We start from the raw sequence: 144,179 nt of genomic DNA, 5'->3' as shown, positions 1-144,179 counted from the left end.
AAATATCGAGCAAATGAATATTGGAGATTGACAATTCATGTATCACCATGACTTTTCAAATCTTCAATTTAAAACATAAAGTTAATGGTAATTGAAAATCAACTATTCATGTACCACCATGACTTCTCGGATTTTCAATCCCCTCAACAAACGAATATGTAAGTAAAGAAATAAATTGAAATTCAACAATAAAAATCGAAGGATCGCGAATAAAACATGAAATCAAGTGCTGCGTATGCGCCAGCATATTTTATAAATATCGAGTAAATAACAATTAGCGCGCAAACATGAGATATTCCTCATGCGCGAGAAGGGACTCTTAGGTATTCTAGGTCGTTACGTCTAACCACCTATCCTAAAGTCACGGAGCTCTGATACCAATCTGTAACACCCCGACCGATGGCGGATTATACATCGGGGCGCCACGTATTGTTTCATTACTCGCGACACTATTTGGGTGTCAATATTTAATAAATACATTTCATTGCGCACGCGCAGAACATGACATAAAGTAACATAAATCATATCATAACTTAAAATATTCAAATAACATAAACTTGTTTTGTTACATTTTAAACTAGGTCCAAACAAAAAGAAAACATCCTACGCGTCCAAGAGATTCCAGAAACAGCTACAGCAAACCTGAACATGTGTTAGAATAAAACGTCAACACTTGCGTGTCGGTGAGAAATCAAGTTTAATACATATAAATAGATACAATATCTGCGCGCATCATGTGTATAACTGGTGTTCAACAAGGGTGTAATCAGATTGTGATCAAGCCTTAGATCATAGCTCATAGTTCAATCCGTGCTCCCAATTGAGCACAAAAACAAGAAAACTGTGCAAGTGTAAACAAAAGAGAAATCATAAACGATAGTTCTCCCGTGTTCATCTAATGGATCCATGAAAACTGCGGAATAGGCCGACAAGACGGTTAATGATCCACATATACAAATAAACAGCCAAGTCTACGTCCATAACACATGGGGTTTTGCGCGACAAAAGTTTATAAACAAGTTTAAGACTCAAGTTTGTACGAACACATGAACATCCCAAAACATTAAAAATAAAAAGGGATTAGGTACGAGATTACTCACCTGAAAAAGGTGTGTTGAAAGATAATGCAAGAACCAACTTTTAAACAAGCACAAGTTAACCTATAAATAAAAGGTTATTGGTTTAACGATTTGTTTTATGCCTTGAATATATGTTAGCATAGTAATATGTATCTTTAACAAATTATTATATATTATATATTACCGGAAATCTGGGCAGGACAAGGGAAAAAGACGAAGGCAGAGAGAGGAGGCGGCTGAGGAACAACGGCAGAAGGCAAGGAGAAGAGAGCAGAGGGGAGTTTAAGAGTTTGTGTGTGTAGTGTTAAATAACAAGAAAATAGTATTATATATAGGGAAACCCTAGGGAACACAATCCCTTAAAAAGAGGAAAAGATCTTATCAAATCAAGCAAAAGATATCAAAAGGCAAAAGATTCCAAAAGCAAAAGATACCAAAAGATATGGCAGCAGGGGAACAGGAAAAAGGCTGACAGGTTACAGAATAAAGCATGGGAGGAGTCAGATAAAGGTACTGGTCAAGGCATGCAAAAGAAGATTTCAAAGGATTATGTCAGTCACTTTTTCTGCCAACCAATGGGGTTGGTGCGCATGCTGCGCCGAAAGTGACTTCAGACAGAAGATAAGATATCACAAAAGAATACAGGCTGACCTAAACAGAAGAAAAGACTTAAGGTCTGGCGCGAGAAAACTCGAGCGCACGCGCGAGGGCGAAGGCAGACAGAGGACAATCCTTAGCGCGTCGCGGGAAGAACTAAAATCCTTAGCGCGTCGCGGGAAGAACTACAAATCCTTAGCGCGTCGCGGGAAGAACTACCATTCTTAGCGCGCTGCGAGAAGAACTACAATTCTTAGCGCGCTGCGAGAAGAACTACAATTCTTAGCCCGCTGCGAGAAGAACTACAATTCTTAGCGCGCTGCGAGAAGAATTCGTCTCGCGTAACGCAGGGACAACCGGTCTTCACGTAGGCTTCCTTGTAAGGAATCTGGCGCGTGGAGCTGCGCAGACATCCTTAGGCGGGAAGAACCAAAGGACAAACAAAGAGTTAAGAGAAAAAAAAAGGGGTTCAAGGCTTAAGGGTTAAGAAAAAGGGCGGGACGACGACAAGAAAGAGAAAGAGGCGGGACGGCGACAAGACAGAGAAAGAGGCGGGACGGCGACAAGAGAGAAAAGAGGCGGGACGGCGGAAATGAAATTATTATTATTAGTAAGTAATATAAAAATATATATATATAATTTATTTAATGTTAAATTTACAAAGATTAATAATCAAATTTTAAATCATAAAAAGAATCGGATTCGAAAACGGGTACCTGGGTCGGGTCGGATTGGGCAGATGTCACACATCATTCACCTAATATATACCCGTCATTCAACATTCACACTTTTTAATATACTTTTAATAAAAAAAATAATAATGAAAATAAGTTAAACCAATGAAAATGTATCACTTCATCAAAACTTATAAAACGCCTTGTTTGCGGTGCGCGCATATAATGTATATATGTGTGAACCCTCGGGTGGGCAAAAGTGAAATTGCACTAATTTTGACGTTATTTTACTAATCTCGTGAAAATAACGTTAAAAGTGACGGAAGGTTAATCAGGCATCATGTGGTGGCATTAGTAGCCGAAAGACAAGGTACATGTACCAATCTACCGGTGTGCCGATGGTTGAGTGTTATGTGCCTTATGTCCAAGGCTTGATGCAAAACTACTTTCGAGCCGAGGGTCTCAGTCAGTATTGGTGGGATATACTGAGTACGATGATGATGAAAGAGACATGCGACATTCTTGCCATGCAAATTTGAGGAGAAAAATAAAGTGGCACGGACGCACGGTCGGTAGTGTAGCTAGAAATTTTTTCCTACGTATTCGGAAAATTTTGAGGGACTGACGATCGATTGTTAATCACTTAAATTTGGGGATTCTACAGGTTCGATGTTGAAATTTCTATGAATATGATGCCAAAATATACGAATATATAAACAAAAATTTGTACGAACCCATTCCCCAAAAGTTGCCTACGTTCTGGGCGCGGTGTTCCCACTCACCATTCAACTTTCACCTAAACATCACATAGCCTAACAGCGACTGATTTAATATAAATGATTTTATTTTTATACCAATCCAAATCGAGAATAACAACACCAAAAACAAAACGCATTCTTCTACCAATCCGATCCTTACAATTGTTATTCGAAAATATGTATTGGTAAATACGCATCCGGCTAGCTGTCCAATTTAATAATAGTATTGTTACATTGAATTTGTCGATTCCTTAATAATTAGAAGTTTATAACCTACTGACGATGCCAAATAAAAAGAACAAAATTGGCAACATCATATACATACATGAAATACGATTTTTCAGGATTATATTTTATAAAAAAAATGTAATAAGTTTATTCAATAATATTCACGTTTAGGCCTGTAAACAAACCAAACGAACACGAATAAGGACATGTTCATGTTAGTTCTTTAACTTTTAACGGACACAATATGTGGACACTTAATCGGACAATATTTGTGTTCACTGTTCATGTTCGGGTTCGTTTATGTTTGTTCATTAAAAATCAAAACAAATAATTCACAAACATTAATGAACATATATAAACAGATGTAAAAAATACAAAAAAAAAATAATATCTCTTATGATTTTGTAATCCGAAACTAAAAACCAAGAACAGCCTATAACTAAGATAAATCGCAAATTTAATCTCATTAATCAGGTGAGATCAAATATTCAATATATATTCTAAATGATCATCCATATATACAAAAAAAAAACAAAAAAAAACACCTAACCCCTAATACTGCTTTTAGAGCATTCTCATCCAACCTCTCATATCATGTGAGGGGTGTTTTTATAATTTAAATAGTGATTTAAGGTGTTGTGAGTGACGAGTTTTTATATTTTAGAAAAAGTTGTGATTTTTCTGTATATTTGAAAAGTTACTGTTCATCCCCTATAATTTTTTAATATATTTTGAAAGTGGTTGTGAGTGAAGGAAAGAGAAAAGGTAATGAGATAGGTATAAAAAGTATTATTTAATTGAAATGAAGAGAGAAAATAAAGTGAGTTTTAATGTAATTTTTGGTTTGGAGATGGGGGATGAAATGAAAATGCTCTTACTAGTTCACTGTATAGAGATAAACCAGATACGTGGGGTCGACACTAAAACCCTAGATCACTTTAGCTTTCTGCAAGCAAAAGCGAAGTGAAACTATCACGAGAATCCGAAACTTTACACGAACTTATAACCAAATCTGAAAACTTCACAGTGAATTCGTCGAACTCCAAATCTCCCACCCCTTGCTCGTTTTCGTCTAGTACTTTCAAAAATTTCTTGAACGTAACGACATCGCACGGGAGGAGGAGTCCGCCAGTGGTTTGAAACCCGAACTCCTCCTCCGCCTTATTGAGTAACGACACAAACACATGCAATTTAAGAAAGCGCGTAGGAATAACAAAACGACGATGTTCGGAGCCTACATAAACCGCAAGCGAGCCGGTTGAGAATTGGCGATTGCGCCAACGTTGAACCGCTTGCTTCAACCGGACAATTTGGCTGATTTTGTTACTAGTCTTCATTTCACTTGTGAAGCAATAGTTAATATTGCACTTGTGAAACAATAGCTGGAATAATGAGGAATATTTATACTCCAATTGAGGTATCTTAATAAACATAATATATTTTTTGTAAGATTCCAAATTAAAATTAATGGATTCTGTTGTTATCAATAAGTTTTGAAATATTATCTCGCCATGATGACTAAGGTTTTAATATTGTATTATGTGATCAAATCAAATATGGAACTACTAGAATAATTGACTTTTAATAGTTATAGTAAATAGTAAATGGGAGATATGTGACAACTAAGCATGAATTGTGGTGTGTATTTTTAGTTTTGGAAGAGTAATCAAATATTTGTCTAATTTAGAGTCTTAATAATAGTTGTCTAATTTTAAAGTATTAGCAGTGTTATCAAAAAATTAATATGTTACATTGTAAGATATAAATTAAAGGGTGCTAAACATACCCCTTCCACTCATTTTTATTAAACATATCCTCTCTCTCAAGTTTTATATTAATAAGATTTATACTTTTTTTTTGTCATTTTGTTATCTTTGATTAGAACTATTTTTAATACGCATTTTTTAAAAATACTTTTTGTTTTGTTTGTTTTTAATAAAGAAAGGCATTCTTTTTTCTGATTTAAAGTAACATTTTCTTATTATTTTTAAAAATAAGTTTTTTTCCTGTAAGTGTTTTATTTTTTTAGAGAGTGTTTTTATAATTAATTATTAGAGAGAGTTTGCATTTTTTTAAACAAATTTTATATTATTTGTTAATAATAAAAAATAGTGTATTTATTTAATAAACTACACAAATTTTGTGATGTGATATTTACTATTTTAGCATATAATAAATAGTGCTAGAGAGGAGTAATATGTCAAATAAAATTGTTAAAAAAAATGAAAGTTCAGAGAAGGAGGTATGACAAGTAAAGAAGAGAGTGTACGTTTAACATAACCCTAAATAAAAATAAAAATAAATAAATAACGAGTCCATAAAATGCAAAAACCACACAAAGCATCGTTTTAACATGAATTTAACCAACTTCAAGTTTTATAGCCGACAAACATTAAAACATGTTATTTATTTATATACTATTTAAGGTACATGCATCATGAATATTGTATGCAAAACATTGTTGTATACATAAATATTGTATAATAAATACAATCTTATAATAAATATTGTTGTTATGATATAATAAAGATTAAAACATGAACTTAAGGTATGGAAAGAAATTTAATATTGATTCTTTTAAGCTACAATTCGTTGCAATTTGTTACTGTGAACCGCTTTTTAAAATGGATAAAATATATTTTTAAATAACATATTTAAAATTTTAAAACAGTATTAAGTTTAATAAACTGTGTGTGGAAATTTGATAAAAAAGAAAATAAGAAAAAAAAATGTATCACGGAGCCGTACCAATTAAACCATGCCTCAACATTTGTATATTGTATAAAATATCTTTCACCATCACTAGTCAACATATAGAAATGCTTACAAGTATTCTTTATTCAACATAGAAATATATCTCATCATTTATAATTCAACACGAATGTGATGATTTCTATAAAATATTAAACTTAAAAAGATTTAAAATCGGTCGGTGCTATAATATATTAAATAAAGATAGTTATTAATTAGTATTCGTATTAGTTTTTAATATTTTTCAGTGTATGCATAACTATATATCACCCCATCGCCAACAATTAAAAAAGCCTAGAATACCAACATGTAATATACATATTTTTTTTTAAAATTTTATGGCTTAAAGCTTTAGTTTTATTTCACTCCCTCATAAGCCACCTTAGCCAGGTGGTAGTACCCGAAAAGCATGTTTTCGAAGACCAATTGGTTGGACACCGTGATTGTTCGATCATGATTGTGTGGCAAACAATGAGCTTGGTAGATGTTTGAAGACAAGTAAGAATTTATGCTAGGTGAGAGTATTACTACGATGGCATCCAGAACATAACTTTGAGAGTCGGCGCGTGACGTACAATGCCATAATGAAGAGCATCCCGGACGTGGTAGCCATGGGTGCTGTGTATGGTATTTGAGTAATTCCTATTGGGGGGGGGGGGGGGGTGTTAATAAAGAGATGCTCATCACTTAAGGATCACCATGACTAGCGTTATCAGGCATGCCAACCCTTGAAGTCGTAAACACAACAAATCTCAAATCTCCCAAGAACTTGAAAGTTAAAGTGTGGTATAGTAAAAATACTAATACGATAAGAGACCATTTTAAAAGTTGTTGTGTGGTCTCAACTCTTATAAGTAATTATACTATGAGGGTGTTGCACCTGATGTACGATATCAAATAAGATAGCAATTAGATCATGATAATTAGAAAATCTTACATTAAATTACATTTATAGACAAGAAAATAAAAAACAAATGGTCGAATAACAAGTGCCAAATAGGGTTAGCGTATGAATCGACCGGTAATGAGCCAAAACTAGTCTATAATTAATGTTTGGAAAATTGAAAATAAATAATCTCACCTTTTGTGTATTGGCCGATAATAATCCCATCTTTAAAAATCACTAGCAATGGTCCCACCTTTTAACTATTTTTGTCTCACTGGTCCTCTGTTAAAAAATACTTAACGATGTTATGTTTTTTCCCTAGTTTCAAACCGATGTTTTAGGGCTTTTGATTGGAAGAACGATACGAGTCGACCGATGTAAAACTTATCTCGAAATGGTGATCCAAACGACGAAACAATGTTTCAATTCGGGTGCTTGAATTTCCAATTAACAAAAATAAAGCCATTTGAATCACCGTTTCGAAATAAGTTTTACATCAGTCGACTCATATCGTTCTTCCGATCAAAAGCCCTAAAACATCGGTTTGAAACTAGGGAAAAAACATAACGACGTTAAGTATTTTTTAATAGAGGACCAGTAAGACAAAAATAGTTAAAAGGTGGGACCATTGCTAGTGATTTTTAAAGGTGAGATTATTATCGGCCAATACACAAAAGGTGGGATTATTTATTTCCAATTTTCCTTAATGTTTTGGTTTTTATATTTAAGTAACTGATTGCTTTTACAGTTTGGTGTGCAACCGATTTGGTTAACCATTTATTTATTTACTCTTTCAGGTCTATGATACGTGCAGAAAAAGTTTAGAGAGAGAAACTAAGAAGAGATATAGTCAAAATGATCGATACTCATTCGCATACAGATCATTTTTTTGCACAACTAAACTATTACAAAAGACCGTTCATACTATTTAAGACTTGCACTATAATCCCTATACTATTTATTACCGTAACAGAGTAGGTTATTTCGAAAACAATGTAGGTTATTTCGAATTTAGAGATGCACAGAAAACCGAACTCTAATTTGGACCCGAAAATCTAAACCGGGTTTTTACTACCTGAACTAAACTATTACAAAAAAACATTCATACTATTCAAGACTTGCACTATAATCTCTATACTATTTATTACCGTAACCGTGTAGGTTATTTCGAAAACAATGTAGGTTATTTCGAAATTAGAGATGCACAGAAAACCAAACTCAAATTTGGACCCGAAAAATCTAAACCGTGTTTTTACTACCTGGACCAAACTATTACAAAAGACCGTTCATACTATTCAAGACTTGCACTATAATCTCTATACTATTTATTATCGTAACAATGTAGGTTATTTCGAATTTAGAGGTGCACAAAAAACCAAACTCGGAATCAGACTCGAAAAAAACAGAACCGGGTTTTTACTACCTGAACCTGTACCCGATGGATAGGGTACGCATTTTAGTACCAAGACCCATACCCGGAACCGGACCCGATCTGTACCCGGTAATACCCAAAAACCAGATTCGGTTCCATACTTTGAACCGGTTTTTTCAATGCCCAAAAGTCCGAAACCGGGTTTTTCAAATACCCAATCTGCATCTGAAATTACCCGAAATTACCTGAAAACACAAAAAACGTGCAGGCCCTTAAAAAGCCCAATCTATACAAAATGGGTTTTTTACAATACACAGTTCTATACCCGACCTGAGCCTGGTGCATAGGGTATGATTTCTAGAGACAATAACCATACCCAACCCGGGTATTGCCAATACCCGATTTTCCAACACCCGATTCCATACCCGAAACCGGGTATTAGAAAAACCCGATTTGTGCACCTCTAATTTCGATGACCTTTCAGTTAATTAACTTAACAAAATAAAACAAAAGAAACGAATAGAATATTTTACAAACTACAGGGATCAAATTGAAAAAACAAAATCTTACCCAATTATATCATCACAACTGGATATGATCTTCAAATTCATTGCCACATAATCTGCAAATTAATGAACATGATATCATCATCAATGCAATCACTTAATGTTCTTGAAAACCCAAACATACCCAAATTAAATCATAACAATTCAAGAATCTATGCGTTAAAACAGAGTGAACCCATACCTGCCCACCAAGTGTTCGACCAAATGCCTCAGTCAACTGATTCTTTAGTTTGGAACACCATCATCCAAACCCATTTAGGCAATGCAGATTACTACAAGGCAGTGGCAACTTATCATGCAATGCTGGTGCGTGGCGTTCGGCCCGATCGCCACACGCTCCCTCGGATATTATCGGTGTGTAGACTCTCGGGGAGTTTGAGATTAGGGAAACAGCTTCACGGGCAGGCGATGAAACTCGGTGTGTGTGATGATGTTTATGTGACTGGTGGGTTGATTGAATTGTATGGGAATCTTGATGGCATTGATGCTGCAAGGTCGGTTCTTTACGGTTCGGAAACGAAGTTGAGTTCGGTGTGTTGGACATTGTTGTCCAAGTTGTATATTAACAAGAATAAGCCTTTATTGAGTATTGGTTTGTTTAATGAAATGGTGGATTCGGGTGCTGAGATCGATCCGGTTTCGGGTATTACGTGTGTCACCGCTTGTATTCTTGCGAAGTCTTTGAAAGACGGTAGGTATGTGCATCAAACAGCTAGGAAACATGGGCTAATGTTTGATTTGCTTGTAAGTAATTCTCTTTTGAAAATGTATATAGAATGTAGTAGCGTCAAAGATGCGCGCTTGCTTTTCGATCAGATGCCGTTACGAGATGCCATTTCTTGGACTTCGGTTATTCAAGGGTGTGTGAAGAATGGTGAGATAAATGAAGGGTTGAAGTTGTTTAGAAGAATGATTATTGAAGATAATATTAAACCAGATGTTGTATCGGTTTCTAGCATTCTTCCAGCTTGTGCACGCATGGCAGCCGGTAAAAACGGAAGGGAAATCCATGGTTACTTGATTAGAAACATAATCCACATAAACGCTAAAGTCGAGAATGCATTAATCGACATGTACGCAAAATCAGGAAGTTAAGAGTATGCTTCAAAGATATTCTCAAAAATGAAATCAAAAGATATTGTTTCGTGGACTGTTATGATATTAGGCTACAGCTTACACGGTCAAGGTAATATCGGAGTTGACTTATCCAAAAAATCCCAAAGACCGATATAGACGAAATCAGTTATGTTACAGCTCTCTATGCTTGTTGCACGTCTCGCATGGTTGATGAAGGTATGTACTATTTTAATCACATAAAGTCACCTAAACTGGTGCATTATGCATTAATGGTTGCACTTTTATCGCGTGCTGGAAAGTTTAACGACGCAAGAATATTTATTAACGATCATGGGATATCAAGGAACGCAGAGGTGTTGAAAGCATTGATAGACGGATGCAGGATTCATAAAAATTTAACCACTGGAAAAAGATTAATAGAGCAGTTATGTGATTTGGAGCCGCTTAATGCAGATAATTATATCATGATGTCAAACTATTATGCACAGTGTGGGAAACATGACATGGTTGTTAAATGGAGACAAACTATAAGAGATATGGATTTAACACCAAAGATTGCATACAGTTGGATAGAGTTTAGAAATAAAGTTCATGTTTTTAAAACAGGGGATGTAAGTCATCCGAGATCAGAGGGTGTGTATCGTGAGTTGGAGTGTTTGATGAAGGATTATGAGAAAGAAGGTTTTGGTTTGGTTAAAGATTTTAGTTTTCATGACGTGGATGAAGAGCGTGAGTGCGTTTTGATTGGTCATAGTGAGTTATTGGCGATTTCGTTTGGGTTAATTAGCACAAAAAGTGGGACTACGGTTCGGGTGACTAAGAATCTTCGGGTTTGTCATAGTTGTCACGAGGCTGCAAAGTATATATCGAAAGTATTGGAAGGGAGATTATATTAAAGGATCCGAATCGATTTCATCATTTTAAGAATGGGATATGTTCTTGCCAGGACTACTATTAATCGGTTACAATTATCGCATAATTTGTATGAAATCTCAGGCCAATCAAGCTCAGATGCTAAGGTTAAATGGATCCAAGACCCGGGGAGACAATAGCTCGAAAGCCCAACGAAGCCCAAAGGGCCAATGGACCCACAGAAGCAGCTAACTAATGTGGCCCACAACGGTCTGAAGGATTAACTCGCCTGCAATCTGCATGGTGTGCAGTAAGACCTTCTAAATGCTTTTATTATTTTTAAGCTGTAATATTCCTGCTTTTTTTTTTCTTTTTTTTTGTATTTAATTAATAGTAACTTGATTTACTAATATATTTATATTTTGATATTAGAAATTCAAGAAGGTTCAAAGGGTTGAGTTTGTTTGATGGGATTGAACTGCAGACGATGCTTGAGAAAAATAGGTGTGGATTTGCTTGATAGAGGTGAAGGGTACTGGTGTCAAACAACTTATTGTAATTATATTAAGATAAAAGTTTATAGATTGATATTATTTAAGTATGATTTGTTCTACCAATACGCTACAAAGGTCGTGTCTCTAAACATTATATGCATCTTTTCCTTTCGGTTTCTCGTTTCCTGCAATTAAATCTATGGTAGGGATTTAAATGTTTTAAAATATTGTATGGTTTGCTTTGTTACTAAATAAAAGTTTTAGAAACAACATACATTTTCTAACAGTTGTACGAATCAGAACCACTTTTACAAGTTTTCGAAATTGTTAAAATGACGACGGCTTTATTATTTCTAAACCAGAAAAATAAACTATGTTTATGCATTGCAACTCGTTATAATTCAATTAGGTTGTAATTTTTTCTTTCTTTATGATTTGTAATAATTTAGTTCATGTCTTGATTTGCATTAATTTGTTGTAGATTGTATGTTTTATATTTAATATGTAGCAAAATCAAGAGTGTCAAGAGATGATTTTTCAACAAAGGAGTCCATGTGATCATAAGTCGTAAATCAGGCGCTGTAGCAAGTGAGAACAGAAGACCAAAGCTTAAAAAAATTGTTATTTTCTTGAACCATATGGTGATTTGCATGCTCACAAAGCACAATCTTTTTTAGCTTGACTATGCATATATGTTGTTTGCGTAATTTAAAATTTGTAAAAATAAACGTAGGATATTTAGCATGCTTAAATATTATATTTAGATTATATAATACTACGATAGTACTTGTAAAATGGGTACTTGACTCGTTACCTATTACTTCTTTTCTTTATATAAAGCCCATACCCAGTTATAGAATGGTTAGAACAAATAAGACGGTATTTCCTTTGAATGGATACAACACGTAGAAGCAATATTTGAATGGATCATTTCACTACTACCGTCACCACCCAAACATAAAAGCATGTGTTATGCTTAGTTAAAAGATGGTATTGAAAGACACATCACCTAGAATTAGGGAGGTCGGTTTGGGGCGGTTTTGAGCCAAACCCATAACCATAACAGATATGTCAGTTAATGGATAACCATAACCATAACCGACCCGTTATGGCGGTTTTGGTTAATCAGTTTTGTAGGTTATAGTGAGTCGGTTATGGGTCGGTTAACCATAACCAAAACAATGTACTTGAGCCTAAAAAGTTTGGTACCAATTATTACAAAAAACCGACATGACATGATCTAACAAGATATATAATCCATAATACTGATACAAATATTCAAAAAAGAATGACATTATATAATCCAAAATGAAACTCAACTTAATTTGATAACAAACGTTGAACTAAAAACATCAAAATGATATAATCCAACATGTTTGGTGGAAGTTAATCCCAAACATATTAAACGTATTGTTGGTTAAATAAACAGGTCGGTTCGGTTATAGCGGTTTTGGAATTATCTTTAACCAAAACCGATCCGTATTTGGCAGTTTCTAAAAATTCATTAAACCAACCCATCGGTTATGTCGATTATCGGTTAAAATCGGTTCGGTTATATCGGTTATGGTTCGGTTTAACGGTTATGATGGTTTAGTTGCTCACCCCTACCTAGAAGCCACCTAGACTAGGTGATCACACTCACTATCACTTGAGGGTGGTAAGGTTAGTAAAAGGTGAGATGTTACTTTGTGACTAGCCCATGCGATTTGACGATTTTAACCGGTTTCTTTTATAAATTGTTATTTTGTACTGAAAACTTAAAAATAATAATGATGGTTGATGACATCCCAAAAATGGCTAAAAAATACGGCTGGCTCCAAGTTTCAAACAATCATAACCAAACCGTGTAAATCTCAAATGTCAGTTAATAGGGGCGCCTTTATTGCCAACACGAATGTAATAGGTTACAAAAAAGCATTTTCTTCAGCGAGAATGGGTACACAAACATCAGCTCCCATAAACTAAAAAACTTGACAGATTGAAACGACCATAACATACCAGATGTATTCATTCAGAATTTAACCTTTGAACATCAACCAAGCTGTAAAGGTCACCGCGACGTTGCTTCTGCAGTGGCAGATTTGTCCTAAACATATATTTCAAGTTTTAAGCACTCGTTATTAAGATCAAATAATAATGGTTTCACTATAACATTGGAGTAAAGTCTCACCTCCTTAGCTCAAGTAGTGAATAATCAATCTCTGATACGATGGTTGCCTCATCATGTTCTGTTGTAGCCAGTACCTCTCCAAACTGTCAAATAAACATAAATAATTTCCTCTCATCCACAATATAATACAAAAGGGTCATGAGGTTGACTAACTTACAGGTCCAACTAGGGTTGAATGGCCCCATGCCACATACCCAGATCCAGCATCTCGAGCAGGAGAGCAAGTTGCTACATATAACTGTAACAAAATTTATAATAGTTAAGAGGTGGCAAAGAAGTTTGATACCAGAGCAGTCCATATAAGAAATGAAGTTTGTAGCATACCTGATTATCTACAGCCCTGCATATTATAAATAACAACAGTAAGTAATCAAAATGGGATAAAGAGCATAAGTTAAAAGGGGAAAACATTGAGAGTGAAAAAAAATCATAGAATGATAAGCCAGGTGAAGAAATATAGATAAATGTCTACATACCTTGCCCTTTGAAGTAACTCCCAGTGCAGAGGACCAGTAGTCATGTTGAATGCCCCAGGATAACAAAGTAAGTGAGCACCTGATAAGCAATTAATTACCAATTAACAATAAGGCACCAAAACGTCACTGAAATACCAATTAACAACAAACAACTTAGAATGCACTTACAACACTATACAAACAAAACTGAAACAACTACATGTTAATTAACGTTGTTTTCATTGGATTATTGTTGTTATAAGAGTTAAAGTGAAAACACTACTTATAAGAACACAATGGTTACATTTAGCAATGTCATCTATTGAATCTGCTAATAATTAGTATTTTTATGTTGGGCAAAAAAAATCTAGTATAATCTTTTTGGTATAGGGTCGTGATAAATTACATGACAGCTTATGATAAACTCAAAATAAACAAATACAAAAATAAAAAGGAACAAACAGTTGGAGTTAATAAACCTCTAGCTGCATAAATCATGGCAAGTTCCTGAAAATTAATGTCATAGCAGATACCTATACCTATGCGTCCAACATCTGAAATAAATATATACAAGGAGAAATCTCAGTATTGTAAATGTGTAAGCAATAGTATTCCAACTTATTATTGAAGTAAATCAGAGTTAGTTATCAAAGGCGCAGCGCCCAGCCGCCTGGGCGATATTTCTGGGCGAGGCGCATAAACACCGCCTATGTTGACTAAAGTCGGATTTTTAGGGCTTAAAAACGGCAACTGAATATATTTTTTTATTTTTTTATTAACCTTGATTTTATATGATTATTTTGTGATTAATAGTTGAACAACCTACCCAAAATATATGGGATTAACATAATTAAGGGGGTGTTTGGGATTGCTTATTTTCATTAACTTATAACTTATAAACTTTTTGAAAAGTAATAAGGTGTTTGGGATTGCTTATATTGTGTGAGAAAAAGTTTCATAAGTTACACTTTTGTAACTTATTAACTTAATGAAAAGTTATAAGGAGGTAAAATAAGGAATCCCAAACACCCCCTAAGTGTTGTGTCTATCTTTATAATAATATTATGATCAGCAATTAGTTTTTATTATCACAACTACAAGCTACCAGTCGCTACCAGAAGGAACAGGTTAGCAATATATATATATTTTTTTTAATTTTTTTTTAGAATATGAGGTTAGTTTAGTGCAGCTTGTTACTATTTTCTGTTTTGTTTTATGTTTTCGGTTATGAGATTAGTTAAATTCTGGTTTGTTTTTATTTTCTGTTTTCGATTATGATGTTAGTAATAGACTGGTTCGTTAGTTTAGTGCAGCTTGTTACTGTCTTCTGTTTTGTTTTGTGCTTTTGGTTTTCAGATTAGTTAAATTCTGTTTTGTTTTTATTTTCTGTTTTTGATTATGATGCTATTAATAGACCGGTTCGTTAGTTTATGCGGCTTGTTACTGTTTTCTGTTTTGTTTTATGCTTTCGGTTATGAGATTAGTTCAATTCTTTTTTGTTTTTATTTTCTGCTTTCGATTATGATGTTAGTAATAGGCTGGTTCGTTAGTTTAGTGCAGCTTGTTACTGTTTTATGCTTTCGGTTATGAGATTAATTAAATTTTTTTTTGTTTTTATTGTCTGGTTGATGAAGATATTTCGGCTTTCATTTTTATATTTATTACTTCATGATTTTATTTTGCTTTTGAGTATGAACAATTTGGTTATTTTGGATTTTCATTTGATTTTGGAAACTATGATTTGAGGATTATGCTTTTGAATTGTTTTGGTATTTGGATAAAGTATTGTTTGACATTATAAATTTTGTTTGTGAATTTTTTTATTTAGTTGCGCCTTTTTTGTCTCAGGCCCACGCTTTTTTTTGCGCCTAGCGCCTGGGAGAGGCACATTCGCCTTGTGTGCGCCTATCGCTTTTAATAACTATGGATGCAAATAGTGTAACATTCAGCACGAAGTTATAAACAGACCTGTATCCACAATAGTAGGAGTTTCTCCAGCAGTAAGAGTTCTTGATTCCTCAAATATAATCTTTCCAGGAATGTTAATATCAAAAAGATGTATCTGTCATGCAGTCATATCACACAACTTCTCAGAAGTTTGTCCGTATATACTATTTAAAATGGCAAATAGTTTCTGCAAATTAGGAACTATAATATAATTAAAATTTGCATTGCGTATGGGCTGCATAAATAACAGTACCTTTCTATGTTTAGCTTTAAGCTTTCCATCAGTACCAAAAACGCAACAAGTATTATACAGCTTGTCCCCACATCTTTCTGGTATGGACCCACCAACTATCGTGATCTTCAAAGTGCGAGCAACTTCAGACAACATTGCTGTTGAAGGAGACGAGTCGGTCCCAGCATCGATATCCTCAGCATACACTGGGAAACTATCATTTGAGTAAGGACTATTCCATATTTCCTAACATAGAAAATACAAAGATTAGCAAATTAATTAGAAGAAAAAGTTTAAAATTAGACAAATTGGCAGAAGCTTAGGGTGTGAATATTACAGGCAGAACAACAAGCTTGGCACCCTTTTCAGCAGCCTCTTCAATTGCTACACGAGCATGAGCAATATTCTTCTCCTTGTCTGCTGTTACAGCCAACTGACATAAACCAATCTTGAACTGCAAAAGCGAGTATAAAAAAATGTGTTAATATAAAACCGCATATGCTGGTAAGCATCCAAATTAACTACTGTCAGATCCCAATTGTCAGACTTTGCTAACTTCAAAACAGAGATTATTCAAACAATGAGCATGATCACGTGACCATTTCTAATTTCCAAAATCCCTAACAGCATTCTCCACACATCTAACATCGATTTAAAAGCTATACAGTTAAAAGGATACCCAAAAAAATATGCCACTTTCATTGACGCGTATGAAAATAGATGCAGAAGTTAAAAAATTAAACGAAAAAATCCGATAAGAGTTCAAAACTTATGATTGGATACAACTTACAAGTATTGCCAGACTGAGAAACTGTGCAATTCAGATGAAACTTCTAATTAATCTAAAGGCCAGTTTCTACTAGGGTTGCTTATGAGCCAAGCTGCTCGAGAGTTACTCGAGCTCAAATCAATAAAAATCTCAAAACGAGCCAAGATTTTTCGAGCTCAAGCCAAGGCTAAGCCTTGAATAAAAGCTCAGTTAGTTATCAAGTCCGAGGTCGTGCCCTGTACGGGAAACTCATTTAGGCTCATCAAGCCTTCACTAGCGTTGTGTATTTTTAAGGCATGCATCTTTTGGACTTCTATATATATAATGTACTATTAAACTCACACTGCATAGCCGAGCCTTGGCTTGATTAAGATACTACACAAGCTTAAGCCAAGCTTAGGCTCGTTTAAGGATTTCTCAAAATAATGAAATGTATATATAAAAAGAAGTTAGAACGTGTGTAAATTAATTAATAAAAACATAATAAACAAGCCGAGCCCGAGCTTGAAGAAACAATTCATGAGCCGACCTCGAGCTCAATGTCAAGCTCATGCTTTCGTAAGTCAAAAGGAGGTGAGGATATGAACAATTAAACACTCACACAGCTAATTACAACATCAGATGATACTAATTAAGCAAAAACACACAAATTAAATAAGCTACATATGTGCACGCATAATAATAACCCTAACCTTGGAGACTGGAGGAACTGGCGATTGAATCGCAGGCGGAACCCTAGCTTTCTCGGGACTAAACGATGACGCCATGGATGATACTGAAGCACGAGTGACAGCACGTGCAGCGTTGATTGGATTGTGACGAGCACGTGCAGTTAACGGAACCGAGAAGTTGCGTGGAATTGATAGACGAGGTGAAGCAATGGCTGATGATCGGAGAGTCGTTGAGAAGAAGCCAATTGAAATGGATCCACTTCTCATTTCATTGCCACTCTTACTTCCACCATTGATGCTAAGGTAGCCTTTTGGACGGACGGATGCGTTACAGGTCCGAAGCATTGAGGCGTAAGTTGCGTAAATTCGGCCGGTTTCGATTGCGTGTGTTACTGTCCTGAAACTAAAACTTACACATAAAGAAAAAAGTTTTAAAAATTGGGATGGGACAACAGATAGTGTTTGTGGGAAACTAGAGTGTTGGTAAAACCCTATTATTGTTGATTTGATCGCTGAGGTGGTGATTCTACACAAATTCGGTCGGTTTTTGTTACGGTACTGGAAGTAAAACAAAAGCGGTGAGCCTATGCGGATTTTATCGGTTTCCGTCACGTTCGTTACGGCACAGAAACTAAACAAAACCAAAAAGAAAAACAAAAACAAAATTGTCATACGGTCGATTTCATTACGTTCGTTACGGACTAGAACTATAACAAAAAAGAATAATAATGACAAGAATAATAAAATGCTTGACCAATAAGGTGCCGCAAAGTAGCCCAATAGAGGCTCTGCGGTACCAAATCTCTTAATTGTATATAACTAGATTTTCTATCCGGGGCAGTTGGCAAGACCCTAGCATTGAAATCCGGGCATTGGTAAAACCCGAGCATTACGACGATGAGTTGACACGAATTCAGTCAATACCAACTTAAGGTACCGGAATTAAAACAAAAGGGTCGGTAAAACTCGGGCGTTGCGGTGGTGAGTCGGTAAAACCTGAGCGTTATTGGTCTCGGGTTTGTGGTGGTAAATCGACACAAATTTAATTTGTTTCAATTATGCTCGTTACGATACTGGAACTACGAAACAAAATAAAAATACAAAAGAAAAAAAAGCTTTGTCCAATATCATACAGCCACTTGGAACAATTAGATGATGGCGTCACCAAACTTTCAAATAATAATAATAATAATTAGCATTTCTAGCCTTTTCTACAAACATATGTAACATCAAGTGAGCTATATGATGTCATACAAAACTTGTGAAGTCAAACAGATTTTGCACGCTAGTGTCTGTCATATCATACAAGTCGTATATAAATATGATGAAAGATGGTCATACGCATACAACTTTGTTAGTGGTCAGGTTTGCACTGTTTGATTTGATTATTAGCCTAAACCGAAACTGAAAGTCATCGGTCAATTTATTTTATTAGCCAATTGGTTTCGGTTAATTGGTTTGGTTTTTTCAGTTACTTTGTCGACATTCGCTTAATAACCAAACTAAACACGGGCAAAAATCTACTTATAAATACATGAAGCAGAGGTAAAGCGTAACTATAAATATATGAAATTGAGGTATAAATACATTAAATGGAGATATAAAAGCTAAAAATATATGACAATATGAATGAGTCGGTTAGGTTAATTTTGGTTAACCGAGGGTGAAAAAAACAATAACCGATTTCAGTTAACTTGCTTTTCGGTTAATTTTGAATCAGTTATGTTGGTTTTCGGTTTGGTTTCAGTTAACGGTTCGTTTATTGCTCACCATTAGTGGCTACATCAATTATATATTTGTTACTCAAAAATATCATGCTCAATATCATTTATTAAGATTTAAGAAGCCCTTGTTGTAAAAGTGCTTACTACCCAGCTATATAACCTCTCCAACCATTGCAAAAGCATCTAGGAAACTTAATAATATACGCTACTTGTGTAAATCTCAAATATATCAGTTAATAGGATACAAAGAGCGTCTTCTTCAGCAAGAATGGGTACACAAACATAAGCTTCCTTAAATAAACAAACTTGACAGATTGAAACGATCATAACATACCAGATGTATTCATTCAGAATTTAACCTTTGAACATCAACCAAGCTGTAAAGGTCACCGCGACGTTGCTTCTGCAGTCGCAGATTTGTCCTGTACATACATCTATATTTAAAGTTTATGAAAGCTCACTATTAAGATCAAATAATAATGGTTTCACTATAACATTGGAGTAAAGTCTCACCTTCTTAACTCAAGTAGTGAATAATCAATCTCTGATATGATGGTTGCCTCATCACATTCGGTTGTAGCCAGTACCTCTCCAAACTGTCAAATAAACATAAATAATTTCCTCCCATCCACGTACGAATCACCAGCAAATACAACATAGATTACGTTGTTTTGTAGACTGACTTACGGGTCCAACTAGAGTTGAATGGCCCCATGCCACATACACAGATAAAGCATCTCGAGCAGGAGAGCAAGTTGCTACATGTAACTGTAACAAGATTTATAAAAGTCAAGCATTTAAATGAATAATCAGGCCAACCATACAACCATTAGAGGTGGCAAAGAAATTTGATATCAGAGCAGCCCATATAAAGAAATGGAGTTTGTAGCATACCTGATTATCTACAGCCCTGCATATTTATAAATAAAAACCGTAAGTAATCAAAATGGGATATAGAGCATAAGTAATAAAAACAGTAAGTAATCAAAAATTCAAAATGCCTACATACCTAGCCCTTTGTAGTAACTCCCAGTGCACAGGACCAGAAGCTATGTGGAACGCCCTAGGATAACAAAGTAAGTGAGCACCTGATAAGCAATTAATTACTAATTAACAATAAGGCACCAAAACATTACTGAAACTACTAATTAACAAAAAAATACTTAGAATGTTACAATACTATACAAGCAAAACTGAAATACAACTACACGTTAAACAACATTATTTTCATTGGATTATTGTTGTTATTTAGAATTAAAAAAGTGAAACTGTTGCATATAAGAACACAGTGATTACAGATATCAATGACATGTAATTAATCTGCTAACAATCTATGTGACATCAGTATAATTAAAATAAAATATATGACAGCTATGCCGCTATGGTATGATAAACCCAAAATAAATAAATAAATATCTAAATGTAAAAACTAGAAAGGAACAAACCGTTGGTGTTAACAAACCTCTAGCTGCATAAATCATGGCAAGTTCCTGAAAACAAATGTCATGGCAGATACCTATACCTATGCGTCCAACATCTGAAAAAAAAGATTTACAATAAGAAATCTCAGTAAATAAGAGTGTTATGATGCAAACAGTGTAGCATTCAGCATGAAATCATAAACAAACCTGTATCCACAATAGTAGGAGTTTCTCCAGCAGTAAGGGTTCTTGATTCCTCAAATATAATCTTTCCAGGAATGTTGATATCAAAAAGATGTATCTTTCATGCAGTCATATCACACAACTTCTCAGCAATTGTCTGACAATACTATTTAAAATGGCAAATAGTTTCTGTAGACATAAAATAATAAAAAAGAAATTTCATTGCATATGAGCTACAAAAAAAACAGTACCTTTCTATGCTTAGCTTTCACTTTTCCATCAGTACCAAAAACACGACAAGCATTGTACAGCTTGTCCCCACATCTTTCTGGTATGGACCCACCAACTATCGTGATCTTCAATAAACGAGCAACTTCAGACAACATTGCTGTTGAAGGAGACGAGTCGGTCCCCGCATCAATATCCTCAGCGTACACTGGGAAACTGTCATTTGAATAAGGACTATTCCAAATTTCCTGACATCAAAATCACAAGATTAAATTCAAACGAAAAAATCCGAGAGAAACCTTAGTTTGTGAAATATAACTATATAATGATATAACGATAATAGAATATTACAGGCAGAACAACAAGCTTGGCGCCCTTTTCAGCAGCCTCTTCAATTGCTACACGAGCATGAGCAATATTCTTCTCCTTGTCTGCTGTCACAGCCAACTGACATAAAGCAATCTTGAACTGCAAAATGGATTAAACAGAAAATGTGACTAATATAAAACCGCATATGCTGATAAGTATCCAAATTAACTACTGTCAAATTTTTCTATTTTCAAAACAGATATTATTCAAAATGAAGATTGATGAGCATGATCACATGACCATTTCTAATTTCCAAAATCCCTAATAGCATTCTCCACACAGATTAACATCTATTAGAAGTTATACAGCTAAAAGGATACCCAAAAAAATGCCAATTTCCAATAAGCATATGACAATAGATGCAGAAGTTAAAAAGGTTAACGAATAAAAAACGATGTAGTTCAAAGTTCATGAATGGATACAAGTATAACCAGACTGAAAAACTGTACAATTCAGATTAGACTTCTACCAAGGGTGCAAACGAGCCGAGTCGCTCGAAAGCTACTCAAGATCGGATCGATAAAAAGCTCAAAACGAGCCAACCTCTTTTGAGCTGGAGCTGAGCCCGAGCCTCAAATAAAAGCTTGTTTAGTTATCGAGCCCGAGCTCAAGCCTTGTATGGGAAACTCAGTTAGGCTCATCAAGCCTTGTGTATCTAAAAGTTTTACCTCGATTGGACTTCTATTTGTTAATTTCACACTGAATAGCTGAGCTTGAGCAGAGCTTTGGCTCGTTTAAGGTACTACATGAGCTCGAGTCAAGCTTAGGCTCGTTTTAAGGTTTTTCTCAAAGTATATATAATGGTTAAAATCGTATGTCAATCAATTAATAAATAATAAACAAGCCAAGCTGGGCTTGAAAAACGATTCATGAGCCAAGCTCGAGTTTTAGAATTATGAGCTCACAGACTAGCCAAGTCGCTCGAGAGCTACTCAAGATAGGATCGATAAAAAGCTCAAAACAAGCCAACCTCTTTCGAGCTGGAGCTGAGCCTGAGCGTCAAATAAAAGCTCGTTTAGTTATCGAGCCCGAGCTCGAGCCTTGTATGGGAAACTCAGTTAGGATCATCGAGCCTTGTGTATCTTTAAGTTTTACCTCGCTTGGACTTCTATTTATTAATTTCACACCGAATACAAGCTCGAGCCGAGCTTAGGCTCATTTTAAGGTTTTTCTCAAAGTATATAAAGCGGTTAAAAACATATATCAATCAATTAATAAACAATAAATAAGCCGAGCTGAGCCTGAGCTTGAAAAACGATTCATGAGCCAAGCTCGAGTTTTAGAAATATGAGCTCACAAACTAGCCGAGCTAGAGCTCTCTCGTAAGTTAAAACGAGCCAGGCTCGAGCCTATTTGAGGCACCTCTATTTTGAAAACAGGTGAGTATATGAACAATTAAACACACACACACCGCACTCATAACATCATATAACACTAATTAAAATTAACAAGCTGCATATGCACATTCATAACCCTGGCTTTAAATACAAACCTGGGAGACTGGAGGAGCTGGTGATTCAATAGCAGGCGGAACCCTAGCTTTCTCAGGACTAAACGATGACGCCATGGATGATGCTGACGCACGTTCGATTGCGTTGAATGTATGATGAATCGAAATTAACAGAACCGAATTAACTCTTTTTTACTCTTTGTTATTAACTGAAATTAAAAGAACCAAACCGAAAACCGACAAACTAACCGAATAAGCTAAACTGATTAAATGAGAACTCACTAGTTAGTAAAATAAATTAACCGGTAACCTCGATTTCGGATTGCGTGCTATATGATGTCATACAAATTGTGTGAAGTCAGATAAACTTTGCGCACCAGTGTAAGTCACATCATACGAGTCTTATATAATTATGGGGTGAAAATAGTCATACATCATGTATGACTTTGTTAGTGGTCATATCAACCATTTCTTTGATTGATAGTTAAAAACATATATGGGTCGTGTTACTTTTCACTCATACGACCAATAATGCCTTTTATCTCTCTTTCGTATGGCCCTTATGAGTATATGACCGTTTATCATTGTGATGTCTAGATAGAGTGTGAATTGTATTTGACTGGCTCTCTAAACATTGTAAAGCAAAGTTGGACTTAATTATATGCGTTACTCCAAAATCATTAATGCCCAAATCGTAAAATCTTCATTTACTTCCTATGTGTATGTGCAAACAGCAATCATGGGCGTGTAATGTCTAAGAGATTTTGCTTCTTGAAATGCATTGCTCTTTAGGTTTGCTCATGTGGATGTTATGGATCAAGTTTTTTCACGATAGCTGAAAGAATTCAGCCTATTCGGTCACTCACGGTATATTGGATATCATAGTCGGTCACAACTCACAAGTTTAAGCCATTAGTTTCTACAAAATGATGTTTTATGATCGATATAAGCTGAACTTAAGTATCGATCTTAATTTGCTTTCTCTAATCCAACATGAAGCTCTTTTTCATGGTAATTTGATCCATTGTCATTGAATAAAAATGGGTTTGTGATTTGAATTTTGCAATAAAAAAGGAGTAGCGGCGGCAGTATGTTGCCGTTTGCATTGTGTTTTGATGTAATCACTACTTTGTGTATATACTTAAACACTCTAATAATTTCTACATACTGTTAAGTATAATGACCTTAATGTTGCAACTTGCAAAGCATATATTTGACATGATGGTAAACAAAGTTACAAAACTTGTGTTTCATGGAGTGCTATGATTAGTGGGCTAGTGGGTATGCTAAGAAGTAAGAACGACCCAATGTTTGATGTGTTATCCCCTTGATATTGAGCAAGACGGAAGCAGACTTTGGGCCACTAACAAGCCCAATATCGCATGAATCTTTTCAATTTTCTTCTAGGGACGAGTCAAAATGTGTTTACCTTGACATAGAGGTGTAAAAAAACCAGTTTGGGATCGGTTCATGCCAAACCGACCCAAGCCGGTTCATGAACCGACCCAAACCGTCGGTTTTGATACCGGTTCCCCTTTTGAACAACCAAACCGGTTTTAAAACTGGACCAAACCGACTGGGACCAGACCGGCTTATCTTGCTTCTAAACTAGTTTATAAACCGAACAGGTTTGGGTCAAACCGGTTTTAACCAGCCTTTGACCAAACCAGTTCAGTTTGACAAAAAAAACGGTTTTGTACACCTCTACCTTGACATGTGATTTACCTCCATAATGATTAGAGATGCGCAGACCGGTTTTTTTAGGAGCCGAAACCGGGTATGAAACGGTCCCGGGTTAAGTCAGCATAGTCAAGAACCGGGCAGGGTCGAACCGATTATGGGCATGGTCGGCCTTTTGTCCGATTACGGTTTTATCGGGTTTCGGCTGGATTGGGTATGGTTTTGACAAGGTAGAGGTGGAACCGCTTCCGGTGGGTCCGATTCATTTCTGGGTCCGGTTTCTCTAAGAAACCGAAACTCGGTTCACATGCGCGGGTCAGGTATACCGGGCCCGGGTCTGGTTCCTGGTTGTGTCTAGAACCGGTTTTAGCCCAAGTCTGTCTAATCACGTTGGTCGTGGGATTGGTCCATGAGGGACGCCCAATGGTAGCGTACACCGTTCTTTTTTAATTACATGGTGTCATGTAGACAAACAATCCAATTGATCGGTATATCAAGCCTAAGCTATTTCTAAGGTTTCTATAAATTTAATAAATTAATAATTTTATTGCTCCAAAAGTGGAGTTTTTGGAATATTATGTTTTTGGATGATTAAGAATTGAATGTGATAGCAACAAAAGAAAATGTAAATAAATAACATGGTCCCAAAAAGTACTTCACTAAAGGGCCTTAAAATCAATCAACATGGACCACTTTGGTTAGAATTAGGCCTCTTGTCAGGGATATGTAACTCTCATAAGAATTACACCGTGTAAAAGGAACTTTGGTTGATTTCACAAGCAACTTCATAATATATATATATATGTATAACACTTTGGAAAACATTGTAGAATAGTAATCAAATTTCAAGTTTATTCTAATTAAGTTACTTACAATTTGTTTTGTCTCAATTAGGTCACTCAAACTTCAGTTTGTCTCAATTTGGTCATTTAACTTTTAATTTGTATTCTAAAACGAGAGGGACAACTACTAAATTATTATAAATGATATATTTATTGATAAGAAAAAATTGTTGATTTTAATGACGTTTTAGTTATTTTTGAACATAGAATATGAATGTAAAAAATATAGTATTAAAACATTTATTGAATATTGAGTGACCAAATTGAGCTAAAAATGAAAGTTGAGTAACCTAATTGAAACGCATTTAAAGTTGAGTGATCTAATCGAGACAAAATTGAAAGTTGAGTGGCATAATTGAGATAAAATAAAATATGAGTGATTTAATTGAAACAAACTTAAAATCCGGTTACTATTCTATAAAGTTGTCCCCACTTTAGGAAAACACTGCTAAATAGTACTTTTTGATAGTATAATGTCTTTTAGTATGTATATTGTACGTTGTAGACCGGGATGAAAATAGCTTAAATCAAGCAATGGTTAAGAATTGCGGGTGTCTGTTAGATTGGAAACGTACACGAATAGACCAAGCAAGACCGGTAATAAAATAGTGTAATGAGAAACCAAACTCATCTAAAGATAAAAGATGGCTTCAATGAGAAACAACCCTAAGCTAAGCAGCTTCAATGACAGGTCTGTTAGGAACAAAGCGGTGCGCGGAAGCGAAACAGCACACACATGCACAACGATAAACACGCATAAACGAAAAATATAAACGACACAAGAATTTAACGTGGTTCGGTCCCCGCGAGGGGACCTACGTCCACGGGCTGCAACTAGGTTTTCTTATTAGCTCAGAACAAAGATTACAATTACATGATGGGATATATATATAATAAACAATATTAGGGTTAAACATAATTAGGAACCAAAACTGGGCCTCCTAATAAAACCGGCCCAAAGGCCTTCATAACCCAACAATCTCCCACTTGAAGGCCTTGCGATAAATTCCAGCCTGCCATCCAAGTAAATATAACAATCTCATTCATCCAGTAACTCTAGTAATCTTCAGTAATAGAAATCTACCAAGCCTCCAGTTCCAAGAACAAGCTAAAACTTCAACAAAAGAAGTTCTCCAAGCCTCCAGTTCTCTAGGAACAAACTAAGATTTCTACCAATCCACACCCTGGTTGCATCCGCCCTTCTCATCAGTTACCTGAAAGGCCTATTGAAGCTCCCGAGAACTCCAATCCGGTCATCCCAGACCCAGCCATGACAAAACTCGCCAATGACTCATCCTCAATCTTAACCGACCCTCACTTACTCACACAACCGGCTTCAAAGACTTCCAGAGGATAAACACTCTCCAAATCAGCAGACTATACCAGGAGAGATTTTCACATTCGGATTCCTGGTCCTCCGAACCCAACGTCCCTTTGGAAACGAACCTAGAACACACCGCGTGCTCCCACTGTTGCCAAAACCCCGAACATGTTCAGACCTCCGAATACGCTCAAGCTGACATCCTCGTGGCTCTAGGCTTCATGTCTGCAAACTGAAACCCCTTAGCTCTACCCGATTCAGCGAGCCAAGACCTTATAACTCGGAAGTTGGTTCACTTCTTCCGACGATACAAAAAAAACTCGTATCTTCCAAAAGTCTTTAATTAAAAGATTCAACAATGCTTCATTGAAGTGAGTAACAAATAAAGCATACCATAATCTTGAACCCAAGAGTCGTCACCGCCTTCACTGAGTCCCAATGCATCAACCCCAGATACATTCTCAAAAGCAGAATTTCAAACCTTTCGACATCGACCCTTAAAATGTCTCACCTCTACGCAACCTACCAAGTCGACTATGCCCAGCTCCCACTGTTTCTGTTATCCCAACCCATGCCACACCAACACTCCATGAGATGAACCCCACTCATACTATCCCGGCAAATAACTTTACCCAACACGAGATTATGAACCTCTCAAATGGTGTACCACTGATCACCACCAAACAAGATATAACTTCACAATTCCAAACGAACAAGAAGTAATAATCACAGTTTCGAACCAGCTAACAGGCAAACAGCTATAACAACAGTAGAACTTTCATAAAATCAAGCGGTACCAAGGGTTCTATGACCGTACACACGATCAGTTAACTCAAACCCTAACCGAAAGATCATCCAAACGAGCAATAGTTTACATGACTTGCCACTAACCTCATTTTTTTTTCACTTATGCCGTCACCAGCACACCCGCTGGTTCCATTTTCTCCAAGTTTATCCATCACCAGTACTATATCCAAGTTCACATGACAAACCAATCAACCAAAATCCATAACCGTCAACATTCCGATCATAACCACCTCGTCTTCAGTTATAACAATAACCAACGAGAACAAATCGAAGACAGTGAACAGACACAACAAGGGCACGGGCCTAAACTTGACGATTGTTCAACAGATGACTGCCAAATAAACCGATTTGCTCTTGCAATAACCGATAAATCAACTAACTGTAAATAAACTATATAAAGTTACCTTAGACTAATCTCTTGCAAACAAATCTGAACCCGAACCTAAATGGTCTTCACAAAACCCGGTTCCCTAATTTACGGTTGATAATAAATAGTCAAACCCCGAACTTGAAACACAAAATCCTAACTCTTTCTGCAAATTTCAGTGAATTCCAAGTTTTTAGCAAAAAAAACTTAATCACAACTTGCTTCCAAATAACAAAAATGGCAGCTCAAAAGTTAGAGAAGTAGAAAACCAAAACTGACCAAATATTGATTTAAACAAAAAAAACTTTAGTCACCCTTTTCAATACCCAATGAGAAAGTAACCAGCCCCAAGGAGAATTATCTCCTTCACGTGAACAAGAAAAAAAAACAAAGAAAAACCATTGTTTGTCTTTCTCATATTTTCATCAATTTCTAGCCACACATCATTCAGGTCAAGACAAGAAACAGAAACATCGGCCATGGTCTCCCATCGCAATCTCTGGCCAGCATAATCAGCCGACCCCATAAAATACTGGCACACACAGATCGCGCTGACCATCTACTTCGCCGATGACTTCGATTTGAACTCAGACCATCGATTGAACAAAAGAATAAATCAAGATATCTCAGCAGCGATTAACCGAGGGAACATGAAACCGAATCACTAACCAGATCCAAATCAAAACCCTAACTCAGCCTGACAGCCACCAATCTTGACTGTCGATCACTGATGAACACGAACCAGAAATTAACCCTGCGATCTCCAAGAGTTATTCACGGTGACGGACCTACCCAACCCTAATCACCAAAAAACAGATTCGAACCAAAACCTTCTGCGAAATCGTTACCAGTGCAACGAACCGTGTGTCCAACAAGCCAAAGCTCTGATGCCACTTGTTAGGAACAAAGCGGCGCGCGGAAGCGAAACAGCACACACATGCACAACGATAAACACGCATAAACGAAAAATATAAACGACACAAGAATTTAACGTGGTTCGGTCCCCGCGAGGGGACCTACGTCCACGGGCTGCAACTAGGTTTTCTTATTAGCTCAGAACAAAGATTACAATTACATGATGGGATATATATAATAAACAATATTAGGGTTAAACATAATTAGGAACCAAAACTGGGCCTCCTAATAAAACCGGCCCAAAGGCCTTCATAACCCAACAAGGTCTAAGAGATCTAACCAAGAAGGTTCTGGAACATAATTACCTTAGGGTATGTTTGGTACGGGGTAATGGAATAGATGAGGGAATGGAATGAATGTGGTAATGGAATGAACAAAGGAATGAAATGGATCATTACCATTTCATGTCATGTTTGGTTACCATGTAAAAATGAAATGGATTAATCACTTTAATATTATTAATATTTTATTAGTAATAATAATAAAAAAATAAATAAAAATAAAAATAAATAATATTAATAATAAATGAATAATCATAATAACTATTTTTAGGACTCTCGTGCTGCAACGAGGTCGTTAAACCTTATACGCGTTGTGAAATGTTAACTCATCAAGTTTAAAAAAACTTATATTGATAATGTACAGTTCTAATAAAATAATAGTTATATTATAATATACAAAACAGTAATGATAATTATATAATGCGGAATAATAATATAATAACTATAATTGGAAAATAATAATAATAATTATAATATAATTTTAATTTTATAATAGTAATAATGATGGTTGACTTTTTGACTTTTCATTTCTTGTAGGAATGGAAAAAGAACACCCATACCTAAAAGAATGAAAATCCTAAAAGTGGAAGGAGTTTCATTTCATGTGGAATGATTCATTCCATTCATGCATGGTAACCAAACAAGTTTTTTTTCATTTATTTGGAATGAGCTATTACATTCTATATTTCATTCCTCCATAACAAACACTACCTTAATGATTTTACATTTCTCACGTTAAATGCCTGTGCCATATTCAGCCCATGTATATGATACGACTAATAACCTTAATTTGCATATTGTAACATTCCTTTTTTTTCCAAAAATGGTGATGGTCCTATCTAATATTAAAAACCGGGTCATTGTGTCACATGAGAGGTCAACATAGTAGACCCCATTTGGGTCACTGTAATAATTGAATATGTGTTCAAAGTTCACTGTATTTATAAATTCGATTTCTGGTTGTTTTGACTTTATATGTTTCTTTGACTTTTTCTAGTCAAATATGCGGTTGTCTTGATTCTCATGAGGAATTTCCTTGAAACTTTTTTTCTAAAATATTTATGCAAGTAATATGTTGTACACCAACGTATACGGATGCTAGCTAGCTAGTATTGAATGTTTCAAAATCACCACAACTTGTCAAATACTTTATAAGAAATAATATACACTAATTTGATGAAATAGTTTTTAACTATATTTATTTTACATTATAACTAGTTAAGCAACAATACACTATAAAATATCTTTCGGATTTTTCATTAAATAATACCCATGACATTAGATTATAATGTTTTAAGAGTTCTAGCCTATGACTTGTTTTATATCCTGCTTTGCTATTGATGCTATCTCATTTATGCTTTTTTATCTTCGACTTTATTTATCTTCTTCTCTCTGTTGTCCTATCTTATGAACACACTATGCACGTATATTTTACAATAAAGGCTTGCATTTTTATGTGTGCATAGACACATTCAAACCGGTACGAAAATCAATATTTGTGGATGATGACAAACCCTTGATAAAAATGTAAACATATTGAGAACTAGATGGAACATTAAGAACATGAAGCTAGGCCATCACCAATTCACCATGTTTCCTAAAAAGTGAATGCCAGCCTCAATATGTTTGGTGCAGTGATGTTGTATCGAGCTAGTGGATAAATATATGCCTTCAATGCCCACGTAAAAAGCATAGTTCAAAAATAATTAAATAAGATATTGATAGGAAAATCAAATCGTATATTGATTCGTCATACGCGTCAATCTCCTTTTCAATACTCAAACTCGAAAAGTTTGACTTGAACAAGTTACAACCAAGTTTGAGTTCGACCACATTGATAAATACTTGACTTGTTTACACCCTACCAGTTATGACGGGTTGCATTTGCCAAGTATGGGTCTTTTGTTAGGTATTGGACCGGTCCTAATCAACATTAAGCTTTTCAAAACTGGCCATGATTCACGAACCGTCAAATACAAACTTGTGACTTCCGACCTATTTATGCATATCCTATTACACTTGATAAGTACACGTGAAAGAAATGACTCAATGAGGTTGGATGGCCGACATTTGGATATTTCAATGGCCCATTAAGATATACTTTCTTCTTTTATTTGTTGACTAATAGCTATTTGCCTAACCCCTAATCCTAATTACAATTTTGTCAAGTTTAAAATAATTATATATCTGACCCTTACACATTTGACTATTTGAGAGTTGTGACTTTTGTAATACATGTAAATGTCATGTAAATTATCATGAAAATTACCCGAAAATTATCATAGATAATTATAGGTGGCAATCATGACTCATTTGAACATTGTTCAAAAAATGAGTTGATTTTTGAGGAAAAACAAATCATATATGGGATCAAGGGTTAACTTGGGTTATCTCAAATCAGTCAATCTGGGTCTACATAAATTAGTTAGTTGGTTAAAATGGGTAACTATTATAATCTTGTTAACTTAAAATAGTCCAAATGAGTTACCACTTACCACCACTCATGGCCATTGTTTGTCTTCACCACCTATTCGTCCCCGACCCATTTAGGCCATAATGGCATAACCTGTTTTAATGTGAACTCATTTGCTCAGAATCCATATTGACTTTAATCCTTTTGACCCATGATCAAATCCTGCTCGACCAGCCCTACAAATAATACATGAACAACGTGTCTTCCTGATTTGATTTCAGTGTGTGTTGCAACCGGCAGTTGTGACGTGATATTAAACACAAACCTGTTATAAAAATAATTTTGTTTTGGGTTGAGTCTAAACAGATTAGCGTCTTACCTGCTTTAATAAGCAGATTGTGTTATGTTTGTTGTAAATAAATGTTTCGATTCACCTACCAGACCTACCCGTTTAAATTAAGGTATTAGTTCTGTAAATGATTAAATGCAACATGCAAACTCGTTTACAACCTGTAACTTTTATCGCAACTCACTAACTCGTTCACAACTTAATTACAGTCGGTCAAACATTTTGACACGTAAATGAGTTGCACATGTCATGTTCATGTTATATAGTGTTTAGCGTGTCGGTCATATATAGTTAATATATTTAACATGAATAAATACACGTGTTGCATTCGTGTACGTCAGTTTAACCATCAACCTTCTAAATAGAAACATTAATCTACTAACATGACACGATTACCGATCCTACTTTCTGAAGTATGGTTATTGGGTTCTTCTCTAAACATATTCTAGTTTATTGATATGACACCATATGTAAGTGAGCTTTTGTAAGCAACCAATGGTGAAAATGAAGAGCATCACATTCTATTCTTCTAGAGCCACAAACCTTAAAAACAAGATTGATTGAAAAGAAAGAAAGCCACACACACACAAAAAAGGTAGAGAGGGGATAATGGATATCATATCACCATTGTGGATATTAGCATAGATCACAAGACAAACAAAAGCATTTAATGCAAGATGACCACATGAATACAATATGCATTTTAAAAATACATCATTTTATGGGTTTTATATTCATGAGTTATGTTTGTATGGTGCATGTGTTTGTATGTTCCATTGTGATTTTTTTTTTGTATATTGGTTTTTATTAATCTTAATTATTGGTCACTGTTGGTTTAAGCTAAAGAATTCTGCTAGTCGTGGACCATTATGAACAAATACGTTAAAAGTTGGAACCGTTAACAATCAATTCGTTAGTTGGGACCGGTAGTGAACAAAAGACGTTAGTTAGACTTAGGATTAATAAAAACCATTATACCTTTTTTTAAGATTATTAAAGCAAAACAAAATGCAAAATTTGGTATTATTAATCTTTAATCATGATTACTAACTAATAAAATCTTTAACAAATAAAAAATAATAATAAAAGGAAAAGCATCTTAAACAAAAGTTGTTAAATTTATTGGATATGAAGACAACCAATGTTGACATAAATACTTTAAATTTAATAAAAGTTAAGCATTGATAGGCATGGGGGTGGCATGTCGAAAGTGTTCGCAATGTTTTCTTAAATTTTAATAGTTGAGGGGAAAATAGTCAGTTTGCCAAATTCCGAACCTTTTGATTATTTCAAAAAGTGCCCTTAAAAATAAATTTGAAACCCGAATCCTGTTTAAAATTTTAACTTTCATACTTTTGACATTTTAAAGTTAACACTTTGAACCCATAACAACTTTGACGATAAATCTATTTTGCATTCTCAAACTTTTAAAAATACTCAAAATTTTCATTTTTGACCTTAACAAATTTTGACCAAAATATAGTTAACTTGTACCAAACAATCTATTTACCAACTTTTGACCCATAAAATCAAATTTAAGTTCCACAAAAAACCCGAAACAATTTTCATTTGAGAAACATGATTTGTTGTTGATTTTTGGAATTCGCCAAGTATTTTGAATATATATTAAATAATATGTTAATAATTATATTTATAAAAATATGTAGATATTATATAAATATTGTGTAAAAGGAAAGTGAATAATTATTGATTTATTACATATATTAGGATATATTAGTTTTGGAAAGAAAAAATTATGAGAATTAACCAAAATATAACAAGTGTTCACATTTATTTTACTTTATTAGAATATAGGTAGATGAAGACAAACCAATTATGGATGCATACACATCCAAATAATGCATTATATTGGGGATCAAGACAACTCATGTTGTAAGTAGGGTATCCTATGTGCATTATGACATGCTCTTGGTGGCATCGATCTCATCTATTTATTGTTCATCCATGCACCAAAAACTTACTTGACAACTTTCACTAAAGGAAATAAAATGACGTGGAAGGCCGATTTCTAGCAACCTCAGCCACAACCTTCACCCCTAGTAGCACGATACAGCCGTCGTCGACCCCATCTTTTAAGACGCGTCTTCTTTAAAAGCGGTCATGATTAATAAAAAGTTAAGAGTTTATGCACTATAGAGCCATGAGTTTTACATGTTATTTATATAATTGCTTGTGAGGTAATCAAAACTAACTCACTAAAACCCTGAATCAAGTCGCGTTTATATAAGCAAAGTTTATACATAAGCACATTTGAAAACAAGCTCGAGCACGAGTTAATGGAGTTTATGTAACGAGCTTTGCTTGGTTTGCGAGACTAAAGGAAGCTACTAACGTGATTGATATAATTTTTGGTATTAATAAAATAAACTACTTATATTATTATATATATAATAAAAAATAATAAACAAGCTGAGCTTAAGTTTATAATATGTAAAATTATACGTTAGTCGAGCTTGAGCTTTTAACATAGACGTCGAAATAAGCTTCTTAATTTAAACAAATCGAGTTTGAACTTCAACAAACTCAAACTGAAGTCAACTTTTATAAACTAGAATACCCATAATCTAAATACTTACTCTAAAAGAAAAAAAAATGTTTTTTCACTCCTTTGAATAACATACTTCTAGAGCATATTTTATTTATGTATTAAACAATTCACTTTGGATAGGAGTAGCTTCCAAATACATTGAAGATTTAGGTGCTGTTTGTTTTTTAAGAGGTAAAATGTCTGCAGTCTGCAGACCACATCTGCAGATATTTGTGAAAGAAGAGGTGGACCAAACATCTGCGGTATGCAAGAAGAAGACTGTTTGTTTTTTAACGTCTGCAGACTGTTATAATAAACAAAAATTTAAATAAACCGATTTATTATATCTAACTTTTCTACAAACTTTCTTCAACCAAAAATTAACAATAATCGAACACATGCAACAACAAACAAGCAACAACAACATTCACTATATTAATCCTTTCTACAAACTTTCATTATACCTAAACTTTTCTATAAACTTTCTTCAACCAAAAATTAATAATAACTGATTACAAGAATGGTGAATATTAAACTAATCATTATACCTAAACTAATAATAAGGTTGGATGTAAGTTAAAAAAAATTATCAAATCTGAAATTACAAATATGAAAATTACACATTAATATTAAACTTATATATGGGATATGCTGAGAAGAGGTTAGAAGAACTGAGAAGTGGAATGTCCAAGTCTGCACCAAGAAGAGGGCACGCAGACGTTTTTTAATGAAACGTTTTCGAAAAAACAAACAGTCTGCAGAAGGCAATGTCTGCGCGTGATCTACGCAGTGCAGACAAAAGAGGTCAGGAAGATCTTTTGTAAAAAAACAAACACCACCTTAGGCATCACTATTAGTAAACTTCTTTTATAGGCGCTCCGTCTTAAACATGTTGCCTACTAAAAAAAGAAGAATTATCTTACCACGTTTTTTTATTTGATAATCATGCGTGTCCTGGGTGCGGGCGAGTCCCCGAATCTACTAATCATCTATGTGAAAAAAGGTTTGGGATAGGGTCAATGGAATGGTGTCTAGTTACACCTTCGTTTGTCTGGAGACATCAAAATCTTCAATGATAAGCCTTACAGGTAGAGAGGATTATAGAAGTTGTTAAGTTTGTCGATCTTATGGATCTCTAATCAAGTAGGAAAACGTGAGTATTGGATTGGAACATGTGTAATTTTAGGTTTTGTTTCAAGATTTTTTTCGGTCATGTAGGTGGTGTACTCTATTTCTAGCAGTTTGCTAGTTTTCTCGTATACGTTATGATTTGATGTTGCCGTTAAAAAAATGTATTTTATTTGTACCATTTTATTTTCTTAGTATGGGACGTGACGCATGTTTTATTGTTATTTCACGTCACTTTCTTTATCGATGTGGAATAAGGTATTTTTTTTAATATATATTTAATTTTTTTTTTTTGAAATAAGATCAACGATCACATAAAAACCTCAAAACTTGTATGATTGTTTATTGGATTACATCGAAACAGAAGGCAAGCGGGCAACAAGCTGCGCCGCTACTCCTTTTTGAATCGCAAAACTCAATCTTTTAAAAACTATATTTGCTGATTTTGGAGTCATAACATTACTATGCATGACCCGCTGAACACGGGTAAGTAGCTCCACAGCTTCAGGCGCGAGGAAACCAAAAGTGTCAAAAGCAAAAGGAATAAATACATGTTGGTTGTCAAGACACGCCTTTTCATGTTTTGCCACCTTACCTGAAGCAGCTTTTAATGCGGCTTGACCGACCGCGAAACCACTACTCCCTAAGCCCACCAAAGGAGAAACCCCTGTTAAATCCACACACATGTGTTTCCCTCCTATCCATCCAAACACCAAAATGTCAGCCGGTCGAAGAGATGATCTTCCCTCCGACGGGTCAGTCAGGAAATTCACAGGTGCTTCTTTCTTAACAGAAATTCCAGCTCGCCTGAATATATCAAAGAGCACATCCCTAACCAGATCGTGTCGGTACTTGAACCCCGGGAGCTCTTTACAGTGCACCGCGTGCTCCCCATATGAGTCTAAACACGCTTTACGACAAACAGGACATATCTCATCAACCGGAAATAGAGGAATCATAAGGCGATACTTAAGGATACTACGATACTCCACTGGAGACATATGCTGGCCTAACCCATCTATAGGGATAGCAAGAAGAAAATCTTGAGCATGTGGTGCTTGTAGACACTCAAAAATGGCTTTTTGTCTGCTTGTCATGTTAAAGTGTGACTCCATGTCGTGAACAATTTTACTAAAAAGAGTGCTCGCCAATGCATGCTGGGCTTTAGAGGGGGCGGTCTCTTTGTTAGAGAAACTACTAAAATCGAAGCTTGGAATCATATCACGAAGACAAGCCAGAGCACAAGAATAATCAGAATCCATCCCACATATACCACTGTCTCGCAAAATGTGATCCTGAAGCACCCACGATTGGGCTCTCGAGGCCACAAACGCATAAGAGGAAGCCTCTACTGCCGAATACAACCCCAAACCCCCATTCTTAATGGGTAAGGAAGCAAGTCGCCATTGGAGGTCTCCAAAGAAAGGACCTCCACAAACTACAATGTCCTCGATCGCCTCACGCAATCCCTTGTCAAAAAACACCGCTGCCTCCATCATGTGTACAGGTTGGCATGTTCTCAAACCGAAGAAAAGTTTAGCAATACCCATACATGATCGAAGCAAAAGTAACTCACTCTGCGGGTCACCAAGTTTTGGGAGATGACGCATCAAATCAACAGCATTAGTAGCTCTCTTCTTTGCCAAACCCTTAATAAACCCGGTGTCTTTACTAACAGCTCCCCCAAGAAACTTCACCCCTAATAATGGTCTCCCGATGTCAGCAGGGAATAAACCATCACGAGACTTCGTACCATCACAAGAAGGCCAAAATAGCTCAGTTTTCTTAATATTCAGTTCAAGACCCAAAGTTGGACCCGTCACCTTAATGATATCCAGCACTTTAGCCACCTCCATTGAATCTCCAATGACTGTCCCATCATCAAGATACCAGGCATGAAGAAGAAGCTTGCAATTGTCTCGAATCTAATGCACAAGGGGGTGTAAAACCAAGGAAAAAAGGAGTGGTCCCAATGGGTCTCCTTGTTGAACCCCTGTGGTGGACCAAATATTATCATCCCCAAGATATAGTCTTGATGGCTGCCCATATAAAAATTCCACCCACAAGGAAATAGAAGGGCATCTGATCCTTACCTCATGAAGTAAAGCTGATCTATCCACCATATTAAATGCATTAGAAAAATCAACTGTAAGCATTGCAAGAGACCCATCAGTGTGGCGCTCACTCAATACCCTGTTGGCGCTATGTAATATGGCCTCCGCACCACCCGACACACCAACCCCAAACTGGAAATCATTAAGGTATTTGGTCATTTCTTTGCCAACCCCTTTCAGAGCCACCTTAGAAACCAAACGCCTCCATATAGTACCCACTGCAATAGGTCGGATCCCGTTGTCGGGTTTTAAAAGCGGTGTAAGAGGAGCAGACGCGACAAACTCTGCCAAAGTAGACGGACATCTCCCTCCTAACCATAAATTAACCACTGCAGTGATAGCACATATGAGGTCAGTGGCAATAGCCGACCCTTCTCCACAAAGAGCATCCAAAATATGTTGCGCTCTCAAACCGTCCCTCCCACAAGAAGTTCCTTTGGGAAACGATTTAATGCAACCAAGGACACTATCAACCTCTGCCACAAGAGGAGGCTCGGAATAAGTCATGTTCGGCATAGCTGGCGGCTTCTTGTACGGGTGTTTAGCTTCTAAAGCCTTTGTGGTATCAGAATTGTAAGGTGCAACACCAGATGAGCATAACACCTTTACTGCAGCAGTAAAGTGACCATCCGCAACTTTTCGAAGACACTGTTTAACGTTATTGTTGACAAGATCCCCCTCCTTTTGAATATCCATGTCACCTTGGCCTAAGGACCTCAAACTAGAACCATTTAACAGATTTTTAATTAACATGGTAATACCGTCAACTTTCCCCCATGTGGCTAAAGAACTCATTATTGAATGACGTTGCATGGCTTTCCTATTCCCGGACCTGCTTTCGTGCCTATTTTTGTGTCTGAACACCTGTAAAGTGCAACGAGGAAGAAGTAACAGCCTAACCCACGCATCAACAGAATCTGGTTAAGCAACCACTTTATAGAGTGTTGTTTTCAAAGCTTGCGAAAAGGCCATCCGACAACTATGAGGGATACTCTTGAAGGTAACGATAGGTGCCTTAAGTACACGATCAAGGAAGGAGACATCCAACACGAAGGACTCATGAACAGTTGTCTCGGGGCCCTTGATAAAAGGTTTCGAAATCCCAATAATGTGTGTATCCGAGTCAATTGCATGATCGTTAAACTTCACAATGCCATCAGGGTGATGACAAGCACGTTTCAAGCTCTGAAGGTTCATGCAATCCCCACACAACCATTGATCCAACACCTTCAATGTTTGTTTAAAATTGAAGTTTGTAAAGTTTGTTTTCTATATAAAGTTTGTTTTCTATAGATATAAAGTGACAATTTATATGTTCACACGAAAAATTATTACAAATTTTATTATGAAAGAATCTCCTGAAATTAAAATTTTGCTTAAAGGTATCAGATGACATTGAGCCACCTCTGAGGGTGGTCTATGGGTTTGGACTGATAGGGCGGACAGATGTACGATCTTCCTTTCAGATATGTGCTAGCCTAGCACCCTATGGTTCCATACCTAAAGAATGAAGGTGATTGGGTAGGCCAATGATCCGTAAATGATCCAATTTGTTGTTAAACAAAAAACAGAATTAACCTAAAATGCACTATTGCTATGTTAATATAACTCAAAATATGATCCGCAAACTAGATTGGCAACTTTGGTGAACAATGGCTCTAATCGCTGGGTTTGGTGAATTTTTTCGGTGGCATCTACGAAGAATTTATTGTTTGTTGCTTCAACCGCTCCAGTCTCGTCTATCATGAAGTGGAATAGTTGGGTTCAAAAAAATTTAACATCGATGCTTGGTGTCACAGCCCCGACCCCTATACCCCGGGAGGGGAACCGTGAACGTTGAGTGGTAGTATCGATGTTTATTAAAATAATTTGCAGCGGAATATTTCATCAGAACCGTAGTTAGGAAAATTAATCAGAGTTGTAAAAACACCATAATTCTTATTTCATAAACTGGGATAAAAACCCATTTTTATACAAACAAAAGTTTTATAGGGATAAACCCTAATTTACAAAACACATTTCTTTATTCTGGTGACAAGCCACCTATTTAAGCTGGAAGCCCGTAGGCATCATTCCTTTGTCTCTAACAAGTCACCTGAAACATGTTTAAAAATATTTGATCAGCAGGAAATACTGGTGAGTACATTCATTTATAAATGACACATTTTACAGTTACAACATTAAGATGTTTTTACATCTGCCTGCTTACAAATTACCGAAAGGTACTTGTCACTCGACCGTATCTGTGACTGTGGTCATATTACTTATTGGCTAACACTTGTCCAATAAGTAACGTGTAATAGCCCAGTAGGCAAGCCTTGTATACAAAATCCCACAATACCAGTAGTAACCATCCCATAAGTCTACAGAGACTTAATCACTGTAATGTAGTTTAAATCTTTTGAAAATATTTAAACTATCCGTCATGAGTTTGATGGTTTTGGAAAAGCATCATGACAGTGTTGGAAAATCAATTCTCTCACGCAAATATGAGTTATGCAAAAATTTCGAATGTCTCACCTTGCAAGTTTATATTTAACAAGCCTTCTGGTATTAAGCACCTAGATTAAACACAATGTAGTATATTTCTATTAGTATAAACCCATAATCATAACGATAATCACGAGACATGAAACTTTACACGATAGCACAATGTCATGCCTTGGTTAGGTAGAGCTTTTGGATTCGTGTTATAAAAGTTCCTTTCAATCGGAGAGGTACCGTTACAATTACTTGGTATAATACTGGCCTTATATATAAGAAATACGAGAGAAAACATGATTTTTGGGACGAGTTTGTGAATTCCAGATTGCTGCCCTATTTATGCTTGAATTTGAGCATCTTCGCGTATCGCGAAGGAAATCTTCACGTATCGCGAAGTTGCAGTAGGGTTGCCGAGTCAGCCCTAGCTATGCCACGTGGCGTGACACGTGTCAGGCTACGTGTCAATGTTGCGTAGCTTTCACGTCACATCTTCGCGTATCGCGAAGATGCAAAAACACTAAGGCGACCGAGCGTGCGAAGTGCGCCATCAAAGCGCCACATGGCGCCTATCGCACTTCACCCGTGCCCGTGCACGTTGGGTGCAACACCCTCCGCTAGGACTACTGGGTGTGATTTGGCACATAAGAATATTATCATGTGAACTCTCTTCCTTATAAAGAGCTTACAAGTTTTGTACTCTAGCGATGTGGGACAAGAGTTAGAAATCTTATTTATATCATGGTGGAAGCCTTCCATTTTCTTCCCTCCACCAATGTGGGATGGAATTTTCCTTTACATTTTCCATTCTTTCTTTTACTTCTTCTCTTTTCTTTCTCATTTCTTCATTTCTTTCTTTGATTAGTTTATTCTTTATTATGGTTTGTTATACTTGGAGGTGAAAATGGGTAGGATCACGTCTCTAAAGGCGCTTGCTAGTAGAAATATCGAGCCGGGTGGGGGGGTGGGGGGCTCCACGACTTGTATATTATGTGCGGATCAAGAGGAAACTAGCGATCATCTTTTTACATCGTGTTACTGTGTTACGGTGGTTTGGCAAAGAATTTCCATTTGGTGTCAAATTTCTCGTATTTATGCTTTCTCGGTTACCAACTTACTCAAGATTCAGGAAACGAGTAATTTGGATCATAGGAAATGTAAGGTGTTGTATGATACTTGTTGGTGCAGTTGGATGGCAGAAATGATCTCATCTTCTCAAATATCCCGGTTAGCTTATCGAAATATATGGAGGGCATAAAATTGTTGTGTTATCTTTGGGTGAAAAATCGATCTCCCCTCAAAAATATTAGATGGATAGATTGGTGTAATTTCATTTTGTAACCTTGTTGGGTTGTTGTTTGGTTCCTAGCGTCTCGTTGGTTGTTTTATTGAAATTTGTCATTCCAAAGAAAAAAAAAAGAAAAAAAGAAAGAAAACTAGATAGGTAACTTTCTAAAATACATATAAACTGTTTGGGCCAAAATATGTTGGAAGCTTGTTATTGAAGGTTTCATGATGTATAATAAATGTTGGGTCCTTGTTTCCTACTTATTGTACAATGATAGGTTTAGCTAATTGGGGCAGCTTCTAATAGTTGCAATCAACTTATTGAATAATTAAGGTTTTTAGAAATTATCTGTTTAAACACTGTATGTTTGCCAAATTCTTGTATTCGCCCGCCCTACCTGTAAATTGACGATTTACGACTCTTTATGATACATTGGACGACACTTACTTAACATTAATGTCGTCTGGTCTCCACTCTATCTATACCCATTATTATGTTCTTTTGCCACACACGTCACTATTAACATTAGAGATTATGGATCCAGAGAACTAGCACGTTTTTAATTGATAACGAAAGTTTTAGTTTTTTTTTATTTTAATTATAGTATAGTAAGTTAGTTATACGTCGTTGATGTCAACTTCTCTTTTGATGTTGTGGACAAAAGAGGAAATAATAATTGAATTGCCACCGGTGTTGATGGTGAAGAAGATGGTGATAGGCGACATACAACGTTATTCACAGAGGTAGCAAGCATGTGTATGTACGAGTATAACCAATGTAGATGAACACGTTAATGGTGTTGATATATGAAAGACACCGTGTATTCTACGATCATATAATTAAGTTTATTTTATCAAAGAAGTATTAATTATATCTAATAGGATCGTGTAAAAATATCTTCTTATTAATACTACTAAAGTAACATGAAATAGAAATGAGTCCATCAACAATGTATCAAGTTGCATCTTGTAATTAAATGCACATGGATGATATTGGTAAATGAGGCTAATTGTTTTATGTATAATGAGATTGTAATTTCTTTATTCATAAATGAAGGCATGACACAAACACATGCTATGTTTTTATGTTGTAGGATCCTAACCAATTTTACCTAGAGTTTACGGTTATAGATCGATACTCATAGTTAGGATTTCGCTAGAAATTATTTAAAAGCGTTATGCGATCACATTTGTCACGCGCTCTCGAGGACCAGAATGCACTACTTCAACTCTTTCTTTTTGTTAATGTGTGATCATGGATTCATAAGTAGTCTAAGATCATGTTTTGATCCTTAATCAAGTGAGAACATAAATGTTTCAATTCTCAATAAAAACAAAATTAATATATTTTTGGCGTTTAAAATCAATCCAGTTTGATACAACTTGTACACTAATAAAGTCTACTGTAATTTTACTAACGCATTTAAAAGTTATTAAAACACTTTTAGCATTATTGATGATTAATGAGAGTTAATAGCATCCACACTCCACAGTTATAAAAGTTTATCCACTTTAGAACCGACCTATTCCAGGGTCATAAAAGGAAGAATAAATGTGGCATAAATTAAAACCATTTGGTGTGTATGTTCATAAGTTTTTTAAAACAACTTTATTTTTTTCTTATTTGTTGAATACTATTGTAAATAAAAAATAATACTCCGTATATATATTTAAAACATATACGACAAACCGTATTATATCTCTAGTCTTTTAGATGAAAGAAAAACCACGACGATGATGGTGGGTAGTGATGAACGGTCGTGAGGCGATTATAGCGAGGGTTGTGGTGTGTTTTTACTGAACTTGTTCAATAAAAGTTTAGAACCAAAATAATTTTGATTTCACAAGGTTTGACTCTTGGGGTCATACCGTACGAAATACCTAAGTGTTATATGTTTGTTGGCCATTAAAATATATGAAAATAATTGAATACAGGCCTCATCGAATTAAAATGATTAAGTGAGTTTATAAAAATATGTTTAAACCCACAAATCTAGGGATGTTTTATACTTTTATAGCCAAGAGATAATCTTTCGGTATAATAAATCAAGCACACCTTAAGCTTTCGTACAATCATATAATACCATAATAAAATAAAATAATTGTATGTTGGCAGACCATCTTCAACAGTTTTTGGTTTAAACCAGTCATATCACTACCATCAGTTTTCTTAAAAACCACTTTTTTTACTCCAATAATACATCTTCTCAAACCATCTTTATATTTCCACATCATTACTTACTTTTACATTTATTTTAAATAAGAATTTCACAATATTATAAAATATTTAATTTTTATTTAAATAAATAGCAATATAATAAAAATTTAGTAAAAAATAGATTAACTAAAATATAACAAATAAATAATATTACATAATTTAAAATGACAATTACTCAACAAAATGAAAGAGAGATAATTTGAAACCTTTGCCTAATAATAAAACCTATGAATTATTATTATTAACCGTCCACTAATGGTCCATTAAATCATTCTGAAGTGCTTGATGAGCTTCATTGTTACGTAAATATCTTTTTCTAGGACTTCTTGTAACGTTTTTTTTTTCTAGACTTCTTATAATATTTTTTTTATTCGAATTAAGCATTATAAAATAGATAATAAATCGTTAAATAATTAGCCGTTAAGAAATTTAATCGTTAAACTTGCCGTTACGTAAAAAATAAACAAACAAAAAAAATACATAATTTTTGAAATAAATATAAAAAAAATATGTATATATGTATAATATTTTAATATATTTTATAAATGTAAATATGAGTGTGGGGGGGGGGGGGTTGAAAGATGTGATGTTGGGGCCCACAATGGGTTGTTTTTGGTGGTTTGAAAAATCAAACTTAGACTTTGGTTTGTGATATAAACCAAGCTCTCCAATAATTACTTGGTTTTTGGGTTGGTTTGAACCAACAAAAAACCATCATTGGAGATGGTCTTAGGAAAAAAGTTAAAAGTGGTTACGTAATAAGTAATAAACTAATAACCGAGCCCTGTATAAATGTAATAAATAACAAAAATAATAATAATAAACATATTAAACTTAGCTACTCTTTGTTACGTGTAAAGGCTTTATTTGGAGTAAACTGTGGTTTTTGTCCCTATGTTTTGTCTAAATATGTGGTTTTAGTCCAATAGTTTCAAATATCATTTCACTTGCAATTAACTCGACCCCAACAATCCCGTTAAGTCTGATTATTAAACCCATCAGCGTCTTCCTCACGTGAGGGGCAATTTTATCAATTTTTCCCAAAATACACCTCAGCCTCTCATGCGAAGAGGCTTGTGAATTAAGGTTGGGTTTTATTTGAGGAGAAAAAAGGACAAAACTGCCTCTCATGTGAGGGGCAAGCTAATGGGTTTAACGATCAGACTTAACGGGGTTAGCGGGTCGGGTTTAATTGCAAGTGAAATAAAGCCATATGGACGAAAATCACATATTTAAATTTTTTGGACTAAAATCGCAGATTTAGACAAAACACATGGACGAAAACCATATTTTATTTTTTTATTTATAATAATCAAAAAAATTTTATATGTATCATTCTGATTTCTTTAGCGATTGTATGGTCCCACGAGCCTCATTAAACTTCAAATTTCACATTAGAAATTCAAAGTTATAATACTATTTGAAAAGTTTTGTGTTCTTTATTTATAACTTTGAAAACCAAGAAAAACAAATGTTTGGTAAAGCTATAATAATAAAAATAAACGCATACACGTCATTTGATTTTATAAAATAACCTTAAATTTGATTCAACACGCAAAGAGTTGTATTATCTTATGAAAAGTTTCGTACGCTATTGAACTATATACAATGAATCATTAAATCATTAAATAATAATATATATCCCTCTATGTTAATAATTTTGCTACTTTATTTAAGGTTTTATTCCTAAGTCATAATTAAATTTTATATGTTCTGGTCCTAAGCTATCAGTGTCTTAAGAAAATAGATCTGAATTATCCAATCATTCCAGTTTAACCGAGCCCCGAACCACATAATAGTTCGGTAAGCATGTACCAAACAACCCATGGTTGAACTGGCTGGTTACGTGGAACATGGGTCAAATTGGTGAATCGTGAACTGACGAATCCTGAGCCCCACCACACCTAGTTTGAAACGGTCATTAACCCCATCGTTTGTTATCTCTCGTTGTTGATGTGACAGATAGAATAATGAGAGGAACACGATAATGCAGAGAATGTGAGTTTCTTTTTATATCTCGTGTCTCTCTTATTGTTAACTAACTTTGATTATTCAAAGGTAGAATATGATCGTATTAGAGACTTCTTGGAAAAGTGCAAGAGAATATTTGAGGGTTTTCTTGTTAGATAAGAACATTGTTTTAGAAGTTTGCTTGATTATGATTTTCACTATGGGTGACAATCTTGCCAGCTTAATGGTCGTGTATGGTTGTCTTAATTGACAAATAGGTGGATTGAGTTGATGAAGCCGAACAAGGCTTGTCTATTTATTCATGGTAAATGCTTGGACACGTTTACCAAACGGGTTTAGGGTTGATATGTAGTAATAAATGGGATAAAAGGAGTCATAAGTAATTTGACTGTTGTACTTATAAAAACCATATTTTAATTAATATTTTATTTAAACGTTGTTTTTAATGTTTGAACCTTCACCATTTTGATGGGTGGTAGTCGTTACTACAACTTTGCAACCATTGGAACATCCTCTTTGAGGACGAAAAATAACATGCTTATGATACGAGTTAAGCATAATAACTCAAAATTAACTGTTTCATGTAAAACTTAATTATTTCGTGTGGTTTCGTATATGTTTGGAGTATTGTTACATACTTTCACCTTCTATTTTCTACTTTATAGCAGCGAAGATGAGTTTATTCTTTGTATCATTAATGTATTGTAATATTCAAGTTTTACTTTCACACAAGTGTAACAAGTTTTCATTATAGTAAAGTATAATTTAAAATAAAAACTTAACTTTTATTTGAGTGACATGCAATAAAGTTAATGCTTAATAATCATTATTATTTGCAATGATTTGAGAAGAAAAGTGAAAATAAAGTTAATGTCTGATTTAACATATCTTTTATAAAGTTGTAGCATTTACATGCATATTACTTTTTTAAGCATTATTAGTTAACCAAAAAAAAAAGAAAAAAGGAGTTTGTTAGAGAAAAAGTAATAAAAAAAGATGCGATGTAAAAATGAAGTAATTATTAATTTATTATAAAACCTTCCACTAGCCATGTGGATTAGTTTGGCATCAAAACCCGGAAAGGATTAGATTGTATAAAACATATATCATATTAGCAAATTTTATAATAGCAAAAAGTTTGTTCCACTATTCAAATCATATTTAATTTTAATTATACTTCATACATTAAAACAGTTTAATTTTCTTTTTATCAAAGATTCATATATTAGAAAATTTATACTTCTTTTCTTGTAAAAAAAATAAAAGCTCAAAAAAATACATCCATAGCTTGTTAGGTTGTAGTTCAGTTTTCTTGTAGTATATGACATATATAAATACGTAGTAATGACATAATGTTAATGAGATGCTAAAAGGTATCAAAAATACGTAGTATCAACAATCGAGTGAAAGGTCAAGACCAATATAACTAAATCTACTTCTACTAATAAAAGAAAATAATTCTAGACATATGTCATTCTATGGTTAATTCTCACTATCAAATTCCCGCCCAAATCACTTCTCTTCTATCTATGGAAAAGAATAAAAAAATATATCTTTGTTCTAAATATAGTACTGATTATAAATTCAACATATCGTATTAATTAGTCAATCTCCATTAATTGAATTATTAATGTTATAAATTATATTGTAAACATACTTAATATAAAAAAAATATTAATATATATAATAATTATGTGTCATAAAGGTATTTTCTTTAAAATTAAAATGTATATAAAAGAGTTTATGTTTAAAGAGTACACGAATATTTAATTTTTGAGACATCCTCATATTGAATAAAACTATAATAATTTTGTTTACTTTTTACAAAATATTTAATGTTTAATACGTCTTAAATTCATAGACAAATTTTTTATTTTTTATATTTACTATAAGATTATTGTCACAGTTGAACAATAGTGTGTTTATAAGGACAACATGAAAGTTGTTCAAAAAGGAAAATTTGGTGTCTTTTTTGGTTTATGGTTTAGGGTATGGAGTGAAAAACATTTTTGTGAAAGACTTTAACTACATCTTTCAGATTTAAAGGTATTATTGTTTTAAATGTTGCTTTCAGTGGCATTGTTTCATTATTGTATACCGATGGTAGAACAACCCATTCTCAATTTAAAATTCAAATAAATTTGATGATATAAAGTGACTATATTTGTAATACATTTTTTACACAATAGAAAGAGACTAAATCATCTTTTATTTTATTTGTATTAAATTATTCATTGTAATTTATACATTAACTTATACCGTGTAATACACGGGTTTCTAAAGCTAGTTTATTATAACTAGGATTCCTTCTTTTTTTAGTCTAAAGCTCATCCCTTCTTACATGTATGGTATATATTATAGAGGAAAGTTAACGTACAAATTAAATTAACGTGTTAATTATGAGAATCAAGTAAATTAATTATATATACAAACAGTGTAATTATGTAATTACATCATATTTAAATTATGTAATTACTCTATTATCCAGCACTGTTGTAGCCAAGTTAGTCCATGTGTAAATTGTTGGTTGGATATTTTGTGAACCTAGGTATTTTCTTGTGTTATTCTATGTCAGTTACAAGGTGCCTCCTATGCCAAACGAGTTAGTTGTCAACCTTAGATCGTGTCTTTCTTAATTGCTTATATCTTGAAATCGAAAAGTCATTACCCGTGTTATGTTGAGAATATTTTTGGTCAACTTGACTATTTTACATATTTCCCGATTAACTGATTTTTTATACACTCGTAACACATTTTACATAAAGCTAAATGTATGATGTATGCTTTATGGTATTATCCTCATGTCAATAAAGTGCAATTTGAAGATAATCCTTGATCGTCGGTCGCCACCATTTTATGCACAAAACAAAGCTTCTTAAAGCATCAACAAGAGCTAGACGAACACGACTATTCACAACACTATCATATAAATCTTTATCAATACTTTGTGGGTTTTAATTAACGAACCCGCTATACAGAGATGACACAATATATGATTATTTAAAAGGATAAAAAGACTTAACACTCCTTTTAAACCTAGCATTAGATAGGACTTAGCCGTCATCGTTCACATGATGGATCTGACGAAACAAACCATAAAAGAGGAATGGGTACATGCAAGGGAAAGATTTATGGGTTCTAAACTACAAAGCAAACCCATCCCCACCCATGTGGGTAGATTGTCAAATTACAATTCATGGCAATCCTTAATTTGCCATGAAGAATATATGAATATTGGAAAATATAAACGTGTAATTAATTATTATTACATATAAATACCACTAACTCTTTACCATTTTATTCACTCAGATCTTCCATCATTTTTATTCATTCAAAACCTCCATCACTTTTATTCACTCAAACCCTCATTAACTAATTTCTCAAACGATGATATCGGAATATTCATACCGCCAAACGATTCCGATAACGACATTCTTTTAAATGATAATAGCATACAATTTTTCAAAGATCCCATAGGGCAAGCCGAAGAAGAAGACACAACAACAACATCATCATCATCATCATATAACTAGCCGAAGGATCATTTAGTTTAAATTTTCGTATTTTAATTTTTTTTATTTGAACTGTCGCATTTTATTTTCCCGGTTTTCAGTTATTTTATATTTTAATCTTAATGGAATTTTAATTTTAATTACATTTAATTGTTTTATTTATCTTAGATTATAAAAAGCAAAAAACACACAATGTTCTAGGGGTACTTGCGGGTAGGTGTCGCCGATGATTTTATGGTTTGTGGGTATATGAGGATAGAAATGAGATAACAATGCAAGATTAACCGGTGCATTAGTAATACCCATATGTGCTCCTTCCCCTCTAACAACTAGGGGTGAGCAACTTAACCGTAATAACCGTTAACCGAACCATAACCGACATAACCGAACCGATTATAACCGATAATCGACATAACCGATGGATCGGTTTATTGAATTTTTAAAAACCGCCATTTATGGGTCGGTTTTGGTTAAATATATATCCAAAATCACCATAACCGAACCGACCGATTTATTTAACCAACAACATGTTTGGGATTAACTTTCACCAAACATATTGTTGGATTATACTATTTTGATGTTTTTGGTTCTACGTTTGTTATAAAATAAAGTTGAATTTCATTGTTTGATTATATAATGTCATTCTTTTTTGAATATTTGGTATCAATATTATGGATTATATAGTTTGTTGGATTATGGCATGTCGTTTTTTTGCAAAATTGATACCAAACTTTTAGGCCCAATTACATTGTTTTGGTTATGGTTAACCGACTCACTATGACATTCAAAACCAACTAACTGAAACCGCCATAACAGGTCGATTATGGTTATGATTATCCATTAACTGACATATCAGTTATGATTATGAGTTTGACTTAAAACTATTCTAAACCGACCCATACACACCCCTACCGCCAACTATTGATCATATAGTATTACCCTATAGCATGGTTTATATACCAAATTATTGAAATAACCTCTTTCCTCTAGTCAACCTTGAGAGGCCCCATCCCCTTTATCTTGCAAGTCTCCCCACTAAAGAGAGAGAGAGTTATATAAAGATTGTTTTCAGACACATAAAGATTCAGACAAATACATACATTTTCACACGCCTTTAGAGACGCAAATAGAGATTCAGATACACATACATACAAACAAACAAACAAAAAGTAGCAGCTTATAGAAACAAACATAACATTATATTATATTATATTGTATTGAAGAAAGAGAGCGTGTGAGTGAAAGGCCAAATCACAAATGTGCAGCAGCAGCAGCAGCAGCATTAGCATTTGGTCTCTGCACTATTTCCTCCTTTATTAAAGTGCTTCCGGTATTCATATTGTCTCACTTCCACCTTTTCCGGCACCTTTCTATTAATAATATTCCGTCTCCGTTATCTTTTCGGCGTGTTTTGCCGCCGGTCATCAAATTTAGGCCCTTTTTTTTACGGAAAGCCGTAATCGCACTCCGATGAATCTCTGGTGGTTTTAGTATCGGTGATTTGAACAAACGAGCAATGAAGGTGCCTGTAACCAGTTCCGGATCGATATTAACTGTGAATCCTGGCGAAGGTAAGCTTAACAAGTTCTCGGCTATCGAATCATTTTCTAACCAATTGTTGTTAACATGTTCATATCCTATGCCGCGTATGGTTTATAACCATAGGCTATGAACATCTTAACATGTCGTAAGCCTATGCTTATAAACCATACGCTATATTGGCTATGAACATCTTTATATGTTGTAATCGGTTAGAAAAATAACTGAAACTGTTATGAATCGTTCAGTACAGTTATTTTTCTAACCGATTATTAGTTGTAACTTATCGATAACTTAAGTGGCTATCGATTCAATTTCCAAGGAATGGTTAAGATGTTCATAGCCTTTTAACATTGTTATGAACAACTTAACTTTTAGCCTAGAACACAGGCTATGAGCATGTTAACATGTTGTAATCAGTAGGAAAAATAACTGAAATTGCTATTGCTATGAATAATATTAGTTATTTTTCTAATTGATTCCGGATAATTTGTTAAGATGTTCATAGCCTAGAGCATAGACCATGAACATCTTAACAACCCATAATTGTTCGGAAAAATAACTGAAATTGCTATTGCTATGAATAATATGAGTTATTTTTCCGAACGAACACGGGTGCAAAAAGTTAGTAATAACATTTTTCACTTTCATATTACCGACCGAATTAGGTGGAGGGAATAGCAGTATAATAAACCCGGAGCTATGGCAAGCCTGTGCCGGACCTCTGGTCAACTTACCGGCTGCTGGGACCCACGTCGTTTATTTTCCTCAAGGACACAGCGAACAGGTTCTATTCTATTCTACGCCTTTTTCTTATTTTTTTGTTGTTGCTACCTTGCGCCGGTAGAGTCTAACGTGAGCCGAATCTGTAACAGTTTATAGGTTTCCGTCATTTTCATTTTAGTGATTCTGTTAAAGTTCTCACTTGTACAGTTGTACAAGTATTAATGCATATTGTACAACTAGCATGAGGCGTGAGTGTATTAGACACTATTAATTAGGTTTAGCAGTTGTACGGTACAACTTTTTACTGCCAGAAAAGAGGAAAGTTGTAAATTTTTGTAAGATGGAGATTTAAGTGATTTAACCTTTTTGGAGGCACTTTTTATAAAAGGAAAACCCCTTTCTTTTTTAGTTAAAGATCGTAACATGTGAGAATATGGTGACGTATATTTTTGTATGCGGTTTCTGAAATACGCAGAGTCACGCATGTTACAGTTGGGGTGAGTTTTGGTGAAAAGGTAATGCGGGACCCCAATCTTCAACTTAAAAGGAAAACCCCCTTTTTTTGTTAAAGATCGTAACATGTGAGAATATGGTGACGTCTATTTTTGTATACAGTTTCTGAAATGCGTAGAGTCACGCATGTTACAGTTGGGGTGAGTTTTGGTGAAAAGGTAATGCGGGGCCCCAATCTTTAACTTAAAAGGAAAACCACTTTACTTTTTGTTAAAGATCGTAACATGTGAGAATATGGTGACGTCTATTTTGTATACGGTTTCTGAAATGCATAGAGTTACACATGTTACAGTTGGGGTGAGTTTTGGTGAAAAGGTTATGCGGGGCCGCAACCTTCAACTTACTATTTTTATAATCAGGTTGTGCTGACGATTGGTAGTTGGTTAAAAGAATACACGATTGGTTGTTGGTTAAAAGAAAACACTTGTTGTTAGAAAGGTTAATATCATTACAGGAAATGTGTGCGTTATTATTTAGAATCACATAAAATAGTTTCCTTCAACAATTTTATACACATTAAAGGCCCTCCCTCCACATGTTAAATTTGCACAAAATTTGTACTCCCTTCGTCTCATTAGAAGTGTCATGTTTTGAAAAGTATAAAGTTTAAGGTGGATTGAATGATTACTTTTTTTGCATATCAAATGACAATAATACCCTTGGAAATTGGGTCCACCAATATTGCTTATTAATACTAGTTTTGTGTGATTATGGGTAAATTTGGAAATTGGCTAATAAAGTTTGAAAGTGGACATTTGTAATCGGACAAATATAAAGGGAAATATGGACACTTCTAATGGAACGAAGGGAGTAATTTTTTTTTACTTGTGAACTTCCTGTATTTTCTCATAAATGCCCTCCGCATGTTCAATGTTCGTCTTTATTTTCCATTTTTTATTAAATAAGTTGATAAAAGCAAATTTTCAAAAACAGTACAATAAATATATATATGAGCGCGGATAACGTACCGCAAAATAAAATAAAATAAATCAAACATATAAAATGGTTTGCATAATTAAAACTTGTTAAAAAGTTATAAACAAATTATTTTTATAGGTATCATAATGTAGTTTGTCAAATAATGTTTTCATGATTTCATCCGCTCATAGCTAAGAGACATTTCTTTTTTCAAGTTTAACATGTGAAGGAACTTTTAAGATAAAAAAAACAGAAAATATGATGGTTTTTTATATGCAAAATATTTATGAGACTATTACGAGAAAAAACCGAAAGTTAGGAGTTTGGCTATATCTATAACTAGTTTTAGAGCCCGTGTCATACACAGGATAATTCAAATTATAAAATTGTAAGTAAAACAAATAATTACATAGCGTATATGAAAAAAAAATGTATTACATCTATGCGTGTATCTATACAATGTGTACATAAATTGATTTTATTTATATCACAAAATGATTTTTTTAAATGAACTTAATAAAAAAATGCACGTGCAAAAACGTACCCGAGAATGTTTCTTTCTATTGAAAAATTCATTCTCGGTGTCATATATGTATGATTGAAAGAATTTTGGTTATGAACAATTTCGGAAATAAGACTTCTCATATGATAGTAGTTTTAACCACTCAGCCTAAATACAAAAGAAACGTTACCTTTATTGATATATTTATCAATTTACCACCCATCAAAGGAAAGCAGGACATTAAATTGTAGCAATGGATGTTCTTCAAGAACTATGTTTTTCTGAGCCACACCATGAAAAATATTTTGATAAGTTTCAGAGGGCTTCTCGACTTTGTCATAATGACAACATAAAAAATAACATGTTAACCCATTCAATTTTGTGAATATTTTGTTTCATTTGAGCATAGTTTTCCATGACATGCTTCTCAAACAACGTTCTTATCACCATTTAAGGAAAAATTAATGTTGACATAAATATTTCAAATTTGATAAAAGTTAGAAGCATTGATAGGCATGGGATTGGCATGTCGAAAGTATTGCAATCTTTTCTTAAATTTTAATAGTTTAGGGGAAAATGGTCAATTGGCCAAATCCCAAACCTTTTGATTATTTCAAAAAAATGCCTTTAAAATTTTTTTTTAACCTGAATCATGTTTAAAATTCTAACTTTCATACTTTTGACATTAACAAATTTGACGATAAATCTATTTTGCATTCTCAAACTTTTAAAAGTACTCAAAATTTTCATTTTTGACCCGCAACAAATTTTGACCTAAATGTAGTTAACTTGTACCAAAAATCTATTTACCAACTTTTGACCCAAAAAAAACAAATTTAAGTTCCGCAAAAAACCTGAAACAATTTTCATTTGAAAAACATGATTTGTTGTTGATTTTTGGAATTCACCAAGTATTTTGAAATATATAGTAAAATAATATGTTAATATTTATATTTATAAAAATATATAGATATTATATAAATATAGTGTAAAAGGAAAGTGAATAATTATTGATTTATTACATATATTAGGGTATATTAGTTTTGGAGGGAAAAAAATTGTGAGAATTAACCAAAACATGACAAGTGTCCACATTTATTTTACTTTATTAGAATATAGGTAGATTTCATATAAACATTTATTTTCTATTATTACAAACGGGTGGTGAAGTATTGTTGAAATTAATGCTTGATCTGCTGCAATGCACATGTTATAGTGATGGTTGGTGAAATGGAACTATCTTCTCTGCAACTTCTCTTTGGTCTTTACTACCATAGGTTCAGCTAATGCAAGTCTTGATATCTTTTGGCCTTTATGATACATAAACTACAAATATATTATATGATTATGATATTCTTTCTTTAGGACCCACTTGCCATTTCCTTTTGACATTCAATAATATTTGATTATAATACATTAATACATGTTTTCAGGTTGCTGCATCTATGAAAAAGGATGTGGATGCTCAAGTTCCAAGCTATCCAAATCTTCAGTCAAAATTGTTGTGCATCCTTCATAATGTCACGTTGCATGTACGCTGCTGCTTATTAATCATTTTTGTTGTTTTAAGTAGTGGTGTAGAACTCGCTTATTAATCGGATTGTAATTCTTATATGTTAGTTTTCAAAATTATACATATAGTTTTGATAACTTAGCATAAAAGTTCACATAAATACTTCAGTATTCACATAAACAATTAAACGTAAATATAACAAATTAATGAGAAAACCGATAACTGGGCTTAACGGGTTAAAACTAAGGTCTGGTTGCCTTTAAAATAACCTGATTTGGGCTGACTAGCGATTACTCTATTAGTTGCACTGATTAGCTGAAAATTAATCATTAACCCACCGATTAGTGATTAATCATAGATCAATCCCGATTTTTACAACACTGGTTTTAAATACGAGTTACTTTTAGAACTTTGTTACAGAAAATGTTTTTTTTTCAGGCTGATACAGAAACAGATGAAGTATATGCGCAGATGACACTCCAACCCGTTCCTTCGGTATGGACGTTTGTAATTCATTGAGCTTGAATTTAGGTTACCGACTATAATTCATAATTGTTTATCATTAGCAGTTTGATAGAGAAGCACTATTGAGGTCAGATTTGTCAATGAAAGCACACAAGCCACACACCGAGTTTTTTTGCAAAACTTTGACAGCAAGTGATACTAGCACTCATGGTGGTTTTTCTGTTCCTCGTCGAGCAGCCGAGAAAATCTTTCCGCCTCTTGTGAGTTCAACTTTCTTTCAGTAGACGTTGATTAACTTTTGACTCGGTCAACTCATCTGGCCCGTTTTCTTTTAATTTTGCTAATTATACCGGTTTGATGCGTTAGATATTAAACCTTAATCTGAATCAACCCAATCATAAAGTTAGAAAACTTATGTTTTATGTGATAACATTCAATATTTCTTTTTTTCTTTCATAGGATTTTTCTATGCAACCACCAGCACAAGAGCTTGTGGCACGAGATTTACATGACAATGCATGGACGTTTCGCCATATTTATCGTGGTAAGTAGTAAAAGAACATCTAAAAAAATATTTTTTTTTCTATATTGAACCAAACTAATCATTCTTCAAAATTCAGGTCAACCCAAACGTCACCTGCTCACAACCGGTTGGAGTCTGTTCGTTAGCGGGAAGAGGCTTTTTGCAGGAGACTCGGTATTGTTTATTAGGTAACTCCATTACCACATTTAAGTTTGTGCAATTTTTATATATAATATGATTAATATTCGATACATTTATATAACAGGGATGAGAAACAACAGCTTCTATTGGGTATTAAACGCGCTAACAGACAGCCAGCAAATTTATCATCATCAGTTTTGTCTAGTGATAGTATGCATATTGGAGTCTTAGCTGCTGCAGCCCATGCAGCTGCAAACAACAGCCCTTTTACTGTGTTCTATAATCCAAGGTAAATTAAATTTACTTTCTAATTAATATTCATTTCAAATTTACTAATTTTTTAGAACAGGGCGAGCCCGTCAGAATTTGTGATCCCGTTAGCCAAGTAATATAAAGCAGTCTGCAGTAACCAAATCTCTCTCGGCATGCGGTTCCGGATGATGTTTGAGACTGAAGAATCGAGTACAAGAAGGTAATAATATTTTAAACACATTTGCTTCTTTTTCATATATTATAATTTTGATAAAAAATACTTTAGTCTTTAATGAAAATAATTATTGCAGGTATATGGGTACGATTACTGGTATCAGTGATCTTGATGGTGTTAGATGGGAAAACTCGCAATGGCGTAACCTGCAGGTATGTATTTATAACTTATTGTTTGTGTTGGAATATTTAGGGTCAACTAAAGCGTTAACCGTGATAATCACAGGTTGGTTGGGATGAGGCAACTGCTGGTGAAAGGCGTAACCGTGTATCGATTTGGGAAATAGAGCCCATTACAGCTCCGTTTATCATCTACCCAACCCCACCTTTTTACCAAACGAAACAACCCCGCCAGTTTGGTGATGAGTCAGGGGTTCTTGATAATATGTTCAAGAGAACAATGCCATGGCTAGGTGAAGATATGTCCGTGAAGGATCCAGGTCTGAGTTTAGTACAGTGGATGAACATGCAGCAGCAAAACCCGTCTCTGGCTAATCAAATCCAACCGGGTTATTTGAACCCGTTGACCGGCCCGGTTGTTCAAAACTATGGTGGACCACAAATGCTTAATCAGAGTAACCTTCAATTTAATAACGTCAATAGTCAACGGTCAATGCCTGCCACGACAAACCCATTAGCCATGATGATGCAGCCACAGCAGTTGACCGACCTGACCCAGCAGACGGTTAGTCAAAATCTGGTCAACCAAACACTAACTCGGAACCAAGTTCAGTCACAGATTCAGCCTCAGAATATTCTTCAACTTCAACAACAGCAACAGCAACAGCAGCAGCAGCAACAGATGATGTCTGTCAGTCAAAGTCAAAGTCAAAGCCAAAGCCAACAAAAAATCCAGTTGCCGTCCCAATTACCCGATCAGCAATATAGTCAAAAGCTACAGACACCCGAGAGTCAGGTTCAACTTCTACAGAAGTTTCATCAACAGCGGCAGTCACTTTTAGCACAACAAGGGCAACATCCAATCAACCAAATTACCGAAATGCCGCCTCAACCACCTGCCACGTCGCTACCTCAACAGATGTTGAGAAATAATAACGACCCGAGTCTTAGATTTTCACATCATTCTCAGAAACCAAAGGTTCAACAAGAGTTGTCAGGTCAGATAACAGGGCCCGCCATGATGACAATTAATCAGCTCTCGACAAATGGCAGCAGTTTACTGACTGGAACTGGCAGTGATGATGTTCCATCATGTTCCACGTCACCATCAACCAATAACGGTCATAATGTGGGCCCGTCTATGACCAATGGTCGAGTTCCAGCTTCCACTCATTTAATAAATACAAGCGGTTTGGAGACAATGTCAGCATCAAATAGAAACTTTGGTAAAGATTTGCAGCAAAAACAAGATATGTTGAATGCATCCAAGATTCAAAACCAAGGGTTTTTAGCTCCGCAAGCATACTTGCAGCAGCAGAATCTCGGCGGGCCCCAGATGGATTACTTGGACAGCTCGTCATCAGCGACTTCAGTTTGCCTTTCTCACAATGAGGTTCATCTGCAACAACCTCATCATAACAACTCAAATCATTTGTCTTTTGACTCGCAAGCATTGCCATTTAGAGACGCAATCCAAGACGGTGAAGTTCAAAACGATATTCCATTTGGAGTAAACATGTCATCCTTCATTCCTGATCCTTTGATCACAAAAGGAATGATTTCAAGTTACGAAAATAATATTCCCGTTAAAGACACTCAACCCGAACTCTCGTCCTCTATGGTCTCTCAATCGTTTGGAGTTCCCGATATGACTTTCAACTCCATTAATTCAACTACCATAAATGACGCCGCTTTATTAAATAACGATGTTTGGGCCCCACCGCCACAACCGTTTCAGCGAATGCGAACGTATACCAAGGTATTGGATCATTTCCTTTCAGGCCATTTTTTTTATTTCACTTGTTCTAACGCGTCTGAGTTGAAATGTAGGTGTATAAACGAGGAGCAGTTGGACGATCAATTGATATTAGTGCATATTCAGGGTATGATGAGCTTAAACAAGACCTGGCCCGAAGGTTTGGCATCGAGGGTCAACTGGAAGACCGACAAAGAATCGGCTGGAAACTCGTTTACGTGGATCACGAGGGTGATGTTCTCCTTGTTGGGGATGACCCTTGGGAGTAAGTCCACAATCTTCTTTATTACAAAACATTATATCATTTCATCAATAATGTTACTTTTTGTTAATTGTATGTTATGTTATTATTTTACAGGGAGTTTGTAAACTGTGTAAGACGCATCAAAATATTGTCACCACAAGAAGTTCAGCTGATGAGTTTGGATGGGGATATCGGCAGCAATGGTGGTGTTGGTGTTGTTCCACATCAAGCTTGTAGCAGTTCCAGTGGTGGACAAGTGTAAACACTGTATCGTCTTTCCACTTACGTTTAACGTCTAAGAAATAGGCAGCTATGTGCCCACTCGTGTTCTTATTAATTCATGAATGGGTGGTTAATCCAGTTGTTAAACTTATCATGTCTAGTTGCCATGTTGTATTAGATAATTGAGCTATTGAAGGCTATTTATGGTAAAAAGTTCAACATATTTGATCATCCAAGTGTATGCAAAGATTTTGGTAAATGCATTTTAATCAAACTTAATTACTTAATTACTTGTAAACCATCTTTTCATAAACAGGTCATTAGCGTGTCACGTCAACCTACTTAACACGATAGGCTAAACATATTATACGCATCGTAAACAGGTTAAACGGACAGAGTTCAAACCAAAGCCATTAGCCCCAAACACATATTTCCGTACCCATAATGATCCCAGAACATGTAACAAAACACAAACTTAACTTTTTCATAGTATTTGCTAAATAAAATAATTAAAATAACGATCAAAAACAGTGAAACCTGTGTTTTACATAAACTATTCGTCGGCAATAGCATCATCCTCGCTTCCTTCAGATTCTGAATCATCATCTTCTTGCTCTTTCTCCCCACCACTATTTCCTGCATCAAAAACGTTACCAAAAATTACTGTGCTGGAGCATAATCCATCCTCGATCTTGATAAGCTCGAGGGTCAATCTCGATAAGCTCGAGGGTCAATCTCGGTCCAATCTCTTGAAGCTTGACAGCACTTTTAGTAGACGCCTTATTAACTCTCCCGACATCACTTGCTAAGCTTACAGTTGCCGCTTCCTCATCTCCCTCACTTTCTGATCCGTAACCCACTCTTTTCATCGCAAAACAAAACCAAGTTATTATTTATATCATTACTAAAACACATATTACTGCGTGAAAATGTGCACTGCGTGAAAGAGTGGGAAAAGAAGTGCATACTTTGTGATGAAGTCGCTCACGTCTTGAAGGCTTCTAAGATCAGGCACTTTATGGTTTTGAACAAATTTTCTGATTCTACGGGAAACACCAACGGGCTGCAATCGGATTGAATAGTGTCGAAAGTCAATAAGTTTCGTTTCCTTGTAATTTAGTAGCACGATCCTTTGGCATGATGAAAGTTTAACCTGAAATTACAGTCATATTAATCCATGTATAATATATATAATAACATACATACATATATATATAATATATATTAAAGAAAATACTCACAGTGTTGATATCAATGGCGGGAAAAATGTTTTGAAACATAATAGTAGTCAGCTTCAAATGTTGCTCACCCGTTCCAAAACCCGACATCACAATCTGAAAATATATACAAACAATTAAACACGCATACGTATCAATTATTAAAATTGATAATATTGTATAGAACCATCGTCATCAAACATAAACAAGTTATAAACATGAAGCATGTAAACAAAAAACTTACCAATGGAGGGTTTTTAAAAAGATCTTTTGGTACTCTCGGGCGCAACTGAGCGTTAACAATGTCAACCGCCAACGAGTACTCCTGAATTTTGAAAGTAATAGTGGGACCCTGTGGTGTTCTCGCCACTCTCAAGTACGGTGAAATGCCCGTTTTTGACAACATGAGAAAATGAGTAACTCCCATGGGCCCCGCAACGTTCAAGAAATCTTTAAGCTTGTTTCGTTTCTTCTCCTGCAAGTAACCAAAACAACAACATTATATTATGTGTATATTTTATATAATCAACCAAGTAAGTCAAATAACAGTTTTAACTAATTATTACCTTTAGGTTTAAAGCGGTGTACGGAAGCATCACTTTTCTCAAATCCATTTGCAACTGTTTGAGAGTAGCGGGTAATTTCAACCGTGAAAACACAAAGCTTCTTGGTATCTTGTCACCCGTGACATGATCGACATTTTGCTGAGGTTGCTTCTTTATCGGCTTCACAAAAGCCACCTTCTTTTTCTAAAAGTGTGTGACAACATATAAACAGATTAAGTTGTGTACACGGGCTTAATCATCTTGAATAGCCACATATTGGGGAAAATTACTTACATTGCGAAACCGAGCCATTTGGTGATTAATCGGTGCCCTAAACTATTCTCACAACAGAAACTACATAAAAAACATATGATTAGTACTATTTACACACACACACACGCATATATATCATATATCAAATGGGCCAGGTTTATTTCATTTACTTCAAATTGTTTTGATAAACAGTATGTCAAATGTAATTGTAAGTTTAACTAAATTCACTAAATAAATAAAATATGAAAATGAAATGTTGTTTTAATAAATCTGAATACACGGATTAAATAACAATTGAATTTAGTTTATGTTCATTGCAGCTTGCATCAAAAATAACTTTAATAATTAATATAACTATTCACTACACTGACACCATAATCTATAATTTACGGGTACAGAATAACCGAACAAGAAAACCGCAAAACTGAACCAAAAATCGACGAAGCCGAACCAAAAATTAACCAAAAAGCGGTTATCAGTTATATTTTATACCCTCAATTAACCGAACCAAACCGAGCCAAAAATCGACGAAACCAAACCAAAAAATTAACCGAAAAGCAGTTATCAGTTATTTTTTATACCCTTGATTAACCAAACCAAACCGAAACAAAATTAACCGAAAAGTGCTTCATGTATTTATACCTTCATTTAAGGTATTTATATCTCCATTTCATGTAATTATATATATATATATATATATATTTCATGTACAAATTTTAGCCAAATTTGATTTTGGTTATTAACCAAACCAAACAAAACAAAAAAACCGAAAAATTAATGGAGTAAACCGAACCGATTACCCACAAACCGATTGGTTAACATCCAGCCATTACAAAGTTGCAATCTTTATCTAACATTAATAACAACAAAGAGCAAAGCAACTTGTAATTCGTACCTTATAAGTTATAATTAAACGAAGAACCAATAATATACAGAACGAATTTGGGTTTAATTTACCTGGTTTACGGCAGTTGTGTTAATTGGAGCAAAGGGTTTTGTGTGTTCAGAATATTATTATTATTATTGTTAGGGTTTTGTGTGAACAAGACGATGATGGTTAAAGTCTTACAGCAGAGATGAAGATGGAGTATTTAGGTATGGGCTTTTTTTATAAATTGGGCCAGTTTGGACTCATCAGAGTTCAGGCCCAATCAAATTTTGAGCCTAGCCACTTCTGTTACGAAGGGGTGTTTGGGATTCCTTATTTTACCTCCTCGTAACTTTTTATTAATTTAATAAGTTATAAAAGTGTAACTTATGAAACTTTTCCTCTTACATTATAAGCAATCTCATACACCTTATTACTTTTCAAAAAGTTAATAAGTTATAAGTTGATGAAAATAAGCAATTTCAAACACCCCTGAAATCGGTTACGAACCGGTATAGGAGAAACTAGAGGTGTACAAAACCGATTTTAAACTCAAACCAAACCGTTTTATAAACCGAACCGGTTTGATCAACGGTTGGTCAAAATCGGTTTAGAAGCAAGATAGGCCGGTTTGGTTTAGAACCAGTTTAATTGGTTTTAAACCGGTTTTCCTCAAACCGGTTTGATTGTTCAAAAAGGTGATCGGTACCAAAACAGGCGGCTTGGGTCGGTTCATTAACCGGTTTGGGTGAAAACGGTCTCCTTATACAACCGGTTCGGGTCGGTTTGCCATGAACCGGTCCCAAGCCGGTTTTTTTGTACACCTCTAGGAGAAACCAGTTAATAAGATGTGTAGGAGAATCCTTTTACAAACTGATGTTAAACGTAGGCTGGTCATGCATTCTCAAACATGAGCCGATAAGATACGGTTATTTATAGTGGTACTAATGCTTGATTGTAATCTAACGGCAATACAACCGTTAGAAATCAATTATTGGGAGTCAAGGTTAGATTACACCACAAGTCTCAAAAACACAAAACTGTTCAATCCTCTCAAGTCTCAAGTGGCAAGTGAAGTAAATGTTGTGTTGATACTAAAAGCAAAGATAATCCCTGAAATTTCATCAGGTTCGATTTATGCCTAACATCAGACAATACTAATATGGCTTGTTGCAAGAATTGTTACGTCTTCCTCGAATCCACATCTAGCTCCACTTTACGAGCTCATTTAGCAAAACATTGCAAGACAGTGAAAACTAAATGGGCTCTTAATATAAATGACTGATTTTACAAAGTTAAATTAGTTATGAGGCTCTCATGCCATCACCACTTTGGTGGGATGGTAAAGGCTTTGGCCTTTTGGTGAGAGGTCCAGGGTTCGATTCCTGGCATTGGCGGTATAATGTAAATAGTAGGAGGAAAGCTTGAATGTTCAAAAAAAAAAAAGTTATGAGGCTCTCATAATAATACGATAAGCAAAAGTGTTTATTAATTATTCACAATCTATAATCTCATATATATCGTTCTTATAGCTATCTTTGTCAATTCATTAAGTCTCTATTGTGATTTTATGATAACATGGACCATAATAGTATAATACGACTTCAATAGCCTTCATTATTTTCAAAATTCCTTTTTGCATGTCATTGTTACTACAATTGTCTCATTTGCTCAAATAATTCATTTTGGTAATTTACATTTTAGTGTTGATATGATATAAATGGCCAACTAAATACTTAAATTATTGTTTAATATTATAAAAACTGAGAAAACTTACTGAATCAAACTTTATGCCACAAAAATGCTCTTGGGCTATACTAATGTATACATTAGAGGTGTTCATAAACTGTTAATTCAAACAAATCAGTCCAAACTGAAGTAGATTGACCGTTTGGCTAGCTTGAGATCCGAACCATTGATTTTGGTTGCTTGCATATTTAGTGTTCGTTATTGGAAACCGAACTAACCGCCTAACTTCCGCTAAGCCATATTTTTTTCTCCATTTCTTTTGAAATAAAATGCTATGTACATAACATAGTTATAAATCATCTTTATCAAATATTTACTTATTATGAACTTTTGTATTGAAGAAAACCCTATTCAAAACATAAAAATTCACCGATTAAACCGTCAAACCATTAAGAGTTAAACCCCCGAGTCCGAACAACCACCAAAACAATAAGTCTGGTTAGTCGTTCTTCAAAACCGTAGCAAGCAATTTGGTTCACAATTTTAATCAAAACGACCTATCTATATGTTTAAAAATTGGTATATTTGGTTTTATTAATCCCAGCTATTATTTTTTGGTCACTGTCGGTCCAAACTTTTAACGTATTTGTTCATAATGATTCGTGACTAACAGAATCCTAACGCCGTTAGTTTCAGGTCGTTGGAAAAACGTTTTTTTGTCGGAAAAGTTAAATTTGTTGCCGGAAAACACCACCTAAATACCGCCAACCACCACCAGTTGACTCACCGCCAACCAACCACCACCACTTGAGCACCATCAACCGATTCCGACGATGGTTCTAGGGTTTCCGACGACCTCAATAATCATGGTTTTTTCTATATAAAGGTTCCTAAAGGTCCGATAAAAAGTTACCAAGATGTTTGGGACGAAAATGTTGAGTTTTCAAGAAAATTTGAGTTTTTCGGCCAAAAACGTTTTTCCGGCGACCTGAACTAACGACGTTAGGATTCTGTTAGTTGTGGACCGTTAGGAATAAATACGTTAAAAATTGGGACCGTTAGCAAACAATTCGTTAGTTGAGACCCGTAGTGACCAAAAGAGTTAATAAAAACCACTTTACCTTAAAAATTCAATCCCCTTGGTTTTATGTTTCAAGTACAATTTACCCCTTAATCTTTACACCACATGCTAAACTCAACCCCTACAATTGTCTTCGTTTATAACACACGGCGCATTCAAATAACAACAAAATTAGGTCAAATTTTCAAGCTTTTACCTCCGTTTCCGCTTATTCATTCTCCCACACACAAATTAGGGGTTTTGAAGCAACACACAGAGGCTAAATTCATTAGCTTTAGCCATTAATTTGACGAATTAGAAGGTAACATCTTGTTCATATCTATATTCTTTGCTTTAATTTGTTTCAGCAGCTGTATTTTGTTTTTTATAATCAGGGTTTTCAAAGTTTAAAGCTCAATGTGTGTAGATATATACATATAAATAGAAATTTATTGAAAAAGGTTAAATTTTTATTCATATTTGAGCTCAAGAAATTGGGCATTTGATTTTCAAGAAAATTTTTTATTTTGGTTTTTTTATGCACAGTAAGTGTTCGACGATATGTCTGTTTTGAAATTCTCAAGATTTTTATGTGTTGTGTTGTTTATAATTAGGGTTTACAAAGTTCAAGTTCAATGTGTGTAGATGTACATATACAGAGAAATTTATTGTAAAAAGGCTAAATTTTTATTCATATTTGAGCACAAGGAACTGGGCATTTGATTTTCAGTTTATATTATAAGTTTGAATTTTTGGTGATGTTAATTTTGTGGTTAGAAAAAACATGTGTTAGAACTTTGTATTATTGTAATTGTATTTGTAGTTATACATATAGAGAGAAACTTATTGAATAAGGTTAAACTTATTTATATCTGAGCATTTCTGAGCCCAAGAAATTAGCGGCGTGCATGGTTTGGTTTGGTTATTAGCCTCTACCGAATTAACCAATCGGTTTGGTTTATTCTGTTAGTTTGTTGGTTTTCGCTTCGGTTAATAACCAGAATCAAACTTGGGTTATGCATTGTAAGGTTATGACGCCAAGATCAAATAATATAGCTTGTAAAAGACTCGGTTTTTTCAATCCAAAAGGGGCTAGCGGTGTAGCTTGTTGCCCGTCTGCCTTCTATTTCGATGTAAAAGAATATATATGAATGAAGTTTTAATACTACGGAAAAAACTTGGGTTAAAATTTTCACTTCGAAATACACGAAGCGCATGCACAAATACATGAAATGAAGCTGTAAAATGAGAAATCAGGGAATTTGGTTTCGTTTCATATTATATTTTTGAATTTTTTGTGATGTAAACTTTGTGGCTAGAGAAACACTTAATAGACGTTTTTATTATCGTATATGCATATAGATCATGAGAATGTGACATATTTGTTTAACAGCTCTATTTGTAGTTAAGTTAACCAAGAGATGGAGAATTCCACAAGTGCTGAAAAACGGAAGCTAGCAAATGAAAGCCCAGATGCTGAACCATCAAAGAAGCAACGTGTTGTTGCAGGAACTTGTGTCCATGAGGTAGCTGTTCCAAACGGGTATACTTCAAGTAAAGATGAAGCTATACACGGATCGTTATCGGATCCGGTTTATAATGGGACGATGGCTAAAACGTACCCGTTTGTTCTTGATCCGTTTCAACAAATATCGGTTTCGTGTTTGGAACGAAAAGAGTCGGTTTTGGTATCGGCGCATACATCAGCCGGGAAAACCGCTGTTGCGGAGTATGCAATTGCTATGGCTTTTAGAGACAAGCAACGGGTCATTTACACGTCTCCGTTAAAAGCTTTAAGCAATCAGAAATACAGAGAGTTAAGCCAAGAGTTTTCTGATGTCGGGTTGATGACCGGTGATGTCACACTCTCTCCAAACGCAAGTTGTTTAGTCATGACTACTGAAATTCTTAGGGGAATGCTTTATAGAGGATCTGAGGTTTTGAAAGAAGTCGCATGGGTTATATTTGATGAGATTCACTACATGAAGGATCGTGAACGAGGGGTGGTTTGGGAAGAAAGTATAATCTTTTTACCTCCCGCTATTAAGATGGTTTTTCTTTCTGCAACAATGTCGAATGCTACCGAGTTTGCTGAATGGATATGCAACATACATAAGCAGCCGTGTCACGTGGTGTATACTGATTTCAGGCCTACACCTTTGCAGCATTATGTGTTTCCCATGGGCGGCTTGGGATTGTACCTTGTGGTGGATGAAAATGAGCAGTTTAGAGAGGATAATTTCTTGAAACTGCAAGACACTTTCACTAAGCAGAAGCAAATTGGTGGGAATCTAAGTGGAAGTAATAAATCGAGTGGGAGAATCGCGAAAGCAGGAAATGCTTCCGGTGGATCTGATATTTACAAAATTGTCAAGGTGTTTCTTTCTCTTCAATGTTAATATACTTTTATAACTCTTTTAGTCTACTTTTTTGTTTTTCATGGTTTTTATTGATTATAATCAATTATGTGGTTAATTTATGTTTCAGATGATAATGGAAAGAAAATTTCAACCAGTTATAATCTTCAGCTTTAGTAGAAGAGAATGCGAGCAGCATGCAATGTCAATGGCCAAACTTGATTTTAATACCCAAGAAGAAAAGGAAATTGTGGAACAAGTCTTCAATAATGCAATATTATGCCTGAGTGAAGAAGATAGAAGCCTTCCAGCAATTGAGTTAATGTTACCATTATTGCAACGAGGCATTGCTGTTCATCATTCAGGCCTTCTTCCCATTATCAAAGAACTTGTTGAACTTTTATTTCAAGAAGGGCTTGTAAAAGCACTATTTGCAACAGAAACAGTAAGATTTCTTTTTCTTTTTTTTTGCGAGCTTTTTTCTTCTTTAGAACTTTAACTGGTTTTTTCATCCGTCTTTATTTTAGATTATATTAATATTTTTCATTTGCTAAACTGTGTGGCAGTTTGCTATGGGGTTAAACATGCCTGCAAAAACTGTTGTTTTTACTAGTGTTAGGAAATGGGACGGTGATAGCCATCGATATGTAGGATCTGGTGAATATATTCAGGTGAGAACCATAAGTCATAACTTTCTTTAATAATAATATGTAGTCTGCATTGCCATTTCTTATTTTATTTTTGTGTACTTTTACGTGTAGATGAGTGGGCGAGCTGGACGTCGTGGCAAAGATGAACGTGGTATATGTATTATAATGATTGATGAACAGGTAATATACATACATACATATATATATATATATATATTTGTTTACATGGTATCAGAATGAAATAGTTAATGGTAACATATATTTATATATTTTCAGATGGAGATGAATACTCTAAAAGACATGGTGTTAGGGAAACCAGCACCACTGGTCAGTACTTTCAGGCTGAGTTACTACTCAATATTGAACTTAATGAGACGTGCCGAGGGCCAGTTTACAGCAGAACATGTTATCAAAAATTCTTTTCACCAGTTTCAGTATGAAAAGGTTTCTTTTAATCCAAATTATCACCACCTTTTTTAAAATAACAAATAAATAGTAGCTTCTAACATATGTTTTTTACCTGTTTTTCAGACATTACCTGATATTGGGAAAAGGGTTTCTACGTTAGAAGATGAAGTAGCTAAGCTTGATGCTTCTGGAGAGGTACCTAACTAACTAACTAACTATAAATTTGATCAAAGTTATTTTTTGGTTTCTCAATGCAAAATGAGTTTTTTTTTTTATTTTTTTTAAGGCTGATGTTGCTGAATATCATAAGCTTAAACTTGAAATCTCTGAACTCGAGAAGAAGATGATGTCAGAATTAACAAAACCCGAAAGAGCGTTATATTTTCTTCTACCTGGTAGACTGGTATGCTATATATCATATATCTTGGCCCTCTTTTTTGATTGGGAAGAAGCCAACTTTACTAATCTTTTCACAAATATTTAACACAGGTTAAGGTTAAAGAAGGTGGAACAGATTGGGGGTGGGGAGTGGTCGTCAACGTGGTAAAAAAACCGGCCCCACCAACAGGCTCATCACCCGCTACATCACGTGGTACTGGTTATATAGTCGATACTTTGCTTCATTGTTCTATTACTTCGAATGAAAGTGGTTCTCGTCCTAAACCTTGCCCGCCTCGTGCTGGTGAAAAGGGTGAAATGCATGTGGTGAGTCACCCTAACCATGTTGACTTTTTTTTGACCATGTTGACCAAGTTGACTTAAAACCTGTTTTTCAGGTTCCTGTCCAGTTGCCTTTGATATCAGCATTGAGCAAGCTCAGAATAACAATTCCTACCGATCTTCGTCCAGTGGAAGCACGCAAAAATATATTATTGGCGGTGCAAGAGCTTGAAAAACGGTGTCCTCAAGGCCTTCCAAAACTGAATCCCGTGAAGTTAAATGTTTAGAAAGTTTTAGTGTTGATATTTTATAGTTTATTGTGAGAGTATGGTTTCTTTTTTTCTTTTTTTTTTTAATTTGAAAGTGATTAATTTTTAGCACATAATTTGTTTATCAGGATATGGGCATAGAAGAACCCGAGTTTATTGACCTGGTCAACCAGATTGAGAGACTTGAACAACAGTTGCTTTCTCATCCATTAAACAAGGTTAAGCATGGAGTCTTGTTTTGTTGAAGAAAAATATAACACTGCTTCATACTATGTGAGGGAGAACTTTACACATTTGTATTAATATTTAAACATGATTTGTTTATACCAGTCTCAAGATGAAAACCAGATCGAATGTTTCAAGAGGAAAGCCGAAGTAAATCATGAAATTCAACAATTAAAGACAAAAATGCGTGATTCACAGGTAACTGTGACATTAGATATTGCGATTTTGTATATTATATGCATTATCTCTTTACTCATTTTAAGTTTAAATAGATATTCTCGGCTTACATTAAAAAATAATTTTACAACAGCTTCAAAAGTTTCGTGACGAACTTAAAAACCGATCACGGGTTTTAAAGAAACTTGGACATATTGATAGTGAAGGTATAGTGCAAGTGAAGGGTCGTGCAGCCTGCTTAATTGACACAGGAGATGAACTATTAGTCACTGAATTAATGTTTAATGGTAATAAAATAATTATTAATTTAATACATAATATTTAATGTTAAAGTTTCTAATTATTTTGTTGAATCAGGTACCTTTAATGATCTGGATCATCATCAAGTTGCAGCACTTGCAAGTTGCTTTATTCCTGGAGACAAATCAAGTGAACAAATACAGTTAAGACAAGAACTTGCTAAACCGCTACAGCAACTTCAAGATAGTGCACGAAGAATAGCAGAGGTGAGTTCTAAAATAGTATAACTTAAGTTGTTATTGAATTAAGATAAAATAATAATAATAATAATAATAATAGTAATATTGTAATAATAATAATTCAAATATGCAGATACAACATGAATGCAAATTGGAAGTAAATGTGGATGAGTATGTGGAGGCAGTGGTGAGACCATTCTTGATGGATGTTATATATTGTTGGTCAAAAGTAAATTCTAGTTAATAGATTCATTTTTATCATATTATATCATATGAATAATAAACTGTAAACAATGACAATGGTTATATATTTTTCTAGGGAGCATCTTTTTCAGAAGTCACACAAATGACTGATATTTTCGAGGGAAGTATTATTAGACTTGCTAGAAGGCTCGATGAATTTTTAAATCAGGTAAGTTGCTACGCTTAAAATATTGATATATTGCTATTGAGTAATCTACGGTGGTTTTCGTCCGTGTGGTTGTCCACATATGCGGTTTTAGTCCAACAGTTTCAAATTTGCGATTTTCGTCCCTGTGGTTTCATTTCACTTGCAATTAAACCCAAATTCACTAATTCCGTTAAGTCTGGTCGTTAAACCCATCAGCGTGTCCTTCATGTGAGAGGCAGTTTTGTCTTTTTTCTCCCCAAATAAACCCTAGTCCTAATTCGCAAGCCCCCTCACGTGAGGGGCTGGGGTGTATTGTGGGAAAAAAGGACAAAACTGCCCCTCACGTGAAGGACACACTGATGGGTTTAACGACCATACTTTACGGGATTAGTGAATTCGGGTTTAATTGCAAGTGAAATGAAACCACCGGGACAAAATTCGCAAATACTATTGGACTAAAACCGCAGACTTGGACAAACCACAAGGACGAAAACCGCAGTTCACTATTTTATAAAGCGAAAGTCAAACTAAGTCAGCATTGTTAATTCATCAACTGTAACAGTTACGAGCTGCTGCGCAAGCTGTTGGTGAAGTGGATTTAGAGGAAAAGTTTGGTGCCGCCAGTGAAAGCTTACGGCGAGGTATCATGTTTGCAAATTCTTTGTATCTGTGAGAACTTGTTTAAGATTTTATATTTTAAGTTGCAGTTTTGTTTTGTTTAACATGATAAGAAACACACACCAAATAAGTTAGGTGGTGTAGGATTCTGTTCATTCATAGCAACAGGGTTTGCTTTTAACTATAATTAGCACTTGTATTTTTAAGATGATAGATTTTCTTTTTCGTTTTTCCTTTGCTGCGCTGCGTGTAAGATCTGTATCGCTTTTTTTTTGTGTAACCATGAGAAGGACTAACATTTACTGCACATTGAAACACTTAAAATGGAAAAAAGAGCCTGGATTAACCTTTACACCTTTTAGTATTACAACTAGATAAAAATATAATCAACCATATTGAGTATCAAATTAGCGAAGGCACAAAACTATTTGTCCTGGACTATTTCATTTGGATGCAGTCCACTACTCCACTCTGGTGCAAAACCGAGCCTGAGTTTGGCTCGTTAATTTAAGAGATCTCAAACTTGGTTTGCTTTGAGACTATGTCGAAAAGACGAAAACTCAAGCTTAGTTTGTTAATTACTTTTCAAGCTCAAGTTAGGCTTGTTTAATATTCAGTTATTATATTTATCTAAATTTATTATTGTTTTTATATAAATTTATATATACTACAAAATATATGTTATACGGTTATTTATATTATAAATTTAACAAATACTATGTAATTATGTATTATTAAATGTAAATTAAATGTTATTATATTTATTTGAATATTAGGATATTTAGACTTAAAAACCATCTCAAAACTCACTATATAAAGTTTGGATTCAAACTTGTTTATTAAATGAGTTCTAAAATATGTGGTTTTGACATTCTTAATAGACTTGACTCAACTAGACTATTTAGCATATAATCAACCACAATGGACTAGTTTTAGTAATTGACTAGCTTCCATGTAGAGAAAAATGAAAATCTGAACACCAGTTGACTTTTAAAACATATTATTTAATAATTAGACATTTTTAAAACATCAAGTCTCAACTTCCAACCATAAACCAAAAGATTACAAAACTATAAACGGCCATAATCTGTCACAAAACTTCAAAGTTATGAAACAAATTCTACCCTAAATCACCTCATTTCACCCTAGATTCCAAACATTACCATCCTCCATTAACATAACATAACTTATTTCGGGTTCGGTTTTGAACCAAAATATGTATTTGTTTCCATTATTTATATCTATATATGTATATATATAAATCGAAAGTCTTTATGCTATAGCCATCCCGGTAGGTAACTGCATAGGACTTGAGCATAGAGTCTCGCCATATTCAGGTTGTTTCCTTACCCCTGATGCATACTTTTCTTTGTGTTCGTCGACAGAGATCTGCTTGTACCGGCATTCTTCACTACAAAATGCTTTCTCCCCCCTAAAATTTCAAAAAAATAAATAAAAAATAACTAAATTAGAATAACTCTCAAATCGATACGATATAGAGATCATGTTCCCTACTTCTTGATCTCGAAAATCAGGGTTTAACCTGTTACTAAAAAAATCAATACCCTATTAATCAACGGGTGGCCTTCAAGAGAATAAAAGATAGAAAACTAGTGGAAGCCAACTCAAACCTAAAACATACAAGATTGTCGTTTTATCTTCCTTAAAACACTAGAGTAACCTTAAAAAATAGCAACTGCTAAGCCAACGGTATATTGAACATAATTGAATTACAAGATCAAGATGTTGATTGCACATAAAGTTATTATCAAAAGGGAAACCAAGATCTTACTCAAACAAGAAACAAAATTTAATGTCAAGCTTCAATTAACTCAAGATGATTACTATCTTATCACCTCCAATCATCATATAACGAATAATTCAATTCCAAAGGCATAAACTTTGCATAAAAGAACCATAAAAACAAAGTATTTTCTTACTTGTAAATGAATATATCCAATCCATGAAGCTTTTTCTTGCAAAGATAACAAGAATTCAAGAAATCCACATCCTCAAACACCATCCCACCACCAACCACCACCGGAGGCGACGGCGAACAAAACACTCCACCACCACCACCACCACCACCACCACAACCACAACCACCAACACCAACCCAATAGCTAGTAGTATGACCACCACTAACACAACTCTTTCTCTTGAACCCATCATCAAAATACTCCCTTTTCTTGATCAAATTATTCCCCACGTGTGATATCACACATGTATACTCCTCCAACAACTCAATATCTTCCTTACTCGGGTTTTTGCTAAATATCGGTATCGGGTTGGATCTAGGTGAAACCGAAAAAACTGGATTTTGGGTACTATGAACCAATGATTCATCATTCATAGCAACCACAATTCCCAGCCCTACAACACCATTTTGCTCCCTAAATCTTTTTGCTGACCTGTTTTGATCATTTGAATTTGAAGACAAGAAAAAAGGCAGAGTCTTTAGTGACAATCTTGATTTTTTAGTGTTACCCCTCTTGAAATCTGCCATTTTTGGTCAAGATTTTATATGGGTGTCTCAAGATTCAATCTTTTTAATCTTATTTTGCTTAATTAACATCAATTCATCAAAAAGAAATCAGGGTTTTTGAGGAAATTGAAAATCAAGACTGTATTTTGAGTTTATAGACACACACACATATATATACACACATACACAAGTGTTTGTATGTATGTGTAAAAGTGGATTAGAAGGAGGGTGTAGAGAGAGATGGCTTAAGAGAGAAGGCCACCTGCTCTCTTCCTCTGCTTCATCTTTGAAACAGGCTCTTGTGTTTTAAGGAGAAAAAAGTAGAATAAAGAAGCCTCAATGGCAATCTTGTAAATAACTCATAATTGAGGGGTTAACTTTTTTTGTTTTTTGCTTTATATATTTTTCATTCCACTCCCTTGGGTTTATGAGTTCACATTTTCACTCCCTTGAACTAAGATTTGTCATATGTGAATAATGTATGTTATGATATTTGAATGAACACGTATATCCAGTGTTGTGGAACTCGCTAGACGCTAGTCGGGCGGTGGGGTAGAGATTAGTGGTTAATCAAGATTCATAGTGATTAATCGGATTGGAAGTTATATGTAATTTTTCAAATATACATATATATACCAATTTTTCTGACTAAATAGTGATTAATTCGACGACTAGTTGGTGGGGTACCGACTAAATAAGAATTAATCGACGAGATTATTACAACCATGTGTATATGTATACGTATATATTATATATATGTAAATCCATATTTATTAAATACTAGCTCCCTGAACTTTTATCATGTGAATGAGTGAACCCTTTTTTGTCTAGGAAACTTTTTTATTTGGTAATGGACAACAACCTTTTGAATGTTACAATGCAATTTGGGAAATAATGATTGTACCTGCCTAAGTTTCTATCAGCATAACAAACCATCATAATGATTGAGCTGAATTATATAATATTTGCCAAACAAACCTAATGAATTGTTGAGTAATAACAAGGTGACATTCTTGTAACAACTTGCACGTTCGATAAAAATATGTTTTTTTTTAAATTTTTTTATGAATAAATGATTTGGTGACTGACTTATAACCACCACCAAAAAGATTTAAAGTTTAGAACCTTTTCTAGATTTGGATAACGTGCTTCTAAAACAATGCTATTGATTTGAAGAACCATTAACAGGGCTTGGTGTTTTTGTTGATCAGAGTGACAATATACACGTATTTCGCAAATGAGGCTAGTTGTATAATTGTAACGAGAGTTTAATGGTTGCACATGCCATATTGGTCATTGAGTTTCCATGTTACAAAAGTATTTGACACTATTTATTTATAACACTATGTAAAATAAGTATGTAATTTATAAATCTTTGTGTTTACTTAGATGTAATCTATTTTCATATTTTGCCTAATGGTAATGGGATCTTAATACATAATAATTTATGAGGGCTTGATCTGTTACTTTATGAACTAATGGGACCTTATTGGTCAATGCTGAAAGTCTAAGGGGGTTATAAAGTATTTTCTTCTTGTTTTCTTCTCCATATTTCTTGATTATTTATTTTCAACCTTTTTTTTAAGAATATAATAATTTCTGCCAATCATACCTTACATTTACAAAGATGCTTTCTGAATTCTGATTATTATTTATTGCCAAATGGACACATTTCATTGAGTGCATATTTATATGTGATCAACAAATACTTTTTAATAAATCTTTCGAGATTCTTTTTAAATTATATCTATTATTATATTTTAAAACATATGTTATTATGTTGGAAAATTTCCAATAATGAATTTCGGGCCTCTTTTCTCCAAATTATAATATGTTAATTTTAACCCTTACTACTACTACTACTCTCTTTGTCATATTATAGTGTTCTATTTTTTGAAGTCACGTTATAAGTTTTATTTATTATGTCAAGAACTTACCATATCTCGTAATAGTATTAGTATAGCGTAATCATAGAAGATATTATGTATCTATTGATAGCAATATAATATTTAAGAGAAGTCTTTGGATGTTTATAGCTCACATAAAATCATGTTTTCCTATGCTTAGAATGTTATGATTATTAGAGCATTCACAACGGTGTTTGGTTTGAAAACATGCATATATGTTACTTGCAAGTGAGTCTCTCTTGTTTCACTCATATAATTTTCTCTCTTAAAACTAACTATTCTCTCACTTCCATTTCTCTATCACAATGTCTAAAATTGTGACGATTATAACTCATCAACGATCACATCCATCGGATTTATGGCAATGCGTGATCTCATTTGTGAGAGTTTTGTAGTCAATGGTTTATTTCGTTTAATTTTCATTTCCAACCATCTTTTAACATTTTGAACGTAGTTTTAATAACTTTTCTATAAAATTATTAAAGTATGGTGCAAATTGCTAGTATATACCTTTTATATTTTTACTATTTCATTAGTACTAATGAAGATTTCTAACATGTTGCTGGTCTATAAGAGACAAAGTAGCTATGAGGATCTAGTGAATTCACCCCATCTTTGTTTGTTGGTTGAACTACTTATATAAACATATTGACAAATTGACTATAGAAAGCAACCAACACAGGTTTTTAAACAAACTTAATTAAGAATAAATATTAGTTTATTTAATCATTACAAATAATACACACACAAAATGAATTCTCTAAGTGGGCAATTTTGTTCAAATTAAGTTCACTTATCTTTTACAAATATATTCTGTTTTTGCATTTTAATTATATTATTGTTTTTAGCAATGCAAAAGGTCAATAGTTTTTATATCACTAAATAAAAATATTATCATAAATGTTGTATAAAGTTGATAAAACAAATTATGCTTTTTAAAGGATTAAAGAATATTTACTTAATTAAACTAGTAAGTAATTTGTAGTGAGTGGCGCCTTATGAAGTGCTTTATGATTGTTTTCTCCGAAACTACATTTCTTAATGAACAAATTGCGTCCATAGCTTCCAAAGTGGTTCACCCTGATACCAAATACATCACCCACACACCCAATATATTGGTTTTTTTTTTAAGCAACCCAACACACACACACATATTTTATTTTTTTTTTAATTTGGTAAATATTATTTAAGGATAGGTATTGCTAGTTTTATCATAATTATATGTAATTTTGTGGTTACATTTATGTAATCACAAATTTATACATGTGTATGTATTTTGTAATGAAGAATATACATAATACATGCTATACACACACACATATATGTATATATATAAGGTTAGTTTAAATTTCAGAACTTTTAGGAACTCTTAAAATTAAATATTTTTTTAGTTTTTTTTTATGTAATAACATTATTTGAGAGTAGTTTTATCATATTTGTTATATAAATTTTTGATGTATATATATAAATCACAAGTTTACATATGCGTAAATTTATGTAATAAAAAACTTATATATGTGTAAAAGAAAATTAGATATGTGTAAAAACTAATTTGTATAATTGTAATCATAAATATAAAAATTAAAAGTGAAAAACCACACTTAAATAATATAAACATACAAAATTTTTTATAAAAACCATTAGTTATTAACTACATAATCTGTATATTAACGTACTTGTATATAGCATTTTAAATGTGATACTCGAGATTGTTATATAGCCATCACACTAACTCTCTCACTTATATATTGATTATATTTTATGAATTATATACAAGTGTTTTATATTATTAAGTTCTTAACCTATCATTAATTCTTAAATGAGCATGCCCCGTATATTCAGTTGAAACTCACAATTGGGAACCATATATGGATCCTCGATGTTCCGGATCAACCGATGCGAATGACTCAACCTATTTTGAGACATCGAGTGAATTTTTAATTTCGATCACTTTAGGAAATAAAAAGTAATATGACAGCCATCTGTTAAATTTTTAAATTGTTAATGTTGTCATACATTGTTGAATTGAAAAATGTGCACTTTATTATAAAAATAAATGTAAAATAAATGTAACCCCATATTGACGAGTGAAGGAAGCGATAAAACAAAAACCTAAAAAAATATGCATCCATCCCACATTGATTTAAGAAAGAAAATGACACCAAAAAATATTTAAATGGTTATTAACTAACCCAAAATTTTTTAAACATTAAAAATATTTTTTTTGTTTTATAGAGTTGTCATGGGACGTTCTGTGCTCAAATATTCATGAAACTCGTGGAAAATTGATCAACATCAAGAGTAATTAAAAATTATTTTTGTACATCAAGCCTTGTTATCAACTTCTATTAAAATAACATGCCATAAATTATACAAGGTTTGGTGCTTAGTTCATTTACAAGAGTTTTAAAAAATAGGCAGAGAGTTTTTGGAATTGACATTATTATAATTAATTGTAGAGGTCTTAAAAATCATATTTTAAATGCTAATGAAACATTTAAATTTCGGCCAAGTCTAGAAAACATGTTACAAAAAGTGAATAATCTTAGGATCCATATATACAACAGAAATAGTATTTGACCTAGTTTTGATCTTCCACGTATTACGAAGTTGTTCTACATTATTCGTTTATAATATTTATCTATTTTTTTTGGATTTTAATTTTATTTATTGTAAAAAAGTTAATAATATACTTAGGGTTTGATGATGAAATGGTTTCGCAAATAAATGAGATGTTATAACCCAGTTTAAAAGCTATCTGGGTTTGGTAAGACCCATGACGCGCTTATTTTTTTTACTATAAAATTGTTTCTAAATTATAAATAATACCTTTTGTTTAAATCGGATATTAATTTTTAGTATATCCTATTTTATTAGGATTTTCATATCAAATATTTGATGAGATTAATTTTTAATTTAATGAGATGCTATAACTCGTTTAAGGGCAATCTGGGTTTGGTAAGACCCATACCCGTGAATTCGGGCCAAATGCATGAGAAACGTACATTTACAAATAAAGTAATATGGTGGCTTGAAATAATGTAGGAAGCACCCAGAAAGCTTTTAAATGTTTTGTTTATATATATATTTAAGATTTTTCAAGCATTTCTATCAACAAATTAAATAAAATAATACATGCATTCATGTACATGCATGCATACACATATATATGCAAGATATATAACTTATGAGTTATGAAGTGGTATCGTGTTGGTTATCACGACACATTTGAAGCAGTATCATGTATTCATGCCAGTTATCGCGAAACATTTATTATCGTATAGTTTATTGGTACAACCAATTTGAAAATAAATGTTATCAACATTTTCTATGAAAACCCCTAAAAAGCCACATTTCCCATTTCTATGAAAACACTCTCCAAGGACTCTCTTCAGGGCATATGCACATAAAATCTCTTTAATTAAGAGTGAGTATTTCTATGTTCTATTGTATATTTTATGATTCCATAGCTATGTGTTTAGAACAAAATATCAACAAACTTCAAACTTCAATATTCAAGACAAGGAGACACCAAACACCTCCCCATGATACAAGCCTTGTGTGGTCTTAAGATGATGCATGCAAACCTCAAAAGACCACAAAAGTTAATTAATTATCACCATAGCTTTGGTTTTGCCACCTACTTTATGTCTTATTACTAACTTTCCCACAACGACAATTGGTTTCTTTTCTTGGTTTTCTTTGGCATGGCTATTTAGATTCTTTCAATTTTGTTAAAAACTCACTTAACGTATTGGTATTGGCATTTTTGTCAGTGATTGCCAACTTATGATTTGATTGCTAAATGCTATGTGTCTTAGCATATCCCTAGTTGTTGTTTTTTTTTTGTCACTTTACCCGTCCGTACCAATATATTTACTTAACATGACATATGTTACATGTACGTATCACCTTTTTTTTACAACTTTGACTAGGTTTTCTTATTAAAACTGGACCCGTTACATTCTTATATCAGTATTATACTTTTCATTTCATATCTTATATAAATGACAAAACCCTTCTATAAAACACTTATCATATAAAGAGTGAATATGCTAAAACTCCACTACACATGTGACCATGTCCACACAAATAGAAACACTTATTGAAGTTTTGAAAAAGAATGACACAATATTCTTGAAAAAATATGCCCATTTGGAATTTGGGACCATTTAAAGAGTTCAAAGTGTGATCCCCTCAAGCAAACAACAAGACATAATTTTTATTTAATAAGAAAAGAAGATTTGTGCATTAAAAAGCTTTAAAGATATTTCATTTTAATACATTATAATAATTAATTAAATAAATTTGTGCAAATTTTCACTTTAATAATTGAACATAGAAAAATATGCTTATGTTTACGTACCCCATAGTCAAGTTCTATTCCACATCTTTTCAAAAGTACAAAAACATGAAAATGTGTGTGTAGCATCCTTTTGTCTTATGAGTTTTATAAAGTCATAAAAAAGTATGGTTCCCATATCTTAGAGCATCTATGATAAGTACTCCATAAAACTTAAAAAAAAAAAGAAAAATTGGAAATAAATAATCCCATTGGTCGATAATAATCCCAACTTTAAAAATCACTACCAGCGGTCCCAACTTTCGACTATTTTTGTCTCAATGGTCCTCCGCTAAAAAACACTTAAAGGCGTTATGCTTTTTCCCAAGTTTCAAAACAATGTTTTAGGGCTTTTGATCGAAGGAACGATACGAGTCGACCGATGTAAAACTTATTTCGAAATATTGATCCAAACGACGGAACAATGTTTCAAATACGTGTAGCAGACTAAAATCATTATTTTTGAAGCATGTTATTCTACGTACGAGAAATTGTACGTGATGCTACTATACTAGATTACTAGTAAATTTTGAATAAAAATGTACTTAGCTAGTCATATGCAGTAATTATGTGTAATTCTGGATTTGTGTGTCAGGCTATCAAGATTTTAACAATTCAAAATTAGTTTAATATATTGATTTCATTATTAATAATAATTATATATTTTAAAATAAATAAAAAAAGAAAAAACCAAATGGTTCATTCCTCTTTTCAAGTCACTTAAAACACAAAATGATAAAAACTTATAGGTTGATATATAGCTTGGATGTGTTTCAAATTTAGTTCATGCAAGTTATGATGTTCCTCAAATTCTTATTTGATTATATAGATTTTCTTAAATATCTTTTGAGTATCAACAAGCAGGTTAAGAAGTTCGAGATTGGGTGAATTGATATCAGGTGCCGGTAAAAAAAGAAGTAAAATAAAGCAAAACTTTGTAATTATTCGAGTTTGTTTAACTTAAACCCAAAATTATCATGGTTTTGGCAGGATATTAAGTTGGGAATTTAACTTGAATATTAGAAATATAAACTAACCTTAAATTAAGAGTTCTTGAAAACTTGCATTTGAAGAGAATAACTTCCAAACAACATGTGCCTATATTTTGCTAGAACTTTTGTAGGTATAGCATGCTTATATTGGCATAGTCTTAGTATCCAAATTTAAAGTTGAGTAGAGAATTTTAGTTCTTAAATATGATAAGGATGATTATATAATGGATCTTTGTATTCTATAATTATGAATTGGACATGTGTGATTTAAATTAGGAGGTTATATTTCTTTAGAGTCACTTCATTTTCAAAACTAATGATGTGCTCATAATTATACATAAATAATAGACAGAAATACAAATTTTGTCCTTTAAACATAACAAATTTATGAATTATGTCCTTTAAAATGTTTATTTTCAGACGGTATCCTTTATATGATATGTTTCTTTGCTTTTTGTCCTTTAGGTTAACTAACATCTGTTTCCTTTGTTAGAGCATTCTCATCTCATCCCATTTTCAAACCAAAAATTACACTAAAACTCACTTTATTTTCTCTCTTTATTTCAATTAAATAATACTTTTTTATACTTTTTATCATTATCTTTTCTCTTTCCTTCACTCACAACCACTTTCAAAATATATTAAAAAATTATAGGGGATGAACAGTAACTTTTCAAATATACAGAAAAATCACTACTTTTTTTAAAGTATAAAAACTATTCACTCACAACACCCTGAATCATTCTTTAAATTATAAAATCACCTCTCAGGGTTGGATGAGAATGCTCTTAAGTGGTAGCATGTGAGGGGCACATAAGTAATTTCTAACACCTTCGATATTGAAATACAAAAAAATGAAATTTAGCCACTGGAAGGTCATTTTGACCACCGTAAACAACCACGCCCACCCCGTTATTGCTCTTGAAAACGATACAGGCAGTCAAAAAACATCGCTGACCACCGCCTCTAGCCACCATACTTGCCAGATCTAACCGGAAAAGGGAATATGCAACCGCCGCCGTCGCCGCTAGCCACCGCCAACTATCTCAATTTACGCCACAATATCTCGACTCATGCCATCTGTGGTTTAGATCGACGAACGTTATAAACATGTCGGAATCATTAGTAATGAGATGTTCCTTGTTTTGTCGATGGTGTCGACCACCGAGCTTGGTGCCACACTGCCATGTTCTTGATGTTAATTTTACAAAACCCAGATGAATTCTGGTCGAAAATTGGGAAAATGAAAAGGGGTTATAAAGGTTGGTGAGTCATGATTGAAGGATTTGTGGTCAAAATTGATTCTTGAATTTTTTTATTTTTTATTTTATATCTGAGAGAGGAATTGAAGTTGAATATGAAGGTGAAGTGAAGGGTATTTTTGGGTGGTGTAGACGATGATGGTCTGGTGGTGAAGATGGAGGAGGAGGGGTGGTGGGTCCTTTTTTATTTCATTTTTAATATCTAAGAATTTTTGTTATTTTTTTAGTATTCAGGGTATTTTTGGTATTTTAATAGCAAGTGCATGAAAATTACTGTTTTGCCCTCAGATGCCTAGCACATATTAGGATTTAACTGAGTTTTTGAATGGAGTTAAGTTAAAGGACAAAAGATGATGTAACTTATCATATAAAGGACACCGCCTGAAAGTAAACTTTTTAAATGACCTGATCCGTAAATCAGCTATGTTTAAAGGATAAAATTTGTAATTCTGTCTAAATAGTATGCATATGTGTTTTTTTCTTTTTGGGTAAATTTATGAGAATTGTGGTGTTGGAACGAGAAATGAAATATAAAATGGTGAATTTTGAAGATCAGCTAAACTTCTGGCTATCACTAGCTGTTAACTATGCTTCCAAGAATTATAGTTTTTGAGGATTTGCTAGTTATAAATCAAAAGTTATGAAAAAGAAAATAAAAAAAACCATAAAACTGAAATTTAAATGAAAAATATAAAAAAAGGATTTTATAAAATGCCTTTATCTATTAAGTAAAACATACCACATGTTTTTTAATGTGAAATGTGAAAGCCCCTTTAGCCAATGCACACTTACGTGCCCTAACTGGTCATTTTCACATCTCACAACTCACCTCTCATAAGTTGTAGCACAGCCTAATAGACATTCTTTTTACAAACACAATCCTGCTAGTTAATAAGTGATTTTCCAAATCTCATGGTGAACATAATTGCAATGCACAGTCAATCTTTGTAGCATATCTACTTATCTAACTTATAAGCCCATACTTGTTAAGCATAATTACAATGCATACTTGTAAAATCAGCTATACATAAGATTTTTATGAAATTACCAATGAAAATAATCATTAATATTTTTTGAATAAAAAATATCTCCATCTGATGTATTGTTTGAAACCACTGGAGATGTCAAAGGCCACTGGGGGACCATTGCATCTTTTCCTTTGATGGAACCTTTGTACAAGAGTAAGACTGAGGGGTGTGGGGCTTCAACGAGGGCGCTAGAGCCCCTCCGCTCGCACCCCCAGGCGCTAACACCACACCACCAGGGCGCTAGCGGGGGCGCTAACGCAAAAAACAATGCAGGCGTGAGCCGGTTAGCGGGAGAAGAGAGAGGGCTGCACAACTTTTGATGGTTTTTTGACCGTTGGGAGCCGAACAAACCAAAAAAAAAAATATTTTTCCTATATAATTATACCCCATTTCACCCATTTTTATACCAAAACTTCAAACCTTCACCCAAAATCAATTCATCTTCTCAACTTTTTTTTAAAAAAATGGCTGGAAATTGGTTCCCAAACCTTGATTCAGATTATCTTGACGATGATTTATGGTCGTCACCGCACCAACCGATGTTTTATTCGGAGCCGCAAGAATCATCCGGCTTTCAACCACCCAACACACAACCGTCTCCTAACTTTGTTGTTCCGGAGACACAAGAATCACACGGTGAAGCTACGGGACCAAAAAGACGCGTCCACCGGAAAAAACAAGTTGCAACGGACGGGTCGGGACCGGCTTCGACTCCGAGGACGAAACGGAAAGCCACTCCGTGGTCATCGGATGAGAAGGAAGCCTTGTGTCGGGCTTGGATAGTCATTTCTGAGGATCGGCGTTGCGGTAATTGTTTTAACGTTTTTAAAAATGATTTTTAATAAAAAAGTTAAATAAAAAAGTTAAATGCAAATCTAATTTATTTAGTCATTTTGCAGCCGACTACCAAAAGAGCAAGATTTTTTGGACAAAGGTTAGGGAGACGTTCTACATGCTCGTTGGGAGTACAGAGCGGAACGCCGATATGATTTCGGGTCGGTGGTCCGAAATCAGAAAATTTGTCGGCTTGTTTACTAATCTTTTCAACAGGAACAGCGGTCGTATGAGACCAAGTGGCAGTGATGATTTGGCGGTTTACAATTTCACGGTCGAAGAGTGGAAGCAGGAGTGTTTGCGGAGGTATGGGATGGTGAAGACGTGGGACGATTTAAAGTTGTGGGAGAGGTTGAAAAGGTGTTCCAAGTGGGTTGAGCTGGTGGCGCCGGACTTTGATGCGGAAGTAAGGCCGAAGCAGACTAAAACTAGTTCGTCTGGAGCGTATAGCACTTCAACCGGGTCGGATTGCCGCGTTGGATTCGACCTAAACATTGCGAAGGAGGAAACGTCTTCACCGCCGAGGAGGTGGCCATTGGGAAGGGACGCCAAGGGGAAAAAACCGGCTGAGGGGGAAGCCGTAAACATCGCCAATCTTGTTGAATCCCTCAATAAATTCAACAAAACCATGGAGGTGGTCTCTTATGACAAAAAGGAAAAAAGTCGAATGAGAGATTTGGACTTTCTTACTAGAGACTTCAGTAACCTAAATCCGGTCGATCAAATGCTAATGGAAAAGCAAAAGGAACGTATCCGAAAGAGGTTGATCGAAGAAAACCAAGCCGAAGAATAAGAAGAATGTTTTTTTTAGTACTTTAATTTTTATTTTATTTTTAGATATTAATGTGTTTTTTTATTAATGTGTGTTTTTTTTAATAATTTATGAGTTTTTTTAATACTACGTTGTTTGAATATATTTATAAAAAAAATAAAAAAAAATTCGCTGGAGCCCCTCCACACCAAGGCCAGGGGCTCCAACGGGGGCTCCAACACCCCCCTTATCCAGTTTCTCTCTCTGCCACACGTCATAATATTATTGGTTGGAGCCCCCATTAAAGCCCCTCACACCCCTCAGCCTAATGATGGTAGGTATTTTTGTGCAAAATGGACCCACTTTGAATTTGATGGATCATATTATTTTGTTAAAATTAAAAAAATATTATAACAGAACAACCAAATCATAATTTAAAATAATAATAATAATAATATAATAATAATAATAATAATAATAATAATAATAATAATAATGATACTAACCAATTCTAACTTGATGACAGAAACTTATGTGAATCAGTTGAATTGAGTCTCCATCTGATGAAAAACATGCTTTTGCAGTGTCAACCTGTAATATCTCTAGGCAGATGAAAAACCAAACAAATAAATCAACTAATTATTAAGTTTGAACACATAATACAATCAAATTTGTTTTCTCTCTACTAAAGCAGGTTAAAAGCGGCATAAACCTTTTTATTTAGGAATAAGATTATACACATCGATTATCTATAAACATTATTTTCTTGGACAAAAAGCGACACGGGTCAACTGGCCCATGGATAAAACTGATATGTTTGGCATGTTATCCAAACCGCGTGATCAATTATTAATTCAAATAAAGTAACCTTGATGTTGAATATTAACATAAAAGCTCATAAAAAGTTTCCTTAAAAGTAGGTATAGTCAATCAACAAAAGTTAGGAACCAATTTAGATCAAACAAAGGCATTTATTATCTTAGCTGTCTTTAATACATATGCATACTTGCTACACAGGCCAAAAAGGTTGAGTAATAATTAATAAACAAAGCGGGCTCGGGTTTAAATATTCCGGGTAAAAATAGGACGGGTCGGGCTGGGTTGAACACGAACCCATTCGGGTCAAAATTGACAATTCCGTTACTTTCAAAGGATATTGTTCAGTGATGGTGAACATAGTTTACCTTATGAGAATAAACAAGTTTGTGAATTAAAGTCGCTATAGCCGACATCAACAAGACAGAGCCCATCTGGGGGTGCTGGTGGGGCTGTGGCACGTCGACAGGTGGCATCCATTAGCTTTATCAAAGCATCATCATCAGCACCAGCTGCTGCTTCTCTTATTGATGTTGCCACAAGAACACGAACCATCTGTCAATCATCAACACCTAATTAATCACTTAAACATAGTTTCCTTCTTATAACCCACAATTTTGACCTGTGTACTTGTGAATGGGTAGATTCCAGTTACTACTTACTAGTTACTGGTCAAATGGGTCTAAAGTAGGGGTGTAAACGAGCCAAGCCGCTCGTGAGCTACTCGAGATCAGCTCGCTAAAAGCTCGAATCAAGCTGAGACAAAACGAGCTTAGGCCTAAAAGTAAACTTGATTATAAGCGAGCCCGCCCAAACTTCACTTATCGAGTTCAAGCTAGCTCGTGAGCGTATTATTTATACAGCTTTTATTTAATATATCAAATATAGGGTCAGGTTCAAATAAGAAGTTTGATTTTCCTAAGAAGGCTAGGAAGAAGGGTATTTTAGTCTAATACTTTAATATCAAAACCCACTTACTTTAATCTCAAAACCCACTTAAATTAATTTCAAAAACCCACTTACATAAAACCCAATTACATCTTCACTCATCTCTTACAACCACCACCACTACACCGCCCACCGCCACCACAACCGTCACCCACCGCCACCACCTCGCCGGAAAAGTCCGAAAAAACATAATGAAAAACACTACGAAAAACACAATGAAAAAAACACAATGGAAAAATACACTATGAAAAAAAAACACAATGATAAAAACACAATAAAAAACACAATTGTATGACACAATGTAAATAACACAATGGAAAAAACACAATGAAAAAAAAAACACAATGAAAAATACTATTGTATAACACAATTTTGTAAAACACAATTCGGTAAAACACAATTTGTAAAAAACCCACTAATTTTTTTTTTCTTTTTATATTACAATATGGTACTCATATAAAAGATAAAAAGACACTCGTTATTATGGTGAATTTGTTTTTCAATAAAAACGTCGTAAAAAAAAGTTATGGACGTTTTAAATTATGGGGGAATTTGGTATGTGCCTTGCATGTGGAGAGAGAAAGTCAACAAATATGTTATTCCTTTTATGCCCTTTACCTTGTGTTCACACTTGATTTCCCTCTAAACTAATCTCAACCCTCCATATTCAAAATCAATGGACAAGATTACTTCTTATTCGCCTAATTGTTATTATTAATATATGTAAATTATGATAAAAATAACATATTATGCTATATACAAAAAATATGCAACAATTATAAAGAAAATAATTATTAAAGCATATAACTTTAATCATTAAATAATGAAGCGAGCCAAGCCCAAGCCAAACTCGAGCTTGAATAACTAGTAGCGAGTCAAGCCCGAGCTTGAAAAACTAGTTGCGGGCCGAGCTCGAGCTTTAAAAGAGCTCAAAACGGCTGAGCTCGTATTCATCTCGGCTCGTTTACACCCCTAGTATATAGGTTCAATCAAAGTCATCCAAAGTGGAGATGCAAATAACCTACAAAATTACTTTTTTCAGAAACCTATATTATTATTGTAATAAATATACTTTTTGTAAGCATGTTTAATACATTATGTAAAAGAAATTAAAAAAAAGTGTATAGGGTCAACCTGACCTGCCCCACCTCATTTTGACCCGTACCAAAAAAAATAGCAATTTTGACCTGTTACTTGACTTGCAAAAATAATTGCATAAAAATGAATATACGATCATCTAGCTTAGGTATAATACCTTGCGTAAGAAACGATTAGCAACCAGTTCAATGCACATTGCCTCTAAATATTCTCCTTTCTTCAAAAGAAGTGAAAAAACAGTTGGTAAGGCATATAATTCTAGGGAAATTTTTATATATATACAATCAAACACAGTAAAAAAAAACTAACCTTTGTATCAATGGGTAAAATTATTTGTGTGGCTCGTGCATGGTACATGAAACACTCTGTTGGAGGACCACTGCAATATAACTTACATTATGCAGTTAGAGAATAAACATTTTCACAGCAAAATGATATTTTAATTTATGTAAAATAAAGCTTACGTATTTCTTTCGGGCTTTGTATCACGTGCAAACATCTTGTAGGATAATAAGTTTCCTTCTAATTGTTGCAGTAGCTTGTTAACCTTGCTAACTTTGAACCTGGTTGGTTTCTGTATACTTTCTTCATCATCAACTGTTGATTCTAAATTTTCTTCCATAACAATATCGCCACATTTATTCTTTTCATCATTAGACTTTTCATCATAAATTATTGTGACACCTTCTTCACCAGTCTCGCCAGCATTCAAAGGAAAGATATACAGATAACGTCTCCACTTTGCAGAAAAATTAGGATGAAATGTACGCAGTACCTGTGACACATCATAAACTAAAAACTCACACTCATAGTTTTAAGAAAAGCTCAAATTGAAACACTACTACATCTTTTGACCCGAGCCCATTTTGACACGTTAAACAACCTGCTCAGTCAACCCATCTGACCATTAGTACCTTAGAAACAGTTATAACCCTAAGCTTTCCTGGTGATGTGCTGTTAATGGCATCTTCAATATCTCGAGGACTAACATCCTCTCTCCATGTATCTAAACATTTAATCAATTAAGATAATTACTAGTTTTTACAACCTACATCTATGAAAAAGAAGTAAAAAAACAAAAAAAAAAACATACAGAAAGAGCAAACTTGTTGGAAACCAGTGACCCCTTTGTCAGTTCTACCAGCAACAACAGCATTGCCTTCAAGTGGTAAACCTTTATTCTTTAATAATCCAGCTTTTCTTTCATCAACAAACTTCCCAAGACATTTCTCAATTACCCTGTAGCAAGTAACAATATAAATGTTACATCTAATAAGTGAATTACTGGCACTCGGTTAGATAAACAAATCATTAGGAAAGATCTTACTCTTGAACAGTATTTAAGCCCGGTTGCTTCTGCCATCCATCAAAGGATCCACCATGATACGACAAGATTATCTTAAAATTCATCCGCGCCCATCTTCCACCTCGTTTTTTAGATGGAATAACAACACTTTCAGATTCATCACAAGGTGGTTCTATAGCAGTATCATCAGAAACATGATGTGTCTGCAAAGATATTATCAAGCATATTCTTTAAAAACGAATTTGATGAGGCTAAAAGACATGGTAATCATATATTCAAATACTCAAATTAGGGCAGTACATAAACCAAACCGAACAAGAACTTGTTCAAGTCCGTCCGTTCATTAAGAACACCTAACCGAATGAATTTTGTTGTTTGTGTTCGTTCGTTAAGAAAATGAACCTGTTCGTGAACGGTTCACGAACACGGACGAATGAACACAAACAATATTTTGCTTAATTTGGCTAACTGAGAATGGACAGTGTCAATGGTTCGCTCCGGCTACCGAGTTCGTATTGGTGTATATTTAACATTCATATTCATATGTTGATTTACATATCAATTAATCACATAATACTCATGTATATTTTTTTATTGTCAATAATTCGGGGTGCAAACGAGCCGAGCTACTCGAGCTTGGATCGATAAAAAGCTCGAAACGAGCCAGGCCCGAGCCTCAAATATAGTTCGTTTAGTTATCGAGCCTGAGTTTGAGCCTTGCATGAGAAACTCGTTTAGGCTCGTCGAGCCTTGTATATTTTTATGCTTGACCTCTTTTGGACTTCTATATATTGATTTCACACTACACGTCTGCACTGCCGAGTTCAAGCCGAGGTTTGGCTCGTTTAAGGTACTACACAAGCTAGAGCCGAGCTTAGGCTCATTTAAAGTTTTCTAAAAATATATAAAAATAATTAAAAATGTATATACATTAATTAAATTAATCAACAAACAATAAACGAGCCAAGCCCGAGCTTGAAAAAACAACTCACGAGCCGAGCTCAAGCTTTAGAAAAAGAGCTCGAAATAAGCCAAACTCGAGCTCGAGCTCGAGCTCTAGTAAAGCAAAACAAGCCGAACTCAAGCCTAGTTGGGCTCAGCTTGTTTACAGTTTACACCCCTATAATGACAATAATTTTTGCTTAAATCTATGTGATAAGATTAGAAAACTCCTTAAAAATATTTAAAACCTTTGATGAACAAACATTAATGAACATAAAAGGACGTAAACGAACACATTATCGAACGTTTGTGAACACAATTGAACGATCCTAGCTCCAGAAATATTAACCTTGGCTCCAAACATCTGATGCAGTGCCGTCTGACCGTTGACCACATTAGAATAAAAGTTGACCACTTTTTCCCATGGTCTGGCATACATGAACACATAAGACTCCCTGCATCACAACTTACAAATTAGGTCAAAACTGAATATAACATTAATTAGGGACGGATTAACTTAATTCAGGCCTTGAATTGAAATAATAATCACAAAACAAATCAATTGAAGCAAAATAATATGAATTGAACAGAAGGTATAGATTACCTAGAGGTCCATCTAGAGGACTTGCAGGAATCAGTGTGGTTATAGTGTAAGTAGTCTTTGGTTGCGTTTTTCGCCATTGCAAACACCGAGTTTCTTCTTCTGCTTCTGGTGATTTGAGATTGCAGTTCCACGGCCACCGTCCTCGGCCGTTGCCACGCTAATATCATCCACCGCTCCGCCCTTGCGACGGCGGTGTGTTTTGATTTAGCGGCGCTTGGTCGAGAAATGTCTCACTAGTTTAAATTTGCGTTTTGATTAAGCTCAAGTTCGACTCGTTTAATTTAGCAAGTTTAATGTTATTGCGTCGTCTTTCAAGGTCATGGTCATGTTGTTAGGGGTGAAGTTTAGCCACCTCGGGCCTCCCTCGCCTGGAAATTTTTATACGTGGTGTAAATTTACACGTTTTCGACTTAAAATTTGAGTCCGGCCCTCGCGTTTATGAATTTTTAATACATTTTGAGTTCACACCCCCCCCCTGCAGACAAACTCGTCCAAGCTTCGCCCCTGCACGTTGTTGGAGAGATGCTCACTCCACTCCGCTCATGACAAGGGTCATCGGTTTCGTCTTGCACAATGTTTGCAACTCTATGACTAACGATGCAACTAAGTATACTTAGCGCTTGAGTACAAACAAACATATACGATCATCAACATCAATTATTAATAAACTAACAGATATGCTATACTCCATACCCGATGAGCAATTACCTTATAGATATATGACGGTTTTGGTCCGGGTATAGAACACACTTTTATAATCAGTATGAGGCTCATATTATCCAAGCAAACTTGTTGCCATTCCTAGTTAGGATATCACATTTAAATACTTATTTTAACACGTGGATGATAAGATTATTTATATTATGCCATTTTCGATTTTTAAGATTTATATGACAACTAGTATCAAGCCCCACCGTGTTGCGGCAAGGGTGTAAAACTATACAAAGTAGCACCCATGCCAAACCATCGCCATCAACAACAAATACCGGAAAATACTCATATAAAAAGAGAAATGAAAAAAATAATAAAACCGAACGAAAAGTAGACGTGTAAACGTTGAAACGTGCACGCGAAACGTAAAACATAGAAAACAATAACTAAGTCAATCTAAGATCCGTGCATTGCGACAGAGCCGTTAGCCATTAAATTAAAAAGAAATGCACTTAAAAATGTTTTATCACGCACATACGTTATAACGTTTTAATTCACACATTTTAGACCGAAAAGTAAACGAAAAATTTGTAAAAGATAAAAGTACATATGACCAAAATTGAAAGTGAAAAATGTTTGGGTTGAATTGTTAAAAGTAAGAATTAAAGATTTAAAAAGAAATAAAAAAAACAAAAATAGGTACAGCCTACTAAAGCACAAAACACAAATCATGCATACTCGACTTGTTAATTATATATATATATATACAATGTTGTCACGGCATACGAGTCTAACACTGGATTGATCATTTGATTGGACGAGCCAAGCAATACAATTTTGACAATTTGAAGTAGTCTGCCTTGTTATTTTAAATCATTTCTATGCATTGAATTAGAAAATGATAAATATAGCTTATAAGTGCTTAATGCACCTTTCATTTTTACAACTTCACATTTCAAATAATAAGCGGATCATGGGTCACCAAATCCAGATATCTTTTAAACGGGTTATAACATATCATTTATTTATGAAACTCTTTCATCATCAAATCCTAAATATATTATTAACTTTCTTACAATAAGGAAAATTAAAATTCAAAAAATAAATATTAAAAAACGAAAAATGTAAAACAATCATTCTCTCAAGTCATCAGATTGCTTTATTTGTAAATGAAGGTTTCTCACCCATTTGACCCGAATTCACGGGTAAAGGTCTCACCAAACCCAGATAGTTCTTTAACGGGTTATAACATCTCATTATATTAAAAATTAATCTCATAAAATATTTGATATGAAAATCCTATAAAATAGAGATATACTAAAAATTAATATCCTATTTTATTTTTAAAAAATATATTATTTATAATTAAGAAACAATTTTATGATAAAGAAAATAAACGGGTAATGAGTATCACCAAACCCAGATAGCTTTTAAACCGGATTATAACATATTATTTATTTGTGAAACCATTTTATTATCAAACCTTAAGTATATTAATTATTAACTACTTACAATAAATAAAATTAAATTCAAAATATACATGTATAATATTAAAAATGAATAATGTAAAACAATCCCCGTAATACGGGGGGATAAAATCTAGTATATTGATATGTACAAAAACAAAATGAACCAACAGATTTTCGCAAGTATTTCAAACATGATCCCTACACTTATGATTTATGATAATCATGAACAACTGATTGGCAGAAGCTAGAAATTAAATGCTAACTAACACCTCCCAATACGCCCCTAATATGGCTATACGGGAGGTTATACGGGGCCCTATGCCCCGTAGAGGACTATGCGGGGCTTATAAGGGACTCTATATGCCCCGAATAGCCCTATACAAGACATATTAATGGGTTTTTTTAGTAAATTTGGGTGGTTTCTCTGGATGTCTCCCAGCCTAAAATGGCCAAAAAGGTTCATAAATATATAATCTTAACTCACAAAAGACTCAACTCCATTTAGTTATAGATGACTACATTGCCTCTTTTCTTTGACCAACTTGATATGAGACAAGCCAAAAACAAAGATTTCAGTTTCACAACTAAAAATATGATAACTTTAGAAGTCAGTCATTTCCCATACCACTTTTCCTTTTATCACATCTCTTTATCTTTTAGTACATATATTATCTTTATACTCTTTCCTTTATTGTAGTTTATACATTAAAAAAAACACAACTAGAAGATGTGCACATAATTTTATGTATGTTTTGCGTGCACACAATTTTATGTATGTTTTAATAATAAAGTATGAAGACAAAACATACATAACATTGTGTGCACATCTTCTAGTTGTGTTTTTTTAATGTATAAACTACAATAAAGGAAAGAGTATAAAGATAATATGTGTACTAAAAGATAAAGAGATGTGATAAAGGAAAAGTGGTATGGGAAATTACTGACTTCTAGAGTTATCAGATTTTTAGTTGTGAAACTGAAATCTTTGTTCTTGGCTTGTCTCATATCAAGTTGGTCAAAGAAAAGAGGCAATGTAGTCATCTATAACTAAATAGAGTTGAGTCTTTTGTGAGTTAAGATTATATATTTATGAACCTTTTTGGCCATTTTAGGCTGGGGGACATCTAGAGAAACCACCCAAATTTACTAAAAAAACCCATTAATACGTCTTGTATAGGGCTATTCGGGGCATATAGGGTCCCTTATAAGCCCCGCATAGTCCTCTACGGGGCGTAGGGCCCCGTATAACCTCCCGTATAGCCATATTAGGGGCGTATTGGGAGGTGTTAGTTAGCATTTAATTTCTAGCTTCTGCCAATCAGTTGTTCATGATTATCATAAATCATAAGTGTAGGGATCATGTTTGAAATACTTGCGAAAACCTGTTGGTTCATTTTGTTTTAGTTGAATTGAAATTGAAGCCAATTGATTGGTTAATCTTTGAAATCGATTCAATTAATCATCAATTTGAAGCTTCAATCGATTAATTTTGAGTTATGGATGATGGATTTTTGACATTGAACGTTTAAAGCTAAAAACGTTTTAGCAGAACGTTTAAAGATTTAAAGCGTATTAATAGAACGTATTAGTTTTAAACCTTTAAACGTTCTGTTAATACGTTTTAAACCTTTAAACGTTCTATTGGTGATAAAAAAAACGTGATCCCTTGTATATAAGCTCAAACTGCTAAATAGAACGTATTAGCTCCTATGTAATGTAATGGTAAATATTGTTAACAAATTAATTAAACAATTACATTCAGGAAGATAATTGCAATTGTATTGTGTTGTTAAAACATAACTAACATATTGGGAAGAGAGGATGCGCAATGAGGATTGGTCCAGGAGCCGAAATCTAGGCAATTGAGACCAGTGACGGATTTAGAATTTTTTTTTATCTGGTTCGCTATTTTAAGATGCTCTAAATATATAAGAACGCGTATAAAAAAATTGGGTCGGGTTGACGATTCGGATTGGTTTAACGGTTCGGGTCAAGAAAGATTAATCATATAATAAAAAACGATATAATAACTAAAAAACATCATCATTAGAAACTAAAAAAACACGGGACTTAAAAACGATAATCTTTCGAAATAAAAAAAAAACTAACCTTATAGTTGTTCTTTACGAGTTTTCATCTTTTGAAAGCGTTGCATTACATCTTCGATCGAAACTTGTAGTAAAAACTCTCTTTCAATGTAGCAAATGCAAGAATCATTCATGTACCCGTCACCCATCCTATTACGTAGTTCCGTCTTCACATGCTTCATTGAAGAAAAACTTCTTTCAACACTAGCCGTTGCAACCGGTAGAACTAGTGACAATTTTATTAAACGATAAACCAACGGATAATCAATGTGTTTTCTTGTTTCCACCATCATTTTTGCAAGATCACTTACCCCTTTAAGATTGTCAAACCTCGAATCTTCTTTCACATTAGCAATGTAGTGGCCAAGTTCAAACATGAGTTTGTCTCTTTCATCAAAACTAAAATCATACGGATACATCTCGGCCAACTTTAGCAAGTTTAGCTTATGAAAGGGGCGAAAATCACGACACGGGCTCAAAGAACTCATAAACGTAAGCAAATCCGTGGTTACCTCATTAAAACGATTTCCAAGCTCTTGAATTTGCATATCGAGAACCGTATTGAAATTATTAACCACATAATGGTGACGATTAGTGATGTTTGTTTTTCTTCTTCGGTTTTTTGGGTCAACATACTCATCTTCCATGTTAACAACTTCAATCTCATATTTGTCACAAAAAGATGTAACATCTTTTAAAAGAGAGTCAAAACCTTCAAGTCGATAGTTTTCAAGAGCTTTTTTGGTTGATCTAACCAGCTCAACTGCATTCATGATGTCTTGATCCTTTCTCTGAAGAGCTTGAGACAATGTGTTTGTAACTCCCAAGATGTACTTCATCAAATGTAGATAAAATACAAAATTAAAAGATTTTATGTATACATGAAGGCCATGTGCTTGACTTTTCTGAGCACGTATCTCTCCCCAATTTTCTATGTACTCGAGCACATCAATAACGGCAGGATATAAAGCAAGCAAACGCAAAAGAGTTTTTTCATGAGAACTCCAACGTGTATCTCCAGCTCTCGCAAGTGACAATTCTTGACTTTTTCCACGCCCTGTTTCAATTTCCGGATTCAAATGTAATCTCTCTCTTTGACTTTCTCTAATCAAATCTACTCGTTTGCAAGAAGCACCAACAACATTCGTTAAATCCGACACTTCATCAAAAAACTTATAGATGTCATGATGCTTTGTCGCAAGAGCCACAACAACAAGTTGTAGTTGATGAGCAAAACAATGAATAAAATATGCCGAAGAATTTTCTTTCAAAATCAAAGCTTTCAATCCATTAAACTCACCGGACATGTTGCTTGCACCGTCATATCCTTGGCCTCTAACCTTCCGCAAACTCAAGTTGTAACGAGCAAATAAATCATCAATTGCAGATTTAAGAGACGACGCGGTTGTTTCCTTGACATGGACAAGGCCAATGAATCGTTCTTTTACAATTCCAAATTGATCAACGTATCTTAAAACCACGGCCATTTGTTCCTTTTTAGAAATATCTCTCGATTCGTCAACCAATATTGCAAAAACATCATCACCAAGTTCATTGAATATCTTTTTTAATACTTCTTGTGCAAAACAATTGCAAATCTCTTTTTGGATGGATGGAGCGATCATTTGGCATCTCCCCGGAGCGTTACTTAATATAACCTTAGCAATATCTTCATTTATTTCTCCCAACAATTTCAAAAACTCTATAAAATGTCCTCTATAGAGTGAACTTTCAGATTCATCATCACCACGAAAAGGTAATCCACCATTCAACAAACCTTTTGCAAGTCTAACTGAGGTACTCAAACGGAGTCTATAGTCCCTTTTTTGTTTATTAGTTTGTTTGTCAAAGACAACATGTATGGATTGTTCTTGTTTAAGTAAGTCCTCACCTTTTTTACGTGCTTTGTTGTGAAGGCTTCTAATACCACCAACATGTGAGGATATTCTATCAGAATGGCTCCAATTACCAAATCCATCGGTCACAAACGCATCTTTTTGACCAGTTTCTGGAAACAAATAACAAAACAAGCAATATGCTTTATCCGTTTTAACACTATACTCCAACCAATTTTCATGTGTCTTAAACCACTCGGGACGAAATTTTCTTAAGCAACCACTAAAATCTCGTTGCGGGAAATTATGCCCAATAGGTTGACATGGCCCTCTTAGCAAATATGTTCTTCTAATTTCATCTTTTTGATTAGGATGATATGATGAAATCGGCTTTCGATCTGAAGGATCCCATGGAAGATCATCCAATTCGACTCTTGCCAGATTATTACTACTAGATGGTGAAGGGTCTCGTGGCCTTCTCGATAAAAAACGGTCCATAATCTATCAAATTTAAGTTCTGTAAAAGCAAAAATAAAATTCAAAGCCCTAAAAAACTAACATCTTTTTTGAACACTCAATCATCAAAAGTCTCATTCTAACGAACTACAAAAGGGGCGGGATTCGGGAACGCACCTGAACGCGGAGGCCGGACTGCCGGAGGGTATCGGACTATCGGTGAGACGGCGACGGCGAGTTTCTGGTGTGACTGTGTGACTGTGAGTGTCGGAGTCGTCACCGTCGGCGAACGCGGAGGCCGGAGGATGTGTATTGTGGATTTAGGGTTTTTAATTTGTGGGAGCTACAGATGGAATTGGAGATTTGGAGGTGGTCGGCGTCTGTCTGTGTGACTGTGAGGTGGTCGGCGTCTCGGCGAGTTTCTTTCTCTACGGTAGAGGTGGACAGACAGACAGTGAGGGAAATTGGGGGTGTTTAGGGTTTTTAAGAAAGGTTTATAAGGGTAATAGAGCACAAAAGAAAAAGGCAAAAAAAAATAAGGTTGTGTCTTGTGTGAGACTCGAACCCGGGTCTGCACTCAAACACAATGCACGCCTTGCCACTAAGCCAGTATATGTTTTATGTATATATTTGAAACGAATTATATATATGGTTCAGCCCAGAAACACATGGTTCGCTAAAAAAGTCGCTATTAAATGCTCCACTACGGTTCGAAAAACACCTGGTTCGCTTGACCCGGTACTCACATGAATAAATCCGTCCCTGATTGAGACGCCACCTAGAATAACCAAGGGCAGGATATGGTAATAGCCTTTGTGGCGATAAAGATGGTGGAAATTGATTCTTCTTATACGTTTTTTATAAAACGTTCTGTTTTATTTACAGGTAACGAACATTTTTAGGGTTAGATAATTAACTCAATTAGTTTGATATCGATCGGCAAATTAGTTTAATACTGATCGACGTTTGAATTATATTGATATGGATGGACGCTCGATGAATCAATTGATGAATTAGATCATAAAATTAAATTTAAGTTATTTACAATTATGCCACCGCATGAAATTGAAATCGACGTTCAAAAAGCTCGCGTACCTAATGTACGATAACCGATTATTCTACGTTAACCTTCCCATATATATATATATATAATTTAACTAATGAAGATAAATAACAGGTTCGGCTTATATGAACATTGGTATTGCGTCATAAAATGTAAAGAAAACATGACTTGTTTTCTTAGTTTACCATGTGCAATGATTCGTTCATCCGTTGCCCACTTCGTTCAGATTCTAGCAGCTCAGGAAATAATGATGACATGCAAACAAGCTCCTAAATGAAAGATTGCCACTCTTCTCAATTACTTTTAGCCATGTTCATAATCAATTACTAATTTCATACCCGAACTATATTACCTAACCATTAATTCTAGATTTTAAAACCATAAACCATTAACCAAACTATGAATCTCAAATATCAAAATTAAAACCAACACTTATTTACTTTGATTCAAACAATTCAATAGATCTAAACAATATATTAATAAAACTCTCACATATTATAACTTTAATCATCTTAATTACTAGGAATGAACAAATGGTATCGGGTAACAGTACACCATATGCTTTAATTACTACTTTTTAAAGTTTTGAGATTGATACGGATTAGCATGGTACCGATATTTTAACAAATTCGGTTCAATACCATACTACTCATTTAGAGCATTACATAACCGATACTATATAAACAACGTCCCAACCCTTGGACGCTTCTTCAAGATTCAATACTCATCACCGAAGCCACTTCTTCTGCGGCTGTACTAACTTACTACACACGAAAGGTAATCAATCAACCAATCAATCACTCAATCCATCATCTAATCTCACCAATCAGCTTTTGTTTCAATCGACCTAGGGTTTTATAACTTACTGTAGATTTTGCTAGCTTCTGAAGCACCATTATTCCAATGTTTCTAGGGTTTCAATTAGCCTGAATACATTAGCATTGAACGCATGTATGTTTAATTTCAATATACTCCGGTTAATATGTATGATGAATCGGATAGGTATACGTTTTAGTTTGTTTCAGTTTATTGATGTATTGCTATGCTTGTGTTATGTAGAGTTAATTAAGAGCTGAGCTCATGGATTCTTCAGATACCGAGCTTTTTCCGGCAATTCAGGTTCGGCGATTCCGATTCTATCTTATATCTGTTTTGTTTTGAATAGTTTGTTGTCCACTGGCACTGATTTATGGTTATGAACTTTGAGCAAGCTATTAGTTGAGTTTTTTTGTGCTTTCTATCAGTTTTGTATTTTGAATTCTTATGTGTGTGTATGTTTAAGAAAACGGATGTGATAGGAAATCAATCGGTAACGGATGTGAAACGTGTAGAGTTTGAAATTAAGTGGTAGAAATGGATAGGCTACATGTCGGTAGAGATACATCATACATGTACACCACACGATACGCGTTTAGGGTACAGAAATCACCAGCTGAATTTGGGATTAGATTCTAAAGAACACTGTTTATTACGCCACGATAGAATACAGCAATGGAAAATTAACTTTACTCAAAATCCATTGAGAAAATTAATATAAACTTTTTCATCATAAACATCACCTATTCATGCATTAATTCGGATGATACATAAAGAGAAGAAATATAAACTGACCACTAACTATTTCTTAGTCTTTAGGGGAAATAAAAGTACGTGGGAAACAAGCAAAAAACTAATAATTAATTAAAAGTTGCATGTGAATTAATATAAACAAAGAAACTAAGGCAATCACTTGGGGTTGCATGCATAATGATTCAAGATGCTGCTGAAATAACTGGTCACGGTGGGTCTTCGGGTTCAGGTACGGGTAAAAGTGTGATCCAATTAACTCGTTTAATAAACCGAACCTAATGCATATCAGGCTGTTTATCTGTAGATAGGTGGAACCATTTACACTGGAATTTAGGATTTGATAATAGCTTTAGATGACTATACAGTGTTCATTTGTATTGTTATGTATTGTGCAGGATGTTCTGCTCGAGTTTCGTGCTGGTAAAATGCATATGGAAGGGAAACGTGTTGTTGCTGATCCGCGTAAAGGGCTTGTTCGCATTGGAAGAGTATGATCAATCAATTATATGTTTTATTTCTAGAGTGTTCTTTTTATGCGTTGGTTATTTCATACACTTTTGTTTAATAGATTGTAGATTTGCTTAAGTTTATATATTGAAGTGTTGAGTTTTTACAGGGGGAGGAGGGGCTAGTTCATATTAAGTGGCTTGATCGAACTAACAACACTATCGAAGATGTATCCTAGTTTCTACTATATGCATCATTGTTCTCTTAGCTTGAAAGTTAATCTTTTAACATTATCTCAATATGATTGCTTGTAAAGTAAATATCTAATCCAATTTCATGTTATAAGTTCTGGTTTTCCTTAACACTGTTTAAACATAGGATCAAATTGTTTTCCCAGAAGAGGCAGTTTTTGAGAAGGTATCTTTTATTCCTTTTTGTTTGAGCCTTCTATTTGTATTTCTGATTCTTTTGTGCATATTCGAATCATCTTGTATCTTTTGTTCAAATTAGGTTGGTCAAGCTTCTGGAAGGGTTTATTTGTTGAAGTTTCAGACAGATGACCGGAAGTGCTTCTTCTGGATGCAGGTTAGCAATAGCATACTTGATCTTGATGTCATTATGTGGCTTTAAGTTGTTAGGCTGACCTATATTGCTTAAATTTGTTTCAGGAGCCCAAAGCTGACGGTGATGAAGAATTGTGCAAGTCGGTCAACCTGTACCTCAATCAACCGATAGGTATTTTATATTCTTAGCGTTTTGTTGAGATAGATTATTGGTATTAACGTTGATTTGCTCATATTATTGAATTTACTGATCATCATACTGTTAGTAGTGCATATGTTTATTCTTAGTGAGGTCATAATTTAGTGTACAAGGGTATAGAGAGAACTTTTGAAGGCAGTACTTAAAACGTATTCATTAATCATTAGTAATCAAAGATCTGTTCATTCCAAAGAACACAAGTTTTTTTTAGTTGGCTGTTTTAGAAAATAATTATGCATTACACATTTGATTACTGTTTATTTAGTTAATTAGGTTATTTACTTGAATGACCATGATTTTTTTGAAGTAGTCTTTTATCTAAAGTTCCAGATTTAGGTTACCTTATTTGTATTAATTCTTGGCATATGGTTCTTAATAAGTCATGCCTTGTTATCATATACTAGCATAATGCAAAACTGTATGAAAATCTATCCTACCAACATATCTAATGTTTGCACTTTGATGTGGCAGATTTCCCTGCTGAAGAAGATGACACCCTTGGTGAAGATATTTCATCACGGTATGTGGATATACTGAAGCTTATTTTTGTTGCCTGCCAAAGCTCAGGACTTTTAGCTGTTACATGAATAAACTAAAAATCGTGGGCTTTATTTCTTTAAACCTCATAAATATTACCTAAATTCGAAATGATATTGGTGTAGGCTTGTTCTATGTAAGAGCATCGACTTTTTTAGTTTGTAGGGTCTATTTCTTAGTTCAAATCTGAAATCTCAAAACATAGTCCAAGTAGATGTTCACATCTAGAGGAGTAAAATTAATGGCATTCATGGGGTTTTTGTTACCGAGGAATTAAATGCAGTGGAAACGGATCAGAGTTGCAAAGAGGGTTTAAATGCGCTCTTTGGTAATCAATCATTAATTTCAGTAATTGTAAATCTTATTGATGGACAACTATATCAAATGTTTGTTTTGTAAAATAAACAACATTTGAAATAACAAGCTAATTAGTGGCAATTCAGACGCTATTTGATTGTAGGTTTTTGAACTCTCAAGCATAGTTGTCAATAGCGCCCGTAGCGCCTGCTATAGCGAGTAGCGTAGCGGCTGCTTAGCGCCAAGTGGTCTGTAGCGACATAATAACGTCAAAGTAACTGCATTATATATATATTTTTTTTCAATTTTATTAGCTATTTTGATGGTATGCATTGATTATATTAGCTATTTTGGTGGGTATTTATTAATTATAATCGCTATTTTGGTGGATTGCTTCAATGTAAAACATTTAAAAAAATTTCTAATACCTTATTGCTAAACATCAAATAGCACCTGTTATTTCATTGCTATTGCTACGTAGCGTATAGCCGTATAGGTAGGTTGTCGCTATTGACAACTATGCTCTCCGGACTAAATATTTGCTTCTTGATTTTATTTATTCTCTCTTGTTTCACTCCTATAAATGCTTTTGAAACTTAGAAGGTACTTTTCTTCTTGAAAAAGATTGATATGTACAGTCTCAATTAATCTGAATCCTTAATTTTCGTAATACTTGTATTTATTGAGAAACTTGTTGCTGTAAATATGAAATGTTTATCTTTCAGTTGAATATGGTAAAAATCTGTGAGATTACTTTACATCTCTCTCTTTGATGTTAATCTTGTTGAAATATGACTTCCATATCATCAAATGTGTTTGTGAAACACTTGCCAGCTTTCGCTACCACTGACCTTGCTCTTCAATTCTTTTTTTTTAATTACTTTTAAGTATCATAATAACTTTACTTTGTGTTGCTTTTACTATAATGTAATGGCTTGTGAGGGGAAGATGTGATCATAATATGTGCAGATGTGCCATCATGCAGTATGGCAGTAGGCTCTTTGTTTGTAGTTTTCTTGAAAGGTTCATGGAACTTTATCAAACTAATACATTAATACAGAAATCCCCACTAAAAACTGATTTACCTCTTTTGCCTACTGAAACGTTCTATGGTGCACATAGCCACATTTACGTGTATTCCACGCATGCTAAAAGAGAAGTCATCTTTTTTAAAATACATATATTAGTTCACTGCGTGCATGACTTCTAGGCTTCTTGACTTCTTCAATGTTCAGTGGGATATAGAATACCGTTTAACAAACCTGAAATTTGGATTGGGTGCCGGCCATTGGGATTGTTATGGGTAAAATTGTAAATTGGTTTTATGATTTGAGTATTCTGAATCAAACGTGTGTTTGTATGTATATACATATTCTTTAGTATTTTGAATTAAATGAAAAACAGAACTGAGGCCGTGTTTGTATGTATATACTAAAATCTCAACATGATTTGTTTACAGGGCTGGAAATTTGGTTGGATCAAATACAGGCGCAGAAGTAATTAGTGACGTGTCCTCTTCAGGACCAGTGAAATTGGCAGATCTTCAAAGAATCTTAAGTAATATTGGACCCTCAGGTATGTCATATAATTGTGTTAATTGGATTTTTTTTATTTCAACTTTTTTGTTGGTAATCATTTTGATATGATGATATCTTATTGGAACAATGTTCAGGAGAGGCAGCAGATCCTGATGGAGGTATGCTCATGTGATATATATATCCCAGTTTTAGCATTGATTATAATTCTTACAAAATGATTTTAATATCTTTTTTTGGTTAGAAAATGTGAGTATAACTGATTTTGCTTCAATTCTGATTTAGTTATTGTGAACTTTTGTTTGTAGGTTTAGGATTGGGTGATATATTGAAGCCTGAACTCTTATTACCAGTGATGGACACATTATCACTCGAGAATGTAGCATCCCATTTACCTGAGGTAAGATGAATGCTGCTTTAGAGGATGAAAAAAGGTATTCGTAGATCAACCTGGCTCGCTCGTTTCACCCGTAATAAAAAATGACCTTGTCCTGCAGGGTGAATGGACACCAGAGGAAATAATGGAGTTGCTGCAGAGTCCTCCTTTTCGCCAACAAGTTGATTCTTTCACTTATGTAAGTATCCGCGTAGGTCATCTCTTTGTTGACTTTGGTGTTGACCCGGTTAAATGTAAGCACTTTGGTCTTTGTAGGTTCTCAAGACTGGTCAAATAGATCTTACTCAATTTGGAGTTGACCCAAGTAAATGTAAGCACTAAGCACCACAAATTTTCATTTACTCAATTTGGAGTTGAAAGTTGAAACTCTTTTTTGTTTATTTCTTTTGTCAGTGCGTAGCGTGTTGAATATAACTAATAACTAATATTTTGTTTACAGACAAGTTCACAGTCCTATCTTTTCTCGAGGCTCTTGAAGATTCGGTTGCCAAAGCATCCAATTCCGAGGATCCAATGCAAGATGATTCAAGATCTCAGACTTGTAATCAAACTGATCGAATGGATGAAGATCAATAGTAGGGAGGCGTTTCACAAAATTTGATTCAGCTGTTTGTTTATGTTTTTATTGAGAAGTTAAATTACTGATTTGTGGATACTGCAAGTGTTCTTTTGGATTGAAGTCTTTTCATGTACACAAAATCTAGTCAAATTCAGTTATTTTGCTTTCTAATATTGGGTGCGGCTGCACCTTGCAAGAAATCCTTCGTTTATGTCGGTCCCCCTTTGTATCGCATATATCGCATTCTAAGAAATGAATAGAAGTAACATAGGGGGTTGTGCTAAAGTGCTTCAAAGGTCTGATAGGGAACAAAAACCACACGAATACATCATGTGCCTCAATGGCAGTGTAAATGCGCTCAACAAAACATAGAACTCTAGCATCTAACACGTGCAATTGACACATTATTGTTTGGGCTAATTCCGTTAAAATAACAAAATCAAGACGATGATTTAGGAGTCGTTGAGTTACGTCTTGTTAGTTTGTCACGTCTTGTAAGGCAAGCTTTCACAGGCTTTTAAGAAAGTTGAAAACACGGCGTCTCTTGATTCTTCCTATAAGTTCGTTCGACATGCTTAACCATGCTTGCTATATGTGTGTGCGCATTTATGTGGTGGTGATGATGATGATGAAATTAAATTCAGGATATTGATGAGAGGGGACCAAGAAGGAGCCCTTACCTTTTTCTTGTATCAACTTGATAGCACCCAAATTATCATAATATATAAACAACAAACATACATCACCTCAATCAAGCAAAGTGCTAGTTTTTTAATATCAAAATCTCATAAATAATTACAAGAAGTACAAGTCCAAAATTTTTCTGTAGTATAAAGCATAAACTAGAGTCCAAGGTGTGAACTAGCAATCAAAATGACAAAATCTATCCCTAAAACAATTTAAAAATAGACATATTGCTTTGAAAAAACTTACCAAACACCTAAACAATATCAAAGATAATATAAACATGAAAAACAAGATTACACCTCCACCAGTGTTCCTATTGATTTATTGTTATATATATATGATGCCAATTATCCCCTAATCATTATACTTTTATACATACGAACAAAATAAACTTTTATTGTCAAATATAATATTATATAACGATCCCACAAGATGCAAACCCTAATGGGTTAATATAGGAAAGGTTAACGTCCAAATGAAATTAACGTGCTAATTGTAAGAATCAAGTAGGATAATTATATATACAAGTAGTGTAATTATGTAATTACATCGTAGAGTAATTATAATTACTCTACGATGTAATTACATAATTACACTACTTGTATATATAATTATCCTACTTGATTCTTACAATTAGCACGTTAATTTCATTTGTATTTAATCTAAAAACCCTACTTATCATATACCCTTGTGTTCGTAAAATAAATTATATTATAACAACACAAGGTAGCAAAGAATCCATAAGATAGTGAAAATGTAAAATACATATCAGGACCAATTTCTTAGCTCATGCTATGTTCATATTACGGCTTGGTCCATAGGTGTGGGAAATTATGGTTTCATGCTTGTTGTGCGACAACCCATAACACATTGAGACGCTAACAGGCATGAAAGAATACTAATTTCTCATACGAGCAGTCAAGTCATATTTGGTTTCCCACCCACCGTTTCGTACAATAGTCATTGTTACAAATTTATTATATTGCTTTTCATTTATTGTTGTCCTATTTGTATGCCTAACTGTCAGATCGACGTAGGTTTAAATAACGATATAATGATAGATTAGGTTAGAGCCCGCGAAATATAATAAAAATAAAAAAATTATTATATGTAATACGTAAATTCAATTGTTTCAAATAATAATTTTTATTTATAACTTTTTTTATTAAGTTTTTGATATATTATGCACTATAATTTTAAGTTGAAAACAAAACCTTGATGTTTGATTTATTTCAAATAAAACATTCATATCGATATTGCTATAAATATTGTGTGTATAAAAATGATATTTATAACAAAATGTTGTCATAGATTTAAAAACTAAATTTACAAATACTAAGGTTTTGTAGTAAAAGAAAATAAATAAAAATATATTAAAATAAAGAGAGAAACAATGAACAATCTTGAATGGTTGTGTTAAAGAGATATGAGAAGACAATGCAATACTGTGAATTATGAAAATGTTAACAATTAAATATAATTTTGGTTTTATACTTGAAGAGAAATCACATTTATATATGTTAAGTCAAAAAGTCAAACACAATTACTATTTTAGTGGAGTTGGTAAACACATTTGGTTTGAAACATGAGGTCTTGGGTTTGAAACCCGTATCACACAATGATATATTTTTCAAAATTTTATAAAGCCTTTTGGGTCATGGGTTATTATAGGAAAACGGGTCATAATACAATAATATATTTTTCAAAATTTTATAAAGCCTTTTGGGTCATGTTTATTATAGAAAAATAGGTAATGGGTCATAATATAATAGGAAATAGTGACATGATATCTATTTGGCATCCTATGTGAAGTGCCTAGTTAAATGTCATGTGGACAACTTATGTTAGATTTAATAGTATAGTTAGATTAGATTTATAATATATAACGTATAGAATAACAACGTTTTGTTTTGTTTTATCTTTGTAGTATAAGATACTACAATTATTCCAAATATGCGCTACTATATATATATATATATATATATATATATATATATATATATATATATAGGCTAAGTATAAAGTGAAAACCCACTTGAGTTGTGAAAACTCTAGAAACCCATTCTCAAACACATGTTTTTAATTAATGTTTAAATCTTGTGGTCCATAATTAAAGTGAATAAAAAATGTAAATATAAATATAACTTTTTCTCTCTTCTGAAAACATATATAAAAATTAGTAAAAAAATGTTAAAAATAGCAAAACATGTTTTTTGATGTTTCGATGTTTTGTATTAAATGTTACAACATATATTACATGTAACAAAAAAAAAACGATGTTACATAGGGTTTTCGCGAGTTTTCACAACTCAAAAAAAACGATGTTATATGTAGGGGAGAGATATTTTGAGAACCATGTTGAGTTTTAAGAACTTAAGAACTCCATTTTTGGCCACACATTTAATTAAATGGACTAGATTATGTGGTTGAGATTAAATCTGATTAAAAAGTTAAAATAGGAGAGAGAATAAAGATGTAAGTGATTACACTAATTTTTACGTCCGTTACACATATGTAAACAGTCGACTCGGTGCGTAAAAAATTTTGTAATTTTTTTACGTATATGTAACCTACATATATTACGCTTGTGTAAAAAAAATTCAAAAAAAATAAAAATAAAATTTGTTACATTGAGTTCTTTCGAGTTCTTAAAACTCAAAGTGGTTCTCATTTGAAATCTCCCATATATATATATCAACAATAGAGAATTAAAATAATAAAAAGGACTCCATGTATCAATCCATCCTTGTCTCTGCATGCATAAATAGTTGGCAAACTCCTTGCTAACTCTTCATGCTCTCTCTTTCTCTCTGAATTGTAAGTTTTCTTTTTCTTCTTATCATAAGTATTGTTACATGCATATATATGTATGCACACACAACTTTGTTATAGCGTTAGACGGTTCAGAAAACCACTCATGATACATCTAGGTGGTTTTTGAAAACCAGTATAGATCGAAATAAGTGATTCGCTATCCTACAACGAATTCAAGGCTTCTCAATGGTGGCCGGCAAGGCAAATTGGTGAATTTGCTTGCATGGAAAACAATTTTAAATAAGATAAAATTGTTGAAAGTGTAATCTTGATTTTACATGTGAAAGTTTGATTTGGTTCACTTGTGAATATTGAAAGGTTTAAGGTGAATATTGGTGTTTGAGATTAATAAAATTATAAATTAAGATATCATATGAAAGATTTGACTTTGTTTGGTAAGAATTAAATTAGGAGCACACTTGTAGGTTGAATTTAATATAAATGTTTGTCTGTGTATAATACACTAGTAAGATAAATGTTTTTTTAATAATATTTATATTAAATAACATATCACATATTTTTTATAGACATTTCATGAAAAAGATTAATTAGTATAGGACTTATGTTAATCATATTATTTACCAAAACAAAGAAAATCATTATTATTATTATTTAATACGAGAGAGAGGAGAGGAACCAACTTTTAGGTGACATATAAAGCTGATACGTTTCTTGGAATATAGTTTTTGTTCTTTTCTTAATAATTCGATTCTGAGCCAACAAAAATCATTGTCACGCAAGCACTACAAGAATCTGATCTTATCACGACGGACCCTATAGCGAAGCAAAATAAACGGAGATTCCTGCAACAATTTTGTCTTAATTTGATATTTCGATACCTTGAGAATTCGTTAATTAGTAGGGGCATCAAATTGCCGTATAAATGGTTTTAAAATATCACCACCAACTCTAAAAAATAAATTATATGCATATATGTGTGTATGCATGTAGGCCATTTCAAAATGGTTTTAAAATATCACCACCAACTCTAAAAAATAAATTATATGCATATATGTGTGTATGCATGTAGGCCATTTCAATAACCAACTTCCATGGAATAAAATCTTTATTCTCATTTGTATTTTAGATTTTCGACAAAAGATCGAATTCAATAATGTGGAAGCTTAAGCTGTCGAAAGGCGAAGATGATGTAGGAGTCACAAGTGTAAATAATCATATTGGTAGACAATATTGGGAATTTGATCCGTGCTCAGGGACTCCTAACGAACGGTCTCAAATCGAGGACATGAGAGAAGAGTTTACAAGAAACAAGTTGAATGTTAAGCATAGTTCGGATCTTCTGATGCGTTTTCAGGTAATCGATGATAAAGTATTAAGTAACATGAATATTATTATGATTTGAGCTCTTGGTTAATATATTGAATGCAGTTTGCAAGGGAAAACCATGGTAATATTGAAAAATCACGAGCAATGTATGCAAAACATGACGATGAATCAGTCGTGGTGAATGCGTTGAAGAAAGCGTTAAAGTTGTTCTCGAGTCTTCAAGGTGAAGACGGAAGTTGGCCGGCTGATTATGGTGGTCCTTTGTTTCTTCTTCCTGGACTGATAAGGAAAAGGTTCTACAACCCTATCCTTATACTTGTGAAAATGAAATGTATAATACTAAAATATATATATAGATACAGCGGAATAATCAGTCGAGCAGAGCCCGAGCTCATCTAGCTTGAGCTCACTTACGACTTACGAGGGTTAGAGCTCAAGATTGATCGTCCCTATGATCATTCCTAAAGACTGAATTATACTCGGGGAGTAGTTTTTCAAGCTTGAGCTTAACTTTATTATTTATTATTCTATATAAGATGGCATTCCATTTAATTTTAGCACACTTTTATATATAATAATAATTATCATATAAGTGTATTTGGTATTTGAAAATAGTGAACTGCGGTCTTCGTCTCTGTGGTTTGTCCAAATCTACGGTTTTGGTCAAATAGTTTCAAATTTGTGATTTTCGTCCTTGTGGCTTCATTTCACTTGTAATTAAACCCGAATTTACTAATACCGTTAAGTCTGGTCATTAAACATTTAAACCTATTAGCGTGTCCTTCACTTGAGGGGCAGTTTTGTCTATTTTTTTCCAAAATACACCCCAGCGGCTCACGGCTCACGTGAGGCGGCCTGCGAATTAGGACCGGGGTTTATTTGGGGAGAAAAATGACAAAATTGCCCCTCACGTAAAGGACACGCTAATGGGTTTAACGACTAGATTTAGTGGGATTAGCTAATTTGGGTTTAATTGCAAGTGAAATGAAAACACAAGGACGGAAATCGTAAATTTGAAACTACTGGACTAAAACCGCATATTTGGATAAATCACAGAGACGAAAACCGCAGTTCACTATTTTTAAATAGACCCGTACTAGAATTTACTTGAGTTTGATAGGTGAAGCTCGGATGTATGTTTGTTTATCAAAATACGAAAATATTTTTAGGCTTGAGATAATTTAAACTTGACTTAAATCAAACTTTTAGCAAATCGATTTCGAATAGCTAACAATGAGCTTGAGGTATTTACACTGCTTTAAAATATAAAAAAAAATATGCATGTTGACAATTTGGTAATCATATTAGAGAAAATGAAAACAATAATAAATTAATCATACTAGTATTAAAAATAATTGAGAGTACGTGACGTATTAAAATACCATCATAATATATTATGTTATGTAGTCCATCCATCAACATCATTGTGATCTATTTTTAAATAGTTAATATAACACAATTAACTTTACTCTTTTAAATTATAATCTATTGATCAGAAATTCAAATCACATGATCTCATGATCATATGGGAACTTGTAGGCATTTAGGGCTCGGGCATGGTTGAGATCACTACATGGGCGGCGGGCATATGCCTATTTATTTTTTCGGGCCAATGAAATTAAAACACATCGCAACTTCATTTATAATTTTTTTGATTTATTTAATTTTTATGTGAAACCATTACATATTTCTTGTGGGACGTCTTTCATCTACTTGACAATACATGACATGTAAGGACTTTCACTTTGCCGTAGATCCACTAGTAGTTGCACCGGTTATACTAATTTGAAAAATCAAATAACATTATATTATAGTACATAATAATCTTGCTATTTGGGTTTTCGATAACACATATTAATCTCTCGCTATTATCAGAACCAAGAACCAGCACCAATATTATTAAGCGAACCGATTTCAATTGAACAACATTGGTATTGATATCGGAGCTAATGTAGACTGTTTATATCACAAATTTATCGTTTAAAAATCAGTCACGAATAATGTTGTCGTTTACATTTTACAATTAAAGCCTTCTAAAGGAAGTACTTGTACTTACAAGTTACAACAAAGCTTCAAATTGTATTGTAGATCATTGGTTTGCATGTTATGGGAGCAAAGGACACGGTTTTGTCCATCGAGCACAAAAGAGAAATCCGCCATTATCTTTACAATCATCAGGTAAACAAAAACAGAATTGTACTTTTATGTTTCAAGAAAAAATACTATGTTTTTTTTATTATTATTTTAGGCAATTAGATTATAATAATTAAAACTATAAGCTATTGCCGATAATAATTCACAGCACTAATGATTTTTAATTTCGTTATTCAGGACAATCTCACTTGCACAATAATTATAGATTTATATTTGATTTTCATTCAATTTTGCTCCACAAGGAAGATATGTTTCCCCATTTCGCTCATATTCATTCATGTAAAAGTTATCTAACTGAATCCTATATATTTGCATGTAGAATGGTGATGGTGGGTGGGGTTTACACATAGAAGGTCACAGCACCATGTTTTGTACAGCTTTGAACTATGTGAGCCTAAGGGTGCTTGGAGAAAGAATTGATGATGGTGAAGGAGCCATGACCAAAGCAAGCAAATGGATTCTTGATCATGGTAGTGTCACACACATACCCACATGTGGCAAGTTCTGGCTTTCTGTAAGACTCTACACTCTAATTCGGTTTGCATGTTAAACTTCTTGATCGGCTCCATGTGTGATTCAAGACTCATTAATTACGCTATATTAACATGTGCGATAGGTACTAGGCGTGTACGAGTGGAGCGGAAATAATCCTTTGCCACCAGAAATGTGGCTTCTACCATACTTTCTTCCTTTACATCCAGGTTTGTTTCTTTCCGTTTTCTCTCTAACTGCCGTTATAAGTGTTTTCAAATGGTCGTTGGAAGCGTATGGGATTTGTTTTCTAGCGGTGTGGGAATAACTAGCCCCTATAACATTCCAATTGCCAATGTGGGGCCAGCCCACTTGGTGATGGGAGGTCACATGATCAAACCTGGGCAAATGCGTAGTTTAGTATTATTGTGTAAAATAGGAGTAGGTGAAACATTTGCTGTTAAAAATAAAAAATAAAATAAAATAACATTTCGATAAATACATGTATTCGATAATGCAGGAAGAATGTGGTGCCACACAAGGATGATATACTTGCCAATGTCGTATTTATATGGTAAAAGGTTCGTCGGGCCAATTAGTTCCATTGTTCTATCACTAAGAAGAGAGCTATATAATACACTTTTATCACCAAGTTAATTGGGACTTAGCAAGAAATCAATGTGCCAAGGTAACTTTTTTTTTCTTTCTAGTGTTAAATATTTCGCGTTGTGGATGTCGTCATTAAATAATGAATGATTTGGTAAGTTATTGCGTTATCGGTTTTGTTGGTTGTAGGAAGATTTGTATTACCCTCATCCTATAATACAAGACATTATATGGGGTGGCTTGAACAAGATTGCTGAACCTCTATTGATGCAATGGCCATTCTCAAAAGTTAGAAAGAAAGCATTGAACACCGTTATGCAACATATCCATTATGAGGACGAAAACACCCGGTATATTTGCATCGGACCTGTTAATAAGGTACTACATAATCACTAATTTAATATGTTGATGATTTATATTACATTTAGCTTGAAACAAATACAAAAAACCGGATTTTAACGAATATAATGAATGAGTGAGATTTTATTGTGCATGATTGATTGAATACTTTTTACTCAAGTTATGTCCAAAAGTTGATTTCGATATAATTTTTGTACGCATATATGATATGCGAAAACAGGTGCTCAACATGTTATGTTGTTGGGTGGAGGATCCAAAATCTTTAGTAAACAAACTGCACTTGTCTAGAGTAAAAGACTATCTCTGGATAGCTGAAGATGGCATGAAGATGCAGGTTACTTTTAAAGTTTTAGTCCCTTAACACTACCTTTATAAAAAATCAATAAAACTTTTGCACCCTTAACTATGTATTAATTTATAACATCAGGGGTACAATGGATCACAATTGTGGGATGCTGTTTTTGCTGTTCAAGCGATATGGGCAACCAATCTGGAAGACGAATACGGTTCAATGCTCCGGAAAGCACACAGCTTTATTAAGATATCACAAGTATATCAGTTTTACTTGATTAAAGTTTTATTTTGTACTTGAACATATATAGCCTATGGGTAAAGTTGTGATCACTGATCATTGTATCCTTGTTTATGTGAAGATTAGAGAAAATAGTTCTGGAAATATTCAGTCATGGTTTCGTCATATAACACACGTCGGGTGGCCATTCTCTACTCCAGATAATGGTTGGCCTGTATCTGATTGCACTGCAGAAGCTTTGAAGGTATGTAGTTTCATCTTCCATTGTACAATAGTTTTATATAATGATGATGATGATGATTAATGCGATGATGATGATGCTTGATGTAAGACGGTGTTGACGCTTTCGCAAATGCCATATGATCTTGTTGGAGAAGCAATAGCACCAGAATGTGTGTATGATGCTGTTCATTTGCTTCTAACTCTTCAGGTAAAGGACACACAATTATCTTATGACAGATTGGATTTTAATAATCCAAACTATGACACCTTCGCCAATAAATATGAGTAAACGTAGTCCTACGTTTACCATCAAAAGTGCTAGTTTGTTCATCACGGGACGGGAAACATTCTAGGCAAAGGTCATGCCATTCGGCTCCGTCAAGCGCAATCCCACTCTTACAGACGACAGTAAAATCTATGACTGCCATTAGTCGCATTGTAACTATAAATTATTAACTGTCTGTAAGTGGGCCATAATTTGGATTATTAAAATCCAATATGCTAATTTGGAAGTTCCAAAATGTGTAATATTTCATGGTCTCGCACAAACCGGAGACTAAACACTTAGGTAAAGAAAAGAACAATATCAAAACAAAATTTAACTTATTCACAAATTTGATCAACTTGACTTCATTACATGACTACTTGTATATTGTGTTTACTAGATACTTGTAACAATTTACTAAATAATAGCAATGTACTTTAAAATTAACTAAAGATAGCAGCATACTTTCATTTTTATAACTCACAACATACTTTATGGTTGCAGAATAGAAATGGAGGATATTCTTCCTACGAGCTTATGAGGTCCTACCCATGGCTAGAGGTATCATGTATATACTAACAATAAATAGCATCTTGTTCTCTTTGTATAAATTTTGGGCTTTCAAAGAGTGAACATATATGTGTATTGTAGATGCTCAATCCAGCTGAAACATTTGAAGATATCATGCTCGATTATCAGTATGTCGCGTGCCAACCTCTACGCTTCATCTCTTAAGACATTGCATTTGTTTACATATGAATTGGATCATTAGCTAAAAGATGTTTGTATAGGTATGTGGAGTGCACGTCGGCTGTGGTGCAAGGCCTAACATCGTTCATGAAACTATATCCCGACCACAAAAGGGAGGAAATTGAAGCGTGCGTCAGTAAAGCCACAACATTTATCGAGAACACACAACTGCTCGACGGCTCATGGTGACTCTTCGTCTCTCACTACGACAAATTGGTTACATGTACACAATTTTGTGGACATGTTCACATACTTAAAAAGTTAGAAGCATAAAACTACATATAATATAGAATTCCCACCATTTTATATAACCTTCATTTTCTACATGTTTATAAGCATAAATTGCATTGATGATATTTGAGGCGTGATATAAATAATCTATTAACCCAACATTTGTCTGGTCCACGGCTGATGTGGGATTTGCATATGGTGTTACGCTATTTTCCTTAGTGGTTTCTTCGTTAATCCTAATGGGGTTAATACGTTTGTGATCGAGGTGTAGGTATGGTTCATGGGGAATTTGCTACACTTACGGAACATGGTTTGGAATAAAAGGACTGGTTGCGGCGGCAAGACATACGAAACTAGCCATTGCATTAGAAAGGCATGCACTTTCTTACTCTCAAAGCAGCTTCCTTCTGGGGGCTGGGGAGAGAGCTACAATTCTTGCACACAAAAGATATACACAAATATTGCAAGAAACAAATCCCACATAACAAACACTTCATGGGCTTTGCTAGCTCTGATTGAAGCCCAACAGGTAAGTTATAAGTTATAACGGAGAAATTGAATTTTAATAATTCAAACTATTTTTATTGGTCGATAAAATCTGTACTTAAGAAGTGACTACAAACACTTCTAACTTTCACTTTCGTTGTCACGGAAAATCCCACTCGCAAAAGGCAACTTTGTTTGCACGTAATAAACAACTAACCGATTCTTATTCCGATGTAATTGTTTTGAAACGGCTTAAATGAAAGTTAGGGCAAACAAAGTTACTTTTTCGTTAGAATGAGATAAAGCAATGAGAGTGACTGGTCACATTGTTAGTATGGATTATTATCGGCCACTGGGTCATAGTTTGGATTATTAAAATTCAATTTACCTTATAAATATTCATGGTTAGTTATAAATAACGCTTAGGAACTTATGCATCGATTATTCATGGTGATTAGGTCAAAAGAGATAGAAAGCCTCTTGATAGTGCTGCAAAAGTACTCATTGATCATCAAATGGAAAATGGAGATTTTCCTCAGCAGGTAATTAACTTCAATAATATACAAATTTACATGTATGCGTGCTTAAGCGAATCACTAATCTTGTTTAACGTCTATAAACTGATTTCGTCGCTCAGGAAATTATAGGGGTGTTTAACAAGAACTGTATGATAAGTTACTCATCTTACCGAAACATATTTCCGATCTGGGCTCTTGGCGAATACCTTAATCGTGTGATCGGGAAGAAACTCTCTACTTGATATGCATTATATATGCCTTCTTTTTCTTCTGCCTTTGTGTGTATTTGTGTAAATGAGTAAATACATCTTGTAAGATGAAGACTTGTATAAATGATTAAAGAACAATATTATTACGGTCATATATGTTAGGATCTGTCACACAAAACACGAACAATACTGCAAGAGAAAAGCTAAACGAAGATGAACACACGAGATTTACGTGGTTCGGTCTAGACTGACTTACATCCACAGGCTGCAACCAGGCTATATTATTATTGTTACTGCCTCACTTGTGATGTGGAATTACAAGTACAATGAATATATATAGAAAACAATTAACGGGCTATAATTAAATAAAACGAGCCAGGCCTGCCACTAGTCATCAATTTAATTAATCTGTCACTAAAGATATCTTCTAACCCGGACCCAGTTAAAGTTCTTATTTATATGATATAAGAATCTTAAATCCAATTGCAAACTGTATACATTGTGTCAAGAAAAAGAACCCTTAAAACAGAATCACATAACAAAAGCTACTTAACACGCTTATGACGGGCCTGAACCGATTCAAGTGTCTTAACCACATGGTTCATAGGGGGCCTCCTTCTATGTTCATCCCTGAGACACATGTAAGTCAGTTCAGCGATCGTAAGCGCGGTTTTAGATGAATATTCACCTTCCATTCTAGGGTCAAATACCGAACGCATTGCATTCTTGCCTTGAACTAGAGGTTTTCTAGCATAATTAACCAGGTAGAGCTGTTGGCTAGGTCGGCTTGTGTCCACCGCTCGCTGCCCAGTCAGCAGCTCAAGAAGCACCATCCTGAACGCGTATGTGAAGAAACACTAGGTGAACCCTGGACAGATTATAAATAATCTGGGGGTTAAGTAATGTTTCCCACGAGAATGAGGTCCAACAGAGACAGTTGTTCTTCAGGGGACCTGCAAAACAAACACCGTAAGCTCGTCACTGAGAAGGGGGGGTTCCTCCTTGTGACCACCCTCCGGCGTGAGAATCAGACTAGATTGCTCTGAATATAAGTGTATATTAAGAGATTGCTAGATAACAGGATAGCAGATGATCTTACCATTCCAAGATGTTGGAGTATTTATAGCCGAAGGTAGGTTTCCTAGAAGGTACAGCCAGCTGAATAGTATTCCTGTTCTACCAACAGTGGATTATGCACAAGCCATACTAGTTGGTGGATAGGTTACGGCCAACAGTAACAAAGTCGGCTGCACTATTCCACCAACTGTAGATTATGCACGTCCCACCTACTGTGGATTATACGCAGGCCATGCTGGTTGGTGAGTAGGTTACGGCCAACAGTAACACTATTCTACCAACTGTAGGCTACGCACGCTCCTCAGTAAGAGTTGGTGAGTAGGCAGCGGCTAATAGTGACAAACAGTACTAGAGGGTGCTCCTCCTCGTACTGTTGTCGGTGAGCTGTCACCCTGTGATTGGCTCATGGGTTGTTCTGGTCAGATCGTCTGTCCTGCCCATACCTTGGTAGGTATAGTACAAAAGATCTTTCAGAATCATACGGACTGGCTCATTTTGGCGGGATTGTTCCCGCCTTGCTCATTCCTTCATGTGACTACTGAAGTAGCTATTGCCTTGTGCGTGTAGCCCTGCTGTCTGCGGGTAGCCTTCCCTGATGGCTTGTATCCGCAACTGCGGGAACAGGCGGGGTACTTCACCATTGGGAGGCTTTCCCTGCGTGTACAGCTTGCGTACTGCGCGTAAGATTCTATGAGCATGGTGGGTCCTGCGGGAGCAGATGGCCTTTGCGCAGACGTCCCTGTTCAAGGTGAGTCTTGCGGGACCAACTGGTCTCTGCTGGGACCTACCTCTTCAAGTCCCCCCAGTCCAATGTTCTTCTCATGAATGTTTAATGAAGTGAGGTGAACTTTTGGACTTTAAGCAAGGGGTTTTGAAAAGGGTTTTTAGTTTTAAGGTTCTCCGTGGGGATTCTTCCCGCGGGTTTCCTAATGTCACTTGCAAAAATTCCCGATTTTTTTGCTTGATCTTTGGGTATGATGCGGGTAGGTATGTAACCTTCTCGCAAGTCAGGAGCGTTGAGTCTCACTTGTGTGGATTCTCCTTGAGGTTTTAGTGGTTTTGAACATAGTGATCAATTATGTTTAAACCACCAATTCCATCCTGGAGCCTCAAACAATGTAGTTCTCGACGTTCCCGCTATGCGGGGATGTTATTTCCGTTTCCGCAAGCATTGCCCAGAAGATCCTTCTTGGTTTCAATTCCCTGCGGAGCGCTAGGTATGTGAAGGGTTTTGCCTTAACACTGTACCCGCGCTCGTCTTACGGTTACTTTACTTTCAAGGTACCCCTGGCGTCAATTCCCTGCGGGTGTTAGGTATGTGAAGGGTTTTGCCTTGACACTGTACCCGCACCCGTCTTATAGTTACTTTGTTGCCGGGGTATTCTTGGCTTCAATTCCCTACGGGTGCTAGGTATGTGAAGGGTTTTGCCTTAACACTGTACCCGCATCCGTCTTATGGTTACTTGGTTGCCAAGGTAAGGGGTATTTTCCCGCTTACTTTTGAATCTTTTTGAATTTTGAATTTTGAAATTCGAAAGGTTGGTGAGGATAAGAACAGTCCAAACATCTGAAACGTCGTGCGACAGTTTCTTCTGACTGTGTCAGGACGTGCAGGAAGTTATGGTGACGTGACAGTACATGGTCATTCCAGACGCTTTTTCTGGCGCGTGGGCGCGATTTTTCGGGCGCGTGGCCGCGAAATTTCTGGCACGCGTACTTTTTACAGCTGTTGCCAGCTTGCTTTTTGCCACGCGTCATAGTTTCATTGCACCCTCGATTTCTCTCTCCTCCGCATTAAATTCACCGCATTAATTGCGATTAGTATATAAAGGGGGAGAGGGTCCTTTTTAATTCACACCTTCACCCTTCTCTTCTTCTTCTTAGCGATTTCCGGCAAATACTCCCCTTTTCAGGCAAGCATTTTCCCGAAATCGCTTTCTGCAATATGTCTTCACATGATCTCGAGTCTACCACCGATGACAGGAGTACTGCTGGTGAGTGCCAGTGTGCTCTGCCCGGCGATCAGTACCGGTATGTTGTTAGGAAGTTCATGCTCGATCCTTTCGAGCCTGAGTTTCCTGAACCCCATCAGACCGTGTACGATGCCCCCAGAGGCAAGATCGGGGTTTATGCAGCATTCTTTGTTTATGGGAATCTTAGGTTCCCATTGACAAAGTTTGTTTACCGTGTCCTTGAGAGGCACGGTGTTCATCTGACCGAGTTGCACCCCATGGCGATCGCCAAGATTCGCCATTTCGAGTGGGTGTGCCGGATTCTGGGCATTGAGCCCTATGTGGACCGCCTGATGACCTTCTATACTTGGAGGTGCATCCAGGGGTGGTACACCCTGACAACCCGGATCAAGGGTTTGAAGATTTGCGCGACCGAGCGTAGTCTCCTATCGTGGAAGCGGGAGTTCTTCTACATTTCTGCCCGCGCCATCCCCATTGCCATGAAGTTTAAAAATGGCCAAGCAATTCCGAGCCACCACGCCACCAACTACCAGGAGGCGGAATGGTTTGCCAAGATATCCCGGGTCCAATCTCCGGTTTACCGTTTTGCGGAGTCCGGGATGGTGATGCTGGGGATGAGCCGGGTATGGAAGGAGGCGTCTCAGGTTCCCATCCTTCTCGAATACGGTTTGAACTCTACTCCTTATGGTATGTCTTGTCTTTCTTGCTGATATGAGTTTGTCTTCTAACTGTTTCTTTTCTTTCAGAGGGGAACAATTTGGAGTCGCTCCTGTACCCGCGGGAAGCTGACGATCCTGTGCGGATGGGTACTCGTGCTCTTGACGAGAACGAGTTGCCCATCCTGGAGCAAACAGCGGATCGGTTTGTGGAGGTCTATCCGCTGGGCCACGAGATCCTGAGCCACCGGCGGCCAGGTAAGGCGTTATTCTCTCCTCCACCCCTCAGTGCTGTACCCGCTGCTGGAATTCCTTACACCGTGTCTTCTTCTGAGGAATCCGCAGATGGTCCTCCGTTAGTGCGGAAGAAGCGGGCTGCCGGCGGGAAAGGGAAGGAGAAGGCGGCCTCCACAGCCGATCCAGTGCTCCTATCTGACACTGAGTCAGATAGTGAAGAGGCGGCGGGGAAGCCCGGTGGTGAGAAGACCACTGTTCCGGAGGCTACGGCTGTTACCTCTGGAGAACCATTGACGACGACGGTGACCGGCATCAAGAGACCGGCTCCATCGGGTTCGTCCCCGCCCGTTCGTACGTTCAAGCTGAAGAAAACCTGTAAGTACAACTCTCTTAGCTTTTATCTTCGTAGTTTAATCTTCAAGTCTTTTTAACACTTTTCTTATTTACGCAGGTGTGGATGTTGGCGCATTCCAGGGTGAGGAGCCGAGTACAACCTCTCCGCCAATGACGGTAGGCTTGGTCAGCCTACCTGAGGCGTCGACCCAGGCGCCTGCGCCTGCTTCCGCTGGTTCAGTTGCTCATACTGAGCCGACTGTTCCAGCCGAGATGACGTCACTGCCGGCTGTGAGTGCGATTTTTACAGCATCCTTCACAGAGCCGGCGGTTACTTTTGCCGCGGATTCCGCGGCAGCGACCGCGGCGGCGACCACGGCGACTGCTACCATGCCCCCGGCAACGACGGCTGGTCCCTCAGGTACGCGTGGGGCTTCTCGTATCTTTCCGCCACCTTCCCATCTGCCTGACCTCTTGGATGGCTTTCCATTGGGTTCAGGTGATGGGTTCGGCGGCTATCGGCCTGTAATTGATCCTACAGGTGCGTAGGGTTCCTTTGGCCCTTTTTCACATATATTTTATCATCTTTTCCTAACTGCTTTTTGTTTTCTGCAGTTTCGGATTCCAATGAAGTGTATGTTCCGCGATGGAACATACGCCGAGGAACAACCCTTCGTACCCCTGTGGAGTGCGTGGAATGGGCTCGCCACGCTGCTCCCCATGGTGCGTTGGGGGAAGCCATGGCTAGCTACCAGGAGGGTAGGCTAATCAACGAGCTTCGAGTTCTCCAAGCCCGGATGCAGCCGCGCGTCGAGCTGCTTTGTCGTGAAAATGACAAGTTGAAAGCAGCTCGCGCCAAGGAAGTATCCCAAGCGCGGGCTCTTCGGGAGGAGAACCAAAAGCTGTCCGCAGCTGCTGCGGAGAAGGAGAAGGCCTTCAAGGCCCTCGAGGTTGAGGTTCAAGCGCGACTCGAGGCCCGCTCCAAGGCTGCCCAAGCTGTTAACGAACAGCTTCGGCTAGCTAAGGAGACTGCGAGGAACGCGACCGAGAGGGCCACCAAGGCTGAAGCCGTTGCTGAGCCTTTACGCGTGGAGAACGAGGAGCTCAAGGCCAAATTAGAGGCTCTCCAACGCGCTCATGATGCCTTGGCGATGGAAGATGCCAAGAAGCTCCAGGAGATCTTGGACCAGAGGGGCGTGCTTGACCATCCCGAGCGGAAGCTTAAGGGCGTCGAAGAGGCTGCCGCAAAGGAAGTGCTACTTGCCAACCTTAACAAAAGCGAAGCCGAACGCGCCTGCACCCAAGCTCAAGCCGCCCTTAAAGAAGCTCTGGTTGCCAAGGAATGGCTTCTTCGAGAAGCGTTGTCTCAGGTAAGTCTATCTTCATGTCTTCACGCTTTCCTTTGTACATAGAAAAGGTGTTTGACACTTGTATATTTTCTTTTGTAGGTTGTGCATCGGGTCTTCTCAGAGACATCCTACGACGATGCAATGAGCGCAGCCCTCAACGCTTCTCACGAGGATGGGGAACGGGTCGGCTTCCTGCTTGGTCTAGGGTTTGTTGAGAAAGGCGTCCCGCCATCCAACTTCCCTTTGTACAATGTAGATACCGAAGCCATATATGACCAAGCAGTAAATCAATACGCCGCCTTCCCGCATCCGGTGGTGGAGAAGGTGAATGAAATTGCTGCTGCTGATGATGGGCTACCTATCCTTAAGGCTTACCTTGAACAGCCACGCTCTACTGACGGCGCTGGTCCAAGTGGAAGTGGCCCTGAAGCCTGATCCTGAAGATCCCTTCCCACTACTAGGATAGATTTAGTTTGTATAGATTTACTTTCTTGTAGGCGGGTAGTTACCCGGCCATTCTTGTAACGAATATTTATGAAATGTAAATCTTTGTGCGGCTAAGACCGCTTGATTCATTGGATTCCTTGCTTTATAAACGTTATATGACTTACATACTTAAGTTTAAATTAGCAATTTTCCAAGTGTTTAGAATAAGTTAACCTTTGAACGTGGTAGATAGGTGTGAAGTTTTGCTTCCTCTTCCGTGATTGTGCGGGTAGGACCGTCACTTGCACGTAGTAGGATGGCTAAACTTTACCATCTGACCTGCGTGTAGGTTTACCTTATTTGAGGATAAGTTAACCTTTGAACGTGGTAGATAATAGGTGTGAAGTTTTGCTTCCTCTTTCGTGATTGTGCGGGTATGACCGTCACTTGCACTTAGTAGGATGGCTAAACTTTACCCATATCTGACCTGCGTGTAGTTTTTTTTTTTTTTTTTTTTTTTTTTTTTTTTTTTTTTTTTAGGATAACCTTTGAACGTGGTAGATGATAGGTTGAAGTTTTGCTTCCTTGTTCGTGATTGTGCGGGTAAGACCGTCACTTGCACTTACAAGGATGGCTAAACTTTACTTACATCATACCTGCGTGTAGGTTTCCCTTAACGTTGTGTTTATGCGGGTTTTTTCTGCCTTCCACACGTAACGACTTACTTCTTCCCGTTTACGCGGTGAATACCGGTATCAGTGGGAAGTTCATAAGTATAAAGGTAAACACATTATGAAAGGAGAATCATTTCCATTAGAAGTGGCTCTAGGCCTTTTCTTTACAAGTTTTGGAATTGATCTACATATAACATTTGCGTAATTGAGCTCCATTCCATGTTCTTGGGATGGGAGTGCCATCGAGCCTTTCGAGCCGGTATGCGCCCTTTCCCAGGATTTCTTTGATAATGTATGGCCCTTCCCAGATGTGACATCTGCCCCGATCCGACCCGACCCAGGTACCCGTTTCTCTGACCCGATCTCTTTCTTTTAGGATTTAATAATTATTTATACTTATATTTTACTTTTAATAATAATAATATACTTTTCCTTCCCGCCTCTTTCTCTCTCTTTCTTTCCGCCGTCCCGTCCCTCTTCTTCTCTCTTTCCGCCTTCTTTTCCCTCTTGTCGCCGTCCCGCCCGTACGCCTTGTTTCCCTCTTTCTTCTAACTCTTTGCTTGTTCTTTGTTCCTTCCCGCCTAAGGTTGTCTGCGCAGCTCCACGCGCCAGACCCCTTACAAGGAATCCTGCGTGAAGACCACCTGTTTCAGCGATACGCGAGACGAACTCTTCTCGCAGCGCGCTAAGAATTATAGTTCTTCCCGCGGCGCGTTAGGAATTCTAGTTCCTCCCGCGGCGCGCTAAGAAATGTGATTCTTCCCGCGGCGCGCTTAGAAATGTAGTTCTTTCCGCGACGCGTTAAGGTTGTTTCTGTCTGCCTTCGCGCTCGCGCTCTCTTGACCTTCTGTGTCTGCCTTCGCGCCTTAGCCTTCTCGCGCTAAACCCTTTGAGTTTCTTCTGTTGAATCTAGCCGTTTGCTTTTGTGTTGTCTTATCTTTTGTGCTGTTGACCTAATCTGCTTTATGTCTGAAAAGTTACTTTCGGCGCAGCATGCGCACCAACCCCATTGGTTGGCAGATAAAGTGACTGACATTATCTTTTGAGATCTGCTTTTGCCATGCTTGACCAGTACCTTTATCTGACCCGCCCATGCTTTTTACTGTTCCCTGACAGCTTTATCTTGCCTCTGCAGCTGCCATATCTTCCATATCTTTTGCTTGATCCTGTTAAAGATCTTTTCCCCTTTTTCTGGATTTATGTCTCCTAGGGTTTCTCTATAAATAATAACATTATTTTCCTAACACTACACACACAAAACACTTACTCTCTCCTGTTTTCCTTGCTCTCTGCCGTTGATCCTCTGCCGTCTCTCTCCTTGCCTCCGTCTTCCTCCCTGTTCTGCCCTGCTTTTCCGGTAATATATATATATAATAATTTACTTATTAATTATGCTAACTTGTAATCAAGACTTAAAACAAATCATTAAAACAATAATCTTATTTATAGGATAACTTGTGCTTGTTTAAAGTTGGTTCTTGCTTTATCTTACACCGCATCGTTTATCAAGTGAGTAATCTCGTACCTAATCCCTTTTTGCTTTTAATGTTTTGGGATGTTCATGTGTTCATACAAACTTAGAGTCTTAAACTTGTTTATGAACTTTAGTCGCGCAGTACCCCATGTGTTGAGGACGTAGACTTGGCTGTTATTTGTATGTGAGGATCATTAACCGTCTTGTCGGTCTATTCCGCAGTTTTCATGGTACCATTAGATGAACACGGGAGAACTATCGTTTATGATTTTCTCTTTTGTTTGCACATACACAGTTTGTTTTGTTTGTGAGCTCAATTGTGAGCACTGGCAGTCTTATGAATCTTAGAGTTGGTCCCGATCAGATTACACCCTTGTTGAAAACCAGACATACACATGTTGCGCGCAGATTTTATTGTTATCTATGTATTGTATTAAACTTGATTTCTCACCAACACGCAAGTGTTTGACGTTTATTTTAACACATGTTCAGGTTTGCAGTAGCTGTTTTGGAGCTTGTGGACACGTAGGAAGTTTTCTTTATTTTGGACCTAGATTAAAATGTAACAAGACAAGTTATTATTGTTCGAATATTTTGTCTTATAATATATTGATTTATGTTGATTTATGTTATCTTGTGTTTACGTTGCGCGTGCGTGAATATATTTATTAAATATTGACACCCAATAGTGTCACGAGTAATGAAACAATACGTGGCGCCCCGATGTATAATCCGCCTTTGGTCGGGGTGTTACACCAGACCGGGGCCAGCTTTCCCGGGCGCTCTTGGTTTGAAGCCTCGTTGTTACGCAGTATGTAGTCTCCTATATTGAAGTTGCAGAGTTTTACCCGCGTGTTGTAGTACTTTTGCATTTGTCGTTTGTAGTTCTCTTCACGCACTGCGGCTAAGTCTCTGCGTTCCTCGGTTAGCATAAGATCCAACCGTCTTTCCGCATCATTGTCTTCTGGCTGACTCAAGACCCTTGGTGAGGGTAGACCAATTTCGACCGGGACCATGGCTTCAGTGCCATAAGTGAGGCTGAACGGGGTTTCTCCCGAACTGGCCTTCTTCAGCGTTCTGTTTGCCCAAAGGACGTGCGGAAGCTCGTCCACCCAGCCGGATCTGTGTTCCGATAGTCTCTTCTTGATGCCTTCGACAATGCTCTTATTTGCTCTTTCCACCTCACCATTACCTTGCGGGTGTGCCACTGAGGTAAAGGTGTGGGTGATTTGAAGTTCTTTTAGCCACTGTTGTAGCTTCTTGTCAGGAAAGTTGGTGCCGTTATCGCTCACCAAATTCTGTGGAAGTCCAAAACGACAAATAATAAATTCCCAAATAAATTTTTTGATATGTTTCGCGGTTGTTTGGGCTAAAGGTTTTGCTTCTATCCACTTGGTGAAGTAGTCGATGGCTACCACTAGGAACTGAACATTTCCTGCTGCTGTAGGAAATGGGCCTGTCACATCGATGGCCCACTTCTGAAATGGCCATGAAGAAGTGACTGGAACAAGTTCATTCTTTGGGCGGTGCGTGTTGGGTGCGTAAAGCTGGCAAGACCTGCATTTTCTGATGTATGCCAGTGCATCCGTATGCATCCCCGGCCAAAAGTATCCCGCGTTGTTTAGCTTGGCTACAACAGCGCGAGGACCTGCGTGTACTCCACAGATGCCTTCGTGTACTTCCCTTAGGAGGTAGTCAGCATCTTGGTTGTCCACGCATCTCAAGAGTGGGCCAAGAAAGTTACGTCTGTAAAGGATGTCGTTGACGAGCTGATAATTTAGTGCTTTACAGCGTAGTTTTCTTGCATGTGTTTTTGACTCTGGTAGTGTTCCTGCTGCAAGGTAATTTATTATTGGTGTCATCCACGTTTCTGTACCGGTTTGGATGACACAAATTTCCTTGTGCGGGACTGATGGTGCTTTGAGGAGTTCAATGCGGATGTCCTTTCCCAAATGGGTGAAGGCTAGTGACGCCAGCTTGCTTAACGCATCCGCAGATTTGTTTTCGCTGCGCTTGACGTGTATGACTTTACAATCATTAAAATCACGCATGAGGGTTTTTGCCTGGGCGAGGTACAGGGCCATTGTGTCGTTCACAGCCGTGTACGTCCCATTTATTTGGTTGGCCACCAGCATGGAATCCACGTGGGCTTCCAAGTTTTTCACTCCCATCTTACGCGCAATTCTCAAACCGGCTAAGAATGCTTCGTATTCGGCTTCGTTATTCGTACTTGGAAAATCCAACCGAATAGCGTAAGTATATTCTTGGCCTGCTGGGTTGGTTAATTTTAACCCTGCGCCTGAACACTCGTTACTGGCTGCTCCATCAGTGTAGAGTCGCCAGACATCATTGATGTCCTGTGCTGGGGAGGGTTGAGCCTCCTCCTGGCACTCTTTCTCCCGCGAAGCGGGGACTTCTGCAATAAAATCGGCCAGGACCTGGCCTTTTATGGCTGGTCTTGGCTTGTACTTAATTGCATATTCTCCCAATTCAATTGCCCATTTGGCTAGACGTCCCGATAATTCGGGTTTGCCTAGAACGTTTGAGATTTTGAAGTTGGTGAGAATGGTGATTGGGTGGCCCTGGAAATATCGTCTTAACCTGCGTGAAGCGTGTATAAGTGCTAAGACTAATTTTTCGAGGGTAGAGTACCGGGTTTCTACGTCTGTTAGTACACGGCTAACATAGTAGATTGGCATCTGGATGCCTTTTCGTTCTATTAGCAGGACTGCCCCGGTTGCTCTATCTGTTGCGGAAAGGTATAGGATTAACTCCTCTCCCGCTTGTGGTGCTGTAAGTGTTGGGAGTTCGATCAGGCGTGACCGAATCTCCTGAAAAGCTGCTTCCGCTTCTGGTGTCCAGCGGAAGTGCGTTTTCTTTAAGCAGTTTCTTAATGTTGACACGAAAGGAAACGATTTATCCGCATGGTTTGCCAAAAAGCGATTAAGTGCGACTAGTCGTCCATTCAGTGTCTGAGCCTGTTTGATGGTGGTAGGTGATTCCATTTTAATAATGGCTTCGACCTTTTCAGGGTTCGCTCTGAAGCCATCTTTAGTAACAATGACTCCCAAGAACTTCCCTTCTTCCATCCCAAATGAACACTTGCTCGGGTTGAGCTTCATGTTTATCTTTCTGAGCGTGTTGAAAGTTTCTTCAATGTCTTTCAACATCGCTTCTGGCTCGGGGCTTTTGATGACCAAATCATCCATATAGACTTCCAAGTTTCTCCCGATTTGGGCATGAAACTCTTTGTCCATCAGTCGTTGGTACGTGGACCCTGCATTCTTAAGCCCGAATGGCATCATTTTATAACAAAATGTACCATCGGGCGTCCGAAATGCGGTTTTGTCCTGGTCATCTACGGCCATGTGGATTTGATGGTACCCCTTATACGCATCCAAGAAGCATTTAAGGCGAAATGGTACCAACGAATCCACCTTAAGATCAATTTCTGGTAACGGATAACAATCTTTGGGGCATGCTTTGTTCAAATCTTTGAAATCTATGCACATGCGCCATTGTTTGTCATTCTTCGGTACCATTACGGGATTTGCAACCCATGTTTGATATCTGCTAACGCGTACGATGCCAGCGTCAAGGAGTTCCTTGACTTGGGTTCTACACGCGTTAGTTTGTTCAGGCCCCATTACTCTGCGCTTTTGTACGACTGGCGTAACAGCCGGATCGCACTTGAGCTTATGCTCCGCCTTACTTCGGGGTACACCAGTCATGTCAGCTGGTGCCCACGCAAAGATGTCAGCGTTTTTCTGCAGTAAGCGTTTGAGTAGGGTGCGGGTGGGATCAACGATTGTTGGTCCAATGGTAACGGCCTGGTCGGGGTATTTGCCATTGAAGGCCCATTTTTCCGGTTCGGTGATGGTTGGTTTAGCCTTTTTCGGTTTGGGCTTAGATGAGACAGATGCGATGCATACCTGGGGAATGCCGGTGATCATCGCTACACCCTCAGCTGTCGGCCATCCCATCATGCCGTGGACTGAAGATACCACGGCGTTGAATCTTGCCATCCCGTCTCTTCCGAATAGGATGTCGTACGTGTGGTGTGGCTTTTTCATCACGACAAAATCCACGTCTTCTGTGCGTGAATGATTCCCATCAGTAAGAGTAACGGGGAAAGATAGGATACCCAGGGGGGTTTCTGTACTGCCGTCAAACCCTTCCATTGAAGCGTAGACCGTTTCCAAGCGTTCTTTGTCTTCGTCATCCAGCTTATCAAAGAACTGCCTGTACATCACTGTCGACGAAGCGCCGTTGTCAGCAAGAGTGCGGGAAGTGATGTAATGCCCCAGCTGGCTTCTGATGACGATGGGGCCTTCTTTGCTGGGGCCTCCTGGCACTCGCGGGAAGCGCACCTCAGCTTCCTTCCACGCGCATGGTTCTGTCACCCGTCTTTTTCTTCCTCTGACCTTGCCATGAACCATGTTGATGCTGATGTCGACGGGCTTTCGTCCGTTACCTCTGTACCGGTTGTCATTCCTTCCTCCCTTCCTGATCGATGCCACGAGATGTGCAAGTCTTCCATCCTTGACAAATGTCTCAATAATATCCTTCAAGGATGTGCACTCTTCAGTACCATGACCCTTTGTCCCGTGGAAATCACAGGATTTGCTTTGATCCGCATTAGGTTTCTGCCGGATCAATGGGGCTTTAGGCCATGGCAATTTTTCCGTGGCAAATATCTCCGTGACGCTCTTCGTGAGTGGCGTCCACCGGTGTTTTCGGTTTGAAGGGTGTGTGTTGTCCCTTCCGCCAACAAAAGGGCGAGAGCTGGATGATGTGTCAAAGTTTACCCTTGACTGCCAAATACCTAGCCTCCTCTTTTTGTTCTGCCGGGCGATCCGGACATTGTTCTCTCTTGTCCTCTGCGTATAGAGGTGTGTACTCTGGGGAAGATCCCTTCCCAGTTGCTTTTCCGTCTCGGCAAAGCGCTTTGCCGCCGTCATGATGGCATCCCAAGTTGATGGCATGCCATCCTTACCCGTCAATGTGCGGATAAGTTCTGGGTATTCGGCGCCTTGGATGAAGGCGGCGCGAACCAGATCCTCACTTATATTGCCGAGACTTAGCTTTTTGGAGTTGAAGCGAGTGATGAAGTCTAGTAAAGATTCATCCTCCTCTCTCACGCAGTTGAGGATCGTCCACTGCTCTTCAGTGTACTTCCTCTGTTGGCTGAAGTGCTGGCTGAACTTGTTCTGAAAGTCCGCCCAGTCATATATGTGGTGGATCGGTAAACGATCGAACCATGCCCTGGCCGCTCCGACCAGAGTCATCTGGAACATGTAGCACCACGTGGGTTCCGTCCAGTTGCTGACGGTAGCCCCCGCAATGAACCTGTTCAAATGGTCGTCTGGGTCGGATAGACCATCATAAGTGCCAATGTTGGACATTTGTTTGGCACTTCTCGGGGCGATTGCTTCCGCAATGTCCCTTGCGAATTTTGACTTTCCTGCATTTGTAGCAGTTGGTCTAAAGGTTTTGGAGAAGTCACGCGGGTTTCTCTCCGCGATTGGTTTAAAAGCTTCCCCAAAATTCCTTTTTGGTTGGACGTCCGTTTCCTTACGCTTCCCTTTCGCCTTATGGCGAGGGTTTGCGTCGGTATCGGACTCCAACTCGTCGTCTGAGTACTCGCAGTCACTGCTCATATTGAGGTGTTGGCGAGTACTGGCGAATTCATCAGCCTGTTGAGCTGAACGCAAGCGTTCATCCAATTCGGCTTGGAATTCTCTTTGCCGTGCTTCGGCCCACGCCTTCACTTGATCTAGTGTTTGGCGAGGGACCCTCGTTCGTTTTTCCAGCTGGGTATCGATGAACCCCAGTGGAATATTTACTGCACTTGCCCCGGCTTGGGTAGTCGGGGTAGTGTTCGTAAGGATTGTATAACCGCCGGTGTTCTCCCCAGTTGCTGGGGTTGTTACCGGGGTTTCCTGGTCGGTTACTGGCCTTTGGACCGGATAACGTTAACCATTTCTTCAGAAATTGTGAAAAAAACTAAAATAGTTCTAGCTTTTATGCACGGATGGCGCCAATGAAGAAACACTAGGTGAACCCTGGACAGATTATAAATAATCTGGGGGTTAAGTAATGTTTCCCACGAGAATGAGGTCCAACAGAGACAGTTGTTCTTCAGGGGACCTGCAAAACAAACACCGTAAGCTCGTCACTGAGAAGGGGGGGTTCCTCCTTGTGACCACCCTCCGGCGTGAGAATCAGACTAGATTGCTCTGAATATAAGTGTATATTAAGAGATTGCTAGATAACAGGATAGCAGATGATCTTACCATTCCAAGATGTTGGAGTATTTATAGCCGAAGGTAGGTTTCCTAGAAGGTACAGCCAGCTGAATAGTATTCCTGTTCTACCAACAGTGGATTATGCACAAGCCATACTAGTTGGTGGATAGGTTACGGCCAACAGTAACAAAGTCGGCTGCACTATTCCACCAACTGTAGATTATGCACGTCCCACCTACTGTGGATTATACGCAGGCCATGCTGGTTGGTGAGTAGGTTACGGCCAACAGTAACACTATTCTACCAACTGTAGGCTACGCACGCTCCTCAGTAAGAGTTGGTGAGTAGGCAGCGGCTAATAGTGACAAACAGTACTAGAGGGTGCTCCTCCTCGTACTGTTGTCGGTGAGCTGTCACCCTGTGATTGGCTCATGGGTTGTTCTGGTCAGATCGTCTGTCCTACCCATACCTTGGTAGGTATAGTACAAAAGATCTTTCAGAATCATACGGACTGGCTCATTTTGGCGGGATTGTTCCCGCCTTGCTCATTCCTTCATGTGACTACTGAAGTAGCTATTGCCTTGTGCGTGTAGCCCTGCTGTCTGCGGGTAGCCTTCCCTGATGGCTTGTATCCGCAACTGCGGGAACAGGCGGGGTACTTCACCATTGGGAGGCTTTCCCTGCGTGTACAGCTTGCGTACTGCGCGTAAGATTCTATGAGCATGGTGGGTCCTGCGGGAGCAGATGGCCTTTGCGCAGACGTCCCTGTTCAAGGTGAGTCTTGCGGGACCAACTGGTCTCTGCTGGGACCTACCTCTTCAGTATGTGTCACATTGGACTGTCAAGTGTCCTGCCAGTGTCATCAATGTCCAAAAGTAGTTAATACACTGTTGACTTTGGAAAGTCAAACTTCATAATGAATACACACACACCCATATATATAGTTTACACAAGAGCACTACTCATCAACGCCGCTAAACCCGATGTGTTGGTGGGTCAAACCTGACAAGCCCAAAAATTATGCATTAACCCGGACACGACACAAACCCGAAAACTGTGTCACACACATGAACCCGGTCGTGTGTTTGACATGAACACGACCTGTTTAACCCGAAAAAGTTTAAATACTAATACTTTAAATTCTAAACTTAAAGATTACTTTTTTTTAAAGAAATTATGTTTTAACTATACAACTTTATATTTAAAATATTGATGTAAGACTATCCCAATAATTTAAGTTATTATATAAAAAAAACATTTTAAAAAGTTCGTAAATTTAATAAATCGGTCAACCCGAGAACCTGCTGGATTGACACGAACACGACCTGTTTAGATGTAAGTGTTCATGGATTTGACCCAAAACTAACTCAAACCTGTTTAGACTAAACCCAAACCCGTGAGCGTGTTACATTTATGTTATGGTTTTGTGTCGTGTTAAAAACTCACGCCTCTATACTACTCACCTTTTTTGCAATACTCAGGTGCTGCGTATCCATGTGAACCCTTAACTATAGTCGATATATGGGTGTTAGGTCCTATAGGCCCGTCCTTCGCAAGCCCAAAATCAGAGAGCTTTGCGTTAAAATCCTGAAAATTCATTTTCATATTAAGAAAATTTATTACTAATTATAAACAAAAAAAAAAATCATATTCCATTAAGTAAAACAAGAATTAGTGACTAACCCCATCTAACAAGATATTTGATGTCTTGAAATCGTGAAAAATAACAGGCGTTTTAGTATTATGCAGAAAAGATAGTCCTTTTGCAGCATCCAAAGCAATCTTCATTCTTCTTGACCAATTCAATTCGGTATGTCCCTCTTTTTCCAAATAAAACCAAATTCATTTATTTTTTTGCGCTTGTAGTTAGTGTAACCGGATCTCATGAATTAAAACATGACGGGCTCCGGTCTAGTGGTGGTAATTCCAACTTATTTACTTATAATTAAAGCATGACTTAACTAAGTTTGGGTTATGTTTTTATCTCAAACGGGCCAAATAGATACAAAAAAAAATGTTACTTAAAAAGAAAACACGTCAAATAGATTGAAAAAGTTGAAAGTTAACCTTCCCAAATCATTATATAACATTATCTAAAAACTTTGGAAAAAAGTGTTTCGGGTCAACCCGACCTCAGACTTGCCCGTTTTGCAACCTCTAGCTTGCACAAACACGAGTCTTGTTAATCATAGAAAACTTTATAATAGTTTAGTAACTCACTATGAAATAGGTGGTGTTCTACGCTCCCGTTTGCCATATATTCATAAACCAAAAGACGGTGAGTCGTCTCACAACAATATCCAATGAGCTTCACAATATTCAGGTGTTGCACATGCCCTAAAAAGTTGACTTCAGCCTGTAAACAGTCAACCAAACCTGTTATTTTTGTCAAACCACATGGACCATTTATGTAATTAAGTCTACTGTAGTCTGTAAGTTAAACATACCAACCATTCTGTATCGCCTTGCATTCCTTCGGGATTAAGCACCTTAACAGCGACTTCGGTTCTAGGATAATCAGATCTCACACATTCATCTATAACTTCCTTTATAAACACGCCCGAATCCACCCTCGCCTAAAACTTCATCTTGCCTAAATAATTTAGTGGCCATTCGCATTTCGTCATATGTAAAACATCAAGATTGCTATATGCCGGATTATACCAAAGATCCGTAACACCCTGTTTTTCTGGAATCCATAACTCGTCTCCAGTTAAAGATGGTTCGATTTCATTTTCTTTTTCATTTTTATTTTCATTTTCATCTGCAATTTTCAAATGTCTCTCATTAACTATAATCTCAATAAATGCAAATATGATTTCAACATGTAAGATAACGAAAGTTATAAACTCGAACATTACGCGAATCATGCTTTTGAATCTGCCTATGATTGCAAACAACATAATGGAACTAAGTTCTTGTCTCCACATAGAAACAAACATCATTCATAGTAATACATATATTATTCTGTAGTTCCATACAAAATAATGTTAAAACTTTAAGTGAATCAAGAGCACGAACTTTTATTAAGAAAACAACGAATAGAAAAACTTAATAATAACTGACGCGAACCTAGGGTATATATAAACCCACGGTTCCAATCATATACTAACTCAAATACAGAATTTGAATCCAAAACAAATTAGATTAAATAAAATAAGACTAATTTATCTTATAATAAGAAACTAATTATTATATTAAATAATCTCCGAGCCTTCAATCTGATTTGGTGTTGGACACGTTTAACAACTAACACAACCTTTTTTTTTGGTAACCATGAGCAAAAAACTCACTTATCAGTCAAATACCCTGCTAACCAACGGATCAGGTAAATGCAAGAGGTTAAGATAGAAACCACTGACGCAAGATTCAAGCCAAGGGTGTTCAACAAATTGAATTTTGAGTTACTCAAGTAATCGAGTTGAGTTGCTCAAATTTTGAAAATTTTAACATGTATTCGAATTCGATTCAAGAAAACCAAATTTGATTTCGAATTCAGAAAAACCGAATTAACATTTGTACATATAATTTAAATAAAATAAATGCTATATATACAATTCGACCTCGAATATTGAATCTAAGATCAGAAATTCTACTCGAAATTTAACTTCGAATCGAATTTCGAGTTTTTTTTTAATTAGAACATGTTTGTGTGAGAATTTGCATAAATCCTACAATAAAAAACAAGAATTTGACATGAAAATTTTATAAAATAAATACCTGGTTTAAATTGGGAGGAAGAATAATGTTGTTCATCAAGCTCAGCACAGAAACAAGCACCCATCAATAACCACAAACACATTTCTCACCATAAACACTTTGTTAACTAATTTTCAATTCATTTCATCATGTCTCAATAATTTCAAAGAAATAATTTATCCTTTTGATCAAATTCACAGTTTCCCAATATGGGTTTTGTAAAATATCAATGAACTGAGGTTAAAAAAAACAGAGGAGATGAAAGAATGACTCTGTTTTTTCAAGAATTTTAATTATTATGAAAAACAAAGAGGCTGCATTTAACTATTTATGGGTTTTCTTTCCTTTTTAATTTAATTTCAGGGAGAGGGAGATTTTAAATTTAAATTATTTTTTTGAACGGTGACTTTCTTGCATCTCAGTCAATTGTACTTTCCAATTTATGAGAATCTTGTTGCCCTACTCCAGCTAGACTATGTTGTCTTAACCAGGCCTCACGTTAACTTCAGAGTTTGGCATGGGCATTCCCCCGGGAAACCATTCCGCTGTCTGCCGCATGACAATCATTGTGCCATCACAAGAGCATAATTCTCTGGCGTAACACACGATGGAAGGAAAACCCGGGTGAGCTTGGGATTCGAACTTACAGCCTCGCCTAGTTCAAAATATAAATAGATAAAATAACAACGAATTTATATTTCGTATGCGAATAAATATCGAAATACTATTTTTATTTATTTATTTATTTTTTTTGGGTATGGTAAGCAGTAAGCTATAGTAAGTGACGATATGTTTTGGTGTTGTGACAAATCAAGCCCATTATAACTGAGCGATATGGGAACCGCTATTAGTATTATCGGTGGCGTAAACCACGTGCCAACGACTTTTTGGGCATATCACGACTTTATTTTCTGACTTCTTTTTTTCGATTGCTATACTGAGTGTTACTCTCTCCGTCTCATTAAAAGTGTCATGGTTTGAAAAACACAAAGTTCAAGGAAGATTAAATGATTACCTTTTTTAATTACAAAATGACAATAATGCCTTTGAAAATTGGGTCCATCAACATTGATTGTTAATGCTAATTATGTGTGTTTAAGGGTAAACATGGAAATTATCTAATAAATTTTGAAAGTGGACATTTGTAATGGGACAACTAAAAATGGATATATGGACACTTCTAATGGGACGGAGGGAGTAATACCTTAACGAATCAAGCTGATATCTACTGAATGCCCGCTACAAATAGGGTCGGCACTGACCCCATCAGTGGCGGACCCAGGATTTTTTGCCAATGGGGTCCCAGTTTTTCGGTTTACAAAATTTTCGGGTCGGGTTGGTTCGAGATGAGGAACATAATAAAACACGAAAATATGTGTCATTGCAGACGAGTAAGTAGAAAGAATCTAGATTAGAAACTAGATAGAACATAGACTTTTTAATTCATTTTTATTCATACCCGGAAAACACAAACGTAATCTTATATATATATATATATATATATATAAAAAAAATCTTATATACAGGACCAAAACAAATAAATGATTAATTATAATATACATAAACAAGATAAATAATAAAAGAATATGCAAAACCCGCATTGCTATTATATATGTTGCATGGTGATAACGGCTACATGGGATGAACTAATAAAAAGCACAAACACCCTAACTAAATAACTAATATTGAATAGGATATGAAAAATATTAAAAAAAACAACAAAAACAAAGCATGGTGAGACTTGAATAGGCAACCTCTCCAAGGTAAAACAAGAGATTTTTTACCAGACCAATTCAACCTTAAGGGTATGGTTTCCAAGTATTAATTTTTATGAGGTTCTTACAAAATTTAATATACCGTCTCTAAGTAACTTTTAAAAAATATTGGTATCCCGAGACCCCGACCCGACCTATGTGGGTCCGCCCCTGGACCCCATACTCTAGCTCGACCAACATCTAGGAAAGGTCTTGGTAAAGGGCCGAAATATTTTAAAATTCATATTTATAAATAATCTTCTGGAATCTTTTTTTATATATAGAAAATTCTATAGTACTTGTTTTGGGTACTTGAAACCTCATAGACGGCCTTGCGGTAAAACGTTAGAGAATTCCACTAGCTAGCTATAACTTACAAATATATCATGCGTTTATATGTGTATGGTTTAGATCAAATACAAATTAAATTAACGTGCTAACTGTACGAATCAAGTAGTGTAATTACAATAATTACACTACAATGTAATTACATAATTACACGACTTATATATATAATTACACTATTTGATTCATTCACACAGTTATCATGTTTTTTTTAGTTTGTACGTTAACTTTCCTCTATATGTGTGTATATATTACGTACTCATTTATATATATTGCGTAATACATATGAGGAGGCTGATGAAGTTCGGTTAAAGGATCGAGTTGGCCACTTGAGTTGTTTGCCGATGATATAAAGTTGGTTTTACACCTCATTAATTTGAAGAAAACGACTAGCATCAACAATAACATTAGATTGACCTCTTGGATTATGTATGAATTTTCAACTCTTTGAAATTGTTCGGTAACATATAATATTGACCTTTGAAAATTGAAGCAGTGAAGATTTGGGGTAGCTGCAATATCTCAAGTTCGAATATGATCTTAACCAGTTTTTATTGTGGTGGGTCTTTGGGCGACGGGTTTTTCCCAGAGCAGATGGTGGCCTTGGGCTACCCAGTGTTATCTACGATCGCAGACGTGCAGGGGCGAAGCTTCCTTAGGCCCAAAGGTGGTCCTGCCCCCTGTTTTTTTTTGCACAGTAGTGTAAATTAGCCATTTTTGGCACGGAAATTTATATACGTAGTGTAAATACCCCCCCCCCCCCAGTGGGAAGTTGTTTAAGCTTCGCCATTGTAGGCGTATGATGTTGCATTTTCCATTGGGTTACCGTAGGTAGCCGGTCTTTATTCGTTGGTTGTTAAAATAAATCGAGCAAAAACGTCATTAAGAATTTATGATGTTCTCGACCTATATTTTCATCCTTAAAGGTGGAAAAAAAATTCTATTACAAGGGAAAGATAGAGCTTTTTAGGGGTCGGTTTGCAACTTCGCATGCATGATTCATATAATCCTAAATAATCTACACCTATAAGTCTATAATAACCAAATTGATTTTGATTGGAACCAAAGCAACCAAACTTTGATAATAGTTATACAAAGTCATTATTAGGTGTTAATTAACACTAATGATTTTAATTATATTAATTTTGTTAATTTTAAATATATATAAACGAACTTTTAAAAGCTTCTGGTTGCTTCACATATCCTCTCAAGCCACCAGATTGCTTTATTTGTCAATAGAGGTTTCTCATGCATTTGACCCAAATTTACGGGTATGGGTCTCAGCAAACCTAGATAGCCCTTAAACGGGTTATAACATCTCATTAAATTAAAAATTAATCTTATCAAATATTTGATATGAAAATCCTTTTAAATTAAATAATATTATTTTAAACTTTTAGCATTACTTTTTTTCTTTTCTCCACTCACAAACACTTTAAAAAAAATATTAAAAAATTATAGAGGATGAACGGTGTTTCTCCAAATTTACTCATGAACAATAAGTTTCTTTACTTTCTTCACTTACAACCACTTACAGCTACTCTATATAATATGGAGAATTCACTCATAATAATTGGAGGACATGTTGGGAATGCTTTAACAAGTTTTTGATTCTATGTTATAAAAATCGAAACTGTTGGCTTTATTGAGTTTTCTAACAAACATTTGTTAAAGTATTCTTATCCTTTCTTCTATCTTCAAATTTAAAATTACGCTAAAACTCATTACGCATTCTATTTCTTTTCAATTAAATAATTTTACTTTCTATCTTTATCTTTATCTATTCTCTCTCTACTACGCTCACAACTACTTTCAAAATTTATCACTGCCTATTCCCTCTCCTCCGCTCACAACCACATTCATTTCATTTCAAATAAATATTAAAAACTCTATAGGGTGCTACAGAAACTTTTCAAATATACAAAAAATCACCGTATTTGCTCTTATGTGAGTTTTTGTGTGTCTATTGAACTAGTTACTTAACAGTTTGATGCCTCGCCGCAACCCAGGGGTTGTCGATACCATATATATTCCCTGCCTTTTCTGTTTATTACGTTTGAATTGAATGATCTGGCATCATGTTGGGGGATTTCTGAATAAAACGGGCATCTTGGATTTCTGAGAGTCGTGATCACACTTTCAGATCAAAACTATTTATGGTTTATAAATGAATTGATCCGGTAAAACTTAGAATTTTGAGAGCAAGATTTGAGTATGATATTGAGTGAGTCTAATGAACCAGATTTAATCTTATGATCAAAAGATTAGTTTTCTAAGATTTGGGTCTATATAACAACAGTTACCATGTTTTGAAATTCAAAACAAAATACAGGACGCTCTTGTTAGTTTTTCATTAAAGTTTTAATAACAAAATTTAATTTAATTAAATTTCTAATACAATTTTAATGAAACAATATGTCCGGCCAGGGGTGCTGCCTCTTGGACCCTGCCAGGGGCTGCCACCTAGGGGTGCAAACGAGCCAGGCTCAGCTCGGCTCAGAAGTAGATTTTCAAGCTCGAGCTCGGCTCGTTTACCATTTTATAAATTATTTTTGAAATAAAATATAATTATTTTTATATATTTTTTTCCATTATAAATTTTTGTTTAAAATAATATATTATTTATTTATATTTATTTTTTTTATAACATTATATATATATATATATATATCAATTATGAAATATATATTTTAAAAAAACATATAAATGACAGGCTCGTTTAGGCTCGCAAGCCGGCTCGAGCTTGATAAGTGAAGCTCAGGCTTGAGCTCGTTTATTAAACGAGCTTAGTTTTAGGCTCGGGCTTGATCGAGCTTTTTAACGAGCCAATCTCGAATAGCTCAGCTCGTTTGCACCCCTACTGCCGCCCTTGTACTCTGCTACTAGGGGTGCTGCCCCCGGATTGAAACACCCATTACCTAGAGGCTTCGTCCTTACGTACCAATAGGGTTAAATTATAATACTATCGAAATAAGTGTGATCTTTTTCAATTCATATTACATTTAACTTAATCAATATAGACAACATATCCAGGCACATGTTCCATTCGTCTACATATCTGTGATTCGAACCAGGTGTTGCTTCTTATGTTACTCATCACTAATTTGGTTGGTTGGTGTTATAATATAATATAACCATCGGTCACTCGTGCCTTTGCCCTAATTTCTTTCGATTTGTTATATGTGTCATCAAAATGTTTGTCCTGCCTGTTAATGAATTCATATGTGTTAAATTTGTAATTTGGATGCATGTTAGGGTTCATGTCCATTATTATTAATGTCTGCCTTTACATTTGTTTACATGTTTCTGTATAACTGCTCGATGAAATGTCTTTATTGCATGTCATGATTAGTAGTTGTGAGTGAGCAGAAAACCGAATTAACCGAACCAACGGTTAATTTTTTGTGTTTTTGAAAAACTGAATTTTCGGTTTCGGTTCAGTTTTCCATTCCACGTAACATGTGTCTATTTTTGGTTTTTTTATTTAATACATTTGTGGTACTCAAATACATTCTTACAAGCTTAAAGTCATCATCTTCATTTTAAAATTTTTTGCAATGTCTAAATATAATTGGAAAAAAAAACCCGACTATAACCGAACCGAAACCGAAAAACCGAAACCGAACGGTTTGTATATTAAAAAAACAGAGGACTTCGGTTTCGGTTTCGGTTTCAGTTTTACCTAAAAACCGAACCGAACCGTGCTCAGCCCTAGTAGTAGTAGCAGTGGCAGTAGTAGTAGTCAGTTCAGCCTGTAGTCATGATGTATTATTACTTTATTAGTTAATAAAATGTGTTATTATCTTATTCGAATGGTTATTAATATATATAGGTCATAAATGAACTGTATACGGCTTTTGAATTTGGTGTTTAACCAAATCACAACAAGGGAAAAGTAGAAAGATATTTAAACCATGAGAAATGGATAATCTTTGATCAAAGTATTGTCTTCATAATGAAAGGCTCAGTTTTTTCTTTGTTCTTGTGTTCAGTTTCAAATTTTTATATCTTAAATTCGTTTTCACAGTTTGCAATATTATGTTGTATTCGACTTGTTTTTCTCATTGTGCGTGGTAAAAGGAATTGAATTTCAAGCAGCCTGAGATGAAACCTAAACGTATGCCTAAAGCTCAACGATTGGATATAATCACTACACTTCCTCAACCCATAATCGAAACCATCCTATGTCTTTTACCAACTGATGCGGCAGCAAGAACAAGTATCCTCTCAAGGGATTGGAGGTACAAATGGACAACAGTTCCTAAACTTGCGTTTTATGAGCATTTTGTGTATAATCGAATAAACCTGGTTAATTTGGAGGAAGCTTCTTTCATAGCAAAAAAAAGGGAAAACATGGGCTTTAGCTGTAAACTTTTCTATGCTATACACCAAGTTCTATTACTGCGCGAGGCTCCAATACACGAGTTTACCCTTTCGATGCAAGTAGATGACACTTGTTTTGAACTTGATCAAATAATACTAACCATCCTGTCACGAGTTAACACTTCACTTGCTTGGTAGTGATTCATATAATTTACCCTTATCCCTCTTCTCGATGCATCACTTAATTGAATTAGATCTTGATTCTTGTGATCTTCTCCGTCAACCAACATTCAATGGATTTGGTAGTCTTACAAGCTTATCCTTGGTCGAGGTAAAGATGACTAGAGAGACTCTCTTACATCTTTTATCTAACTGTCCATCGCTTAAGAGGTTGTGTCTGGTAAGTTCGTACCTGCATATCCTATCTTGTGGCCTTTCAAAACTTATCTAAATATTTGAAGCCAATGTAGATTATATTTGATGAGCATATGCTCGGTGGTGAATATCCCAGCATTATCGAGCTGTTCAAGTGTTTACCTATGATTGAGCATCTGACTACTATTGGTTCTATTATCACACCGGTAATATTAATCCTCTTTAATTAACACATTATGTATACTTCATAGAAAAATATTCGAACTTAATTATTGATCGTTGTTTTGACATGTGGTTGAAGTTGTTAGTTCAAGACTCGGTGCCAATCTCACTAATCCACCTCAAATACTTTTGTATGGGTCATGGATTTTGGTGACGACTTTGGATTGCCTTTTCTTTTTGTTTTGGTCAAATGCTCCATGAACTTGGAGAAAATTAAGCTAAAGGTAAATAGTATAAGTATTGCTTGTATTCCGGTTTGTTTTTATTCTAATGCCAGAAGTCACCAACACAAAACTCTTGTTGTAGGTTGCTGGAGATGAAGGTTGTGATGAGATAGAGCCCGCTATATTGGAAAAGTATTCAGATGTTTGGTTGGAGCATCTGGATGAATTGGTGATTGAATATTTCGATAACTCTAAGCGTGAGATGGAATTTGTGAAATTTATCCTAGTGAGGTCACCCAATCTGAAGAAGGTGATATTGCAACACTGCGTTGATAAGAATGAAGAGTTGAAGATGTTGGAAGTTCTCTTACACGCCCCTCGTGCATCACCGGTAATATTCATTATTGAGAATCTTAGAAAAAGCAAAGACGATGACGATGACAATGATGAAGACCAAGACGATGATTATGACGAGGACCAAGACGATGGCGATGACGATTAGTCGATTAGATCACTAAACTTTCTTGCGAACTAATGTTGAGATTTATTATGGTAGTCTTGTTTTTCTGGTTTTGTTTCTTTGGCTGAAAATCTACCTGATGAGAAAGGTGTTTCTTTATATTACTGCTTGCTTTGGGTGTTGATTTTTAGTAACCAACTATTTACCTTTTTTAGTTCTTTTAACAAATTTGTGTTGTGATTTGTGAAGTATCTAGATTTTCTGTACACAACACCTATGGCATAGCTTAGTACCCTCAAATTGTAAGCATCAAGAATAAGTATTTTCATTAACAGGAATAAAAGGTCAACATGGGATTCAGTCAACATCTTTCAAGATTAGATGCCAACTGCAACTAGATGCATTTCTTCATTGTGCAGGCTGCAGCACGTGGCCATATGGCTTGTTCAATGTCCGACCCGTCTTTCGCCCCACGCGCATACTTCACCACCAATAACTAACTTTCTTTGCTCGGGTTTTGTAATGTTTTCAAGCGGTTCGTTCATATAAACCATTTGGCAATCATTATCCAAGTGATCCAAGGTACCAAACTATCTTTTGTGCCTTCAACCCAAAATACTCATAAGCTGATGAAGACTCGTTTAGACCTTTTTGTTTCATCCTGCACTGCAAAAGGCTGGTTTAAGTATTTTCATTTGCAATTTTCAGACTGTAAAAAATATGAAAATAGCTTCAGATTATTTACCAGTTTCTTATACGAGGAGTTAAGATCCAGCAACCTGAGATATTAAAGACAGTGCTGAAAAGTAACAACTTACTAATACTCAAATGTGACAAAAGCATTAGAGTTAAGATATATAACATTTTAGATTCGGCATAAGTGTAACTAAATTGATACCTAACAGACCTCTAAATTGGTTTAATTGAAATTTTAGTAAACTTAATAAAAATATAAATATTTAGTCTACTGCAACGAAGGCACTCAAAGTAAAATCAGTAGACTTTTGAAGTACCGAGTCATGAATATAAAAAGGTATATGCTCTTGCAATAGTAGTGTCCAATTTAGTAATATTTTCGCCATTTCAAAATTTTGATCATAAGGCTGCATTCATGCAAAACTCATGACAAAGTGACACAGTAGTAATACTTGTTTTCATTTCAATAATTTGATCATAAAACTTAAACTCATCTAATAAATTGCTACCATTTCAAATGCGCATTATAATTATTAGGACAGACAGTTTACACCAACATAAAAGAATTCACTAAAAAAAATTTATTGTTTAAAATCAAAATAATTTGAGGTTCCTGCAGCTGATTCTTATTAACAAAAATTATCCAATTTAAACTATGTTAGTCCTAGTAACCAATCATGCAGTCGTTCATTGTAGGCAATCGTGTGAAAGTGAAACGATTTCATGGTAGCATACGATTGAGGAAGACGGATTAACTGTAACTGCCTGATTGTCAGGATTAAATCTTAGGGGCTTTATAGGGCCAGGCTTGAATGTAGAGTTCTGTAATCTATTATATACAATAACTAAATCTCATAAAAATAGTAACAAACTTTTAGAAGTGTCCCAATTAGGTCGATGGTGTAAAGTACAAAAGTTTTGTTTTAATTAAGTCACTAAAATTTCTTTTGAGGTGCCAATCCTACATATATATGGGCTTGTGATTCATCAAATGACATAAACATAATGAACAAGTAAAACCGAAAGGGAGTGCTTTTTGTACTAATGAGTAATGTATCTGTACTTTTGCCAACCAGTACTTCTACAATGACATACATATATATTTAACACTTCTACAACAGATATGTTGATGTATCATAATAAATCTGAACAACATCAATGTATCCTCACATTAATAATCTAAAATCATAATAAAGCTGAACAACATCAATGTAGCATTTATATGTGTGCTCACTCTATTTTATATACATACATTCTATTAAAAATCCGAAACTCAGTAGGTTTCCGAAAGAAATTTAATTTACCAACTAGACTAAAGAATCCTTACTTAGCAAACCACTTTAGCCATGGTTTTCAAAACCAAACCAAAACGGCTGGTACGTACGACCGGTTGAACTGGGATGATCAATGTAACCTCTGGCTTGCACACTATCAACCACTATTCAAAAGTCCAACTGGTTTTCCATTAAACTAGTTAAATAAATTTTCAGGTTTAACTAGTTTTATTTTCAACATCTTTTTACTAGATTAAATGTTTGAGTGTTACTTGCATCTCAACTCGGCAAATTGATGTTCCTCTTCACACTATGTGTAGGACTAATTAAGTACAAAAATAGAGTCGAATGAATCATATTTTAACTTCAATTTTGCTAGAAACAAACTTAATCTGATAAATAAAACCTAACCCAATAAAAGTCCTTGATATACATACGAAGACCGAAAAAATGTAACCCGCTCATGACTCGTATAAACTTGTATGTGCTTGTAGCATGTGTTTAGTGAATTTATGTATATATACTATTTTTGTGTATATGTATAGTTCTTATATAAGTACAAACTTTAGAATATGATCATTAGTTATAATCTATATTTTTTAATCAATTGCTTTTCTCTTTAAACATATTTGTGTTCAACATTTTTTTTCTTTTAAGGATCCACTATTTTGACCTCTATCTCCAATAGTCCAATGTACAATCAAAACCTAGTATAATTTAACCTTTTGGTATCTTCACCCTTTGTCACACTCACACTCACACTCACACTCACACTCACACTCACACTCACACTCACACTCACACTCACATTCAAGTATTCAACTCCCTATATACACACACACACTCATCTCTCTTTATTATCATTAATGCAAAACATACTTATATTTCTACAATGGATATCTTCTATGCATCTATTGTCACTCTTTTTGTCCTTACAATTTCATTCTCATTACACTTCTTCCTTCACAAATCATCCAAACAAACACAAAATGGAAAGGTACTTCCACCTGGTCGAACGGGGTGGCCAGTAATCGGAGAAAGCTTCGAGTTTCTTTCAACCGGATGGACTGGCCACCCCGAAAAGTTCATATTCGACCGCATGTCAAAG

General features: G+C 35.5%; 9 protein-coding genes and 6 pseudogenes across 13 annotated transcripts in view; 7 read left to right on the top strand and 8 right to left on the bottom strand.

Annotated features, from left to right (window-relative positions):
* Positions 1-4,274: 4,274 nt before the first annotated feature.
* Positions 4,275-4,673, bottom strand: LOC143630911 (protein SMALL AUXIN UP-REGULATED RNA 9-like). The gene has a single exon (XM_077099797.1). It carries the CDS (start codon positions 4,671-4,673, stop codon positions 4,275-4,277), a length of 399 nt encoding a protein of 132 aa, XP_076955912.1.
* A 4,304-nt stretch (positions 4,674-8,977) lies between these two features.
* LOC143630848 (pentatricopeptide repeat-containing protein DOT4, chloroplastic pseudogene) lies at positions 8,978-11,100 on the top strand (annotated as a pseudogene).
* Positions 11,101-13,249: 2,149 nt separating this feature from the next.
* Positions 13,250-17,845, bottom strand: LOC143630951 (omega-amidase, chloroplastic-like). The gene is made up of 10 exons (XM_077099828.1): positions 17,600-17,845; positions 16,476-16,592; positions 16,160-16,384; positions 15,928-16,021; positions 14,439-14,513; positions 13,981-14,059; positions 13,829-13,844; positions 13,662-13,742; positions 13,505-13,587; positions 13,250-13,420 (listed from the first exon to the last, which is right to left on the bottom strand). Exons 1-10 carry the CDS (start codon positions 17,843-17,845, stop codon positions 13,342-13,344), a joined length of 1,095 nt encoding a protein of 364 aa, XP_076955943.1. The 3' UTR covers positions 13,250-13,341.
* Positions 17,846-19,618: 1,773 nt separating this feature from the next.
* LOC143630952 (omega-amidase, chloroplastic-like) lies at positions 19,619-23,094 on the bottom strand. Its single transcript, XM_077099829.1, has 10 exons — positions 22,996-23,094; positions 21,486-21,602; positions 21,158-21,382; positions 20,931-21,024; positions 20,765-20,839; positions 20,312-20,390; positions 20,197-20,212; positions 19,990-20,070; positions 19,816-19,898; positions 19,619-19,724 (listed from the first exon to the last, which is right to left on the bottom strand). The coding sequence occupies exons 1-10, from the start codon at positions 23,068-23,070 to the stop codon at positions 19,646-19,648; spliced, it is 924 nt and encodes a 307-aa protein (XP_076955944.1). The 5' UTR covers positions 23,071-23,094; the 3' UTR covers positions 19,619-19,645.
* A 6,762-nt stretch (positions 23,095-29,856) lies between these two features.
* On the bottom strand, positions 29,857-73,368 carry LOC143630847 (FCS-Like Zinc finger 14-like). 2 transcript variants are annotated; one of them, XR_013153250.1, is made up of 3 exons: positions 72,682-73,368; positions 71,929-72,173; positions 29,857-29,873 (listed from the first exon to the last, which is right to left on the bottom strand). XR_013153250.1 is itself a non-coding variant. In XM_077099748.1 (2 exons), exons 1-2 carry the CDS (start codon positions 73,245-73,247, stop codon positions 72,014-72,016), a joined length of 726 nt encoding a protein of 241 aa, XP_076955863.1. In that variant the 5' UTR covers positions 73,248-73,368; the 3' UTR covers positions 71,783-72,013. The 2 variants fall into 2 exon arrangements, 1 of the variants encoding a protein (XP_076955863.1); XM_077099748.1 differs by lacking the exon at positions 29,857-29,873 and having other exon boundaries at positions 71,783-72,173.
* LOC143630949 (auxin response factor 19-like) lies at positions 50,704-59,097 on the top strand (annotated as a pseudogene). Its single transcript, XR_013153265.1, has 13 exons — positions 50,704-50,758; positions 51,395-51,513; positions 54,819-54,917; positions 55,337-55,393; positions 55,465-55,623; positions 55,823-55,907; positions 55,984-56,074; positions 56,152-56,316; positions 56,377-56,499; positions 56,591-56,666; positions 56,740-58,392; positions 58,464-58,654; positions 58,748-59,097. The product of XR_013153265.1 is annotated as an auxin response factor 19-like (transcript).
* On the bottom strand, positions 59,378-60,929 carry LOC143630909 (peter Pan-like protein; annotated as a pseudogene). Its single transcript, XR_013153259.1, has 6 exons — positions 60,912-60,929; positions 60,639-60,821; positions 60,317-60,547; positions 60,097-60,189; positions 59,824-60,008; positions 59,378-59,716 (listed from the first exon to the last, which is right to left on the bottom strand). The product of XR_013153259.1 is annotated as a peter Pan-like protein (transcript).
* LOC143630950 (DExH-box ATP-dependent RNA helicase DExH10-like) lies at positions 64,751-70,911 on the top strand. Its single transcript, XM_077099826.1, has 17 exons — positions 64,751-64,829; positions 65,901-66,882; positions 66,995-67,309; positions 67,431-67,535; positions 67,626-67,694; positions 67,791-67,958; positions 68,046-68,117; positions 68,209-68,325; positions 68,412-68,627; positions 68,699-68,863; positions 68,980-69,069; positions 69,182-69,274; positions 69,387-69,540; positions 69,611-69,759; positions 69,866-69,961; positions 70,052-70,144; positions 70,686-70,911. The coding sequence occupies exons 2-17, from the start codon at positions 65,929-65,931 to the stop codon at positions 70,794-70,796; spliced, it is 2,967 nt and encodes a 988-aa protein (XP_076955941.1). The 5' UTR covers positions 64,751-64,829; positions 65,901-65,928; the 3' UTR covers positions 70,797-70,911.
* Positions 73,369-85,150: 11,782 nt separating the features above from the next.
* Positions 85,151-90,133, bottom strand: LOC143630908 (uncharacterized). The gene is made up of 9 exons (XM_077099796.1): positions 90,057-90,133; positions 89,802-89,907; positions 88,532-88,713; positions 88,298-88,443; positions 88,119-88,210; positions 87,669-87,979; positions 87,514-87,583; positions 87,362-87,421; positions 85,151-85,713 (listed from the first exon to the last, which is right to left on the bottom strand). Exons 1-9 carry the CDS (start codon positions 90,131-90,133, stop codon positions 85,528-85,530), a joined length of 1,230 nt encoding a protein of 409 aa, XP_076955911.1. The 3' UTR covers positions 85,151-85,527.
* Positions 90,134-94,286: 4,153 nt separating this feature from the next.
* LOC143630907 (uncharacterized) lies at positions 94,287-96,596 on the bottom strand. Its single transcript, XM_077099795.1, has one exon. It carries the CDS (start codon positions 96,594-96,596, stop codon positions 94,287-94,289), a length of 2,310 nt encoding a protein of 769 aa, XP_076955910.1.
* A 2,040-nt stretch (positions 96,597-98,636) lies between these two features.
* LOC143630846 (26S proteasome regulatory subunit RPN13-like) lies at positions 98,637-103,906 on the top strand. The gene is made up of 13 exons (XM_077099747.1): positions 98,637-98,736; positions 99,582-99,674; positions 99,803-99,862; positions 100,012-100,050; positions 100,144-100,218; positions 100,302-100,368; positions 100,867-100,915; positions 102,689-102,804; positions 102,902-102,925; positions 103,073-103,164; positions 103,262-103,339; positions 103,417-103,471; positions 103,601-103,906. Exons 1-13 carry the CDS (start codon positions 98,698-98,700, stop codon positions 103,735-103,737), a joined length of 924 nt encoding a protein of 307 aa, XP_076955862.1. The 5' UTR covers positions 98,637-98,697; the 3' UTR covers positions 103,738-103,906.
* A 4,429-nt stretch (positions 103,907-108,335) lies between these two features.
* Positions 108,336-115,345, top strand: LOC143630845 (cycloartenol Synthase-like; annotated as a pseudogene). The gene is made up of 17 exons (XR_013153249.1): positions 108,336-108,536; positions 108,611-108,789; positions 110,596-110,686; positions 110,982-111,176; positions 111,279-111,363; positions 111,654-111,821; positions 111,929-112,117; positions 112,320-112,433; positions 112,527-112,649; positions 112,753-112,875; positions 112,963-113,061; positions 113,623-113,679; positions 113,770-113,816; positions 113,910-114,053; positions 114,371-114,628; positions 115,044-115,127; positions 115,223-115,345. The product of XR_013153249.1 is annotated as a cycloartenol Synthase-like (transcript).
* Positions 115,346-115,760: 415 nt separating this feature from the next.
* LOC143630906 (putative serine/threonine-protein kinase PBL17) lies at positions 115,761-133,543 on the bottom strand (annotated as a pseudogene).
* A 6,118-nt stretch (positions 133,544-139,661) lies between these two features.
* On the top strand, positions 139,662-141,143 carry LOC143630905 (F-box/FBD/LRR-repeat protein At1g13570-like; annotated as a pseudogene).
* A 2,820-nt stretch (positions 141,144-143,963) lies between these two features.
* LOC143630844 (beta-amyrin 28-monooxygenase-like) overlaps positions 143,964-144,179 on the top strand; it is a 2,900-nt gene continuing 2,684 nt past the window's right edge. Inside the window, exon 1 of the mRNA XM_077099746.1 lies at positions 143,964-144,179. This exon is cut by the window's right edge and continues 739 nt beyond it. Coding sequence (XP_076955861.1) covers positions 143,964-144,179 — 216 coding nt within the window.

The sequence above is a fragment of the Bidens hawaiensis genome, unplaced genomic scaffold (assembly GCF_021521415.1).
Source record: "Bidens hawaiensis isolate Kalapana, Puna unplaced genomic scaffold, B.hawaiensis_p1.1 tig00005851_1, whole genome shotgun sequence".
Lineage (NCBI taxonomy): Eukaryota > Viridiplantae > Streptophyta > Magnoliopsida > Asterales > Asteraceae > Bidens > Bidens hawaiensis.
This window is presented reverse-complemented; position numbering and strand designations above follow the sequence as displayed.

Excerpts from the sequence above, each read along its gene's own strand:
- LOC143630950 (XM_077099826.1), top strand. The coding sequence starts at position 65,929 with ATGGAGAATTCCACAAGTGCTGAAAAACGGAAGCTAGCAAATGAAAGC. Across the intron at positions 66,883-66,994 it reads ATATTTACAAAATTGTCAAG|ATGATAATGGAAAGAAAATT; the intron begins GTGTTTCTTTCT and ends TTTATGTTTCAG. Across the intron at positions 68,628-68,698 it reads AAAAGGGTGAAATGCATGTG|GTTCCTGTCCAGTTGCCTTT; the intron begins GTGAGTCACCCT and ends CCTGTTTTTCAG.
- LOC143630951 (XM_077099828.1), bottom strand. The coding sequence starts at position 17,845 with ATGAGAAGTGGATCCATTTCAATTGGCTTCTTCTCAACGACTCTCCGA. Across the intron at positions 16,385-16,475 it reads CCAAGCTTGTTGTTCTGCCT|GAAATATGGAATAGTCCTTA; the intron begins GTAATATTCACA and ends TTTCTATGTTAG. Across the intron at positions 14,060-14,438 it reads CATGATTTATGCAGCTAGAG|GTGCTCACTTACTTTGTTAT; the intron begins GTTTATTAACTC and ends ATTGCTTATCAG.
- LOC143630846 (XM_077099747.1), top strand. The coding sequence starts at position 98,698 with ATGGATTCTTCAGATACCGAGCTTTTTCCGGCAATTCAG. Across the intron at positions 102,805-102,901 it reads AAGTAATATTGGACCCTCAG|GAGAGGCAGCAGATCCTGAT; the intron begins GTATGTCATATA and ends AACAATGTTCAG. Across the intron at positions 102,926-103,072 it reads GGCAGCAGATCCTGATGGAG|GTTTAGGATTGGGTGATATA; the intron begins GTATGCTCATGT and ends TTTTGTTTGTAG.
- LOC143630907 (XM_077099795.1), bottom strand. The coding sequence starts at position 96,596 with ATGGACCGTTTTTTATCGAGAAGGCCACGAGACCCTTCACCATCTAGT.
- LOC143630952 (XM_077099829.1), bottom strand. The coding sequence starts at position 23,070 with ATGGCGTCATCGTTTAGTCCTGAGAAAGCTAGGGTTCCGCCTGCTATT. Across the intron at positions 21,025-21,157 it reads TGAAAGCTAAGCATAGAAAG|ATACATCTTTTTGATATCAA; the intron begins GTACTGTTTTTT and ends ACTGCATGAAAG. Across the intron at positions 19,725-19,815 it reads TCACTACTTGAGTTAAGAAG|GACAAATCTGCGACTGCAGA; the intron begins GTGAGACTTTAC and ends ATGTATGTACAG.
- LOC143630908 (XM_077099796.1), bottom strand. The coding sequence starts at position 90,133 with ATGGCGAAAAACGCAACCAAAGACTACTTACACTATAACCACACTGAT. Across the intron at positions 88,211-88,297 it reads CCAACAAGTTTGCTCTTTCT|ATACATGGAGAGAGGATGTT; the intron begins GTATGTTTTTTT and ends TTAAATGTTTAG. Across the intron at positions 87,422-87,513 it reads TTTTACCCATTGATACAAAG|AAAGGAGAATATTTAGAGGC; the intron begins GTTAGTTTTTTT and ends CTTCTTTTGAAG.
- LOC143630847 (XM_077099748.1), bottom strand. The coding sequence starts at position 73,247 with ATGGCAGATTTCAAGAGGGGTAACACTAAAAAATCAAGATTGTCACTA. Across the intron at positions 72,174-72,681 it reads TTGGATATATTCATTTACAA|GGGGGAGAAAGCATTTTGTA; the intron begins GTAAGAAAATAC and ends TTGAAATTTTAG.
- LOC143630911 (XM_077099797.1), bottom strand. The coding sequence starts at position 4,673 with ATGAAGACTAGTAACAAAATCAGCCAAATTGTCCGGTTGAAGCAAGCG.